At 42.8% G+C, this 144179-nt stretch overlaps 1 protein-coding gene across 1 annotated transcript; it reads left to right on the top strand.

Moving 5' to 3' along the window:
- Positions 1-32667: 32667 nt before the first annotated feature.
- On the top strand, positions 32668-129073 carry LOC126482250 (putative odorant receptor 71a). The gene is made up of 6 exons (XM_050106230.1): positions 32668-32747; positions 37537-37815; positions 54958-55057; positions 55153-55257; positions 70146-70301; positions 129004-129073. The coding sequence occupies exons 1-6, from the start codon at positions 32668-32670 to the stop codon at positions 129058-129060; spliced, it is 777 nt and encodes a 258-aa protein (XP_049962187.1). The 3' UTR covers positions 129061-129073.
- The last annotated feature ends 15106 nt before the right edge of the window (positions 129074-144179 follow it).

The raw sequence follows: 144179 nt of genomic DNA, 5'->3' as shown, positions 1-144179 counted from the left end.
ATTCAGAGGATGCTGACACTCATCACATTACGCACAAGCTCTGTCTAAATCGTCTGTGTCCTCCCCAGTGACGACACACTCCTGTAAACTAGAGCGACATCAGGGAACAGCCACACACCGCCGCTCAGTCTCTCTCCGTCAGATCGCGTGTATACGCTGTGGCCGTGACAGCTGAACTAAATGCATGTTACGGTGCAAGATGGTAAGAAATTTAAGATTCGAACCTGTCATGCTCGCCGTTGATATGGAACAGTGCTCCTCGCGTGATATGCGATGCGATTGCTTTGTAACTGCCATGTGACTACCCAGGCAGGAGGATAAAGTCTGTGTGTTGATGTTTCCGCTTTTGGTGAGGAACAGTGAAGAATACCGGAGACTTCAATTCGAGGAGCACTTACTGACAAATGTGTAGGTTCACAAACGGAAGCACAAGAACGAAAGTATACGACAAAGAAAGTTTTGTGGACTGGCAAGACAGCCAATCCACAAGGACGGGAGGCCGAAGGGCACGCGTTTAAGCTCACTCAGGATGGCGTGAGGTCTGGAACAGGACAAGGTCTTTATAGTAGCAAAAATAGTACGTAGCTTCTGAAATACTTAACTTTAATCCATAATTGGTGAACATCGGTCTGACATGATAATGGCGCCTTGCTAGGTCGTAGCAAATGACGTAGCTGAAGGCTATGCTAACTATCGTCTCGGCAAATGAGAGCGTAATTTGTCAGTGAACCATCGCTAGCAAAGTAGGCTGTACAACTGGGCGAGTGCTAGGAAGTCTCTCTAGACCTGCCGTGTGGCGGCGCTCGGTCTGCAATCACTGACAGTGGCGACACGCAGGTCCGACGTATACTAACGGACCGCGGCCGATTTAAAGGGTACCACCTAGCAAGTGTGGTGTCTGGCGGTGAGACCACAGAAAGTATACCGCAGTGATTGATGGATTTCGTGAACGATTCAGTAAGAGCGCCAGGGGTGGTCATCCGTGAGCCCGAAGGGAAACGTGTTGAACTTCGTGTGTGGTGCAGAACATAATGTGCAGAGCACAACGCAACTCCTCATAAAAATGGACTTGCTGCTAAATCGATCGAGTGGGGGAATATGGAGGCATGTGTAGCGATAATGGTGGTTCACAAACAGACTTCTTGGACAAATTATTGTGTTATTAAACTTGCAACGAAATAACTGCACGAGTAAAGGTAGTCAGTCTGTACATTATATCATGTTATTTCCGTGCAGTTGTCTTATGACACGCCGGGGGCTACTTACGAATAACTCCGTATGAAAAGCGGCAAGCCATTTGGCATCTCCCTTTTCATTTAATATGAGAATTACACTGTACTAACAAGGGAAGGGTGAATGAAGGGTCTCACCGATTTGGCTAAAACTGCCCTAACAGTTGGGCGTGAAAATGTGCGACCGGCGAAAATGTTTGAGACATCGGGGAGGCGGCTCGCCGAAAAGAAGGGTAGATCGAAAAGTGATGGTCTTTGAGGCTGAAGCATTTTTCTTGGCAGGATTTTTGCTGGAGAAGCAATCACGCCAGTGTTCTTGTACAGCGATCAGTGGTCATGCCTAGCTCGGAAGGGACGAGCGAGCTGTACGATTCGGCTAGAAAAACTAGAGTTCGTACGGGGACAGTGTTCGTCTGGTAATACAAATGAGGGTGGATCTAGGAGTTCGCCCGAGGTTCAGAATTCGTATTGGCAGGACCGTGTTCCTCGCCTCAAACTTCAGAGAGCTAGTCTTGACAGCAACGGTCTGGATGCCTCGCGCTAATAATTCGCGGTGAGCAATATCAGCAGTACCGGCACTGCAGGGCCCTCGATGAGAATTTAGTCGGATCACTGCAATTATGTATCGAGCCCAGCAGTGTTTCTCAGTCTACGTTTCGGGCTAACAGTCACCACTTACGAATAAAATTAATATTTTATTGATAATCGATTGTGATCACTGCCGTTCTCAATACGTTTACAAAGGTAGTCACTGTGTCACGTACAAACGTGTAGGTCATTTTTTGAACATCAGGTGCTCGTAAAGGGCACTTTCTCAAGACTTTCAAGTAACGACGAGAACCAGCAGGTCCACTTGGTGTAATCCGTGCTCTGGAGCTTTGAGATGTTAACTGAGATTGTTAAGTAGTCAGATACCGGATGATGAAAAAGTCAGTATAAATTTGAAAACTTAATAAACCACGGAATAATGTAGATAGAGATGTAAAAATTGACACACATTCTTGGAATAACATGGGGTTTTATTAGAACAAAAAAAAAAACAAAGTTCACAAAATGTCCGACAGATGGCGCTGGAGATCAAAACGTCAGTGACTGCGCATGACACTCGGGTATAAAAGAAGCTGTAATGAGAGAGAGAATCAGATGCGACAGCAGTCGCAGCATGTTGACATTACCTGGAAAGTCGCTTTTAGTGAAGCTGTATTATCAGAATGGGGAATGTGCTAGTTCAGCGTTGCGATCCTATCGCCATAGGAAGGGGATTCGAACGGGTAAAGGTCCGTTGACAAATGTAGCTGTGGCGAGAATGATTTCGAAGTTCAAAGCCTCGGGTTGTTTAGACGATAGACCCCGTAGTGGCCGACCGAGCACAAGGCGTAATGCTGCTGTGACAATTCAGGAAGAAATGGAGACTGTAGCGGGTTCGTCTATGCGCGGGGAAGTCAGCGCTCGTGCAGTCGCACGTCGCACCGGCATTCCATACACTACTGTTTGGGTGGCGCTTAGGCGTACCCTCCGATGCTATCCGTACAAAATCCATCGGCATCATGAACTATTATCTGGCGATTTAATGAAGCAGAGGGCATCTGCGGTGTGGACGTTCCAAAAGATGGCGGAAAATGACGATTGGTTGAGTAACGTGTTGTGGACCGACGAAGCTCATTTCACGCTCCGAGGGTATGTCAACGCCCACAACTGCAGAATTTGGGCTACCGAAAATCCTAGAACTGTCGTGGAAAATCCATTGCACGGCGAGAAAGTCACGGTATGGGTTGAATTTACCACATCTACCGTTATAGGGCCTTTTTTCTTGGAGGAAATGCGTGATTCTGGATTTGTAACTGCTACGTGACGGGTGATAGATACGCCAATATGTTACAGAATCGCATCATCCCCAGTATGGCTGATAAACACCTGCAGGAACTTACGATGTTTATGCAGGATGGTGCTCCACCCCATATTGCTAGACGCGTGAAAGATCTCTCGCGCGCGTCGTTTGGTGATGATCGTGTGCTCAGCCGCCACTTTCGTCATGCTTGGCCTCCCAGGTCCCAAGACCTCAGTCCGTACGATTATTGGCCTTGGGGTTACCTGAAGTCGCAAGTGCGTCGTGATCGACCGACATCTCTAGGGATGCTGAAAGACAACATCCGACGCCAATGCCTCACCGTAACTCCGGACATGCTTTACAGTGCTGTTCACAACATTATTCCTCGACTACAGGTGTTGTTGAGGAATGATGGTGGACATATTGAGCATTTCCTGTAAAGAATATCATCTTTGCTCTGTCTTACTTTGTTATGCTAATTATTGCTATTCCGACCAGATGAAGCGCCATCTGTAGGACATTTTTTGAACTTTTGTATTTTTTTGCTTCTAATAAAACACCAAGCATGTGTGTCAATTTGTACCTCTCTATCTACATTATTCCGTGATTTATTCAGTTTTAAAATTTATACTGACTTTTTGCTCACCCGGTACATTTAGTATTTGAGGTGTAATTGAATAAATTAATGTGCCATTAAAATTTTGTTTCTCTAACAACTTCAATTAATCTCATTTTTTATATTACGCAGTTCTCCACTTTAGGATCCACAACTAGGGTTGCAAATTCTTTGCGCTAGGTAATTCGTTTGTGCACAGTAATTCAGCTCAGGTCTCGAAGGCGAGTCCCACTCTTAATTAATTTGCTGGGTGAGGTTAACCGTTTGAAACTGACTCGGGGTCTTGCACGTGTAACATCTGTGTAGACGGATGAGCCACAGGAAGCTGCGCGCTGTTGCAGCCTCGGAGCTTGCCCGCGGCATGGAGCGGCACGTGGGGCCGGCGACGCGCGCGCTGGCCGCCGTGCTGCTGTGGAAGCCGGCGTCGGCGGGCCGCCTGTACCACGCGGCGACCGCCGCCTGCAGCGCCGCGGCGCTCTCCCTGCTGGCCAGCGTGGCCGCCGCGCTGCCCACGCTCTGGGCCAGCGGGGACATCACCACCTTCTCCATGAACGCCTACATCTGCTTCGCCGTCTTCGCCGCACAGGTCGGTTTCCAGGCTTCGCTCAGCCTGCTGTCAGTGGGCCGCTCCTGAGTACCGTAAAATGGGGTTCCTTTCTGACAGTTTTTAAGGTTTTGCTCGCATTGGCCGGACAGTGTAAATTATAAAGCTTAATAAGTAATACCAAGAAGTTGCTGAAAGCTTCCAGTATGTGGCGATATGTTATACAAATAACCATGTTCAACAGAAATTGTACAACTGCAAGTTCTCACAAAGTTACCCCAGTGGGTTGGGCTACTATGTGACAAGCGTCCGCCCCCGGTAGCTGAGGCCGGTACGGTAGCTCAGCGTGTTCGATCAGAGGGCTGCGTGCTCTCTGTAATAAAAAAGACTGAGTCAAGGAATCAACTATCAACTTGAACGGTTGACTCGTGACGTCCGCCCAAGCCAAACGCAACGAACTATATCGGAAAAAAAGAGAGTGAGAGAGTTGTCAGCGCGACAGAATGTCAATCCAAAGGGCCTGGGTTCGATTCCCTGCTGGGTCGGAGATTTTCTCCGTTCAGGGACTGGGTGTTGTGTTGTCCTAATGATCATAATGTCATCCCCATCGACGCGCAAGTCGCCGAAGTGGCATCAAATCGAAAGACTTGCACCAGGCGAACGGTCTACCCGACGGGAGGCCCTCGTCACACGCCATTATTATTATTATTTAAGTGACAAGCCTTGTTTTTTCATCGAAATGCATGGAAAATAAACATTGACATAAAGTTACCACAGCAAATGTTTATTTAAAGCAACATACAAAACATGGGTTTATTGTTTGACAACCTAAAGAATTTACAAAAGTACCTACTTAATCTAAAAATAAATCTTTAACATAAAAAAACCTCAATTTCCTACAGGTGGTGGAGGTGCTATTTTATACAGAACTTCCTCCGTTGAATAATAAATGCAGTCATCTCGTTCTGGCCAGTTCCAGTAAATTTTTGACCTCTCGATGATGATTACCATGTAGCCTCCTGGTTCGAGAAAAATGGTTCAAATGGCTCTGAGCACTATGTGACTTAACTTCTGAGGTCATCAGACGCCTAGAACTTAGAACTAATGAAACCTAACCAACCTAAGAACATCACACACATCCATCCCCAAGGCAGGATTCGAACCTGCGACCGTAGCGGTCACTCCGTTCCAGACTGTACCACCTAGAACTGCACGGCCACTCCGGCTGGCTCCTGGTTCGACATCAGTCACTCTTCCAGGGAACATTTCCCCTTCGAAGTTCACTACCACTAAGTCATCAAGTTTGAACGTGCATACAGGGGTCTTCTTAGTGGAGCTTTTCAAGTGGTGGACGTTTCTTGTTTCTCGATGTACCTTACCAGTAGTCGAAGGTGCGTCTCTGTCTGCTGGCTCATCTGACGAACTTTCACAGAGAGCTTCCCAGTCACTCGGATCTTCGTGGGTCCACTTGATGCTTTCGCTCTCATCTGAGGGCTCCACCTTATCGGTGACAGAAAGGTCAAATATTTACACTTTAAAACACCGTGGGGTTACTTCGTGACACCGCTAAACTGTCATTACGAAACCCCTTAACGTGCTGTTTTTATGGTTATATAATTATACTGCTTACATAAACATTACAATTAACGTCAAATCACGCCATAATGTAGCCAACATATTAACAACCAGGCGTACATACCTGCTATCTGCAGTTCTTGCACATGAACGGCTCCAGCACACAAAGTTTACAACAATGCAGACAATGGCTACAAAGCAGGTGTCAATACGAACGCACTTCCGACGAACAAAAGAATTGCGGGAGATTCAGCCGGCTGCCGCAAGATGGTGCAGCACTACAGGCAAGCTGCTGGAGCTAATCTTTGGTTTCTAGGCATCTTGGACGCAGCGGAAGATTCGAAATAAGCGAAAATGAACGTGTTACAAAGAAGCCCTTACAGTCACACAATAACCCCATTTTACGGTATTTTAGTTGTTTTGAGTCGTCGGTCTTCTGACAGGTTTGATGCACCCCGCCACGAACACCTCTCTTGTGCCAACCTCGTCACCTCGGACTAGCGCTTGCACCCTACCTTCTCAGCTATTTGCTCGACCTCGTTCTGCCTTCCCTACAGTCTTTACACTCTACAGCTCCCTCTAGTACCTCGGATGATTTACCCTCATTTCTTAACGCCCGCCTCATCGCCTTGTCTGTTCCTGTTTGCGGTGTTTTCCATGCGTTCCTCACTGCATCTCCGCGTTACTCATCTCATCGATGCACCTAAATTTGAACGTCTCTCTGTAGCACCACATCTCAACTGCTTCGATTCTCTTCTCTTTCTTTTTTCTCACAGTCCTCTATTGACTACCATACAATGCTGCACTCCTCAGAAATTTCTTCCCCAAAGTAAGGGCTGCATTTGATACTGGTAGACTACTTGAAACTTTTACACTTAAACTTGGCAACTTGTTTATCATGACCTTTCGCTTGCGATGTGAAAGAAAGTACTTTTAAATTCCGATAGCGGTGTCACCATCTTAACCTCATCTAGCTGCCCTAATTTTGAACACGAAAATTAGCTACGTAAGTTTCCTTTTACACGGCTGACCCCAATTAATCTCAGCACTAACTATCTGTAAATGAAATTAAATACAAAGAATGGTTATCGATAATGCACAGACTGGATTTATCATCAGACAGCCACACACAGTGGCTACCTGTTTCGTAGTGAAACTATGCCCTGTTAGAAAAACACGTGTACTGAATTTATATGAAAATTTTATAAATGAATCCAGTTCCTAATTTCACCGCAATAAGTTCGTTTAGGCCCTACAATTGTGTCATACCCGGGCAGCGGATAATTCAGCTCTGCTCTGTCCTGTCCAACCTCAAGAATATCAAGTGCTGAACTACGTGACCCTGAAATAAGTTACTGCGCCACTATTGCCTTATCTTACTTTATTCTAGGATGCTTTTGCAAATGAAGATCCTGCTGTCTTTCCAAACATACAGCTAGCAGTATTGACACTCGAGTAAAGCTGTAGTAAGGATAAACTGCAGTGAATTATTTGCAAATGAATAAACGAGTATTTTGAAATTATATTAAAGACGTTTTAATAACGCAGTAGTGACCCGTACTAACTTGAAATAATTTTTTTCATATACTTCAGTCGTCTTAATAACACAGAAGTGACTTGTACTGGTATGAACTACAATTTTCTGTAGCACTGTCACAGGCTATAAAAATTAACTCATACGAATAATGCAATTTTGTCATATGATGACATAATGGAGACCGTGGCTGTTGTTTGAAGACAAATGTTGATGGTGTTAGGACAGCAACCAGCCACAAATTTACTTTCAGTTCCTTTATTCAAAGGGTACCGTTACCGGTTTCGAATCGTTGTGATTCGTCCTCAGACTGTTTACACGCTTTCTTTATGACATGTGGTGTGTGTTTTTTTTTACAGATTAATTGTCCTAAAATATAACTAATACATAATTATAAACACGCCACACACAGATGGTTGCGTTACAGATTTTCGTTGCATGTGACTTACGTGAAACGTCGGTTTCGAGTGTTTGTTTTCATAAAATTCGTCCAACAGATGTAAATGCATTCCCACTCCATTCTTATTGTTGCACACGTAAATTGTTCTCACTGAACACTTAAGAGTTGTCACTTAGACGATTTCTACCACGCACCACATGTTTTGATACATACAAAGAGCTTACAAACATATGTGTATCACAGATGCTATGATATATCGTAACATTTGACGTTGATGTCCTATATTTGGAAAGGATCATATATTCGTTTACACGAATGTAATGCCTTTTACACTAGTAGAGAGACATTGCATTTTTGAGTTGATATTGCTAAATTAATTATAAAGTTTATATATGTATAGAACTGTATAGGTAAAATAGTATATTATATTACGTAAAATTTACTCTTTGCTTTTCTAATGAAATACTTTTAACTGTAGGTGGAGGACGAAGAATAATTATTAACATTCTGAACGTCAACACATTCCATCTCCGTGCAAGTGTCACTCCGTGCAAGTGTCACAAAACTCCCGAGTCCGACGTGTCCACTGAAGGCTGCCACCCACTGGCAGCTCGAGGTCTGTGACTAGTCAGAGCCTGCACTATCGCTAAACGGCAGCACTCACCGAGAAAACAGGAAAGTGTCGACGAAACATCCACGTACGCATGAAATCACTTTAGAATTATCTTGCTCCGTAACTCGAGATCACCATTTCCTGAGTTCGCAAAACACACTTCAAAACGCTACCTCAGCACCAGTGGTTACAGGACGCGACCTACCCAGCTCCACACTCTCCCCCTACATTATTTAACATTTAGGCCAAAACGTAGATATTGTGAAACAAAATGTAATCTTTAAACACGTACTCAGCAAGTTACCTTTACCAAAAGTGTCGTTCCCCTATTAAATCATATCAAAAATTCATCCTCTGTATTCAGTCACAACAGGGCTCATCTCAAATGGAATTCATTTTCTGTACGGCACGGCCGCAATCTAAGCGTCTCTCTCTCTCTACCTCTCTCTCTCTCTCTCTCTCTCTCTCTCTCTCTCCAGCCTGCTCCGTCACTCAGTTATGTCCTGCTAGTAATACAACCTACGGCAGTCATACAGTTTGTATCACTCATACGTTGAGGCATACAGAGACGCTTATAGTGGCAAACATTTCAAACAAACTTCCATTCGTTTTGTCAAGACTGCTCTCGTGAAGAGAGTAGTGTGTTTTTTATGCCGTCCTTGTCTGCTCCTTCATGTGATATTTTTCTTCCACAGCAGCAGAAATCCTTAACTCCATCCACTTCTTTGTCACCGATTTTGACATTAACTTTATCGTTACTCTCATTTCTGCTACTCATACTTACTTTCGTCTTCCTTCAGTTTGCTCTCTGTTGATGTTCTGTACTCATTACACAGTTAATTCCCTTAAACAGATACTATAATTCCTCTTCACTTTCACTGAGCTCCGGCGGAGCTTACCATTGATATCTTTTCACCATGATTTTTAACTCCACTCTCGAATATATTTTTTTATTTCCGTCATTGCTTCTTCGTTGTATAAACTGAACAGAGGGTCGAAAGACTGCATCCATGTCTTAGACGCTTTTTATTCCAAGTGACACGCCCTGCTAAACCCGCAGGCTAGGACAAGTAGTTTTAAGTTGTGGAAAGGTTCCAAAATAAGCAGCTGTCAGTTACACTCGAACATACAACCTTTTATTTGATCAAACATTTCAAGAGCCAAGAATTAAAAAAAAACAACACAGCTTCAGTTTTGGAACTTAATTAATGGCTGAATGCACCGTACAATCTCATGCCTTGAGGGCAAGACCACTTTAATTTAAAAACGGCTGAAAGCCAATAACTTAAAGCTCAACCAAAATCAGAAATTTAAAAGGCAAGCATTATATTAATACAGTTCCTTAATTAGGCTGAAGGCCAAAAGAAACTGACACTTTAAGAGCAAACGACTTAAATTCAAAATCGGCTAAAGGCCCAACACTTAAGGCTTAATAACATTAATTAAAAAAACCAAAGGTTTTACGTAAAACAGTTCTTCAATTAGGCTGAGGGCCCAAACCATCTAACACCTTAATAGCAGAACAACTTTAATTCAAAAACGGCTGAAGACCCCAAGAATCTGACACTTTAAGAGCAAAACAACTTAAATTCAAAATCGGCTGAAGGCCCAACGATTAAGGCTTAATAACATTAATTTAAAAAAAATGCCAAAGGCTTTACGTAAATCAGTTCTACAATTAGGCTGAAGGCCCAAACCATCTGACGCCTTAAGGGCAAAACAACCTTAATCTAAAAATTGGCTAGAAGCCATACAAGTACAAACAACAAGAACAAACAAGAAAAGGCAGTACACCCAAGGGCGCTCAGAAGTTCCGAGGGTCGGCCTGTAATTCAAACACTAACGCTCACTTATGTGAGACAGGCAGTCGGCCCATCCATTGTCGATCCGACGACAACCCAACCGACCGACAGTCAACGGACCCACCGACAAGATAAGCTCTGCTTCACTCGACCAGCACACAACAGTGAATTCAATGGAACAACATAGAAGGTATTGGCGCCCACAACCAATTATAAATTGAGTTTTCAAACTACACGCCGTGTTGGACAGCGACAACACGATGAGGAAAATACACTGCCTTAATTTGTTTCAATGGCCTGCGCAGGTAACCGGAACGTTAACAGTCACAAGGCAGAAGCACTTCAATTCAAACAACTAAATACGGTGAAACTCCACCGGAGGGTGGCTAGAATTTTACAACTTGAAAACCATATTGTTGCTCGCTGAAATATCCCAACAGCCGAAAACGGACTCCAAAGTGAACAGTCTTGACTTGCTGGTAGATTAAATCAAAACTCAACTTTCGTATCCAGGGTCGGTGAACCACGGACCTCTTAGCAATGGGAACAGCCGCACACACTCCGACACCGCGTAGAGACGGCCAGCGGACCCGGCCAAACTACGTACCGCGGAGATTTCCTCGCTGCTCCGCACCAACAGACCAACTGCCCGCACACAGCCCAGCCGGAAACTGTGAAAGGGCCAAATATACGTCGGCCGATAAGACGACCAATCGAACGACCAACCAACAGTCGTCCCGCTCCAGTCTCGTCCCGACTGGACCGCTGGTCCGTTTCCAACTCCTCGCCAGACACACGACGACTCGGAAATACTATCGGTCGCTCTAGAGATGGTACGACAGTGCATTTATCGATGCGCACTGCTGCTGCCGCTCACGGGCAAGTAATGTAGGAAGTTAGTGGCGCCAGTAAATAGAATAAGAAAACGAGGCGGCAGTACCGTAATACAAGATGACAGACAAATAAATGAAATAAACGAGAGCCGTGCACGGCTCACCGAGCATTTCGTTGTCGGTCTTTCTTTCTTATTCTTTGCCCCTGGTTCTTCCACGTATTGTATATTACACGTCCTCCTCAAAACGCTTATTTCTATTTTTCTCAAAATTTCGAACAGCTTGCACCATTTCACGTTGTCAACTGATTTTTAGGGGTTGACACATCCTGTTACTGCTTCCTCATTTTCCGAAAGTCTTGCTTCCATTATCAAGCACAGTGTGGGCTTTGCCTCTCTGGTGCTTTGCTTTTACTGAAGTCATTCTGTTCGTCACCTCAGAGGGTCTCGATTTCTTCCTCTAATCCTCCTAAGTGCATAGTGGTTGGCGCATAAGAGGCCGGCTCGAGGCCGAGTGACTTCCCCGGGACTGTCAGTGTTCCCAGCATCCACTGCAGTGGAACTTGTAAAAGTCTTTGGTGCAAGCAACACCTCACAGAAGCGGCAGGAAATCGTGAATTGAACTGCCAGCAAGCAGCTATTGTGTCAGACTGACCGCAAGGCGTGAATGTTAAATAATGTAGGGGAACAGTGTGGGGCTGGGTGGGTGATTTTCTGTACCCTCTGGGGCTAAGGTAGCGTTCTAAAGTGTGTTTTCTGAACTCAGGTGATAGCGATCTCGAGTTAACAGCCAGGTTATTCCTCCAGTACGGAAAACTGAGAGAATTCCAAGGTGTGTTACCGCGTATGTGGATTCTGGATCGAGACATTCCCGTTTTTTCGGCGAGCGTTGCAGTTTAGCTATCAATAGGCAGATACCTCGAATTGCCACTGGAGCCAGCTAGCCGGCTGGACTGCAGTGTTTCGTGAAAGATTCGGACTTTGGAATTTTGTGACATTTGTGTGGACAATTGCACGAAGATGAAATGTGTTCACATTTCTGTAGAACCTAGGACAGCCGGCTGTTGTGTTTGGCTTTCTGCCAGAGTTCAGTACTGCGGTAGATCTGCAAGCAGTGATCCGTGTTGTAAGTGTTGTGAAGATGGCGTCCACCGAGGCCACCAATGAGCAGTCATTATTGATTAACAATGGGCATCAGTATGTAGTAGAACATACCACCAAAGAAGATGTAACTTACTAGCATTGTGTAAACGTTGTAAAGAATAAATGCAAAGAAAGACTATACATCAAAATTAATACAGTTTTAGGTGAAGGTAGCCATATCTGTATTTCAGATGATTGAAGTCCGCAAACGTTTTGTAAGTCCAAAAAAACGTGCAAATGAAACAGGTACTACAATTTCTTCAATTTACGTTGAAGGAGTAGGGTTTCAACGGAGTCTACTGTGGTATCGATAGCTAGGATGCCACGGCGTAGCCGGCCGCGGTGGCCAAGCGGTTGAAGGCGCTACAGTCTGGAACCGCGCGGCCGCTACGGTCGCAGGTTCGAATCCTGCCTCGGGCATGGATGTGTGTGATGTCCTTAGGTTAGTTAGGTTTAAGTAGTTCTGAGTTCTAGGGGACTGATGACCTTAGAAGTTAAGTCCCATAGTGCTCAGAGCCATTTGAACCATTTGAACCAAGCCACGGCGTAGCTGCCAGTTATTAGGTTGGCACTACGACAGACACCGCTGACAGCGCCCTCTAGTCGGTGCTGTGCAGATCTACGAGCTCCGCTCCAGATGCAGCCCATCTGATCCAGAGCAGATGGCCGGGACACTTCGCACCTCATTGAAAGTTATGTATTCTTTTTGTTAGAGTAATGGCGATTTAAATTTGACAAGCAGTACCGACGTGTATTACCCTTTCCTGCTCCTACCCACGCGCCGCCTTCCAGCCGGGATGCAAAATCTACGACTTAGTAACATTGGTACCACCACTTAGAAGTTCAGCACAGTAACTGCACCGCGTAAGGGGAGTATACATGGGACCTACGGAACATTTGACTGATTCTGGAGGAAACTTCTTTCAAGCAAATAACTTTCTGTTGGATGAAGGCAGCAAATTTTTATTTGCAGGTGACAACAGGGGATCGATTGAGAGAATACTGATGTCTGCCAGCAGAAAGGGGAAAGTCCTGATTGTCAACCTGTAAATCATTCTTAGTGGGTGGAACGTTCACAAGTTCGAACAAATAGTTTGGACTGTTGTGTATACTTTACAACGCTCTTACAAGTTATTGGAAGGAAAGAAACGCTACTAGAACGTTTTGCTGCCGAATAAAAACCGAGAATAATAAGATCATTTTATTTAACTATTGAGAGCAACGTCTTCGAATAGAACCCAGCTTCTTTCATGATGCACTTGCAAGTTGCTATCGTCCCATCAGCTAAAAGTTTGTTTCCTAAAACTGAGATTATGGGTATGGAAAAAAAGTTCAGTTTTGCTGCCTTGTTCTTGACAATAACGAAAACGAAGAAACACACTGTCACCTAGGAATGTGTACAGCTCCAGCATATCTTCCCCTGGAAATATTGGATGATAGTTAGCTGTCTGTTCAGGAGAGCACTTTGTGTACCCACGACGAGTGAATACCAACAGTTTATTCATCCACTATTTGAGTATGAGAGCACTTTGTGACGTGCAACAAATTTTACGCATAACTTCAAACCTTTACAACATTTTTTCCCGGCGACATGCAGTATTGATATATATCACTGAATGTACCGTGAAAATGATATCAATGCACGATACATACTTCAGGGCACATGACATCGTAAACACTGAGACGCTTGAAAATCTGCCCCATCACTTCTTTGTTACTAAATCTTGTCCCTTATAACTCTCTCTTCTTACACGCTCGCAACTGTGGTACACTCACTTGCCACGGTAAAATTGGCTCAAATGGCTCTGAGCACTATGGGACTTAACATCTATGGTCATCAGTCCCCTAGAACTTAGAACTACTTAAACCTACCTAACCTAAGGACATCACACCACACCCAGTCATCACGAGGCAGAGAACGGTAAAATTAATGGACATGTTAGGAACTTACTGGATGCTAAAAAATGCAGTTGCCAGACACGTGCCACGCTTTATACTACAATCTACATCAACTCTCTTCCAAATATTGGAAAGCATTCCATCGACTTATCGGCACTAACTGCATCGCCCGCATCTCGTGGCCGTGCGGTAGCGTTCTCGCTTCCCACGCCCGGGTTCCCGGGTTCGATTCCCGGCGGGGTCAGCGATTTTCTCTGCCTCGTGATGGCTGGGTGTTGTGTGCTGTCCTTAGGTTAGTTAGGTTTAAGTAGTTCTAAGTTCTAGGGGACTGATGACCATAGATGTTAAGTCCCATAGTGCTCAGAGCCATTTGAACTAACTGCATCATTCACTACCCACACCTCCGCCACAGATATGGCCTGCCTGACAACTAGAGCAAAGCTGAACACTTTTCATGCTATCTTTCCAACTTCTTCACAGTTCCTGACAACCCTCGGTAGGATAATTCCCCCAAACAGCGAATGCACAGACGACACTGTCCCACCCCTGGCACCCAGATTCCACTAGTAGGGCAATATACAACAACCATATTTAAATACACCAATCACAGCACATGACAAAAAACAGCTACCTTGCAAATAACATAATACACTAGTCATGACCCTATAACCTGTCGACACCTAAATGGATGTACGTTCTTCTTTCTAGTAGCCCTTGCCATCCTTCATAATATGGACCTATCGACAGGCTACTATAATGAACTGTGGAAAACAACCAAAATCCTAGTTTCCTCCAACCCACACAAACCTCCTACTGACACCTCCTTTTACCAACCCATCGTTTTCACCTCACTGTTCTGCAAGATCTTTGAATTCATCATTTCCTGGCATATCCTTCAACACTTAAACAAACTCCACCTCCTTCCTGTTAACCACAGTGACTTCCGTCCCGACTTCCCCTCTTATGACCAACTCCTGTACATCTCTTATCTCCTACCCCATCAGCTCAACAAGAAAGAATCCGCTGTTTTTGTATCTTTCAACCAGAAGAAATCCTACTACTGGGGTGGCATTTAGGTCTTCTTTTCAAACTTTCAGTTAATCATGTTGTGCTTACTGCACCCTTCCTAACTAACTTTTCATCCTTTGTCACTATTAATAATAACAATTCTATGACGTCCACCCAACTGCAGGCGTGACATAATGGTCTGTCCTATCTCCTCTACACTAATAATATGCCTAAACCACCTCCATCAAACCACCTTCTTCAAAATGGTTCAAATGGCTCTGAGCACTATGGGACTTAACATCTGTGGTCATCAGTCCCCTAGAACTTAGAACTACTTAAACCTAACTAACCTAAGGACATCACACACATCCATGCCCGAGGCAAGATTCGAACCTGCGACTGTAGCGGTCACGCGGTTCCAGACTGAAGCGCCTAGAACCGCACGGCCACACCGGCCGGCCCACCTTCTTCAGTACGTTGATGACACCGCTTTCCTTGCCCTCTGTCCTGCACCCTAGAAATCCCAACGATCCCTCCAAACCCACCTCAGTCAGTTTACCTCATAGTGCACTCAACGGCTCCTCAAAAAGCCGGAAATAATTATAGGAATAACCACCCACAGGTTCCATTACCATGACTTCTAGTACACCATTTTCAACCATCCTAACCAATTAACAAATAAACTGAAATATATATAGTATTTATACCGGCAACTAAGATGGAAACCTCACCTACTAACCATCCAACAGAAAGCTGGTGTTGTTGTTGTGGGTCTCTGTTTGCAGACTGGTTCCACGCAGCGCTCCATGATAGTCTATCCTGAGGAAGCATCTTCATCTCCGAATAGCTACTGCATCCTACATTCATTTGAAGCACTCATCTGTATTCATCTCTTGATCTCCCTCTACAGTTTTTAGCTTTAACAGCTCCCTCCGATACTAAACTGATGTTTCTTCGATGTTTCATGATGTCTCCTAAAATCGTTAACTGATCGAACATGGGGATTTTACAGACGCACATTATTGCACGCCTTCAAACCCTGATCCGATCCCTCCTCTGCTATTCAGATGTTGCGCGCATATGCAATCAACTCATATTCTATCAATCTTTCCAAATCCTTGACGCCATGTCCTCTGCTTTGCTTTTTTGCATCACTTTCCCCACCTGTATCCTCTACTATCGCATCAAATTCCCGCCACTTCTTCTCCACATTGAACACATTCGTATAGCCAACGCTATCTGACAACTAGATTGCAGTAAATTTTGTATAGAGGGCATCCACAACTCTAGAATTATACCACGATAAATACGGCTTTTTACGCTATACCATACGAGCGGCTCGGAGTGAAATTGTTTGCTTATGGAATATCGTCTCAGCTATGTGACTGGATTCTAGACTTCCTGTCAGAGAGATCACAGTTTGTAGTAACTGACGGAAAGTTATCGGGTAAAATAGAAGTGATTTCTGACATTCCCCAAGGTAGTGTTATAGGCTTTCTGCTCTTACTTATCTGTATAAACGCTTTAGGAGACAATCTCAACAGTCGTCTTAGGCTGTTTGCAGCTGATGCTGTCGTTTATCGTCTAGTAAAGTCATCAGAAGATCAAAACAAAATGCAAAACGATTTAGGTAAGATATCTGTATGGCGCGGAAATTGGCTATTCACCTTAAGTAATGAAAAGTCTGAGGTGACCCACATCAGAGCTAATACGAATCCGTTAATATTCGATTACACGATAAATCAGTCAAATCTAAAGGCCGTAAATTCAACTAAATACCTAGATATTACAATTACGAACAGTTTAAATTGGAAAGAACACACAGAAAATGTTGTAAGGAAGGCAAAGCAAAGACTGCGTTTTATTGGCAGAATACTTAGAAACTGCAACACATCTACTAAAGAGACTGCCGACATTATGCTTCTCCGCCCTCTTTTGGAGTGCTACTGCACGGTCTGGGATCCTTAGCAGATAGGATTAACGGAGTGCATCGAGAAAGTTCAAAGAAGAGCAGCACGTTTTGTGTTATCGAGAAATAGGGGAGAGAGTGTCACGGACATGATACATTTGGGGTGGAAATCATGAAAAAAGACGTTTTTCGTTGCGGCAGAATCTTCTCAGGAAATTTCAGTCACCAACTATCTCCTCCGAATGCGAAGGTATTTTGTTGACGTCAGCCTACGTAGGGAGAAAAGATTATCATAATAAAATGAAAGATATCAGAGCGAGCACGGAAAGACATAGGTGTTATCTTCTTCCGTGCGCTGTTCGAGTGTAGAATAATAGAGAGTTATTGTGAAGGCATTTAAGTGCGATTTGCAGAGTAGCCATGTAGATGTAGATGTAGATGTAGGTGAAGACTGGGTCACCGTCATAATAAATCTTTATTTATGATCCAACTAGTTTCGCGGCGTTTAGGACCACAGCTTCAGGGACACATCAGTATTAAAGAAGAGTGAAACAAATAAACATCCTGTTTCGCTAAAAATGTAGTTGAACTACACGTGAAGCGACACAGCGAAATTATTTATTCTTACTTATTTCATAATGTACTTCAAAGGATAACCAGTAGATCACCAAACGTTCTTTGTCCGATTGTGATTAAAATTGTTCAAACGTTAAGCGGTCGTAGACCTATTTAAAACAGAGTAGAATGCAGAAAACATCATCTTTATACACGAGAACTAAAATAATAATAAAGCGGTAAACCAGTTGGATGTACTGTAAAGATAAAAGAAATAATGTGTAGATGGTGAAAGCCACATTCGCACTAGCAAATAAAATAAATCCCATACAGCGGCACCTGTATGATTGCAGAGTGGGTAGCGGGAGTCCAGTTTAGATAAAATACTGCTCGCACAATAGACCACCTAGCTAGGAGAAACACTGTGGAAAGATAGAATGCAAGGAGCACCATTCCGATATAGAAAATCAAGAATTAGGATAATGCGGTAAAACGGACTGCAAAAGCATAAAACGAATTATGTGTAGGTAGCGAAACGTACGTTAATCTGGTACGGTAAAAGAAATCTCGTAAAGCAGAGCCTGCATGACTGTACTAAAGGTAACAGAGGTCCAATACTGCTGATTATAAAATGGACCGTCATCTAGGTGACATAAGGACTGGAGAAAGGAAACCTTCAAATCGTACATAAACGTAGTCGTGGCAACATGAGTCCCGCACTGACCACCTACACAAACGGAGCTGAAATGGAGCCAGCACCGATAAAGGAAAACGGGCGCACGCTCTTAAGAGGGTATGTAACGCGAGCCGACACATGAATAAAGTCGTAAACAGTGGCAAAGAAAGTTGGGTAGGATCTGTACAAATAATTTTACATAGTGATAGGTAGAAACACCTAAAATATAATTCCTATTGCCGCGGGGGATTAGCCGAGCGGTCTCAGGCGCTGCAGTCATGGACTGTGCGGCTGGTCTCGGCGGTGGTTCGAGTCCTCCGTAGGGCATGGGTGTGTGTGTGTGTGTTTGTCCTTAGGATGATTTATGTTAAGTAGTCTGTAAGCGTAGGGACTGCTGACCTTAGCAGTTAAGTCCCATAAGATTTCACACACATTTGAACTTTTTTTTCAATTCCTATTTTATTTTTAAAAACAAGAGTGGAAGAAATGCATAGTGCAACAGACTTATAATAGAAGGAATTATATAAGCTTTATTAATAAACTGTTTTATGAATCGCAAATACATAAATAGTGATGTATGAATCTCATAATGATTAACAATTCTAGAGGTCAAGCACGACAGAGTGGAGAATTGTGATTTCAGGGACGCATGTAAAATTGAGTAAAAATGGTTTAAATTACGGAACTGACATGTGTACCACGATATTTTATTTAAGCAGTCGAATTTTGCTAAAACGTTTCGATGGCGCAACTGTAGTTGCCCATTGAGGGTATGCATTGGTAGACGATTTCTGCACTGTAATATCCGATTTCTTCCAGAATGTTGAGATCATGTCCCATTCCTCCCCGATGCCCAATTTTTTAATTGTTTACAAATCTGTTATGGCGTGACCCTGCTCATTCAACTGGTTACTTACAGCTGACTTGGAGTTAGCTAGATTAAGGTATTCTTTAAATCTCGAGCAGAAGCTTCTGCCTGTGTGTGCAATGTATCTCATAGGACAGTTGCCGCACGTAATGCAGTATATCCCACTAGTACCGTATTTTCTACTGGTAGAGTGTTCTTTGTGCCTATACCTCTTTCCGGCGTTACGCGGTATAAGAAAGGCCACTGGTATGTTGTTATCTCGTAGTTGTGACGCCGCGTTTTCCGTAACCTTACCGAAGTATGGGATGAGCGGTGGTTAGAAGCGTCGACCTGCATGCGAGATCCCGCGTTAACCCATGTGACTATAGCTGTTCCTCGTTTTATTCTTGTTTAAATCTGTACAACTTTCTCAAAACTCCCTTATTAAATTTGAGCACAACACTAATAACTGTTAGAGCTACTTATCAATTCAATAAGATGTGTTTAAAGAAAAAGTGCATCCCAAGCTACAATAATCACATATTAAATTCTCGTTTGGATAAATCTGCTTATTATTTATGACGCATGTTGTTTTTTGGTATTAGAATAATCTGTTATATTCTACGAAAGCCAATAGCAGAATAGAGAATTTGTAAAGCACGCTTAGTCCTCACAAAAGTTGTCCGTAACGCACAGTTCGATAGGGCGCACTAAGACATTTTTCAAATAACGCCGCTACTGAAAAAAAATCGGCAAATATACATAATACGAAAATCGATAAGCTATATATCAGAAAACAGCAGGTATCCGGACTTGTAGTGGAAATAACAGTTTTAAGTTTTTTTTCCAAAAGTTAGCAATTTAATGGAGATAACCTTTACTGAAAATGAAATGCAGCTCTTAGAAAAGGGGCTATCATACAATCTTCACAGTGCATCCTTAGAACAATAAATAAGCTCCTTAATATGGCATACTGTTACCGTCCTACACACAGGCATGCTAACCACACCGGATCATAGGTTGGTTGATTGACTGGCGGGGCGGGGGGAAGGAAGTCGACCGTGCTCTTTGAAAGGAACCATTCATGCATTTGCCTGTAGCGATATAGGGAGATCACGGAAAACCTAGGCCGGCCGGTGTGGCCGAGCGGTTCTAGGCGCTTCAGTCTGGAACCGCGCCACCGTTACGGTTGCACGTTCAAATCCTGCCTCGGGCATGGATGTGTGTGATGTCCTTAGGTTAGTTAGGTTTAAGTAGGTCTAAGTTCTAGGGGACTGATGACCTCAGATGTTAAGTCCCATAGTGCTCAGAGCCATTTGAACCATTTTGAACGGAAAACCTAAATCAAGATGGCCGGACGTGGGTTTGAACCGTTGTCTTCCCGAATGCGACATCGGAACGTGATCAAGTGGCCATCAATGCAAATAAGTTCATTGAGACTGCTCCAAGTAATACATGTGACCAGAACATGGCAAACAGACGTATCTACAGCTACATTTACATCTACATGGATATACTGCAAATCAGACTTAAGTTCCTAGCAGAGGGTTCATCGAACCACATCCACAATAAATCTCTATTATTCAAGTCTAGACGAGCGCGCGGGAAAAAACGTAGTCGTATATCTTTCCGTGCGATCTCTGATTTCCCTTGTTTTATTGCGATGATCGCTTCTCCCTATGTAGGTCGACTCCAATAAAATATTTTCACATTCAGAGAAGAAACTTGATATTTGAAATTTCGTAAGACGAAATCCGCCGCAATGAAAAACGCCTTTGTTTTAATGATTTCCATTCCAAATCCTGTATCATTTCAGTGGCACTCTCTTCCCTATTTCTCGATAATACAAAGCGTGCTGCTCGTTTCTGTATTTTGTACATCTACCTCTAATTCTATACTCTGTAAACAACCGTGAGGTGCATGGCAGAGGGATGCCTCATGGTACCAGTTACTAGGGTTTCTTCCTGTTCCATTATCGTACGGAGCACGGAAAGAATGACTGCTTGAATGTCTCTGTGCGTGCAGCAATTATTCTACTCTTATCTTCACGATCCCTATCTGAGCGTTACGTTGGCTGGTGTAGTGTATTCCTAGAGTAATCATTTAAAGTCGATTCTTGAAACTTTGTTAATGGACTTTCTCGGGAGAGTTTAAGTCGACCTTCAAGAGTCTTCCAGCTGACTTTCTTCAGTATCTCTGTGACGCTCTCCCACTAGTTGAACAAACATGTGACCATTCACGCCGCCCTTCTTGGTATATGTTCAATATCCTCTGTTAGTCCTATGTGGTACGGGTACTACACATTTGAGCTATATTCTAGAACGGGTTGCACGAGCGATTTGTAAGAAATTTCCTTTGTAGACGTATTGCACTTCCCCGATAAACCGCAGTCTACCACCTACTTTATCCAGCACTAAGCCTATGTGATCATTCCGTTTCATATTCCTACAAAGTGTGACGCCAGGTATTTGTATGAGTTGGACGATTCTAACAGTCACTCATTGATATTATAGTCATAGGATTTTACGATTTTTCTTTTTGTGAAGTGCAAAATTTTACATTTATGAGTATTTAAAGCAAGTTGCCAATATCTGCACCACTTTGAATTCTTATCAAGATCTTTCAGACAGTACTTCATTGTAGATACCAGCATCATCTGCATAAATCCTGATTTTACTATTAGTATTGTCCGCAAGGTCATTAATATACATTATGAACAGCAAGGACCCCAACACACTTCCCTGGAACACACCCGAAGTTACTTCTACATATGAAGATGACTCTCCATCCAAGACAACACGTTGCGTCCACCCTACCAAAAGTTTTCGATCCCGTCACAAATTTCCCTTCATATGTGCATATGATCGTACAGTTGACAATAAGCGTAGGTGTGTTATTGAATCAACTGCTTTTCGGAAAGCAAGAAACAGAGCATCTACTTGATTGCCTTGATCCAAAGCGAAAAGTGCAAGTTGGCTTTCACAAGATCGAAGTTTTCAAAATCCATGCTGGTTGGCGTTCGTGAGATCATTCTGTTCAAGATATCGCATTATTTTGGAGCTCTGACTATGTTATAAGATTTTACAACAAATCGATGTCAAGGATATTGAACGATTGTTTTGTGGATCACTTTTACTTCCCCTCTTGTAGACGACTGTGACCTGTGCTTTTTTCCAATAACTGGGAACGGTTTTTTGTTCGAGCGATCACAATAGATTATAATAATAAGAGGCTGCAAATTCAGCATCGAATCTGTCAAGGATTCCGTCGAGTCCTGGAGGTTTCTTCCTTTTTAACAATTTCAGCTGTTTCTCAACACTAATACTTATTCATTGTTCTTTTCAGTGCTAAGTGAATTAAATTGGGGTGATTCTCCTGGGTTCTTCTTTGTAAAGGAACATTTTAAAACGGAGTTAAGCATTTCAGCTTGCTACCCCTAATTTCAGTTCCTGTCTCATTCACTAGCGACAGGACACTAACTTCTGTGCCACTAACAGCCTTTATGTACGACCAGAATTTCTGTTGGCTCTGTGAATGATCACTCGATAATATACTGCTAATGTAATCGCTGAAGGCATCACGCATTGCCCTCTTGTCAGCCAAACACATTTAATTCAGCCTCTCTCTACCTACAGACCTATGCTTCGTTTTACACCTGTTTCTTTACAAGTTGCTTTGCAGTGACTGTATACCATGGAGGTTTCCTCCTATGATCGACTGTTCTACTGGATTAATATCTATCCAGTGAATGGTGAACTATTCTTTTAAACCTGAGCCAGAGTTTCTCTACATGCTCCTGCCCTATGATGAAAGTTTCAGGTTCCTTATTGAGATATGACACTACTGATTTTTTATCTAGTTTACTGAGTACATACATCTCTCTGCTTGTTTTAGTTCTCCGTTTGTACTTTGGTAATCATTGTTGCCACAACTGCATCATGGTCACTGATACCAGTTTCGAAGTGAACATCCTCAAAGAGGTCAGGTTATTTGTTACCATTGTAAGCTTATTTGTCCATTGCTGGCATAGAAGAAAGCGAACCTTCTTTCCTTCCCGTCTGGACAAGTTGTGTAGAGGGTACACATAATGCTTACTGGGAGAGGTTAAATGCTAGCTGCAATGAAGTCGATAATTCGATTGTAATACTGACATTTAAGTTTGCAATTACGCGCCCCAATTACCGGCAGCTACATTGATGAATACTCGGCACCTCGCAAGGATAACTACAAGACCAAGAATACTAGGTAAGTTGTTGGAAGTGGTTAAGCTCTGGTGAAAATCTCCCTTCTGAGCACACAAAGAGCTCTAAGCGCAGAACTCTGCATGAAAGTCTCCATCGATGATTACATTGTGATTGGGGGACATACGTGCAAGTGAACTGAGGTTTTCTGTCAAGATTTCGGTTACCTTAGGAGAAGAGAGTGATGGGTGGTAGAAGGATCCATCCATCATTTTGTCCCCACCTGATACTGAGTCTTGTCCCAACAATCTCACATGCAACTTCGATTTCCACCTCGGTGGATTTGAGTTTCTTGTCTGCTGCGACAAACATACCACCTCCAATTCCCATTTCCCTCACGGGCATATCACTCTTACGCAGCTTAATTGTACTCTGAGTTCGAGGGTTGTTGGAATCATTGAGGTCCTTTTCTTTTTCTGGAAATCGTTTAACATACATTTCGTATTATTAATAGCCTTTTTCAAGTGTACAGCATCTTTGTTAGTGATGTCGTACCTACATTCTTGAATATCACTGGGGTTAGCGAACACATGAACTTTACTGATGTATTTGCTTTCCTGTAGAAATACAACGTTTATATCCTTATCAGTCTGAACGACCAAGACATAATTTTGGTCTACTTTCTTATTAATAATATGTAGTAAGTATTGTCGCTATTCAGCATGTTGAAGAGGCTATTACAGCAGTCATTGAGGAAACAGGGTGCAGTCAGCGGCAGACTGTGGCTCACGTTGAAACAAATGAAGCCTGTCATCTGGGCTCTGAGGTCATTCTTGGATCATTCCAGCGACTGGCTGAGAAGGTTGAGAAGACCGGCCTTGCGCTTGGTGTTTCTACGAAGCTCAGAATTTGCAGCTTTCTCCGCAGAAGAGATCGTGGGTCTTTGTTTCTGAGTCGAGCGGAAGGACTGAACCAGAGACTTCGAAAGTTCTGTGAAACGCTAGGTTGCGAATTCCTGGACTTGCGCCACAGGGTTCAAATGGCTCTGAGCACTATGGGACTTAACTTCTGAGGTCATCAGTCGCCTAGAACTTAGAACTAATTAAACCTAACTAACCTAAGGACAACACACACATCCATGCCCGAGGCAGGATTCGAACCTGCGACCGTAGCGCCACAGGGCTTAGAACTGTAGGGTTCCCCTAAATGAGTCAGGTGCGCACTACACATCACTCAGGTAGCTGACTGTGTGTCGGGTGCACACAAAGGTTTTTTAGATTACGCGACTCTTCATCCAATCCAGATAACAACAGCTGTAGGAAACCGAGAAGTATCAGTGTAAGATCGAAAAAAATGCCTCCCACAGGCGAGAGTGTTGAAATACTGAAGCGCTCATGAAAAACAGAGAAGCTCACTTAATACTAGGTACAGAAATCTGATTGAAACCTGAAATCGATAGCAGTGAGATTTTTGGGGAAAATTTAAGTGTATATCAAAAGGATAGTGAGAGAGTAGTTTATCACACTGAAAAATTCCTTGCAGATTATTTAAACAAATGTTATTAACATCTCACTGATTTCAATACATGGAACACAAAACATCTGATTATTAAACCTTCAAATTTAACAATGCTTCTCGTCTTTAGACGTTACAAGCATGTACTCCAACATTCCCAAAGGCCAAGTCCTTTACATTGCTGCACAAAATTTGAGAACATACAGTGGTAGACCGACAAGCGAAATAAATGAAGTTATCTTATTATTTGGCACAATTTTAAAATATAATTATATTACTTTTGGACCACGCACTTTTATTCAAAAACTTGGGCTGGCAATGGGCTCGCCGCTCTGATATTGTCTGTCATAAATTTTAATATCGTTTCTAGAATATGATGAAATGACGCAATTTCGAACTGAAGCCAACTGAGTCGTTAAATGGTGCACATATGTAGACGACGTGTTGTTGTAGTACAGGGGCACTAAATAAGACAGTTGCAATTTTGTAGAAAAAAAACCGTTTAAATAACAACATCCAGTTTACCATTCAACAAAGCGTCGCTGGAGTTTTATCCTTTCTGGATCTCATGATTACCCTAGAACAAACCACCATTCATTACCACATTTATAGGAACCCCACCACCACAGACTTGGTAATTCACAGTACATCTAATCATCCCTTGCCGTACAAAACGGCCGCATTTCGGGCATTAATATATAAAACGTACAATGTGCCCGTTTTCAATGAATCCAGGGATAAAGAATATCAGCTGATTCGGTACACTGCATGGTTACGAGGTCAACTTCGCAGGCGATGTCAATAAGGGAGTTTTGAGAAAGTTGTACAGATTTAAACAAGAATAAAACGAGGAACAGCTATAGTCACATGGGTTAACGCGGGATCTCGCATGCAGGTCGACGCTTCTAACCACCGCTCATCCCATACTTCGGTAAGGTTACGGAAAACGCGGCGTCACAACTACGAGATAACAACATACCAGTGGCCTTTCTTATACCGCGTAACGCCGGAAAGAGGTATAGGCACAAAGAACACTCTACCAGTAGAAAATACGGTACTAGTGGGATATACTGCATTACGGGCGACAACTCCCCTATGAGATACATTGGACACACAGGCAGAAGCTTCTGCTCGAGATTTAAAGAACACCTTAATCTAGCTAACTCCAAGTCAGCTGTAAGTAACCAGCTGAATGAGCAGGTACACGCCATTACAGATTTGCAAAACAATTAAAAAATTAGGCATCGGAAAGGAAAGGCACATAATCTCAACATTCTCGAAGAAATCGGATATTACGATGCAGAAATCGCCTCCCAATGCATACCCTCATTGGGCAACTACAGTTGCGCCATCGCAACGTTTTAGCAAAATTCGACTGCTTAAATTAAATATCCTAGTACACATGTCAATTCCGTAATTTAAACCATTTTTACTCACAGTTGTTTTACATTCGTCCCTGAAATCACAATTCGCCACTCTGTCGTTCCGTGTTTGACCTCTATAACTGTTAATCATTCTGAGATTCAGACTTCAATGTTTATGTGTTTGCGATTCATAAAGCAGTTTATTAATAAAGTCCTATATATTTCGTTTTATTATAATTGTATTCCACTATGCATAGTTATCCCCCATCCTTGTTTTTAAGAATAAAATAGGAATTGTATTTTAGGTGTTTCCACACTTCGCATGTAAAACTACAACCCAACTTTCTCTGCCACTATTTACGACTCTATTCCTGTGTCGCTTCACGTTGCGTATGTTCTTAAGCGCATACGCCCGTTTTCCTTTATCAGTGCCTGGTCCGTCTCAGCTCCGTTTGTCGAGGTGGTCACTGTGGATGTTGCCACAACGTTGTCTATGTACGATTTCAAGTTTTCCTTTCTCCAGACCTAGATGGAGGTCCATTTTATAAGAGCAATTGTATCTACAGTGGACTTCCGTTACCTGTCGTACAGTGCTGTAGACTCCGCTTTATTGGATTTCTTTCACCGTGTGACATGAACGCACGTTTCATCATCTACGCCCGATTCGTTTTATGCTTTTGCAGTACGTCTTACCGCATTATCCTTATTCTTCATTTCTCTATCGGGATAATGCTTCTTGCATTCTACTTTTCCCCAGTGTTTCTTCTAGCTAGGTCGCTTATTTTGCAAGCAGCATTTTATCTAAACTGCACCTGCGTTACCTAGCCTTCGATCATACAAGTTTTGCTTTTTGAGTTTGTTTTATTTTGCCAGTGTGAATGTCGCTTTCACACGTATACATCATTTGTTACACCTTTTACATCCATCTGGTTTACCACTCTATTCTTATTTTAGTTCTCCTGTATGATGATGATGTTCCCTGCATTCTGCTCTATTTTAAATTTGACTACCGATCTCTTGACGGTTAGACATTTTCATCACAATTAGAGAAAGATCGTTTGGTCACCTACTGGTTATCCTTTGAACTAAATTATGAAATAAATAACAATGCGTAATTTTTCCTATGTTACTTCACGTATAGTTCAACTAAATTTTAACTGAAACCGGATTCGTTTACTCTTGTTTAGATACAGATGTAACCCTTGAAACTAGCTGGATAATAAGTAATGATTTGTGATACAGCTGAAGCAGTCTTGTTCTTAATGGAAAACTAGATTCCAATTACGCCATTGTTTCCCCTCTGACCACCAGTCCTGTCATTCTGCTGTACCTACTGTCCCATTACCTACACGCACTGGATTTCCTATTCCAACACAACTACAACAGACTCCCTGCCCCAGATAATGAAATCCGCCCCGACGTTTATCTTTACTATCGACTGCAACTTTCCGACTAATACCACTTAACATCAGGGCTGTCCTTCACCTCTTCCCTCTCCATCTGTCCCCGTCAGTTATCGTCTCGACACCACGACCCTGCCCGCCACAAGAGTCGTCTTCACCTTCTGTCTTCCACTATCCACCCCAGAACCTACCTTTATTTCCATAGTTACCACCGAATGGACGCTTATATTTTTTCCGTACCTTTCAACGTTTGTTTCGTCTTTGTTTTTATATTTAAAGCTTTTGACGGAAGAGCTTAATGTTATATCGCTGACAGCCCACCTATTCTCTACATTGGGCGAAGGATATGAAATAACAGTAAACACAAAAAACGACTAAAACACTCATTACTCCCTGTTAGTGCGAAATGAACTCTTGGTAGCAGTCAGTAACTGGTGTGTACGAGTTCACGCACAATGGTATGGGAAGGTGGGCTGCAGAGTGGTATGGCAAATGTTGTCATAGGAAAACTGGACAGTAGCAGAAATTATTAGTGAACAAGTTAACACAACAAACAAAAGATTTCTATAGCTTGTATTTCTGCAGTCGAATGAAGTCTCATTACAAGTAATACGACAAGAAATAGAGTCCAGCTATGACAACGTCAACAATAATGAAGCTTACTGCACTGAGTGAGCAGTTCACGTAAACTCTTAGGAGGTGTAAATTGTTGGAATGCTTGCAAATGTTTCGTCGACGAACTAGCACCACTGTCGTCAATGATATGTGCTAAGTATTCAATCGTTGTGATGAGGAAACAACATTTCTGTAACTTATGTTTGAGGCCCGCTTCAAAAGAACAGTCCAAACTTTTAAGGTGTTGTTACGGTGCTTGTCATTAAGATAATTAAAACTAGAAGGCACGTTGGACGTTACTTTCTCAAGAAATTTTTGAAACAATTTTTCAGAAGAACTGTCCGCCTGCTAGGCGATCCAAGATTTCCTTTATACGGGAGAACCGGTTGGAATCAACCTCTGTCTACGAATTTCCCGTGCTCTTGAAATCAGCGCAAAGATGAATCTTCCCATGTGCCTACGACTGAGGACTATGAGAGATGCCCACTGACTTGCTGAAACACTCCCCCCCCCCCCCCCCCCCCCCCCATTGGAGGTTCGAGTCTTCCCTCGGGCATGGGTGTGTGAGTTGTCCATAGCGTAAGTTTAGTTAGATTTGTATAAGCTTGGGGACCGATGACCTAAGCAGTCTCCAACGGATTCCAGTCTCTGAATTTCTGTAGCGACGTTGTCGCATAATGCACGTGGCACAGGGCGTGCGTGGCAAAATTTGGGTTGCGCATTTGCTTTCAGCGTAACGTGAGCGTCAAAAGTTTTTCCACATCTTATAGCACCATCGAAGAAATGCTGATAATTCTCACAGAGTTGTTGAATTGCAACATGGGGAACTTCTGTGGTAGTGCTAAGCACGTTGCACTGTATGTCTAACCCGAAGGAATCAAACGCATCCACGCCGAAAGTATTTCGGCTCGTGCGTCGGCGAACTACAGTGAAAGGGACTTCTTCAATCGTGTTTTTGTGTTCTGCAGGTAGGCGGCATATTCTAAGCACTGAAATGCTGTTGCCGTTATAGGCGGTGAGATGTAGTCTTTATGTTTGCAAATGTCGTTGAGCAATCTTTCCATATGTATATAGTTAAGCAACGTGAGAGAAGCTCCGGTATCTAGTTGAAAAGGCACTGACTGGTTATAACTTTGCAATGTCATGTACAGTTTGCGGTGTGTTCTCCGAATACAGTTGTCTATTGCGCGTTGTGAGAAACTGTTCTCTGTGTCCACCAGAACAGTAGAGCGCTTTCGTGAATCTGAAGAGTGGGAGAGACATTTTGAGCTGGCCGCTTTGGCCGAGCGGCTTAGGCGCTTCAGTGCGGAACCACGCGACCGCTACTGTCGCAGATTCGAATCCTGCCTCGGTCATGGATGTGTGTGATGTCCTTAGGTTAGTTAGGTTTAAGTAGTTGTAAGTTGTAGGGGACTGATGACCTCAGATGTTAACTCCCATAGTGCTCAGAGCCATTTTTTTAGACTTTTTGAAGAGAGTGGTATTCATATTAAACGTGTGTGTTAGTTTTCTACGTCTTCGCCTATCTGATTTTTGGGCAGGATGAGGCGCAGAATCTGAACAGGAAATCCGTTTCTGCTTCCCGTGTCAAAGAGGGGAGGGCTTTCTATTATTTCGCAAGCAGACCGGTTTTTTACGTCCCGAGCGAAGACAAAGTTTGCATTCAGTTTGTCTGAAGAAGCAATTCTCCGATCGTGGGAGATGTGGCATTCATTTCACGGATTACTTCGCTTCGCGCGGAGCTGGGGCCGTGTAATTAGCGTTGCTCCGGCCTGGCAGACGCTGTATGTGGTCGGGTGTGCGGTCGTGTTTAGGCGGTGCTGACCTGCGAGTGCTGGGACGGGGGCTGTGGCTGGGGCACGGGTTGTTCGTCTCAACTGAAGCGATGACTGGTGGACGGAAACCTTGCTCCGCTATATCTTGAACTTCAGGTGCATCTATAACTTCAAGCACTTCACTGCGGCCACGGTTGCTATGATTTAGAATTTGGGGCACTAATCTCTAATCTGATAGATTGTGAATAACGGCATCGCGAACTATTTCATTCTGATAAGTTGCGCCACAGACACAATTGAATTTACAGACTCTAGTCATGCCCTAAAATTCCGCAATCAATTTTTTATGGGATTGATAACTACGACATTGCATGAGGAAAAATTTATAGCGTGCAGTAGCGACGTACGGTCGCAGGTTCGAATCCTGCCTCGGGCATGGATGTGTGTGATGTCCTTAGGTTAGTTAGGTTTAAGCACTTCTAAGTTCTAGGGGACTGACGACCTCAGAAGTTAAGTCCCATAGTGCTGAGAGCCATTTGAATTAACCATTTTTTGAAGCGGAATTTCTTCTTTAGTTTCTGGCGCATTTGCTGCTGGTTGCTTGCACTTGTACGAGGCGAGAAATTGCTGACAGCAGTTCTGTTATTTTTTGACTCTGAAACTGATCAACAGATCTTAGACGCCGCTCAGCCTGGTTTACCATCATTGCTCAACTTAAATATTCCAACTAATGTAACATACACGTATATACACACAAACAAAAGAAAACAGAAACAAAGAAATTTCTGCTTATGTGGTGTCCGAAGCTCCTTGTTGCACTTCCTTTTCCTTATCGCCTGTGTGTTATGACTTCTCTGCATTGTGTGGGGTTCTTTAGTGGATACAGGAGCGAGTAACAGACGCCGTTCATGAACAGAGAACTCAGATACTAAACTATTCCACACCTGATGTAAAGACGATAGCGGCCAGTGCTGCTACCGACACCCGCGACGGCGTCTCGTGCAGAACAACTGCGCTCGGCATAACTGGCGACAACGGCGTCACACGGCTGCTCTTAGTCCAGTCACTCAAGCCATTGCCATCACTAGTCGCAGGTCCAGCATTGACTCAGTAGTTGCACATGTTTCTCAATAACTATCAGGCCAATAGTCACTGTCTTCGTTCGTACAAAAGTTAGTGATTAATGTTCAGACGGTCAGCTGCGTCTAAGGGACATGTTCGTTCAAGTACGTTGAGAACCAAGAAGTTGACTTCACAGAACTCACGTAGGGGACAATTGTAAAATCGATTGATATTCTTTCATAGTCATATTAGTTTAATACATAATTAACCTGAATACATTAATGTGTCGATTCCAAGCTACTTTTGCGTCAAATCTATTCCTCTGTACACTACTGACCATTAAAATTGCTACACCAAGAAGAAATGCAGATGATAAACGGGTATTCATTAGACAAATATATTATACTGGAACTGACATGTTATTACATTTTCACGCAATTTGGGTGCATAGATCCTGAGAAATCAGTACCCAGAACAACCACCTCTGGCCGTAATAACGGCCTTGATACACCTGGGCATTGAGTCAAACAGAGCTTGGATGGCGTGTACAGGTACAGCTGCCCATGCAGCTTCAACACGATACCACAGTTCATCAAGAGTAGTGACTGGCGTATTGTGACGAGCCAGTTGCTCGGCCATCATTGACCAGACGTTTTCAATTGGTGAGAGATGTGGAGAATGTGCTGGCCAGAGGAGCAGTCGAACATTTTATGTATCCAGAAAGGCCCGTACAGGACCTGCAACATGCGGTCGTGCATTATCCTGCTGAAATGTAGGGTTTCGCAGGGATCGAATGAAGGGTAGAGCCACGGGACGTAACACATCTGAAATGTAACGTCCACTGTTCAAAGTACGGCCAATGCGAACAAGAGGTGACCGAGACGTGTAACCAATGGCACCCCATACTACCACGCCGGGTGATACGCCAGTATGGCGATGACGAATACACGCTTCGAATGTGCGTTCACCGCGATGTCGCCAAACACGGAAACGACCATCGTGATGCTGTAAACAGAAAAAAATGACGTTTTGCCATTCGTGCACCCAGGTTCGTCGTTGAGTACACCATCGCAGGCGCTCCTGTCTGTGATGCAGCGTCAAGGGTAACCGCAGCCACGGTCTCCGAGCTGATAGTCCATGCTGCTGCAAACGTCGTCGAACTGTTCGTGCAGATGGTTGTTGTCTTGGAAATGTCCCCATATGTTGACTCAGAGATGGAGACGTGGCTGCACGATCCGTTACAGCCATGAGGATAAGATGCCTGTCATGTCGACTGCTAGTGATGGGATGCCGTTGGGATCCAGCACGGCTTTCCCTATTTTAATGGTCAGTAGTGTAATCGTCCCTATTTTAATGGTCAGTAGTGTAATCGTCCACTTTAGGGTACATAGCTTGGAGCTTCATTATGCACAGCGATTGCAGCTCGTGTCTTAAAGGCGCGTTCGGCTCTCGATCAACTTTCCGGGTTAGGGTAAACATTGTTAGACGCAGGGAGTTCTGCAGTTGCCCTGTGCTCCGCGCTGTACTGCCGCCTCGGCGCCTGCCGGCAGGTGAAGGTGTCGACGTTCGGCTACTGGGGCGGCCCGCAGCGGCTGGTGGCGCAGCTGGCGGCGGAGCGGCGCGCCGCGGGGGCGGCGGAGGCGGCGCTGCCGCCGGGCCGGCCGGAGCGCATGCTGGCCGAGTCGGGCGCGCTGCTGCGGCGCGCCGCGGCCGCCTTCTACCTGTGCGGCCACCTCATGATGCTGGCCTGGTACGCCTCGCCGCTCGTCGCCAACGCCGCGCGCGCGCCGGACCCCGACACCAACGCCACGCTGCCCAGGTGCGTACTGGTAGCCAGCTGTAGTTCCAGCTAAACGTTCACGTAAAGGCGACGCAAACTTAAGATTACAACTTGAAAGTTATCCAGTTCTCGAGAAATTCCGACGCTGGACAAAAATATGAAAACACTAAAAACACAACACATTACCGTGCCAGATACTGTACAGGAAACAAGGTGGCAATCAAAACAACTTTCAGTCGGCTCGAAAGGGTCCTGTACGTTTTTCGAGGCAACTCGTGGCATAACGATGATGCAGGTGGGTAGTAATCGGACACCCCTACGTCCAAAGTACACCAAAAAGGCTCAGCGATGTCACCAACAAGTTTAAACTTCCTATCAATTCCAGGTTGATTAGCAAATGTACATATTGAATCGTCCTTTCACAATTTACCCACGAACAACAGGAACAGTGAATCACAATTGTCGAGGATGGATCTAGACACCTGTCAAATCAAAGTCGAAACGTAAACGGCGAAACACAGTCTGGCCATGGATCACATCAATAAGCTCAGCAGAATCAACATTCGTATCATAATCCGTCTCCACATCCAGTAGATATTAGGGCGCCATCTATAGGCACAATGTGTACGTCTGAAAGGCTTGCTGACGACTGACTGCCATATTACCAGATTCATCACTTATAAAGCAATATACGACAGGATGACATCAGTGGAGAAACAATATCTGTCTTTGGTGTGCCGGCCGCGGTGGCTGAGCAGTTCTAGGCCCTTCAATCCGGAACCGCGTGACAGCTACGGTCGCTGATTAGAATCCTGCTCCGGGCATGGATGTGTGTGTTGTCCTTAGGTTAGTTAGCTTTAAGTAGTTCTAAGTCTCAGGTGACTGATGACCTCAGATGTTAAGTCCCTTAGTGCTCAGAGCCATTTGAACCATTTTTGTCTTCGGTGGCCATGCGAGATGCAGTTATTCATCCTCATGGTGACAGAACCAGTCCAGGACGAAATGTGTGTGAGTTCGTAAGGCACCAAAGTCCTGAGCTCATCGGTCCCTGCACTTACACACTATTTAAACTAACTTGTGCTAAGAACAACACACACACACACACACACACACACACACACCCATGCCCGAGAGAGGAAAATGGCTCTGAACACTATGGGGCTTAACTTCTGAGGACATCAGTCCCCTAGAACTTAGAACTACTTAAACCTAACTAACCTAAGGACATCACACACATCCATGCCCGAGGCAGGATTCGAACCTGCGACCGTAGCGGTCGCGCGGTTCCAGACTGTAGCACCTAGAACCGCTCGGCCACCAACGGCCAGCTACGTCGGAAAGGCTTGCTGACGGCTGACTGCCATCTTACCAGATTCATCACTTATATAACAATATGCGAACAGGATGACATCAGTGGAGGGACAAAATCTGTCTTGGTAGCCAGGCGATATGCAGTATTCATCCTTGTGGTCACAGAAACAGTCCTGGACGGAATGTGTGTGAAATTCCTAAGGGAACAAACTGCTGAGGTCATCGGTCCTTACACTTACACAGTATTTAAACTAACTTATGCCAAGAAGAGCGGGCACACACCCATGCCCGAGAGAGGACTGGAACCTCCGGTGGAAGGGGTCGTCTAATCCGTGACATGACGCCTCGAACCACGCGGCCCAGTCCTCGACGATGTGACAGTGTGAAAAAGGGCCCTGTCGTCTTGGGGCACGGAATCACCATTGTGCAACAAACGTGAGATCCAGCCGATAAGTCAAAATATCATACATTCCCCGACGGCAGTGATGGAGCCTTGCAGAATAACAGTGACGTCCGTGGAATAGCACGATGTACCTGCCCAGATCATCGCCGAATCTCGGCCACGTTTCGCTCTTGTGTCGATGTAAACTCAGTCAGAAGTTGCAAAGAGCATCATACAAAACTCATCAGACAAAATGACTTTCTTGCTTTGTTCCATAGTCCATGTTTTATGGCTCTGGTACAACGTTTTGGTGTTTCGGACTTTTCCATCACTGACTACCAGTGTGTAATTCCAACTGGCCCTGCAGTTCTCTGCCCATGGAGATCCCTTCGTGTTGTTTTGGTGGTGATGGGGTTTCCGAGTGCGATAATCAGATCTGCAGTGATATTTGCAGCTGCCATCCACTTACTTCTTGTCACAGTCCTCTTCAGTGACCGTGCGGCTCGATGACTCGACACACAGGTTTTCCCCGACATTGTGTCTTGGCGGATGACGTCTCCCCGCTTTCCCTGTACTCCGCATAAATCTTCGATATGCTGCCTCTTGCAACATGAAACACTTTGACTGCCCCCACTACAGAAGCACCCAGCACCCACCGTACGAGCGCCGACCATGTGCCCACGGTCGTATGCGCTGGGCTCCGACACACTTCACTCACACGTACACACGACACTCCTCTGACCACGGCAGACACTTGGACCGTATTGAGGATACTGCAAGGGTGCCGTTCGTGGTCAGATACAACAGTGCCACCTGCAGGATTGGCTAGCATCTTCATTTATGTTCGAGCACACATTTCTCTCGGTGTTTCGATATTTTTGACCAACTCCTCAAGAGTTTATGATAGTGAAGAAAAATGTCACTTAAATGGCAATTGACCATCTACAAACTCGGGAATCAGTGACTTAATCGTAAGAGAAAGATTGTTAAACTACAAAATGTTTTAAGACAGTCTCGTTTCAAGCGACCAGTGCGCGGCAGTCCGGATTAGTACTCTGAGCGTCCTCGTACTTTGCCCTTCTATCCACTGCTGTGAAGCATTTCGCTTCAATACGATGCCTCTTGTAGAATTTCGGCGTAAATAATCTGAAACGAAGTTTCTCGTCATAACTGATAAGTGCTTAACTTGTTTTCAGAACAGCATGTGTGTTTCTGTGTCATCGACATACACTATGTGGTTATTGTATGCAATGCAACTTTGGTATGTTATTTTGAAAAATATAATTTTGTGCTGATAAATATTCCATATAATAACAAGATACATAATTTCATCGAATTATGTTTTATGATGGACGTTCAGCTGTGAGTTATCACTCTTCGTTACCTAAGTAGCTGACAGTATAAAAACAACAGAAATATAAAGTTACGGGGGGCGTTCAGTGGGTACTGCAACACAAGTTTTTTTCAGACAGTATCGGTTGAAAAAATGCGCAATTTGTTGTGGGACAACGTGGAATATTTCCGCTTCAGCCCCTACAGTTTGATGAAGTTCTCGTAGGTGGCGGCGCTATACGTAGCTTCACACTGGCGTCTGTAACAGAGGTTCGTTCCAAGCAGGTGGCTGTCATTGAGTACCTTTTGGAGGAAAACCAGAGCGTCGCAGATACTCACAGGCGCTTGCAGAGTGTCTACGGAGACCTGGCAGTGAACAAAAGCACGGTGCGTCGTCGGGCGAGGCACCTGTCATCATCACTAGAAGGTCGCGCAAACCTGTCCCATCTCCCGCGTGCCGGCCGGCCGCACACAGCTGCGACTACGGCAATAGTGGAACGTGTGGACACTCTCATTCTAGCTCATCGACGGATCACAGTCAAACACCTTGCTGCTCAGCTGGACACTCCTGTTGGTAATGCTGACACACTCGTCCAGCACTTGGGGTACTCAAGTGTGTGTGTGCCTCCTCGGTTTCTAGCTGCCTAACAGACTTCCACCTCATTGGCTCAATGTAGTCCGTGGAAAGCAGTACGTGGGTGATGGGGAGGTTACCGACGGCGCAAGACGTTGGTTGCGACGTCGGCCAGTGGACTGGTACTGTGCGGGCGTAAATCCGTCGCACTGAACGGATATTATCTTGAACAACAGGATTTTATAGTCAAAAGAATCGGGAAGAATCAGCCAATCTACTTTCAGAAAAAAAGTGTGCTTTACTTACTGAACAACCCCTGTACTTTCTATAACAATCATGACGACAAAATGAACATTCAGCAATGAAGTTAACTTCTGTCAAATGCGCAACCAAAGGTACAACATGTTGCCCAAACTACTTATTTTAAATTTTCCTTCAAATTAGTGCGTCCCTGTAATATTTGCACGCTTTCATTACATCTATAATGGTTTTCTTCAGTTTTGAACATAACTCTTTTAGGAGATTAAAACTGTGTGCCGGACCGAGACACGAAGTCGGGCATTTACCTTTCGCGGGCAAGTGCTCTACCATCTGAGCTACCCAAGCACGACTCACAACACGTCCTCACAGCTTCAATTCTACCAGAGCCTCAGGTTCGCAGAAGAATTTCCGTGAAGTTTGCAACGTAGGAGACGAGGTACTGGTAGAATTGAAGCTGTGAGGACGGGTCGTGAGACGTACTTGGGTAGCTCAGAAAGGCAAAGGTCCCGAGTACGAGTCTCCGTCCGGCACACAGTTTTAATCTGCCAGGAAGTTTCATATCAGCGTACACTCCGCTGCAGAGTGAAAATCTCATTCTGATAACTCTTTTAATGAATTCTTTCCAATCACAGTAGTCTACACGAAAATTGACACTCGAGACACATAACATACAGACACTTTTTAATGAAAAGGTGGCCTTTCGAAACGAACTAAAAAAGAAAAACCATTCTGATGTAGACTGAAACCATAGGCCCCAGGCAACAATGCAGCATTCGTATTTTAACATGCAGTGAGATCAGAGGAATTGTATATAGCAGTTGTTATCTGTGGACAATATCCTGAACTTACTGCTAATTTCGGTGTAATTGCAGGGAGCTTAAAGTTTCAGTGGGGTAAATGCAAGCATAAAAGTATATACGCAATAACGTTCCTGCGGGAGTACGCAGCGGTGTGGGTGGCGCCCGCAGGCACCTGCTCTTCGACGCGTGGTTCCCCTTCGACCCGGTGCCGTCGCCCAACTACGAGCTGGCGCTGCTGTACCAGTCGGTGACGCTGTACATCGCCTTCATCACGACGGCCGTCATCGACGTCTTCTACGTCAGCGTCATGGTCTACCTGGGCGTCGAACTGGAGATCCTCAACGAGGCGGTCGCCAGGAGTTGCCGGCCGTCCGAGGAGAAAGGCGACGACGAAGACGACTGCTCCCTGCTGATTGGCTGCGTCAGGCACCACCAGGCTCTCAACAGGTAGGGCCAGCTCACCTCCATCATCCCTCACCTGCCACTGTACCTAAATTTTAACTAAAGTAATTTCGAGGATTCCCTGCCCCATCGTGTTCCTAATCTATCGAAATGAAAATTCCTTGTCAGAGATCAATGTATAAGGGGTTATCAAAGAGTTTCGTTTGAGGGCGTTTTTGCATCGCATATGCAACGCAGCGTGACTCTGATAAGGGTATGTAAACATCAACATGTAGGCAACATAATCATCTTTGCGTTGAAGCTCTTGTTTTCCGTATTTACTTTAACAGTACGTATGTTTTTGGACAGGGTCTGCCTTTAGCAAAACACAATTTTGTTCTTTAACCCAAACATGTTTCACTGCAGTTGCAGCATCTTCAGTGGGCTTTTATTTTTCATCTGTTAAAGATAAAGAGTGTTCTTTACTGCTTGTATACATATAACTATTAGTTTTTAAGTCGTAATTACAGATATTTGGAAAAACACATAAATTATGAATTCATACCTTTTTACCACAGAGTGTTGTTTTTCTGATGTGTTGTGTTTCTACAGTGACTGTATTCTTCCACAGTTTGTCATTTGCTATCACTTACACCTTAAAGAAGATAAATTAATTGAGCCAGAATTACGATTTGAAAATTGTTATTTATATGCCTGAAATTAAGTAATTCTGTGTGTGTGTGTGTGTCTGTGTGTCTGTTTACGTAATGTTTCACTTACATTTTCTTTTTCCTCATCTTCATCACTGTCAAACATTATACACTCCTAGAAATGGAAAAAAGAACACATTGACACCGGTGTGTCAGACCTACCATACTTGCTCCGGACACTGCGAGAGGGCTGTACAAGCAATGATCACACGCACGGCACAGCGGACACACCAGGAACCGCGGTGTTGGCCGTCGAATGGCGCTAGCTGCGCAGCATTTGTGCACCGCCGCCGTCAGTGTCAGCCAGTTTGCCGTGGCATACGGAGCTCCATCGCAGTCTTTAACACTGGTAGCATGCCGCGACAGCGTGGACGTGAACCGTATGTGCAGTTGACGGACTTTGAGCGAGGGCGTATAGTGGGCATGCGGGAGGCCGGGTGGACGTACCGCCGAATTGCTCAACACGTGGGGCGTGAGGTCTCCACAGTACATCGATGTTGTCGCCAGTGGTCGGCGGAAGGTGCACGTGCCCGTCGACCTGGGACCGGACCGCAGCGACGCACGGATGCACGCCAAGACCGTAGGATCCTACGCAGTGCTGTAGGGGACCGCACCGCCACTTCCCAGCAAATTAGGGACACTGTTGCTCCTGGGGTATCGGCGAGGACCATTCGCAACCGTCTCCATGAACCTGGGCTACGGTCCCGCACACCGTTAGGCCGTCTTCCGCTCACGCCCCAACATCGTGCAGCCCGCCTCCAGTGGTGTCGCGACAGGCGTGAATGGAGGGACGAATGGAGACGTGTCGTCTTCAGCGATGAGAGTCGCTTCTGCCTTGGTGCCAATGATGGTCGTATGCGTGTTTGGCGCCGTGCAGGTGAGCGCCACAATCAGGACTGCATACGACCGAGGCACACAGGGCCAACACCCGGCATCATGGTGTGGGGAGCGATCTCCTACACTGGCCGTACACCACTGGTGATCGTCGAGGGGACACTGAATAGTGCACGGTACATCCAAACCGTCATCGAACCCATCGTTCTACCATTCCTAGACCGGCAAGGGAACTTGCTGTTCCAACAGGACAATGCACGTCCGCATGTATCCCGTGCCACCCAACGTGCTCTAGAAGGTGTAAGTCAACTACCCTGGCCAGCAAGATCTCCGGATCTGTCGCCCATTGAGCATGTTTGGGACTGGATGAAGCGTCGTCTCACGCGGTCTGCACGTCCAGCACGAACGCTGGTCCAACTGAGGCGCCAGGTGGAAATGGCATGGCAAGCCATTCCACAGGACTACATCCAGCATCTCTACGATCGTCTCCATGGGAGAATAGCAGCCTGCATTGCTGCGAAAGGTGGATATACAATGTACTAGTGCCGGCATTTTGCATGCTCTGTTGCCTGTGTCTATGTGCCTGTGGTTCTGTCAGTGTGATCATGTGATGTATCTGACCCCAGGAATGTGTCAATAAAGTTTCCCCTTCCTGGGACAATGAATTCACGGTGTTCTTATTTCAATTTCCAGGAGTGTATATTGAGTTGCCAGTGTCACTGTCATTGTTTCACTGGTTACCAGCTGTAAAAACAAAACATGGTGGACAGTGGAACAGTTGAAGGTGTAAAAGCAAGATGGCTGACAGTGGAACAGTTGAAGGTGTTTCTTGCTCGTGTGTGCTCATGTGTGGGTTTTGTGTGTTTGTAAGTTGATGAGGAGGCTTTTGTTTTTGTGTGTTGGGTGTCCTTTTTAATTTTGTTTTCATTTTGTGGTTCAGTTTATCTATAGTGTTTGTGTAATATCCATTCTCTTCTGCTATTTGTCTGATTGTCTGCAATTAATTCTTGTAGTTGTTTTCTGTGAGTGGGGTTTTGTTCAGTCTGTGTAGCATGTATTAGAAGCCGCCTAGTTTGTGTGTAATCAGATGATTAGAATCTTTGTGAATGGCTGTGTTGGTGGTGGTCACTTTCCTGAATGTAGAGAATTGGTGTTGGTTGTTGTGTCTGTATATTGTGAGGTCAAGGAAGTTTAACCTCTTGTCATGTTCTGTTTCTATGGCGAATTTTATTTTTGGGTGTACTTTGTTTATATCACAGTGGAGTTGTTGGATGCAACTTGGTGTTTCATCTACAAGGCATATGATGTCATGTACAACTTTATGCAGGTCTGACAAGGAGAATTAGTCGCAGAAGAAATAAGATGCACAATAAAGGAAAGCAAAACAACATATTGGCAGGAACAAAAACTGAAGAAGAAAAAACCTGCAGAAAAATAAAGGACGAACTTAAAAACAATGAGGCACTCATTACGAAATCAGACAAGGGCAGCACCATGATAATAATAAAACAGGATCGATGCAAGGAAAAAACCTTAAAATGCCTGGAAGACAACATAACAAAGCTAACCAGTGACCCAACACAAAGATACCAGAAAAACACACTAACATTCCTAAAAAATATTTCACACGTATTCACAAATCAGAAAGCAAAATGGTTGAAACAACAGAACCCCCAAGCACCCACACTGAACAGCCTACTAAAGCTCCACCTGGAAGGCATTCCGATAAGCCATGTAGACAATTTCAGAAGTGCACCCACTTACCACTTAGCCAGAGAAATGCACACATACTTACAAAAACATTACATATACACAAATAACAGAAGCATACACAACACTGAAGAGCTGATACAACAAATCAAAGACATCAACATACCCACAACAGCCACACTCAAATCATTTGACATCACATCCATGTACATCAATATCCCCACCACAGAAACCATCAACATGATCAAACAACAATTAGAAGAACAAGCCAAAATTCCCAAACCCCGCATAAGAGAAATAGCTAGCATTCTAAAACTAACGACAGGGCAAAGCTATTTCTCATTTGACAATCAGTTCTACTCACAAGAAGACGGGTTCCCAATGGGATCACCTGTCAGTGGACTCCTAGCCAACATTTTTCTCAATCACATTGAAAATAAAATATTTGAAACAATAGTAACACCCAAACAATACCGGATAATATGTTGGTACTGTTATGTAGATGACATCATATGCCTTGTAGATGAAACACCAAGTCGCATCCAACAACTCCACAGTGATATAAACAAGTACACCCAAAAATAAAATTCACCATAGGAACAAAACATGACAAGAGGTTAAGCTTCCTTGACCTCACAATATACAGACACAACAACCAACACCAATTCTCTACATTCAGGAAAGTGACCACCACCAACACAGCCATTCACAAAGATTCTAATCATCCGATTACACACAAACTAGGCGGCTTCCAATATATGCTACACAGACTGAACAAAACCCCACTCACTGAAAACAACTGCAAGAACAACCTTTCCTGGGCTCGAGACCATGTCAGTTGGACCCTAGACGACTGTAAAACCGTAGCTTGGCCACATGAGTCCAGATTTCAGTTGGTAAGATCTGATGGTAGCGTTCGAGTCTGGTGCAGACGCCACAAAGCCATGGATACAAGGTGCCAGCAAGGCACTGTTGATGGTGGATCCATAATGATGTGGGTAGTGTTACATGGAATGGACTTGGTCCTCTGTTTCAACTGAACCGATCATTGACTGGAAATTAATTACATGGAGACCTTCTGCAGCCATTCATGGACTTCATGTTCTCAAACAACGATGATATTTCTATGAATGACTATGCGCCATGTCACTGGGGCACAATTATTCGCGACTGATCAGAAGACAATTCGAGCGAATGATTTGGCCACCCTGTTCACCCATCATGAATCCCATTGAACATTTACGGGACATAATCGAGAGGTCAGTTCGTGCACAAAATCCTGCACCAGCAACACTTTCGCAATTATGGTCGGCTATGGAGGCAGTACCGCTGATTATTTCTGCAGGGAACTTCCAACGACTTGCTGAGTCTATACCACGTCCAGCTGGTGCGCTACGCCGGGCAGGAGGAGTTCCGACGATACTGGGAGGCACGTCACTACTTGTGTCACCTCGGTGTACTGCAACCACTGCCCAGACACGCACCAGGAACTGGGCTACCAAATTATTGGACGTCTCTGAGAGCAAGGTACTCCACAGAGTATTAGGCCCGTGTTGCTCCGAAGGAAACTGGAGCACAAGGCATAACAATGTACTTTATGCCATCTGTAAAGAACCACACATCACAAAGACAACGCAGTCAAGGAGACTGAGATGGGCATGTGGTACATACTGTATGTGTGACACAGGGGTATCAAAGAAAGGGGCAAAGATCGTGCTGATAGGTGTTACTGTAGAATATCCACGTAGAAGGCGATACAGGAACAGAAAATCACTGCCACAACATTACAATATCTGGCGCAAATGGTGGAAGAGGCGAAAGCTCATCACCGACTGAAGAGCCACCGAAGACAAAGAAAAAGAAGAAGAAAAAGAAGTGCTTCTATGCCTACTATGTATCTTATATTAAGAATTTTCCCTGTTTCCATCATACAGTATCTGGAGAAAGAATCAAAATTACGCTTATAATTTCGTACTTTCTGTATAATCTTTTTTAAGATTATGTGTAGATTTGTTCTGTGAGTTGTACGCATCTGAAATTTATTTGCAAAATATTACTACAAACTATATTTGTAATACATTAGTGACTACCATGTTTAACCCCCACTACCCGACACACTGCGCTCAGATCAGTTCTGCTATGCTGTACACAGCAGTTACACAGGGTGACTATTATTGAACTATACGAAAAAAACGTGAATTAGTTACAAGCTACAGCGTGCACACACTTTATTCAACACGTAAACGTAACTGCCGATATTCGGATTTAGGTTGCGACATGTGCGATATGCCTGCCATCATTGGTGATGATGTGGCGCAGAGGAAGAGCTGAATTCTGCATGGCCTGCTGACGTCTCGGAAAATCGATGTTGTCGGTGACCTCTTGAATGACTGTTTTAAGTTCAGCATCATTGGTTTTGAGGTTATTAGTGTACACCTCCACCCCCCCCCCCCTCCCACCCCATGAACCATGGACCTTGCCATTGGTGGGGAGGCCTTGCGTGCCTCAGTGATGCAGATAACCGTACCATAGGTGCAACCACAACGGAGGGGTATCTGTCGAGAGACCAGACAAACGTGTGGTTCCTGAAGAGGGGCAGCAGCCTTTTCAGTAGTTGCAAGGGCAACAGTCTGGATGATTGACTGATCTGACCTTGTAACAATAACCAAAACGGCCTGGCTGTGCTGGTACTGCGAACGGCTGAAAGCAAGGGGAAACTACAGCCGTAATTTTTCCCGTGGACATGCAGCTTTACTGTATGATTAAATGATGATGGCGTCCTCTTGGGTAAAATATTCCGGAGGTAAAATAGTCCCCCATTCGGATCTCCGGGCGGGGAATACTCAAGAGGATGTCGTTATCAGGAGAAAGAAAACTGGAGTTCTACGGATCGGAGCGTGGAATGTCACATCCCTTAATTGGGCAGGCAGGTTAGAAAATTTTAAAAGGGAAATGGATAGGTTAAAGTTAGATATAGTGGGAATTAGTGAAGTTCGTTGGCAGGAGGAACAAGACTTTTGGTCAGGTGAATACAGAGGTATAAATACAAAATCAAATAGGGGTAATGCAGGAGTAGGTTTAATAATGAATAAAAAAAATAGGCGTGCGGGTAAGCTACTACAAACAGCATAGTGAACGTATTATTGTGGCCAAGATAGACACGAAGCTCACGCCCACTACAGTAGTACAAGTTTATATGCCAACTAGCTCTGCAGATGATGAACAAATTGATGAAATGTATGATGAGATAAAAGAAACTACTCAGCTATTGAAGGGAGACGAAAATTTAATAGTCATGGGTGACTGGAATTCGAGAGTAGGAAAAGGGAAAGAAGGGAACATAGTGGGTGAATATGGATTGGGGGAGAGAAATGAAAGAGGAAGCCGTCTGGTAGAATTTTGCACAGAGCATAACTTAATCGTAGCTAACACTTGGTTCAAGAATCATCAAAGAAGGTTCTATACATGGAAGAATCCTGGAGATACTAGAAGGTATCAGATAGATTATATAATGGTAAGACAGAGATTTAGGCACCAGGCTTTAAATTGCAAGATATTTCCAGGGGCAGATGTGGACTCTGACCTCAATCTATTGGTTATGAACTGTAGATTAAAACTGAAGAAACTGCAAAAAGTTGGGAATTTAAGGAGATGGGACCTGGATAAACCGACTAAACCAGAGGTTGTACAGAGTTTCAGGGAGAGCATAAGGGAAAAATTGACAGGAATGGGGTAACGAAATACAATAGAAGAAGAATGGGTAGCTCTGAGGGATGAAGTAGTGAAGGCAGCAGAGGATCAAGTAATTAAATGGCGGGGGCTAGTAGAAATCCTTGGGTAACAGAAGAAATATTGAATATAATTGATGAAAGGAGAAAATATAAAAAAACAGTAAATGAAGCAGGCAAAAAGGAATACAAACGTCTCAAAAATGAGATCGACAGGAAGTGCAAAATGGCTAAGCAGGGGTGGCTAGAGGAGAAATGTAAGGATGTAGAGGCTTATCTAACTAAGGGTAAGGTAGATACTGCCTACAGGAAAATTAAAGAGACCTTTGGAGATAAGAGAACCACTTGTATGAACATCAAGAGCTCAGATGGGAACCCAGTTCTAAGCAAAGAAGTGAAAGCAGAAAGGTGGACTGAGTATATAGAGCGTCTACACAAGGGCGATGTACTTGAGGACAATATTATGGAAATGGAAGAGGATGTAGATGAAGATGAAATGGGAGATACGAGTTTGACAGAGCACTGAAAACCTGAGTCGAAACAAGACCCCCGGAGTAGACAACATTCCATTGGAACTACTGACGACCTGGGGAGAGCCAGTCCTGACAAAACTTTACCATCTGGTGAGCAAGATGTATGAAACAGGCGAAATACCCTCAGACTTCAAGAAGAATATAATAATTACAATCCCAAAGAAAGCAGGTGTTGGGAGTGAAAATTACTGAACTATCAGTTTAATAAGTCACAGCTGCAAAATACTAACGCGAATTCTTTACAGACTAATGGAAAAACTAGTAGCAGCCGACCTTGGGGAGATCAGTTTGGATTCCGTAGAAATGTTGGAACACGTGAGGCAATACTGACCCTACGACTTATCTTAGAAGCTAGATTAAGGAAGGGCAAACCTACGTTTCTAGCATTTGTAGACTTAGAGAAAGCTTTTGACAATGTTGACTGGAATACTCTCTTTCAAATTCTGAAGGTGGCAGGGGTAAAATACAGGGAGCGAAAGGCTATTTACAATTTGTACAGAAAGCAGATGGCAGTTATAAGAGTCGAGGGTCATGAAAGGGAAGCAGTGGTTGGGAAGGGAGTGAGGCAGGGTTGTAGTCTCTCCCTCATGTTATTCAATCTGTATATTGAGCAAGCAGTAAAGGAAACAAAAGAAAAATTCGGAGTAGGTATTAAAATCCATGGAGAAGAAATAAAAACTTTGAGGTTCGCCGATGACATTGTAATTCTGTCAGAGACAGCAGAGAACTTGGAAGAGCAGTTGAACGGAATGGACAGTGTCTTGAAAGGAGGGTATAAGATGATCATCAACAAAAGCAAAACGAGGATAATGGAATGTATTCGAATTAAGTCGGGTGATGCTGAGGAAATTAGATTAGGAAATGAGACACTTAAAGTAGTAAAGGAATTTTGCTATTTGGGGAGCAAAATAACTGATGATGGTCAAAGTAGAGAGGATATAAAATGTAGACTGGCAATGGCAAGGAAAGCGTTTCTGATGAAGAGAAATTTGTTATCATCGAGTATAGATTTAAGTGTCAGGAAGTCATTTCTGAAAGTATTTGTATGGAGTGTAGCCATGTATGGAAGTCAAACATGGACGATAAATAGTTAGGACAAGAAGAGAATAGAAGCTTTCGAAATGTGGTGCTACAGGAGAATGGTGTAGATTAGATGGGTAGATCACATAACTAATGAGAAAGTATTGAATAGGATTGGGGAGAAGAGAAGTTTGTGGCACAACGTGACCAGAAGAAGGGATCGGTTGGTAGGACATGTTCTGAGGCATCAAGGGATCACCAATTTAGTATTGGAGGGCAGCGTGGAGGGTAAAAATCGTAGAGGGAGACCAAGAGATGAATACACTAAGCAGATTCAGAAAGATGTAGGTTGCAGTAGGTACTGGGAGATGAAGAAGCTTGCACTGGATGGAGTAGCATGGAGAGCTGCATGAAACCAGTCTCAGGACTGAAGACCACAACAACAAACAACAGTGTACACCTTGTCATTAATATAGCCCCACAAAAAGGATTCGCATGTGTTCAAACCCGGAGAATATGGTGGCCAATCGAGGCCCATGGCAGTGCTCAGAGTGCTGCCCCCAAAGCGCTCCTCCAGGACATGACACTCAGATGCTTAGGACGGGCGCTAGGGACAGATCATCGAGTGACATTATACTGAGTGCACTATCCAAAAATTACCTCGAGCAATTAAACAGAGAACCGTCTCGTCGAGATAGCATCTTGGACCTACTGATAACAAACAAACCCGAACTTTTCGACTCTTTAAGCGCAGAACAGGGAACCAGTGATCATAAGGCCGTTGCAGCATCCCTGAATGTGGAAGTAAATAGAAATATAAAAAAGAGAGGAAGGTTTATGGGTTTAGCAAGAGTAATAGGAGGCAGATTTCAGACTACCTAACAGATCAAAACAAAATTTTTGATCCGACGCTGACAATGTTGAGTGTTTATGCAAAAAGTTCAAGGCAATCGTAAAACGCATTTTAGCAGGTACGTGCCGAGTAAAACAATGAGGGACGGGAAAAACCCACCGTGGTTCAACAACAAAGTCATGAAACTACTGCGAATAGCAAAGACAGCTTCACTGAAAGTTTAAACGCAGCCAAAACCTCTCAAACAGACAGAAGCTAAACGATGTCAAAGTTAGCGTAAGGAGGGCTATGCGTGAAGCGTTCAGTGAATTCTAAAGTAAAATTCTATGTACCGACTTGACAGAAAATCCTAGTAAGTTCTGGTCTTACGTTAAATCAGTAAGTGGATCGAAACAGTATATCCAGACACTCTGGGATGATGATGATGGCATTGAAACAGAGGATCACACGCGTGAAGCTGAAATACTAAACACATTTTCCCAGAGCTGTTTCACAGAGGAAGACCGCACTGCAGTTCCTTCTCTAAATCCTCGCACGAACGAAAAATGGCTGACATCGAAATAAGTGTCCAAGAAATAGAAAAGCAACTGAAATCACTCAACAGAGAAAAGTCCACTGGACCTGACGGGATACCAATTCGATTCTACACAGAGTACGCGAAAGAACTTGCCCCCCTTCTAACAGCCGTGTACCGCAAGTCTCTAGTGGAACGGAAGGTTCCAAATGATTGGAAAAGAGCACAGGTAGTTCCAGTTTTCAAGAAGGATCGTCGAGTGGTTGCGCAAAACTATAGACCTATATCTCTGACATCGATCTGTTGTAGAATTTTAGAACATGTTTTTTGCTCGCGTATCATGTCATTTCTGGAAACCCAGAATCTACTCTGTAGGAATCATCATGGATTCCGGAAACAGCAATCGTTTGAGACCCAATTAGCTTTATTTGTTCATGAGACCCAGAAAATATTAGATACAGGCTCCCAGGTAGATGCCATTTTCCTTGACTTCCGGAAGGCATTCGATACAATTTTGAACTGTCGCCTGATAAACAGAGTAAGAGCCTACGGAATATCGGATCAGATGTGTCGGAAGTTCCATGCGGCTTTTCGCGGATAATGCTGTAGTATACAGAGAAGTTGCAGCATTAGAAGATTGCAGCGAAATGCAGGAAGATATGCAGCGGATAGGCACTTGGTGCAGGGACAGACAAATGTAATGTATTCCGAATGCATACAAAGAAGAATCCTTTACTATATGATTATATGATAGCGGAACAAACACTGGTAGCAGTTACTTCTGTAAAATATCTGGGAGTATGCGTACGTAACGATTTGAAGTGGAATGATCATATAAATTTAATTGTTGGTAAGGCGGGTGCCAGGTTGAGATTCATTGGGAGAGTCCTTAGAAATTGTAGTCCATCAACAAAGGAGGTGGCTTACAAAACACTCGTTCGACCTATACTTGAGTATTGCTCATCAGTGTGGGATCTGTACCAGGTCGGGTTTGACAGAGGAGATGGAGAAGATCCAAAGAAGAGCAGCGCGTTTCGTCACGGGGTTATTTTGTAAACGTGGTAGCGTTACGGAGATGTTTAGTAAATTCAAGTGGCAGACTGTGCAAGATAGGCGCTCTGCATCGCGATGTAGCTTGCTGTCCAGGTTTCGAGAGGGTGCGTTTCTGGATGAGGTCTCCAATATATTGCTTCCCCTACTTATAACTCCCGAGGATATCACGAATGTAAAATCAGAGAGATTTGAGCGCGCACGGAGGGTTTCCGGCAGTCTTTCTTCCCGCGAACCATACGCGACTGGAACAGGAAAGGGAGGTAACGACAGGAAAGGGAGGTAAAGGGAGGTAAAGACAGTGGCACGTGAAGTGTCCTCCGCCACACACCGTTGGGTGGCTTGCGGAGTATAAATGTAGGTGTAGATGTAGATGGAACGCTCTGCTGCTTCGATGGCGTCGAGCTCTGTCTTGCATGAACCACATCTTGTCGAAATATGGGTCACTTTGTATAATGGAGATCTAATCATGTTCCAATACCTTCACTACATATCGGTAGTCACTGTGCCATCAAGGAATTTCGCACCGATTATTTCGTGCCTGGAAATTTCATACCACACAGTCATCCATTGAGGGTGAAGAGACTTATCGATGTGGATTCTCAGTTCCCCAAATGCGCCAATTTTGCTTATTGACGAACCCATCCAAATGAAAGTGGGCATCGTCGCTATTCACATCAATAACTCCCATCATGTCCCGCGGTCAACCGTGCAGTTTGAACGTCCTAAAGCAAACTATTCAGAAGTTATGATGATTTTGTTTCATGTAGTTCAATAATTGTCACCCTGTATATTACTCTGGCCAAAACAAGTACTGTGCTCCAAATTGAAGCAGCCTTCACCTAATGCCCGCAATTATTTTCCTTCCTTAAGGTAACTTGCCAGTGAACGGCTGGAAAAACAGTAATAATTTTCATAAAGTTTATGATGGTCTAACTACATAATGTGAACTCCGAATACAAAGAAAGGCCGCGCGGAATTAGCCGAGCGGTCTTGGGCGCTGCAGTCATGCACTGTGTGGCTGGTCCTGGCGTAGGTTCGAGTCCTCACTCGGGCATGGGTGTGTGCGTTTGTCCTTAGGATAATTTAGGTTAAGTAGTGTGTAAGCTTAGGGACTGATGACCTTAGCAGTTCAGTCCCATAAGATTTCACACACATTTGAACATACAAAGAAATTTTAGGACAATTAAAGTGTTCTGAGGATGAAGGTATTGGTATAACAATAATCAGAATAGCTTCGATATAAAATTTATTATTTAAACATTTATGTCGGCCAGTAATTTAAAATTTTTCCTGCCAGTCTACGTTTGAGGTCTATAGACTTATTAACTACTTTTCCTAGTTGCTTAAAACTTTGTGCACACATTTATGACATAATTATCTAAAAATTAGACTACAATCAAATGATTTTTATACTATAAATACTTAAATTAGACAATCAAAATTAAGGTAATTTTTTATAATTAATAAGGGTATATTTTTCCTCCTGTGATAATAAGCTGGTGTCTATTCTACTTTTCTCCAAATGGTAGCCTGAAATATCACAAAAAATTTCAGACCTCTGGCTCAAATAGTTTTTTTGCATAAAATAAACATGTCAGAAAATTTGATTATTGGGAAATTCAGTTTGAAGGTACATTTCATCTGTTACTCACCTCTGTTGTTCTTAAAGCCCTCCAGTTGCATAATATTCTTGGTTTGTGTGTTCCTCGTCTTCTCTCTTACTTTTCTTGCTCCTCTGTGCTATTCTGTCGTCTTTGGTTGACTCATAAATTAGACACATCGCGAACGCATAAATTACCCTAACTCCTCGCTGCCTTCACTTACAAGCTTCAAACTTTGACACGGCCAAGCGCCCACCGACCTCAGTACGCGATATCAATTTCAACTTGATACACGCTTACTTTCCCAGGGAAAGACGCCCTCAAAGACAAAAACCCAAACCGAAAAACGGATTAAAGGAACACAGTGAAAAGCTGTTTTTTCGTCTTATGGCATTACAAATGAAACACTTTCCGTTACTTTCCTTCAATTGTACTGTGAAACCTTGTTTCTTTCCACGTCTCACGCTTCTAGGTCAACGCAAATAAATAATAATGACGCCATCTGACATCCGACCGCTGCATACCGACATGTATTTAAAGTTGTATTTAATGATGTTCCCGATGTCCGAATCGATTCATTTAACTACCATTTTGTTTACAAAACTCTAAATATTGATTTAAGATGGATAGAAATTCGAATTTTTGAAGCAGTATCACTAGCAAGTGGCCTTAAGCACATACACAATATAACTAAAAATTTTTGGAGCAACAATTTATATTACATATTCCCACAAACTTTTCTTAAATTATTCTACTATTTCAGATGTCTGAATGAAGCCCATAGGAGTACAAATGCAAACACTATACATATATATATATACTGTTGATATATCTGTGATATATCTACCTGGAGTTTCCATTGTTTGAAACCGAACATCAACCTATCCATAACGTAACTAAGAAACTGTTATTATTTGCATAAGAAATAGCAATAATATACACACACATCAAAGAAAGTTTTACATCGCCCCGGTTCCCAGAGCTCCTGAAGATAGACGTTGACTGTGGGTATTGTATCACAGACACAATTCCTTTGACTGTTCAGAGAAGTCACTAACCCCCTCCCCCCCCCCCCCCCTCCCCAAACACACACAGATGTAAATAACCATGCATGAGGAGCGCCTATTAGACGGAGGGGGTCCGACAGCCGATCAGTTCCTGTCATTCCACCAGGAAGGACGTACACGGGTCGTGTTGTCTGTAGTTCAACCAAGCCTAGACGGTCAATACCGCGGTTCGATCGCGTCCGCATTGTTACTTTGCGCCAGGAAGGGCTCTCAACAGGGGAACTGTCCAGGTGTCTCGGAGTGAACCAAAGCGGTGTTGTTTGGACATGGAGGAGATACAGAGAGACAGGAGCTGCCGATGAGATGCCTCGCTCAGGCCGCCCAAGGGCTACTACTGCAGTGGATGACCGCTACCTACGGATTATGGCTCGGAGGAACCCTGACAGCAATGCCACCATGTTGAATAATGCTTTTTGCGCAGCCACAGGCCGTCGTGTTACGATTCAAAATGTGCGCAATAGGCTACATGATGCGCAATTTCACTCCAGACGTCCATGACGAGGTGCATCTTTGAAACCACGACAACAGACTATGCGGTACAGATGGGCCCAACAACATGCCGAATGGACCGCTCAGGATTCACATCACGTTTTCTTCACCGATGAGTATCGCATATGCCTTCAAGCAGAGAATCGTCGGTGTTTGGAGGCAACCCGGTCAGGCTGAACGCCTTAGACACACTGTTCAACGAGTGCAGCAAGGTGAAGGTTCCCTGATGTTTTGGGGTGGCATTATGTGGGGCCCATGTACGCCGCTGGTGGTCATGGAAGGCGCTGTACGATACGTGAATGCCGTCCTCCGACCGAGAGTGAAACCATATCGGCAGCACATTGGCGAAGCATTCGTCTTCATGAACGACAATTCGCTCCCCCATCGTGCACATCTTGTGAATTACTTCCTTCAGGATAACGATATCACTCCACTAGAGTGGCCAGCATGTTCTCCAGACATGAACCCTATCTTGCAGGCCTGGGATAGATTGAAAAGGGCTGTTTATGGACGACATGACCCACCAACCACTGAGGGATCTACGCCGAATCGCCGTTGAGGAGTGGGACAATCTGGAGCAACTGTGCCTTGATGAACTTGTGGACAGTATGCCACGACGAATACAGGCATGCATCAATGCAGGGGGACGTGTTACTGGGTATTAGAGATACCGGTCTGTACAGCAATCTGGACCACCACCTTTGAAGGTGTCGCTGTTTGGTGGTACAACATGCAATGTGTGGTTTTCATGATCAACAAAAAGTTGATGCTATTGTTGATCTTTGATCTCTATTCCAATTTTCTGTACGGGTTCCGGAACTCTTGGAACCGAGGTGATGCAAAGCTTTTTTTGATGTGTGCGGTTATCAAAACTCAGAGTTAATACTGATATACTTTAAGTTTCTTAAAATACAAATGTACCGAACAATAAAATCTCTAATTGTAAATTTAGATTTGCCGTCCATAATTATGTAATGTCATTTAACTTAATTTTACTTATCATCGCCGCCAGACTACTGAACTCCAGGAATATGTCAAGTCAAATTTTTTTCAGCACGTTGTATTTAAACAAAGAATGAAACTGCTGTTTGCCAATTGTAGACGTTTTGGTAAAGGATTGTTGAGCACTCGCACATGGAACAGAGGAACAGTAGTTACAGTTACGCCTTACTACAACTCGAACTTCGTCACACAGCATCCACCAGCACGGCTTCGCGATTACTGAAGAGTATTTTCAATAGAAAATAAAGCGTGAAACAATTTCGGGTGACTGATATCGTTGGATAACAACAGTCAGCTAAATGCACATTTGCTGTCGTGATTGTTGTCAACGAAAACTGACAAGAGTTTCAGTTTCCAGTTCATTCGAATGCTTTACTCAAACATCAATGTTTCGATTATTTCAGTGAACAAACTCAGTCGTTGCCAGTAATTAAGATGATATATAGTACTTGTCTTTTTCATAGTTGAGACAGATGTAGCTACATCAGGCTCCAACACACTCAACGACCATCTACCTTCCAAATTACACACACTTTTTCATAAAAGTCAGCTTTAATACCATGTTAGCTTTCCACGGAAACATAATTGTTGAAATCACTCCTTTTTGATTTATTTCTTAGAGAGCCAGCACCACAGAAATCAGTGACCTATATGTATAGAGACGTCTCCTGTTCCTTAGAGTTCTCCAGCTATTATACTACTGTAGGTTAGGTGCACGCAGGTCACAGAAATGGTGACTTGCGCCAGGCCACTGAGTAACATGAAATTATTATTGATTATCGACCAGATCTCTAAAACCTTACAGTATCGCTCCACTTATATGAACGATTAAAAACAGATGCTGGTAAGTTACAAGTTCCTAAGAATACAAGCTGACTTTCAAGTATGGAGAAAATAATGTTCATATAAGTACGTTACGATAGCGTATTGCAGTAATTGTGTCCAGATGACATTTAAATGGTTCAGATCACATTATGTTGAATATAGATCACATAACTAATGAGGGGGTGTTGAATAGGATTGGGGAGAAGAGAAGTTTGTGGCACAACTTGGCTAGAAGAAGGGATCGGTCGGTAGGACATGTTCTGAGGCATCAAGGGATCACCAATTTAGTACTGGAGGGCAGCGTGGAGGATAAAAATCGTAGAGGGAGACCAAGAGATGAATACACCAAACAGATTCAGAAGGATGTAGGTTGCAGTAGGTACTGGGAGATGAAGTAGCTTGCACAGGATAGAGTAGCGTGGAGAGCTGCATCAAACCAGTCTCAGGACTGAAGACCACAACAACAACAGACTCTGTCTGTCTGTCCAACTGTTAAGACCCCTTCTTTCACAGGAACGGATATCAAGTTGAAATTTATGACCAATAGTAAGGTCTCCGGTCTCTTGGCGGATAAAGAATTTAAGCTTCGAAGTCAATGGAATCGAGAGATTCGGCCATATATGTCACATATTTTCATACTCGGAAGTCACCCAGCAAAACGTATGGATGAACTACCGACATACATGTCAGGCCTGGTTGTCTGACAGTGAAGTGCGTGCCTGGACATCGAGAGGTCGCGGTATCGAATCTCGGTCGTAACACGGAATTCCCAGACTTAGGGTCAGCCTGGCCATCACCTCTCAACAGTGTGAGGAGTCGGTGGAGTCTCCAGAGAAAACACGTTAAACTGTTTGTCCCGTGTCCCAGGTTGCTAGCTGGGTTAGGTTAGGTGCACGCAGGTCACAGAAATGGTGACTTGCGCCAGGCCACTGAGTAACTTGAAATAATTATTATTTATTACAAACATAACTGAGTTTGTACGGTACCCTCATTTCGCGACTCAAAATCGCATTTGTCCGCTTTTCAATCCTCAGCCAGCTTTAACGTCTGTGAATGAAAAACAGAAAACAATATTGAAACTCAAATTACTATTTACACAGAATACACATCCAGATAAACAGTTTCATAGGCTGAGTCGCAGGTAAAAAAAAAAAAAAGACTGATAAAATACTATATTTATATGTTAGGTTAGTTTAATAACTGTTTTGAATTTTTCTGCTTAATGTCGAGGACAGTTCATGAGCAGGCATTTCCCATTCAACTTTGCAGATGCGTTAACACACTCCAGGAAGTAATGGGAATCTCCATCTTCGTGCAGTTTGTTTTCAACATGCTTCTTATCTGCGTGTATGCATTCGTGCTTACAACGGTAAGTAATATCTCGACTGGACCTGCATTATACCTATGATATTGTAGTAAGTAGTCCCGCAACGTTGAAACGCAGCGGCGGCCCGGCTGTTTCAGAGGAAGAGCGACTTGAGCACGCTGGCGAAGTTCGGCATGACCCTGGAGAGCTACCTGTTCGAGAACCTGCTGTACTGCTGGTACGGCAACAACCTGATAGAGCAGGTGCGTCAGCTGCGCGCTACCACCGCTGAGATTTATAAAGGGAAGGGAGGAGTGGCCGTAGAAGCTGTTATAAAGCAGCCTGGTACGTTTGTGGAGACCAAACCATAATTGCTCGTGATGGTTAGTGCTGCTCCAGGAATTTGGTCGCCAGCGTTTACTCGATCTCAGTTTACAGAAGTTTTGCACCGCGTACTTCAGCAGAAGTGCTGTATCACGTCAAGTGAGGATTCAACGTTATTTCTGAGCTGCAGCCACCGTGATGCTGAAACACTCTTAGGATGCACAGCGTCGTCCGTAACAGCTTTGGCGGGCAGATGGTCCATGCGAGCACAAGCTTCGAACTCGGCACAGATGAAGTAGGACTCCACCACCTCTGATTACGGCTGCGAAATGCAGACTGCCTATTTCGTGTTTCACGTCATATTGTTTCTAAAAATGATTATCTGTGATATGACTTTTCAGGTGTATGAATATTCGCTTCTTGTAGACCCATGTTGAAAACCATTTGCGCAGAGATGGATTTCTTTATATAATCCTCCAGTATGTGACCCAATTATGTTCTGGACTATCATAATGGTTCTATGGGTTGCTGGGTAAACACTACATAGGTAATATATGTTCATCGGTACACATGCGACAGCATGCTACCTAATATGGCCTACAATGTCGCGTGTAAGAACGGGATTTTTTCGGGGCTCATATCTGGGGCTCTACTTATGATACAAAGATAAGGTCCAATCTTTTGGATAGCCATTGGCTAGGGACTATCTGTATACCCAGTAGAAGGATCGTCTTACTGTAACTGTTTTACAGTAGGGGCTCAAATTCTGAATAAAACTTTTATCCATTAATGGACGAAGATCACTGTGGCTGTGATGAACAAAGGTTTTTCGAAATAACTGCTCCAAAAGGCGACTGGGTGCAGTAATACCAAGAAACCTTCAAATTTTGAATGTTACACACTTCCTCCAGCTTAGGCGAATGGAACAAGTGGGTTGATTCCTTTTGCATTACATGTGGTTCACGATGCGACGAAGGGGGTAATGGAGGCAGCATTTAGTTTATGGGCAGATTCTGAGAAAACCCGAAAAACATGGTTTTTGAGTGCCGAAACCGAGCCGCGGCCTGCAAGGCGGCTGTGCACAGTAAGTGATTTTAATTTTTACAGTATATTCCCACGAAACTGACCTCGAACAATCTTGAAAATTTTCTTGGCATCTTTGTCCGATTCCGAGCTATAGACGTTCAAACTTACCTTATTTATGGATGTAAAATACGCACGTAAAAGCAAGTGCAAGGCGGAGAGCTAGTTTATGAAGTGACATGGCACGGAGAAATATGCTGTAAAGTGTCTCCGCTATCATCAGAAGCGTTCTGGGAACCCCATGTTGTCGTAGTACTGAAGCACATGCAAAAATTATGTGTACATAAAATCCGATCAGACGCGTAAAACCCGACTGATTTGCATTACATCAATTTCACATAAATAAAATTAAAAATTTTACTGATCCATACATTTCTTTTTATATGAATGACATGCTCCAACAGGGAAAGTAAGGGCACCAGCAGAAAAATTCTCCTACCAGAGCACAAAAAGGCGTATGCATTTGTTTATTAAAAGACTAAGCGAAAAATGGGGTACTAGCTGCCTCATTATACCTTCAACACCTTTAAAGATATGAAGATAGTAACTGCTCTCGAAAGAACAGTTACCATTGATGACCGAGCAGCTTCTCTAGAATAAATGATAATTAATTGAAAACCCTCAGCTGCCGACAGGTGTTGTTGAGATGCTTTGATGGGGATAGCTGAAAATGTGTGGCCCGACCGGGACTCAAACCCGAGATCTCCTGCTTACATGCCCGACGCTCTATCCATCTGAGCCACCGAGGACACAGATGAATAGCGTGACTGCAGGGACTTATCCCGTGCACGATTCCCGTGAGACCCACATTCCCAACTGTCCACAATCTACATACGTAATGTTCCTAAAAGATACATTCTTTGCCCATCCACTCGTTACTCGCGCCCACTGAAGTTGACGATTCCCGTTCGGGCAACTTGTGCGCACTGTCCAGTTGGACAGTTGGGAATGTGGGTCTCACGGGAAGCGTGCAAGGGATAAGTCACTGCAGTCACGCTATTCATCTGTGTCCTCGGTGGCTCAGATGGATCAGTGTCGCCTTGCGTGTCGAGCGAGCAGGTTGTCGTTAACTTCCGACTGTGCCGCAGCGCCACTTGTGTCGAAGCTACTCACAAGGGGAGGCCGCCAATTGTGAAATTCAGATTCGATTCATACTGCGCATAATAAAAGCTCATGGCCAGAGGTGTAATGTGGCGAAGCACCAAGATGCACTTCTCAGCCATTGTCGAGAAAATCGACGGTTAAAAGAAACCGTTACGGTGAAATACTCTCTACGATTAATAATTTTCTATAGCGTCGTGGCGCAGCGGTAAGCGCTCGGGTTCGTAATCCGAAGGTCGCCGGATCGAATCTTGCGCCATGCAACTTTTTTTATTATTAGTTTTTTGTAATTCAAATGTATACACACACACACACACACACACACACACACACACACACACATATATATATATATATATATATATATATATATATATATATATATATATATATAAAACTATTAATGAATTGCTTATGCATGTTGGTGAAGGCGGATCGCTCTCCAGTTGTACCGCCTCCATTTTTCCGTTTGCTTAACAGGGTGTACCAAAGCTCTCACGTCCGCACTGACTTTCGACGATGTTATAAGTTGCGCTAGGGACCGCATCTACCTTCTTTCGAAGTTAGCGGGCAACTACACTGTTATGCGGCGGCTCGTTTCGGCCCATTCAACATCTGTCCTTCAAGTGTAACGAGCGAGTAACGGAGTTCATATTTCATACCTGCCACAGCAAATTTGTGTTCTTGGGTATCTATTCTAATTCGAACGTTTGACTTACGCTATACGTATTCGTTTCGGAATATCGTTTCTACGTCTTCCGTTAACTATACGTGGTAAACATTACGAAGACAATTAATAACATTTGTGAAATACAACTTTGTCTGCGGAAAACATAATGATGTTCGAAGTCACCAGTTTTTCCACGACAAACGACTTTCAACAACTTATTATATGCATAATTCTTGCAACTGATTGCCGGGAATTTTATATATATATATATATATATATATATATATATATATATATATATATATATATATATATATGTGTGTGTGTGTGTGTGTGTGTGTGTGTGTGTTTGTGTGTATATACACATTTGAATTACAAAAAACAAATACTAAAAAAAAAAAAAAGGTTGCATGGGGCGAGATTCGATCCGGCGACCATCGGATAGCGAACCCGAGCGCTTACCGCTGCGCCACGACGCTGTAGAAAATGATTAATCATAGAGAGTATTTCACTGCAACGGTTTCTTTTAACTGTAGATTTTCTCGATAACGGCTGAGAAGTGCATCTTGGTGCTTTGCCACATTACACCTCTGGCCATGAGCTTTTATTATGCGCAGTATGAATCGAATCTGAATTTCACAATTGGCGGCTTCCCCTTGTCAATCATGTTGGTGTATCGGCCAGAGTCACATCGTAGTTGCGTAGCGAAGTTCGTTGTCGTTTTCCTCTTGGTGGCGGTGTTTTCTGCCCGCGCCATGGTGTCTGTCGAGTCTCCTAAATCTGTTCCTCGTCGAGCTACTGTTCGTTTCAATTTTGACGAGAGTACACGTCGTGTTCAACCTGGCTCCTTAGAAATTCACGATTGGTTGGCTGATGTTATCCATGTTACACCTGACCAGGTAGATACTGCTTACTTTGATTCTGATTTGTATGCGTTCTTTGTGAAGTTTTATGATCCCGTTCAAGTAGAAAGACTTCTCTCCCGGATTGGTTCTAAAGTGTTGTTTACACATCGCGATGGTTCTGTTAGTCAAGTCCTCCTTGAAAATGTGGCACTCGAGTTTACTCCGGTTAGGATTTATAACCTTCCTCCTGAAGTGGACGATTCATTTCTTAAAACAGCGTTGCTTTCGTTTGGAGTAATACGGCATATCCGATGGGAACGCTGGTCAGCACAACATCGCTTCCAGTATTGTAATGGTATCCTGACTGTGGACATGTGCGTTAAAAAGAATATTCCTTCCCACTTAATTGTCTGTGGTTACCGAATCCATGTTACGTATGCAGGGCAAGAAGGAACTTGTTTTCTCTGTAACGAAAGCGGCCATCTCAGATCTGATTGTCCGCGCCGTGCTACTGTTCTGACGTCGTCTTATCAAAAACGTTTTCCTTTAACGTTAGCAGACATAGTAACTTCGCAGTCGGCTGTAAGTCAGTCTCCAGCTTTAAGCGCCTACTCCTAGCGGATTTCCAGCGTTACCGACGCGTACCAGTGCGGCCTCTGTCCACGAGGGGACGACGGCTCCTGCAGCGCACGTCAACCGCCGGCGGACTGAGGACGGTACAGAGTTCGAGGACGCCCCACTCCAGTCTCGTTCTTCTGACACGGCGTTGACAGAGGGTGCACCTTCTGGCGATAATGCGTTGTCTGCTGATGTTAATTGTGATTCCAGTATTAACAGAGAGGATGTAGCTGCTTCTGTTGATGTTGAAATGTGCGTTCAATCTGCGTCCTCCACTTCACCCGTCGACGTGGCGGTTCCTGTGGGTTCCGTTGTTCCCGCAGAGACGCCACCTGCTGGCCAGCCTTTACAGTGTTCCAGTGCAGCACCACCCCTCCTCCACGCTGAGACGGTCGAGCAACAGGACTCTACGGGTTCTCTTCCTGATGTTCAGGAGATGACACCCGACACCGGCACTGCATTACCTGTCTCTTCTGTACCTGATGTTGCTGTTGGTCGTTCTGAGTTGTGTTTCCCGACTTCCGATAAGTGCGGTGACGATGGCTCCTCTGTCAAACCGGAGCTTGACGTGCCCCCAACCTCTCCACATAAAGAGTGTATATTTTCACGGAGTGGTGTGAAACAGCGTGTTCAACCTGCCCGTGCCGCGGCGCGTCGTAAAAAGAAAAGCGAGGATTCCTCGGCTTCAGGTGGGGAGGACTAGCATTATACCTTCTTTTCCCCGCCTCCGGACGTTGGGGAGAGACGGACGTGATGAGAGCTTTTTCCTTAATGTTGTTTTATTGACCTTACATGTGTTAACGGATGCAGGCGTATACATTTCTAACCCTAATGTTAATAGGATACGTTCCCAATTACGGCTTGCTGCGTTACGCCAGTTTATTTACGATTCCCAAGCTGATATCGTGTGTTTACAAGAGGTATTATTTGATGTGTTTTGTCTTCCTGGATATTCTATGTTTTTCAATGTCGCGCCTGAAAATTCTACCGGTATGGATTTGCTTTATCGAGATGGAATCCCGCTGACGGACTTCGAAACGCTAGATGATGGCCGTGGTATAGGCTGTAGTTTTTATGACCTCACCTTAATTTTCTTTACGCTCCGTCTGGATACGGTCGTTCATCCGATCGCGCTCGGTTTTATAGCGAAGAAGTTGTTTGTTTACTCCGACGGAACCTGCTCAAGATTTTGTTTGGGGACGATTTTAACTGCGTCTTACGCCGTGTTGATCAGACCCCCAATTATACATTTTGTAGTGAACTTAATGATATGGTGAAGTCCTTGCATCTCCAGGGTGCTTGGGTTTGCCGATATTCTACATTGGTGCGGTTAGCATTTTTTACAGTTACTTCAAGTAGCCGATTGGACCGCTTTTATTTATCCGCCCCCATGTGTAGACAGCTTATATCGATTGATGTAATTTCTGTCAGTTTTACTGACCACTGTGCTGTTTCCATGACTTTTAACCACGTCGCGCTGCGGGTCCATCTTTCGTGCCATTTATGGAAGCTAAACACTCTACATCTCACGGACCCCTCTCTGGAAGACATCATCGCAGACGTATGGCGGCGGACAACCCAGTCCCAGACGCGTTATTCCTCACTTCTCGATTGGTGGGTTATGTTTGCTAAACCTCGGATTCGAAATACACTCGAGCATTTTAGCGCTGAAAAGGCGGCTGAAATAAGGCGCACTAGGGAGTTAATAATGCAGTCCTTCGCGATCTTTACGATAATGCTCGTGATTCCCCCTTGAGGGTCGTCGACGTCCACCGTGTGAAGGCAAAACTTCTCCAACTCAAACGTAGGCATATAGATGGGATCCGACTGCGTTCCCAGCCTTGTTCAATCGTACAGGGTGAGTTGACCCCTCTCTATCATCTTCTCCGGCTTCACAAGCGATCTCAAAGGATGTGTCCTTCTACCATTCGTTTTCTAGATGGGCGTGAGTGGTCCTCCCAATCTGATATCATGCGTGAACTTTACCAGTACTATTCCGAGCTTTATGGTAAAGTATATTCAGACGGTCCACCGTCTGTTGATTTCACCTCCCTCCTTGATCGTATTGTTACACCAGCTCTCCAGGAAGAGTTTTTCTCTTTATTCCATCGCGATGATATACTTCATATTGTGGCTCGTTCTCCCTTCCATAAATCACCTGGCCCCGATGACCTTCCCAAATAATTTTATATCCGATTTTGGGCCCTAATAGAAGATACAATAACTTCCATGGTGAATGAAGTGTTCCACGGAGGCCTTCTCCCGCCCAGCTTTAAGGTTGCTAAAATAGTCCGGATTCCCAAAAAGCCGGGACGTTTGCGTGTGGATCAGGTCCGCCCGATAACCCTCTTCAACTATGATTATAAAACCGTGGCGTGAGCGGTCAATAGCCGACTATCGGTGTTGTTGACTACCATCATCGCGAGCCATCAAAATTGTCTTCCTGGTCATACTCTCCTGACTCCCGTTGCTGAATGTCGAGATTTAATTTCGATTGCTTCCACCATTCCCGCGCCAAGCACTTTGCTTTTCACTGATTTTCACCAAGCGTTCGACCGCGTCAATCATGGATTCCTTATGCGAGTATTGACGACTGTTGGTTTTAATAATGGTGCACGACGGCTGTTCAGCTCTCTCATCACTGGTATTCGGGCGTCCATTGACATAAATGGCCGTCTTACTTTCCCCATCGCGGTGTGTCAGGGCGTCCTTCAAGGGAGTCCATGATCAATCTCGCTCTACGTGCTGTTTCTGGGACCATTATTGCGAACCATAGCTGCTCGTTTGAGTGGCTGGTCGCTGCTGGGAGAAAGGTTTACCGTTCGCGCATATGCTGATGACGTTATGGTTCTTCTCCGTACCCATGATGATATACCACTGCCGAAGGAAGATTTGGATGCCTTTTGTCGTCTTACGGGAGCGCGGGTTAATGACCAGAAATGTCATTTACTCAGTTTGCGAGGATTTGACGCTGTTGAAATTCCATGGGCTTCGAAGGTCACCCGATATCGATTGTTGGGTGTTATAATTGACAGCCGTCCGCTAAAGATGGCTACGATGAACTGGAAGTCTGTCACGGATAAGATTCAGGGTGCAATCATTGAACATGAGCGTCGCTCCCTCTCACTTCTTCATAAGGTTCGGGCCATGGAAACGTAAGTGTTAAGTAAGGGTTATTTTATTGCACAAATCTTTCCACTTCCTGCGATGTTGTCCCGCAAGTTACAAAGTTTAACTGGCAGGTTTATCTGGCGCCACTCTGTATTTCGTGTACGTTATGGGGTCATGGCGCGGCCCCGTTTGCAGGGAGGTTTGGGCCTCCCTGACATTCGGGTTAAGGCTTCTGCCTTATTCATCCGTCGTGCCGTGTTAACGAGTCAACCCGCCCCCGAGTCACTTACAGCTCGCCTTTATGTCGGTATCCGACCGGCGAGGTTAACACCTCCAGTAGATATTAGTAGGATTAGTTATAAATTACGGCACGTCAAGGAATTTTTTCTTGAGATCAGTTATTTAGGAGTAAATATCCTTTTCCAAGTGAATCTCTCCCTAAAAATGCTGTTAAGCCACTGGCAAGTTCCTCAAAGTATTCCCTCTGTGGAAGCCCTGTCGCCAGAAACGAATTGGAAGATTGTTTGGTCTAACATTTTGGCCGGCTACTGGTGGCCGAGCGGTTCTAGGCGCTTCAGTCTGGAACCTCGCGACTCTACGGTCGCAGGTTCGAAACCTGCCTCGGACGTGGATGTGTGTGATGTCCTTAGGTTAGTTAGGTTTAAGTAGTTCTAAGTTCTAGGGGACTGATGACCTGAGATGTTAAGTCCTATAGTGCTCAGAGCCAGTTGAACCTCTCGATTTTCCCGATGGAAGTGGCGACCTCGTGGTACCAAGTTGTTCATAATATTATACCTACCAGCGTGCGACTTCTTCCTATTGGCCTGAGTGTAACGGATCGCTGCAATCGTTGCCATGAAATCTCATAGGCTGATTTCCTGCGGTCATGACCATTGGAGATGGCTTTTCTCCTCAGGACGTCGGAAGCGACTATCTCGGGGGAGATTCTCGTGCGTTCCGATTCAACCTTCTTATCTCGATCGAAGAACAATAGCATCATGTGGCTTGTTGGTCATTATGTCCACTACGTGATGGTGAGTGGATATGACGCAGATTCGTGTGCCTTTTCCCTTTTCCCAATATATGGCCACTGCACATTGGACGTGGCTCAGGATGCCCCGTTATCGTGAAATTTTTCCTAATATGTTGTATCTTGTTTTTCATCGACAAGGCGTTGGGTGAGTTGTCATGCATCCCTCCCCCTTTTTTTAATTTCCTTTTTTATTTTTGTGGACACTTCTATGGATTTAGATGTTACACCGTGTAGAAGTGAAGGAAGAAAGAATGTGTGGGCACATTCAAATTGACACCCCATTCCTTCCTATACGTTTTTCTGATTTCACCCCTTTGTTTTTGTCGAAGTGACTTCTTTTGTTTTATTTTAATTGATTGCCTTCAATGATTACTTTGGAAAAAAAGAGTGAATATTTTCGTTTTTTGAAGGAATACACTGTCATTTGAGTGTATAATTTCGGTGTGTTTCCTGTGTCGGGAAAAAAAAGAAAAAAAATTATAACTGGTCGCGGTATTGTACTGTGGGTGAGGGAGCAGTGTAAAAAAATATAAAACAAAATTGAAAAAAAAAAAAGTAGAAAAAAAATAGAAAAAGTGGTCAGCGTTGAAGCCCCGTAAAAAAAAAAAAAAAAAGGCTCAGTCGGATAGAGCGTCTGCCATACAACCAGGAGATCCTGCGTTCGAGTCCCGGTTGGAGCGCACATTTTTCAGTTGTCTCATAAAAAAAGATGGATAGAGCGTCTGCCAAGTAATCAGGAGATCTTGGGTTCGAGTCCCGGTCAGGGCACACATTTTCAGCTGCCCCCATCAAGGTATGTCAACAACACCTGTCGGCAGCTGAGGGTTTAAGTTAATTATCATTTACCTTTAAAGATATTCCCAAGAAATCTGGCATACGAACATTGTCGCGTTTTTGATGATGTGGGAGAAGGAGACAGTGACAGTAATAAATACTGGAAGATAATAGATGGTAGTTGTAGTATGGAAGGAGCTAAGGAGACAGCGACAGAAAGAGAAAGATACAGTGGTTGTGGAAGATATTTGACAGTGACAGAACAGTGCTACAAAAAGAGTGAAGAAGACCCCAGCAGTGGAAGAGGAGCAAAGAGAAGGAGAGTGTAGAAGTGGGAGATAGCCAGTGATAATGAGAGACAGAGTCGGTGGCAAGGACAGCGAGCAAGACAGAAAGAGTGACACCGAGAAGAGGCAACAGCAGTGGGAAGGAGTGAGCGAGGTAGTAGGTGTGAGAGGGAGCAAGAGGGAGACAACGGCAGTGAGGGGAGCCAGTTGTAGCTGTACATAACGAAGGGGGCTGTGGTTGTGACAGTTAGGGAGACAGAAAGAGATAATAACAATGAGTTGTGCTGAATGAACATGGATAGTGGAAGCAGATGGGTACGAGCGACTTACGGTGGTGGACTGGTGGGTGTGAGTGAGTTACAGTTAGGGGAGATTATGGGAGTGAGAGAATAGTTGCTTGTTAATAAAGAGCAAGAAAATGTTCATATGCCAAAATTTTTGGGAAAATTTGTAAAGTTGGTGAAGGAGACAAAATGAGGCAGCTGGTATCTCGCTTTTCAGTCCGAATCTTTTATTAAACAGTAGTATATTCGCATTTATTGTATTCCAATAGGAGCATCTCTCTCTCTCTCTCTCTCTCTCTCTCTCTCTCTCTCTCTCTCTCTCTCTCTCTCTCTCTCTGTGTGTGTGTGTGTGTGTGTGTGTGTGTGTGTGTGTGTGTGTGTAGTAAAGGGTGGGTTGCAACTGAGAAAAAATATTTTGTACATAATGTCACATCTCGAGCAACAAAGACAAATTAGTTTCAACTTGTTCGTATGTCACTAAACGAAGATGCAGCGAATTTCATGAAAGTGATAATTTTGAAGCGAACTTTTGAGTGTTCCAGTGTACATGCATAATACTGCAAGGCTGCGCAACTTTTTGCACATATTGGAGAGAGCGTTCTCCATACTCGACGTGGCACGAGGCTGTACACTCCGTCAGCAATGCGTCGCTCTCGAGGTCTCATTGGACTGCTCGCACTCTGCATCGCGACACGGTTTCTCCGGTATCTTCCCAGTACCGGTTGGCACAAATCAGGACTTCGTTGTGTCACATGGTACATTTGACGTAGAGTAACACGTCACAATGTAGACGTTGTTCAGTCTGTCGTCAAATGGTCAACTAGCTTCTTTGTATTGTCAATCCAGGATGGAAAACAGTAACGGCAGTTGCATCTTTTTCACTTGTGAGGCGTATTTTTAAGGAAGTACTTAATTTGTAGCAAACAAACACAGAGTACTTTTAAACCAATTGTAGTATTACCTGAAAGTTTACATGTCAGTTTATTTTACACCATTTATATTAAAGTTTGGGCACTTGTCATAGCAACCAATCAACTTCTGAATTTCATTCTTATAAAAATATGTTGGCTGATTTGTAAACCACAGCCAGAAGGCCATTTTTACTTCATAGTCTCCGGAGGTTCAAGCGTTCTGTGACAGATTCTTAGTGAACAAATCTTAAAATGTTAGTAAACCTTAATAAACTCATACAATAAGAAAAAAATCGTAAAGCATCTGTTTCCGGGGCCGGCCGCGGTGGTCTCGCGGTTCATGGCGCTCAGTCCGGAACCGCGCGCCGCGCGACTGCTACGGTCGCAGGTTCGAATCCTGCCTCGGGCATGGACGTGTGTGATGTCCTTAGGTTAGTTAGGTTTAAGTAGTTCTAAGTTCTAGGAGACTGATGAACATAGATGTTAAGTCCCATAGTGCCCAGAGCCATCTGTTTCCTTGAGGTTATGAATCATCTTGCTTTTTCGAATATAAAATGGTGACAGGTAGACAGTCAGTTTCTATTTCATCACGAGCGGTTGTACAGCCACCTCTGAACACTTTAATGCATTTTGACAGCTTTGCTGCGCGTACGTCACGTACGACAGGACTTTTAACAAACTAAGGACAGGTCCGGCTCGTAGCTGAGCGCACCAAAAGCTATATTTTTCAGTAATTGGCAGAAGGTAAAGTCGGCGGTGCTCAAGCCGCAGTGTGCTGCTGGCCTGACTGCCAGTACTGTGCCGGTGAGATGGCTGTTGCAAGATGCTTTCTGCTGAGAGAGAGAGAGACCGAGACGGGAAACACTTTGCGGCGTTGCCAGTGTGACCTCGGGGTCCGCCGCACGCCTGATGCCCCAGCCGCTACCTAACCTCATAACTGGCAACGCTGGCGTAAACGTCACACTGCTTGCAAAACTACCTCTGTCACTTCTTAATGTAATAACAGTTATGTTTGCTTCATATCACCCATATAGAGAACTATAGTGGATCAGCAATACCACAGCACCTAAACTAAAATGAAAACCAACGCTAAATGTTCTACGTGCTCCCTGAAGCATGAGTTTCAGACTGACATGGCAGAATAATGCTATTGGCTTGAGGACAAAGTGATACACCGCTCCTTGCTGTTGCACATCGCCCCGCCACCTGCATTCTTACGTACTCCATCATGCCAGGGGGAGTTTGGAGAGTCGATCATCCCAGCCGCATTTTACACACCGGGCAAGACGCTCGTACTGAATTTCATAGCAGGCTGACTACACCTGGGCCCATCCTGGAAGGGCTAAAATGAGGAACAATCCTCATTCCTACCTGGAACTGAACCTGGAACTTTGAGGGGTGAAGCCTAGTACTCTACTAAAGAGACCACCATGGCCACTCAATAATACATGGCAGAGTTTAAATTATTATGGAGTATTTCGAAAATGGTGCACTTTCGTGGGACAGTTATTCGGAAACAGTCTCACCACACATCAGAATCGGTAATGTAACTCCCATTTAATCGAAATAATTAATTTACGTCTGTAAAACTGATAAATCACAGTACTAGTGGTTGTAAGTAGATAACTGATGCTGTCTTGCTGTTCTCTTACTTTTAATTCATACTTGCGTGCAATGTAGCAATGGGAAATATTGGAAGCACCATGAAGCGATGATCAGGGGCACACACCAGACAAAGCCATAAGAGAGTCTCCCCCAATGGAAGAGTGCTTGGAAAGGTCACCAGGGGTTCCAAGGGGTCACGGGGTCACTGGTCAGCAGACAGATTCTGTTGCTGTGCAGAGACGCCACTGGAAGATGGGCCATTTACAGAAATGCAGCTAGCATCTCCTATAAATATTTTACGATCAGTAAATGGAGTGAGGACTCCGCCCTCTTTAGCTGGAATGTACCTTTGTACACGACATGGCGATAGCTGCCCATTTCCCCAGAAAAGCAGAGAAAACTAAAGGTAAACATCTCAGTGACGGGACATTTGTTCTGGACCTTCGAAATTGTGGGAGACCGCCGAATGTTCTGATTTTGCAAAATAAAATAAAAAAAACCAGTGTTTATTTAATGTGAAACCTGACACTATTGGCTAACGTAAACTCCAAGTTAGGAAGAGACGCAGGATGATGAAGAGGCAGAGCACTCATTGTTTGAAGAAAGGGAGAGTGATGTACTCCTTTTCATCGGAAGACGGTTGATTACAAGCCAATGGACAATCAGTAAGGGGAAGGAAACGAATTTCTGCAATGAGCAGTTCGATCGATAGTCACTTGGAAGATTCACATCTGAGCCAATCATATACTGTGAGAGATGTAAAATGTGGCAAAGCGAGGTTTCCTTTTATTTTAGATTTGGTTGGAAATGAGATGGGAATGGCCGACTTTTACGCTGAGAGTTTCCATTGAGCCTTCTGAGCACAATAAAATACGGGAAGGTAAGTAACATCAACCTGTGAGAGCTACGCGAACGATTAGGTGAAATCAGCGTGTGAAACGTGCGTCATTATTTTTAGTGGCTAGCACGTCCTTTTTTGATTAAATAATTAAGGGTATTGGGCTACATCATTGTAAACGAAAATGGTTCAAATGGCTCTGAGCACTATGGGTCTTAACATCTGAGGTCATCAGTCCCCTAGAACTTAGAACTACTTAAACCTAACTAACCTAAGGACATCACACACATCCATGCCCGAGGCAGGATTCGAATCTGCAACCGTAGCAGTTCGCGCGGTTCCGGACTGAAGCGCCTAGAACCGCTAGGCCACCGCGGCCAGCTCATTGTAAACTATTAAAACAATTAAATTGCGGAAGTTTCGACCAACTTGCTCCGTTCCTTAGTTGTTTCAGTAGTTTATAAAGATGTGGCTCAAAAATTATACGATCCAAAATGACACCGGCTTTGGAGGCTAACGAACTTATAACACATTCCTTGCTTGCTAACGCCCTTTCCTTGATCAAGTTTGTTATTTGCAAGTTTATTTCTGTATGGTGAGGTGCATTTTTACGGTTTTTACAATGTGTGTACTGGACAGAATTGCCAAAAACACTTGTACTGATACATAATTGAAAAGAACAAAAAAAAAGGAAATGAAAACCGTTAAGGGGGGTAGGACGTCAAAGGGGCCGACTTAGAGCAGGAGAGGTACCACAGGACATTTTAATTTCCACTGTCTCTACTTTCACAAATAAATTTATAAAACTTTGTCAACACGACCAAGAAGGATTCAGGATTCAAACTCATAGCAATGTAAATTCAGAAGTATAACAAAATAAATTTTTTTTGCGTGTGAAATTTCATCATTTTTTCACTTACTATTGGCTGCATTTGTTGCTATAGGTACACTTTTCTTCACAAGTAAGAGAGATTCTTCGATGAATTTTGCACAGCATACAAACCATACTTACAGGTGTATGAAACTCTAGAATTTATTTAATTAATGAAAAAAATTAATGAGCTGTTACATTTTAAACGTGATGTTCAGAAAAAGTTCAAATTTTATGGTTAATTACCTCAATTTTGAGCAGAGTTTTTAATAGATTTGGAAAATTCTAGAGTTTTCATATACCTGTAAGTATGGTTCGTATGCTGTGCAAAATTCATCGAAGAATCTTCCTTACTTACGATGAAAAGTGTACCTATAGCAACGAATGCAGCCAATAGTAAGTGAAAAAATGATGACATTTCACAAGTAAAAAAAAAAAAAAATATATATATATATTTGTATTTTTGAACTTCCACTGCTATGAGCGTGAATCCTGAACCCTTCCTGGTCATGCTCACAAAGTTTTATGAATTTATTTGTAAAAGTATAGACAATGGAAATTAAAATGTCCTATCGTGCCTCTCCTGCCCGAAGTTGGCGAGTTTGACGTCCTACCCGGTTAAGAGTCTCTGCCAATCCGGATTTTGGCCACGCTGGTAGGCTGCCCCCGGTATGGAAACCACGAGCCAGCACTGAGTGAATGAGGACACAGTAACGGACAACTGCTGCCGTTATGGCTTGTAGTGCAGACACGCTGCGCGCTTGCCGCACGGTGGTCGTGACGTGTCGTGTTGCAGAGCGAGCGGCTGCCCTTCTCGGCGTACAGCAGCCGCTGGCCGGCCGGGGGCCGCCGCTTCCGGCAGACGCTGCGCATCCTGGCGCTGCGCGCCGGCCGGCCGCTGCACATCACCGTGGGCAGCCTCTACACGCTCTCCAGGCAGACCTTCCTGCACGTGAGTCGCCTCCACACTGCAGCAAACTCGAGAGCTCTCTCTCTGTCGTAAATGCTAGCACGTGTGAGAAAATTACATTCGCTCTTGTCCGGTTCACATTCGGTTGTGTTCACTCGTGTTCTAGTGGCTGTCCATCTTTTAGTGGGCTATCGAAGAAAGTTGCCGTCCTCTCCGCTTCGGTGCTACCTCTACAGAAAACTTTCTTCTGCTACCTTCTCTGCTTTTGTTATTATTGACAGGTGTTGCACGAGCAATGCAGTGGTCTCAAGTGAATCTAATGTTGCCGATGGAAGGATATAGAAGTCATATGTGTTTCTGGCATGCCGGCCGGTGTGGCCGTGCCGTTCTAGGCGCTTCAGTTTGGAACCGCGTGACGGCTATGGTCGCAGGTTCGAATCCTGCCTCGGGCATGGATGTGTGTGATGTCCTTAGGTTAGTTAGGTTTAAGTAGTTCTAAGTTCTAGGGGACTGCTGACCTCAGATGTTGAGTCCCATAGTGCTCAGAGCCATTTGAACCATTTGTTTCTGGCATCCCGAGGATCCCCTGCTTTGCAGGGCAGCCTACATGTCAGGGGCACAAAATAGTTTTTCCCGACCCCGACACGTAGTCTGCCCTGCGTGACTGCTGTTTTGTGAATGGGGTGGACAGAGCAAGACGGAGGAGAAAATGGCCAGAGCGAGGGGAGGAGAGGGAGATGTGTGAGGCAGGTGGAAGGTATAGAAGGGTAGTGGGTTGGTGAAAAAGGAAGAGGAGGAGGCAGAGATGGATAGAGAGAGGAGGAGGATATATTATGCAGGTGAAGCTGTGCGGGAAAGGCAGATTATGTACTTATGTATGCATGTATGTCTGGGATCTCCTCTCAATCCTCTGATCGATCTGAGTCAAATTAGGCACACAAACTGAAACCTTGAAGAGTATCAGCATTGCGAGGATTATAAACCCGTAGCTCTAAAAGACTAGAGAAAGGGCAAAAACGTGTTTCTTCAGCCCCTGTTGAATAGGATAGCCTTGCATGACTGGTGTCTTGTGTGGGAATTGCATCAGCCTGCCTTATCAACCTGCTATGAAGGGCAGCCTACACATTACGGGCAAGAGACGGTTTCCCAGTCCCATATGACTAGGCTACCCTGAATCACAGGGATGTTGTGTTGGACTAACACTGGCCTGCATTATCGAGTTGTTGTGTAGGTGCTGCATATGTGGATGTCCATGGATGGGAAGAAGGTCGAGATGGATAGAAGAATGAACGGAAAGAGAGAGAGAGGGCAGGATGGGATGTATAGGGAGAGAGAGGGGTGGGGGTAGATGTGGATGGACAAAGGAATCAGGAATAGATGGACAGATTGAGGGGTTTCGCATATGTTACTTCGTACATTAAATATTTTGCAATGTTAACTACATTTCGTGTGCAGCGCGATATACAGCCTGAAGTAGCATGTTCGCTCACGAAAGTTGACGGTTTCGTGAACTTCCCAAAGAAAAAAAAAAAAAAGAAACAGACGAGGGTCCGATCTTTTTGACATCTTAAAAGCAGAAGATGGAGTGCGATTCAGAAATTCTTTACAGATGTCTGCAGAAGGTGTAACACCCCGGGCGTTGCTTGTCCGATTTTTGCATTTGTTCGCCCCTGACAAACAACGTACACAGAAACTGGGAGTGAAACTGCACGCAAAAATGGATAACGCTAGATTTAAATGTGGCCCTGTCACCCCTAATTAATCTGCGGTTGTAGTGTTGACGATAAATCACAACTATTCTTACTTCCAAACATGAACGATCACGAACACTTACGATGTTCAATGACATCAAACACATTCACAAAAATAAAATGAAGCAAAAGGGTGAATTCAGGGTCAACTACTGAAAGTAAAGGCTCTACTGAATCACAATAATTTTATTATAACCTTCAGATCAATGCTCAATGAAACACAATGAACAGTTTACAAATTATCCTCCTAACTGGCATTGGCAGTAACTGTGTTAAAATCGGTCCAAAACGCGACCTCTTATAACATATGTACGAAGAACCACTACACTCCAAACTACCGTGAAACCTCTGTGGAAACAGCAGTTGCAATTGATCCAACTATTTAACGTTACTCCTAACACAGGCCGAAGCGGGAGCGATCTCACCGTAATGTTCCTGTTGTAGCGGCGGTCTCCGACGGCGACGGCGCGGCCGTGCGGTCGGCGTGTGGCGTCTCGGAAAGTACAACCCTACAGTATTCGAACACCAGACTGCTATCCGTAAACTTCTCTAATTGCGACAATGTTTCCATCAGCAATGAGCTGGCGCGGCTAACGTCGACTCAGAACAAAAGACCAAGACGGGAGACGACTTGGCTAACGTCTTCTCAGTACGAGAGCCCAGAACGGAAGACCTCTATCGAGAGTCCAGCAAGATCGCTCTTCACCTTTGTTTTCTCACCTCAACTTTTACCGAGCGAGTCACATCACTAGAAGCTCTCAAAATACCCAGTTTGCCAGTGCCGACCAATGTACGGCTCGGGAATAGAACTCTTTTCAACAATACTTTTATTTCTACAAAATTTCACAAGTAAACTCCGCCCTCGACGGCTGGGAAGAGCCACAGCTGAGGGAAATAGCACGTTTACTGGAAGTTTTCTCCCAAGAGACCACTCGAGATTTTCCCGGCAGGTTGGTTGGTTGTTTTTGGGGAAGGAGACCAGACAGCGAGGTCATCGGTCTCATCGGAATAGGGAAGGACGGGGAAGGAAGTCGGCCGTGCCCTTTGAAAAGAACCATCCCGGCATTTGCCTGGAGCGATTTAGGGAAATCACGGAAAACCTAAATCAGGATGGCCGGACGCGGGATTGAACCGTCGTCCTCCCGAATGCGAGTCCAGTGTCTAACCACTGCGCCACCTCGCTCGGTTCCCGGCAGGATTCCCCGTCGTAGCGAACACAGATTCTTGCAATGAAAGTTTGTTATTTGGAACTCATGGCCGGCCCCACTCGAGTTACTCGAAGGCGTAAAATTTGTGGGACATAGGCGAGAGCACGCACAGGAAAGCCCGTTCAGCTATCCACTGCTCTGTTTTGGTAAATCTTGAACACCTGCAGCCGCGCATCCTTCAGAGGTTGGTGGCCGCTGTGGCCTCTCTAAACGGATTACAGAAATCCCCCAGTTCACCATTCATACCGTCAGGCTGTGGCCTTCGGCGGCTAGGTGGGGACGTAGCTGAGCTCTGTCTCGTGTACTGCCTTTCCGCAAAATCTTATAATTACAAAATCGCGGAATTCCCGCGTGCTGATGCGTTGCCACACAGATTTCCTACACCGTAACCAACAAAACCTAAAGTGTCACGTTAAATGGACTCATGTAAGGTGCAAGGCCGTTGCCACCTCACAAAGGTTTCGAAAGACTTCTAGAGACGGCTGGGGCACGCTTTTTGAGAAAAGACAATTTGAGACTGCCAGTTTCTGTTTTCCACAGATCAGCGATCGCAGTACGCACTCACTGGGTAAATTCTTCGAACATTGAGCAGTGAGTTATTTAACTTCAAAGCAGGCATTTCCTCATTAAGTAACGAAGTGAGACTATAACATGTGAAAGAGTCATATATTTTTAACAAGCTGTTCCGCTGCAATCGTTAGATAACAACTTACACTAACAGCGAAAAAGACAAGCAAATCCAAAATTTGTTGATTTAAATTTTGTATGCAAAGAATATAATGTTTTCGGAAAACTATTTTAACAAGGAATGTGAGTTTGCTTCATTTAGATAGAAAACTTTTTTCAGGAGTACAAAAGGTGACACAGTTTTCAGCTGTCTATTTTCCTTGAATCGAACTTAAATGCGGACACGGTTCTTTGCATGTCACGTCAAAAAACTACACCTCAAATTTCCGTGTCAAATAATTCTAGCAGTCAGTCTGAAGAATGTGTCAGCCTATACTAAGCTTTACAAGATGAGTGCTATCATGGGCTCATGCCTACGAGCAGATCAGATGTGTTTTCTTTTCTAATTTGTGGCCTTGATACGCATACACGCATGACTCACATGGAATATTTTCGTTGCTTGTGAACATATTAATCAAAGCGACCGTTCGTTTACTAAGCCAGTCAGCCAGGCTGCAGCTCTCGGCTGATCGGCAGAACGGCAATTTAACTGTTTACCTTTTACTGTTTTTTTCCTCGTAGTGTATTCATTAAATTTCGTGTGATTTGTTCTGTTTAAGAGACTTAATCTCACCTTTTTGTAATGGTAAATTCATTCAGGCTCTAGCGCAGTAGTTGCTCACTGAACAGACAGCTACATAGCTCATTAACGTATCAGCATCCATTGGTGACGCATCAGGAAGGTAGCAAGTTGCATATTTGAGATTCTGTCTACTTTTATCGTTTAATTCCTCAGCTGGTCTTGCTAGAATGGTTAGAATGTGTGCATGCTGTGTGTGGATGCATGAGCAGCTTGCCGCAGTTCGCGAAGAGCTGAATGCGTTCGGTTATGGTCTTCAGGAAGCTGCCTCGGGGAGCAGCGGTGGCAGAGAGTCTTGCACATCACATGGGACACCTCAGCTGTTTTGCCCACGGGCTCTGATGTCGAGGCACCTCGTGCTGTACCTGACACGGTGGATCCGCCCTCGTCGCAGGCGGGTGGTAAGGAGTCGCTCGAGGCGGAGGGCCGGTTTGGAGACTGGCCGCTTGGCCTCGCCCATTCAGCCTGTGAGTGGACAGGTGGCCGCTGCTTCAGCAGGGTCCGAGCAGGGGTTTACTAGTTATTGGGAGCTCCGGTGTTAGGCGCATTATGTAGCCTCATAGGCAGGTAGCGTTCAGGGCTTGAAAGAAAGCCAATGTGTCGCCTCGCTACGTCTGTGATGTGGAGGCGGCCTTGCCGATGACCATCGAGCCTGCAAGAAGCAGCTACTCGGGTAGCAGAGTACATGTGGAGTGCACATGAGGTTTTTTTTTTAGGCTAGGCAGAAGTTTGAGGTACTCTGGTGAATACTCACCAGTCGATGCGCAACAAAGGAAGTCAGTCGACGCTCAGGGTAAATCACTTCGAGTGTCGAAATTTTGTCAGTAACTGTTGAAGTATTCGCAAAAAAGTTCCAAAATTTGCTGCCTTCCTGGAACATTCTCGCGCTGAAGTTATTCTTGGGACCGAGAGGTGACTGAAACCCAGAGTGGAAAGCTCTGACGTATTTAGCGAGTCGTGGAACGAGTATGGCAAGGACCGGTTAGAGGTAATAGGAAGGGGAGTCTTTACTGCAGTAGACAAAATTTTTGTCTCTGGTGAGGTCGAAGTTGAGTGTGACAGTGAAGTCAGCTGGTCGTGTATAACAGGTGTAGGTGAAGGTCAAACCAAGTTAAATGTTGGATGTTTTTATCGGCCAACCGGTTTCGTTGTGACAGTTTTAGAGTCATTCAAAGAATGTATTCGATCAATAGCGCGTAAATGACAAGATCGTGCAATACTATTGGAGGCGACTTTAACCTAGCGAGTTTAGAACGGGATGTCAATGGATTTATTGAAGGGGGGGGGGGGTACTGCCAGTCATGCAAAATACTTTTGAGCACGTTTTCTGAAAACTGACTTGAACAGCTAGTTCGGTAGCCCATACGCAATGGAAATATCTTAGACCTTGTAGCTACAAATAGGCTGGACCTTATCGACAGTGTCAGTCTAGAAACAGGTACTAGCGATCATGATGTCATTATAGCGCCAACGGCCTTGCCGCAGTGCTAACACCGGTTCCCTCCAGATCACCGAAGTTAAGTACCGGTCTAGCACTTCGATGTGTGACCATCCGGTCTGCCGACCGCTGTTGGCAAGCGGGGTGCTCTCAGCCCCTGTGAGGCAAACTGAGCAGCTACTTGATCGAGAAGTAGCGGCTCCGATCTCGGAAACTGACATTCGGCCGGGGGAGCGGTGTGCTGACTACATGCCGCTCCATATCCGCATCCAGTGACGCCTATGAGCTGAGGATGACATGGCGGCCGGTCAGTACAGTTGGGCCTTCATGGCCTGTTCGGCAAGAGTTTCGTTTTTTAGTTTTATGTCATTATAGCAATTATGATTACGAAAGTTAATAAATCAGTCAAGAAGACAGAACAGATAAGCAGTTGTTAGCATCTCTCTCAGACAGTGAATTGACATCACTTATTTCCAGTATGATAGACGTATAGGAATTATGGGAAAAGTTTAAGCAGAATGTAAATCGTAGTCTGGAGAGTTATATGCCTAGTAAGTGGATAAAGGATGGAAAACATCCACTATGGTTTAATAACGAAATTCGGAAGATGCTGAGGAAGCAGACGCTGTTGCACTCTCGGTTCAAAAGAGAACGCACAAATGACGACAAGAAAAGATTAGTAGAGATTTGTGCACTTGTGAATAAATGCGCGAAGCATACAACTACCAGCCGGCCACGGTGGTCTAGCGGTTCTGGCGCTGCAGTCCGGAACCGCGGGACTGCTACGGTCGCAGGTTCGAATCCTGCCTCGGGCATGGGTGTGTGTGACGTCCTTAGGTTAGTTAGGTTTAAGTAGTTCTAAGTTCTAGGGGACTTATGACCTCAGATGTTGAGTCCCATAGTGCTCAGAGCCATTTGAACCATACAACTACCACCGTCCTATCTTAGCAAAAGATCTGGCACCAGGTCCAGATGGCATCCTAATACGGTTTTACAAAGAGCACTGTACGGCATTGCCCCATCTCTAGCTGGGATTTATTGCGAGTATCTCGCCCAGCAACTGGAAAAAAGCACAGGTGATTTCTGTGTATAAGAGGGGCCAAGAACGGAACCGCAGAATTACAGACCAATATCCCTAACTTCGATTTGTTGCAGAGTCCTCGAATATATTCTCAGTTCGAATACAATAAATGTTCTTGAGAATGAGGAGCTTATGTTCAAGAACCAGTATGGTTCTAGAAAGTATCGCTTGTGTGAAATTCAGCTTGTCCTTTTCTCACATGATATAGTGCGAACTATGGTGAAGGGCAACAGGTAGAGTCAATATTTCTAGATTCCCGGAAAGCGTTTGACACGGTGTCCCATTGCAAGCCGTTAACGAAAATACGTGCATATAGAATAAATTCACAGATATATGAGTAGCTCGAAGACTTCTTAAGTAATAGAACTCAGTATGTTGTCCTCCTCCCCCCACGAACCATGGACCTTGACGTTGATGTGGAGGCTTACGTGCCTCAAGGACACAGATAACCGTACCGTAGGTGCAACCATAACGGAGGGGTATCTGTTGAGAGGCCGGACAAACGTGTGGTTCCTGAAGAGGGGCAGCAGCCTTTTCAATAGTTGCAGGGGCAACAGTCTGGATGATTGACTGATCTGGCCTTGTAACACTAACCAAAACGGCCTTGCTGTGCTGGTACTGTGAACGGCTGAAAGCAAGGGGAAACTACAGCCGTAATTTTTCCCGAGGGCATGCAGCTTTACTGTATGGTTAAATGATGATGGCGTCCTCTTGGGTAAAATATTCCGGAGGTAAAATAGTCCCCCATTCGGATCTCCGGGCGGGGCTACTCAAGAGGACATCGTTATCAGGAGAAAGAAAACTGGCGTTCTACGGATCGGAGCGTGGAATGTCAGATCCCTTAATCGGGCAGGCAGGTTAGAAAATTTAAAAAGGGAAATGGATAGGTTAAAGTTAGATATAGTGGGAATTCGTGAAGGTCGTTGGCAGGAGGAGCAAGACTTTTGGTCAGGTGAATACAGGGTTATAAATACAAAATCAAATAGGGGTAATGCAGGAGTAGGTTTTATAATGAATAAAAAAATAGGCGTGCGGGTAAGCTACTACAAACAGCATAGTGAACGTATTATTGTGGCCAAGATAGACACGAAGCTCACGCCCACTGCAGTAGTACAAGTTTATATGCCAACTAGCTCTGCAGATGATGAACAAATTGATGAAATGTATGATGAGATAAAAGAAACTACTCAGCTATTGAAGGGAGACGAAAATTTAATAGTCATGGGTGACTGGAATTCGAGAGTAGGAAAAGGGAAAGAAGGGAACATAGTGGGTGAATATGGATTGGGGGAGAGAAATGAAAGAGGAAGCCGTCTGGTAGAATTTTGCACAGAGCATAACTTAATCGTATCTAACACTTGGTTCAAGAATCATAAAAGAAGGTTGAATACATTGAAGAATCCTGGAGATACTAGAAGGTATCAGATAGATTATATAATGGTAAGACAGAGATTTAGGCACCAGGTTTTAAATTGCAAGACATTTCCAGGGGCAGATTTGGTCTCTGACCACACTCTATTGGTTATGAACTGTAGATTAAAACTGAAGAAACTGCAAAAAGGTGGGAATTTAAGGAGATGGGACCTGGATAAACCGACTAAACCAGAGGTTGTACAGAGTTTCAGGGAGAGCATAAGGGAAAAATTGACAGGAATGGAGTAACGAAATACAGTAGAAGAAGACTGGGTAGCTCTGAGGGATGAAGTAGTGAAGGCAGCAGAGGATCAAGTAAGTAAAGAGACGAGGGCTAGTAGAAATCCTTGGGTAACAGAAGAAATATTGAATATAATTGATGAAAGGAGAAAATATAAAAACGCAGTAAATGAAGCAGGCAAAAAGGAATACAAACGTATCAGAAAACGGAATATCAGACCAGCTGTGTGGCTGGATTGAAGAGTTTTTAGCAAACAGAACACAGCATGTTGTTATCAATGGAGAGACGTCTACAGACGTTAAAGTAACCTCTGGCGTGCCACAGGGGAGTGTTATGGGACCATTGCTTTTCACAATATATATAAATGACCTAGTAGATAGTGTCGGAAGTTCCATGCGGCTTTTCGCGGATGATGCTGTAGTATACAGAGAAGTTGCAGCATTAGAAAATTGTAGCGAAATGCAGGAAGATCTGCAGCGGATAGGCACTTGGTGCTGGGAGTGGCAACTGACCCTTAACATAGACAAATGTAATGTATTGCGAATACATAGAAAGAAGGATCCTTTATTGTATGATTATATGATAGCGGAACAAGCACTGGTAGCAGTTACTTCTGTAAAATATCTGGGAGTATGCGTGCGGAACGATTTGAAGTGGAATGATCATATAAAATTAATTGTTGGTAAGGCGGGTACCAGGTTGAGATTCATTGGGAGAGTGCTTAGAAAATGTAGTCCATCAACAAAGGAGGTGGCTTACAAAACACTCGTTCGACCTATACTTGAGTATTGCTCATCAGTGTGGGATCCGTACCAGATCGGTCTGACGGAGGAGATAGAGAAGATCCAAAGAAGAGCGGCGCGTTTCGTCACAGGGTTATTTGGTAACCGTGATAGCGTTACGGAGATGTTTAATAAACTCAAGTGGCAGACTCTGCAAGAGAGGCGCTCTGCATCGCGGTGTAGCTTGCTCGCCAGGTTTCGAGAGGGTGCGTTTCTGGATGAGGTATCGAATATATTGCTTCCCCCTACTTATACCTCCCGAGGAGATCACGAATGTAAAATTAGAGAGATTAGAGCGCGCACGGAGGCTTTCAGACAGTCGTTCTTCCCGCGAACCATACGCGACTGGAACAGGAAAGGGAGGTAATTACAGTGGCACGTAAAGTGCCCTCCGCCACACACCGTTGGGTGGCTTGCGGAGTATCGATGTAGATGTAGATGTAGATGTAGATCGACAGGAAGTGCAAAATGGCTAAGCAGGGGTGGCTAGAGGACAAATGTAAGGATGTAGAGGCTTATCTAACTAGGGGTAAGATAGATACTGCCTACAGGAAAATTAAAGAGACCTTTGGAGATAAGAGAACCACTTGTATGAATATCAAGAGCTCAGATGGAAACCCAGTTCTAAGCAAAGAAGGGAAAGCAGAAAGGTGGACTGAGTATATAGAGGGTCTATACAAGGGCGATGTACTTGAGGACAATATTATGGAAATGGAAGAGGATGTAGATGAAGATGAAATGGGAGATACGAGTTTGACAGAGCACTGAAAGACCTGAGTCGAAACAAGGTCCCCGGAGTAGACAACATTCCATTGGAACTACTGACGGCCTTGGGAGAGCCAGTCCTGACAAAACTCTACCATCAGGTGAGCAAGATGCATAAAACAGGCGAAATACCCTCAGACTTCAAGAAGAATGTAATAATTCCAATCCCAAAGAAATCAGGTGTTGGCAGATGTGAAAACTGCCGAACTATCAGTTTAATCCTATCACGAATTCTTTGCCGACGAATGGAAAAACTGGTAGAAGCCGACCTCGGGGAAGATCAGTTTGGATTCCGTAGAAATATTGGAACACGTGAGGCAATACTGACCCTACGACTTATCTTAGAAGAAAGATTAAGGAAAGACAAACCTACGTTTCTAGCATTTGTAGACTTAGAGAAAGCTTTTGGCAATGTTGACTGGAATACTCTCTTTCAAATTCTGAAGGTGGCAGGGGTAAAATACAGGGAGCGAAAGGATATTTACAATTTGTACAGAAACCAGGTGGCAGATATAAAAGTCGAGGGGCATGAAATGGAAGCAGTGGTTGGGAAGGGAGTCAGACAGGGCTGTAACCTATCCCCGATGTTATTCAATGTGTATCTTTGAGGTTCGCCGATGACATTGTAATTCTGTCAGAGACAGCAAAAGACTTGGAAGAGCAGTTGAACGGAATGGACAGTGTCTTGAATGGAGGATATAAGATGAAGATCAACAAAAGCAAAACGAGGATAATGGAATGTAGTCAAATTAAATCGGGTGATGCTGAGGGAATTAGATTAGGAAATGAGACACTTAAAGTAGTAAAGGAGTTTTGCTATTTGGGGAGCAAAATAACTGATGATGGTCGAAGTAGAGAGGATATAAAATGTAGACTGGCAATGGCAAGGAAAGCGTTTCTGAAGAAGAGAAATTTGTTAACATCGAGTATAGATTTAAGTGTCAGGAAGTCATTTCTGAAAGTATTTGTATGGAGTGTAGCAATGTATGGAAGTGAAACCTGGACGGTAAATAGTTTGGACAAGAAGAGAATAGAAGCTTTCGAAATGTGGTGCTACAGAAGAATGCTGAAGGTTAGATGGGTAGATCACATAACTAATGTGGAGGTACTGAATAGAATTGGGGAGAAGAGGAGTTTGTGGCACAACTTGACTAGAAGAAGGGATCGGTTGGTAGGACATGTTCTGAGACATCGAGGGGTCACTGGAGGGCAGCGTGGAGGGTAAAAATCGTAGAGGGAGACCAAGAGATGAATACACTAAGCAGATTAAGAAGGATGTAGGGTGCAGTAAATACTGGGAGATGAAGAAGCTTGCAGAGGATAGAGTAGCATGGAGAGCTGCATCAAACCAGTCTTAGGACTGAAGACCACAACAACAACAACATGTTGTCCTCGACGGCGAATGTTCATTAGACACAAGGATATCGTCAGGAGCGCCCCAAGGAAGTGTGATGGGACCGCTGTTGTTCTCTATATAGATAAAATATTTGGCGAACGAGGTAGGCAGCAGTTTGAGGTTGTTTCCTGCTGATGTAGTGGTGTACGGTAAGCTGTCGAAATTGAGTGACTGTAGGAAGATACAAGATGACTTAGATAAAATTTCTAGTTGGCCTGATTAATGGCAGTTAGCTCTAAATGTGGAAAATGTAAGTTAATGCGGATGAGTAGGAAAAACAAACCCATACCGTTCATATCCAGCGTTAGTAGTGTACTGCTTGACACAGTCAAGTCGTTTAAATATCTGGGCCTGAAGTTGCAAAGCGATATGAAAGGAACGACCATCTGAGGACTGTGGCATTGAAGGCGGATGGTCGACTTTGGATTATTGGGAGACTTTTAGGAAAGAGTGTTTCACCTGTAGGAAGGGAAAAGACTAGTTGGGGTGCCTTCCTCCACACACCATATGGTGTAGATGATGTGCGCCTATCATTGCCACGAGGTGTCTCTCCTAATGCCATTCAAATATGCAGCAGATGACACTCGTGCACTTGAGAACTTTTCTGGCGTGCACTGCTTGAATCGTTTGTTATGTGAAAGCCCCACCTGGGGCGGGCTGGCAATAGCATATGCGCTGCTCTTCAGCCGAAAGACAGTAATTGTACAAAGAAGACGTTTAATATAACAGCATGGCGAAATATGGCGTTCGTAGATATATAAAAAAATGGGGAACAGTATGGAAGAGAACAGACAAAAAGGGGGAACTGTAAAATGGAGATAAGAACGGTAAAAAATTAGCTCACACAAAACTAAACCACACACTGGATGGTAAAAGTATCGAAGGACGGCGTAGCACTGACAACAACACCATGTACAAGTCCAGCACACAATTAAAATCGCAGCACTTGATGCACAGGAGAACAGCACCAAACACAACACTGACGTAGCACACTGATAACAATGAGCAAATGGAGAGGATCTGCCAGGGGCATACAGATGAGGGTGGAGGGAAGAAGGGAGGGGGGAAGAGGGAGGAGGGAAGAAGGGAGGGAAGGGAGGAGGGGAGAAGGGAAGATGGGAGTGAGGGGAGGAGACAGGCGGGGAGACAGGTGGAGGTGCACAGAAGAGGGCTGGGGAAGGAAGGGCGTGAGAGGGAAGCAGTCAAGGAGGGGGTGCAGGGTTTCAGGGAGGGAAGGAGAAAAATCCACTGTGGGAGAAGGAGGGGAGAGGAAAAAAGGGGGCCGTGGGGAGTGGGGGGGGGGGTACAAGGCCAGGTTACAGTTGGAAGGAAGAGTAGATGTCACGGCAAAGTTCAACATCCAGGAGGGAGAGGCGCTGGAAATTTCCCCAATGAAGGAGATGGAGGGTGTGGAAGTGGAGAGAGGGAGGGGTGCAGCGATAGAAGCATGGCACCGGGTAGCAGGTGGAGAGGAAGGAGGAAACCATGAGGTGCAGGGGGGGGGGGTGGAATCAAGCCTGCAGACAGTGTAAAGGATGCAGAGAAGTTGGAGGAAAAGGAGGAGGGGGGAGGGGATGAGGTCATACATGAGCTGTATGGGGGAAGGAAGGCGGAGACGGAAGGCAAGGCGGAGTGCATGGTGTTCGAGGATTTAGAGGGAGAGGATAGAACAGGTGAGGGATTTATATGTGTGGAGGATGGTGGAAAGATGCAATCTCCATAGCCTGACAGACAGGAGTTTCAGGAGGCGAAAGTGGGAATGGGCTTTCGGATGGATGGTCAGGAGGTGAGGGGTCAAGGTGTGGTGATGAAAAGGGTGAGGCCAAGGTATCTCAGGGTGGGGGTGAGCTGGATAGGACGACCATAAATGGTGAAGTGGAAATCATGGAGACGGAAGGAGCAGGTGGTGTGGCCAATGATTAATGCCTGGGTTTTGGAGGGGTTGAGATGAAGGAACCACTGGTTACACTAAGTGGTGAACTGGTCAAGGTGGGTTTAGAGGGTGTGTTGGGACGATTGAAGGGTAGGTTAGAGAGCCAGGGATGCGGTGTCATCAGCATATTGGAGAAGGTGGACAGGTGGGTGCGGCTTGGACATATTGGCGGTGTAAAGGAAATAGAGTGGAGGGGAGAGGACAGAGCCCTGGGGGACGGCAGCAGTGGAATTAAAGATACGGGAGTTGGTGTTGTGGAAGGTGACGTAGGAAGGGCAGAGTGAGGGGCAGGAAGCGACAAGATGGACAAAATTGTTAGGCATGGCGTAGGTTTGGAGTTTAAAGAGGAGACCGGAATGCCATAAACGGTCACAGGTGATTTGGAGGTCGAGGGAAACAAAAATGGCGGAGACACGAGTTAAGCTGGAGGGAGAGAAGGTGGACGACGTTAAGGAGTTGGTCTTCAGCGGAGAAGGAGTGTTGGAAGACACACTGGGTGAGGGGGGATAGGGTGGTGTTGATTAAGGTGCTGATGGATACGACAGGAGAGAATGGATTTGAAGACCTTACTAAAGACGGAGGTGAGGTAGATGGGACGATACAAAGAGGCGACGGAAGGGGGTTTGTTGGGTTTGAGGAATAAGAGGACGCGGGAAGTCTTCCACAGGGTGGGGTAGAAGCCGGTAGAGAGGATGACATTATAGAGATGGGCAAGGACAGTCAGGAAGGAGAAGGGGCTTTCTCTAAGGTGGCAGCAGGTGACACAGTCGTGACCAGGGGCTGTGTTGCGGTTCGACTGGAGGATAAGTTTAATGTGTTGTGCTGTGATTGAGGTGTTGATGTCGGAGGGGGGCAACGGCCCCAAGTACTGGAGACTAGGAGCAAGTGGAGCGGACCAAGGCGTAGGAGTCGCTACTACATACATAAACTCCCCTGCCACAGTTTCTGTCTGTAGGTTCAAGATGATCTCAGGAACTATTGCAGGAACTTTGATACTGTTTTGACTTTGAGGTCGACTTAACAAGAAGAAAGATTTATGGATGTAGTTTATATATATTTTGTGTTTAATGGCTGAATTACGATGAATTAAATTCCACACCACTTTGAAAATAATGCCACTGTCATCTACTGGAGAATGAGAGAACTTCTTGGAATCATACATGTTATTGTAAACTACATGAGAAACCCGGTGTTGCTGAGGTATTTGTTTATCGCAGCATTCTATTACTGGGTACCCTCCTCGCACCTCTCTGTTTTCGCTCCTCCTACCCCTCTACCGTTAATCTTTATCTGCCTCCTCTCTCTTTGTACAACAACATTAAATAGCGCAATTATTGTGTAGAATTTAAGAAGTTTTCTTGTTTGGTGTTTCTACTAAGGGGTAGAAGTTTCCTTTGAAGAGCTGTGTTGAGACGCGACAATTCTTACTACAACAGGAGTGTTCAAAAAGTAACAAGGAATATGTAATTGCACGTGTTGTATTAGTTCACTTCGCAAAATTTTTTGTCATTGTGTTTATAAACATGACTGAAAAGTATCTGCACAATGTTGAGCAGTTTCGCGTATTGCATATTTAGTCTGTTGCCAGCTGTGAGGAAGAACGCTGCCGGTGTTTTGGAAGGTATTTTTTTTCAGTAATCGGTCTCCTGACTGGTTTGTTGACGGCAATGTGCTTATTTTGGTAATATCACAGGTTATTTATTTTGCATACAAACGGTTTTAGAGAATTCGTATTAAATTTTGTTGCAACCGATGAAACGGTGGAAAAAGTGAAAGAAATGAGTACAAGTGATCACCGTATCGTAATCAGAGAAGTCGGTGATAGCGTTGCGATGTCACCTGGCTCGGGGCATGAAATTGTTTCAAATGTTTCGAGTAAATATGTTTCAAAATTGTTCAATTTTTAACGAAAAGAATAGCGCGGGGTAGCCGCGCGGTCTTGGGCGCCTTGTCACGGTACGTGCGGCTGTCCCCATCGGAGATTCGAGTCCTCCATCTGGCATGGGTGTGTGAGTTGTCCATAGCATAAGTTAGATTAAGCACTGTGTAGGCTTAGGGACCGATGACCTAAGTCTATTGAAATGTGTCATAGCAGATGGTGAAATATGATTTGACGTTGAAACTAAGGTCAAATTTCCCGAGCGCAAGAGGCAATCTGCATCGCCAAAACCGAAAATCGCTCGACGTTCTTAGATTTTAGCATTGCAGTATACCGCACGGTCTTGCCACAAGCTGAAACGAACAACAAGGAGCACTGCTTACAAGTACAGCGTCATTTGCGTGTAGCAGTCCACAAAAAAGTCTGGATTTGTGGCGAAGGAGTTCGTGGCGTTTGCATCACGGCGATTCACCTCCTTACATTTCGTTGCGTTTTCGCGAATTTTTGCCCGAGAACAATACAATAGCCCCAATATTAGCTCCATGTGATTTTCTCTTCTTCCCAAAAAAAATAAAGGGAAGTATTTTACAAGCATAGATGAGATTAAAACTAGTCGCTGATTGGGCTACAAGCTATCCCAAAGTTAGAGTTCCAGAAATGTTTCGAGTTTTCGAAAAAGCGCTGGCGTAAGTGTATATATAATACGTAACGGGGAATATTTTGAAGAGAATAACATTGATGTAGACTAATGAATAAAGCCAGAATTAGACCCAGTATTCACTACAATAATCCTGTTGTTTCTACTAACATTGTACATGAACCCCTCAACTAAATGGTTCAAATGGCTCTGAGCACTATGGGACTTATCATCTATGGTCGTCAGTCCCCTAGAACTTAGAACTACTTAAACCTAACTAACCTAAGGACATCACACACATCCATGCCCGAGGCAGGATTCGAACCTGCGACCGTAGCAGTCGCGCGGTGTCGGACTGAGCGCCTAGAACCGCTAGACCACCGCGGCCGGCCCCTCAACTAAAAGTAATGTTGTTGTTCACCCAGGTTTCGACGAAATACACTAAAGTGCCAAAGGAACTGGATTAGGCATGCATATTCAAATACAGAGAAATGTAAATAGGCAGAATACGGCGCTAAGACAACAAGTGTGTGGCGCAGTTGTTAGATCGGTTACTACTGCTACAAGGGAAAGTTGTCGAGATTTAAGTGAATTTGAACGTGGTGTTATAGTTGGCGCACGAGCGATGGGACATAGCATCTCCGAGGTAGCGATGAAGTGGGGGTTTTGTCATACGTCCATTTCACGAGTGTACCGTGAATGTCAGGAACCCGGTATAACATCAAATCTCCGACATCGCTGTGGCCGGAAAAAGATCGTACAAGAACAGGACCAACGACGACTGAAGAATCTTTCAACGTGAGAGAAGTGTAACCATTCCGAAGATTGCTACAGATTTCAACGTTGTGCCATCAACAAGTGTCAGCGTGCGAACCAGTCAACGAAACATAACCGATATGGGCTTTCGGAGCCGAAGGCCACTTGTGTACCCTTGATGACTGCACGACACAAAGCTTTACGCCTCGCCTGGGCCCGTCAACACCGACACCGGATTCTCAATGCATGGAAACCTGGTCGGACGAGTCTCGTTTCATACTGTATCGAGCGGATGGATTTCAAATTGTATCGAGCGGATGGACGTGTACGGGTATGGAGAAGTCTCATGAATCCATGAACACTGCTCGTCAGCAGGGGACTGTTCAAGCTGGTGGAGGCTCTGTAATGGTGTGGAGTGTGTGCGGTTGGAGTGATATGGGACCCCTGATACGTCTAGATACGCCTCTAACAGATGACACGTACGTAAGCATCCTGTCTGATCACCTGCATCCACTCATGTCCACTGTGCATTCCGACGGACTTGGGCAATTCTAGCACGACGATGCGACACCTCACACGTCGAGAACAGCTACAGAGTGGCTCCAGCAACACTCTCCTGAGTTGAAAAACTTCTGCTGGCCGCCAAATTCCCCAGACATCAATATTATTGAGCATATCTGCGATGTCTTACAACGTGCTATTCAGAAGAGATCTCCACCCTCTCGTACTCTTCTTTGGCTCTTCAGTGTAAACTAACTTTCCGCCATACTACCCCAGTTTCCGTACTTGTGTCATGTATTTAGACAGATAGTCAATTGCACGACGAGAATCTTTCTTTCACTTGCATATCTCTTCCAGAGAAGTCCCATTTCTCTTACAAAGCAACTGTCTGCTAAGGAAAATGGATTTTTATTTTATTGGAGTAATTAAGTTAGTTAAGTATGGAGACAGTATATCAGCAAACCCTGATAAGAACATAACTGTTACATAATCTGGACCGGAAGACGTACATTTATTGAGTGACTTAAGCTGCTTCGCTACAATGAGGTAGCTACTTCTAAGTTTTGTTGTTGATTCGAATTCAGGAATATTTACTTCTTCTGCTTTGGTGTAGGAATTTCGGAAATATGTGTTTCGTAACTCTGCCATAGTAGCACTGTTACCACTGCCATCGCTCACGTGCCTGTCGGCCGACTGTACACATGCAGATGCGGCTGACTGCACCAGAAGGCTGGCGCAGTCGGCCGACTGTACACATGCAGATGCGGCTGACTGCACCAGAAGGCTGGCGCAGTCGGCCGACTGTACACATGCAGATGCGGCTGACTGCACCAGAAGGCTGGCGCAGTCGGCCGACTGTACACATGCAGATGCGGCTGACTGCACCAGAAGGCTGGCGCAGTCGGCCGACTGTACACATGCAGATGCGGCTGACTGCACCAGAAGGCTGGCGCAGTCGGCCGACTGTACACATGCAGATGCGGCTGACTGCACCAGAAGGCTGGCGCAGTCGGCCGACTGTACACATGCAGATGCGGCTGACTGCACCAGAAGGCTGGCGTGAGCCGCCGCTACTGGGAGCCGGCGCGAATTGCTGCCGGCTCTGGACGTGTGACGCGGGCACTCAGCTGATAGGAACGGGTCTTGTGGTATGGAGTTAATGTCTGAGGGGTGTCACGGCAAATGGGAGAAAGGCTACCCAGGAAACGCAGCTCGTGCTGGAATGGCGCTGTAGTCGCGCGGACGGGAGAGTGCGATGGGACACAGCTACCATCAGCGCCGCGAGATATCCGTTCCAAACGCCGATTAAATAAGGAACAGGTAACATCTGTGACTGGCATGCATTCACTAAATCATATAAGTTATTTGTAAGTGACGATATTTTATTACTTGACGTTGCGTCCTGAATTTTAATCATAACTCTTCCCAGTGGCACATAAATAAACATCTCTACGCCAAACAAGTCGCCCAGTTGTAGACCATAGGCAGCAGCACGACAGAAGCGAGTGATGGGAAGGACTGTTTCCTCGTTTCCCCCCCCCCCTCCTCCCCCCACCCTTCGTCCCCGAAGACATTCTCCTCGGCTGCCTACCAATCACTGTGTATGAATAGTACTGCCGCACAGAGAGTAAGAAAGGAGGAGTTGCGTGGCATTGTTGGTGGGGAGACAACGATGGGTGGGTTCATCGAGGGGTAGGTTCGTCTACATAATCGGACAGATTTTTCGTCATCCGTGCACAGTGGCCGTATTGCTGTGTGCTGTGTCTTAAGTGTATCTACTAAGTGCAGAAGACTGTGATAGATCCTTGTATTGTATGCTGTAATGTTTGTTATATGGACCGGACAGAAAGGATGGCGTTTTTCCTGGTCCCAGAGCATGGCCTTCTCGAATAGCACCAACGGGGCTGGCGGTTTAACAACCCGTATAAAGCAAGGATCGCCATCATCAGTACCACATGCCCTTACTTCATGACACATTGCAGAGAGGTGTGGAATTTAATCCTGGATACTGGCGCGAAGACTGGTGATCGGGAACTCTACATCAGCACCTCTGCTCCCATTTACTGTCAAATACTGATAGCGAATATTTGCTCCAACACCGTAATTCAGAGACGAGCGCCAACTCACAGGCACACGTAAGTGAAATCAGCTGCGGACCGCTCCGTAAAGGTGCTCTGCAGTACATACAAACACTTGGAAAAATTCCCACTCTCACAGGAACGGTCTTGATGGACCCAGTCTCAGAGGCAGAACACGTCAGCGAACCAGCAACAGGTGACTGGGATTGCAGCGACATGCGGAGCTCATAAACCAATTGTGCGCTGCCTAGAGTGCAAAGTTTTCTTCCATTAGTTTGGCGACTAAAGTGCCAATACCCCTGCAAGATGTAGCAAGATGTAATGTGAACACGTAAGCAGCTGGTAGCAGGGTAGAATTACTGGGCTCCTGAGAATAAAATTTCCGTGCTGTTGTGTCATTTGTAAGACTAGTGGGTAGTAGTGGGTGGTACGCAAGGACGAGCGGGTACTGGCATAACGATAAATGGTTGTTTGCTGTTCGTCAGATTATAAATGCCACAGCGCGCTAACAAAACTTACTGGTGTCGCAGTTACAGCAGTCTTCCTTCCGCTGTTCATGTTGTACAGTGCAATTTTTTGTGTCGGTGAAGTTTTGGAGAGACATATTTAGACAATTTCCGTCGTATACTGGATATTCTGACTTTACCAATCGCTAATTAGGCTACCACAGAGACGCTGCATTCGCGAAAATTGTGATGCCGTAAAATAAACAAACAGAAATGAACTACGTGACTTTCGTAATAGGTTTTGAAAAGCCTAGGGCCAAACACCAATGGCCCTCATAAACTTACGATAGATAATCACCATCAAACTGGCAACACAACTAATCCAATTAATCACATGCTGAAAATCAATTAGAATTATACATTCAGTTTCTCTCCTGCATATCTGCATATACGTACACACAAGCATTCTCATAGTACAGAGGCTGTTAACACAGTTATCATAATCACATCAATATTTGTTATTTCCTTAACTTGACCGAGCTACTTTCCCGCAGTGGGACAGACAGTATGTCATCAACGATGACTGTGACAGATATTCTGTCAAATAATGAAGCTGTGTCGATGGGAACATTACACACTACAGAAATATAGGCAGCATTACTTATTAGTTGGGCCACACAAATCGCAGTAGATCTTTGATCTCGCCTGTCAGCCTCTCCCGTCTTATTCGGTCCATGTACTCTTCCCCAGCTGGTCCCATGCTACTCATATCCTCTCTGGCCCCATAAATCCGTCTCAGCCATGGCCTTCTCGTTGGTCTCTTATCTCGGATGTCTTCTTGCACCGCCTTCCCGGTGATCTGGCCTGCTCGACACCTTGCGCGCCCAGTCTCCTCTCTCTGACCGCTACCAGAATGTGCAGCGGTTTGTGCAAGTCCTGCAGTTCGCGATTTTTCCTTTTATCCAGTCGTCTCAGTCCTTCATTGGTCCAGAAACCTGTCGCAGAACAGCATTTTCAAATGTCCGGAGATTTCCTTTTATGTTTTGGACCAGAGTACAGATCTCTCCTCCGTATACGAAATGCATTCCAGTGCTGTAGACATCAGACCTTGTGGATCGCGATAGAAGCTGGGATTTGAGCACTTTAGCAGCTTTCCCAGTGAAAACCTTGACCTCTTTCCTACTTGAACTCTTGTCATTATTTCCTAGGCCATCACACTGCATTCACTGCATACTACCCTAACATATTTGAACTCTTTTATCCTGTCAAAAATTTTACGATCTACATCTAAGGGTATATCATCGTTATCTGCCAGCTACGACGTTTATGGTCTTATCCACATTCGTTTTCAAGCCAGCTCTAATTGCCTATTTCATTAACACTCTTGCCATCTGGACCAGATCTTGCTCATTATGTGCTACTGGGTGGTTATAATTAAAATGCAGCTACTCACAGAGGTCAAGTGTGGCCTATAATTATCGGATGGTAGCGAAACTTGGTAGATATTGTAATGCGTTAATGCGAAACAGATTTACACCAGGAGAAAAGATAGTTCCAGTTTTGGCCACCTGGTGCAATTCTTGCTCCGAGAATGAAGGAAAGACATATAGAAATGTTTCCATATGTATTAGGAATGGGATGTAGGCAGAAAATATCAAGCAAGTGAGAAAGACGTTATGTTGATTTTATCATTAACTGCCGTTTACACAATTTCTTATATGAGCACTGGAGACGTACACGAAATGCTGCATCCGTAAAATGGCGCGGTAACCAGTTGGTCACTGCCGTTCTGGTGGAATCCGAGCAACGTGTTCATGTGTAATGCCCTGAGACCGAACGTGTCCCTAGCGAACGAGTTCTCTTACGTATCCCCAGAGCCAAAAGACACATCGATTCAGATCAGGTGGTCTTGCAGGTCATGTATCTGAGAAACGTCTGGAGAAAACATATCCGTGGAAGGTTGCACTAAACAGGTATTTCGCAGGGCGAGCGACATGAGGCGTTGCGCCATCTTGAATGAAAACAGTGATTTCCACACAGTGGCGCTCTTCCAAAGTGGCGATCACATACGCTACAAGGAGAAGTGACGGCACACCTGAAAGGCGATCTCAGTATATTCTCTTAAAAGACGAATGGACCGAGAATAATGTTACGTCTGGATGCACACTATACAGTGACACACGACGAGTGCAACGGCTTTTCGTGCACACACGCGGTTTAACAGTATTCCAAATGCGGCAGTTCTGTGTATTCACAGCACCAAGTAGTGTAAAGTGTACCTCGTGACACCATAGAATGTTGCCTGGCCGCATGTCATCAACTTCGATCCGTGACAGAAACCCAAGAGCAAGTTCAGAAGTTGCTGCGGACCATGAGGTTTCAGCTGCTGCATCATCTAAATCTTGTATGGGTATCAGTGTAAAATAAACCACAAAAGAATTCTGTGTTGGTGATCATGGGACGGACAATTCTCGTGACACAAGCACGAAAATGAGCTCTTTCTTCTAAGTGCTTCTCGAAGCTCACCCGTGTTTTCGAATTCCGTTGCCATCTTCTTTAAACCGTTTAATGACATTGGGCTTCTCCTCAGACCGTCCAGTCGGCGATACTCTCTCACAGGAGCGCTGAACTTGCTGCCGCTCACATGAAACACTTTCACTAACTTCACTAACAGGGTACGGTCTCTCTTCTCTGTTCACTCACGCTGTGGCTTGTGAAATGACAGCATGGATGTCATGCCGTCATACAAACAGTATACAGCACCATATTTGCCACAAATGGATCTAATGTTCTGTCCAATGTAAGTCAGTTCCGCATTAACACTTTAGCATGTCTATCAAATTTCACTGCCATATAATAATTACAGCCCACACTGGACTTCCGTCAGGGGCTGCAGTTTGATTATAACCACCCCGTGTTACAGCTACATTATCCGCATAGGTCAGGATGTTGATCCTTCTAACCAGTGACTTCCTGTATCCACCTACTCACAGTTACTTTTCACAATGCTCTTTCTAGAAATATTACAGTGAACTAAAGGGAAACGTAGTTACGATAAACATAGATTTCACACACATTTACCGCAGAGACGAAAAAGACGATGATACATATGTGTTGTACACAAGCCACTCGTGTTCAGAATCAGTGAAATGCATCGCCTCACTCTCTGTTTCACTCTCGATGTGGGTGCAGCTCAGCCTCTAGTGATCTGGGTCACTGTACCGCAGACAGCAGCACTGCACCGATCGCTGTCAGATGTTGCCGGTGTGTGTCACGCCGCAGGTTCTGCCCGTCCATCATCCAGACTTCACCCAGCATCGCGTCTCATAAGCTTTCTGCATTATGCCAGCTCACTGGGAAATTTCCTGGCGGTACCAAATCGGTCCTCACCACTTGCTTCACGGCAGACTTCTTTCGATCAGATTCATTGTCCAATACTACTCACCTGCATCTCACAAACGTTTTTTCGTACGGTCTGTCAGTTCCAGACAATGGCCATATTTTTAATAATAACCCCCACACAAAATGCCCTATTTCGTATATTTCAAACAATTTCAGATCATGTGTAGACGTCGTACTAGAGAGGGCACGGATATTTTTTCTTGTCACATTCACCTATTATAAAATAATTGTTTATTTCACACAAAAGGTGACGTAAGAAAATAAGTTTAATACTTTTTTTTATAAAAGGTATACGTAAGAAAAATATTTAATTCATTTTCAGAAAGAATAATTCATACTAAAATTTTACTGGCTCTTTAGTTATTATTTAACTGGGCAGTTGGAATTAATTTAAATAAAAACTTCATCCTCAAAAAGTCCAAAAAGCTTCGGTGCCTTATGAAGGGAATCCGATGGACTTTTTTTCTTGACCTTTGCTCTTTTATTTCATTCCACCCTTCGCGTTTCTTCGAAGTCCGTCTCGAAACCGAGGTAGCTATCCTTTGCATCGGGTCTCTTGTCTTTAATTGCGCCGCCACGGTAGCTCAGCGTGTTCGGTCAGTGGGTTTAGCTCCCGTCTGTAATAAAAAAAAACTGAGTAAACGGATCAACGAACAACCTGCACGGATGTCATCGGACGTCCGCCACGAACAAATTCAACGAACAATATAGAACAAAACGAGATTTAAAAAATGGAGGGTCAGAGCTCGAACAGAAGCGACTTGATGGTCCCCATTGATTGTATGGCCAGCCCACTCCCCTATATATAGTTAGAATCTGAATGATGAAGTACATTCTAAAAATGCTTTTTTCATCGGTTTATTTTCGGCGTAAATAAATTATTTTCTTCACATTTTCGTATTTTATTTGAAGTGATGAAATGTAATTAACATGTTACGTTCCTTTACAACAGTCAGAATAGGAATTACGCCTTTGCTGTTGACGGATTTATTCGTCATCCTGCCTGCCGCTCACTGTGTCGTCGCGGCCGCAGGTTTTGCTCTGAACTCTGGTGACGAGTTCAGTCGCACCCGTTTGCCGGCCCCTGAGCGCTGATGACGACTATCGGCGCGCCGCTACCTGAGTGCTGATGACGAGATGGGTCGCACAGTGGACTTCCAGCCCCATGCCTCAGTAACCTTTCGCAGTTCTGGCAGCTAGCTTGTCGTCCGAATCATTGTCTGCCGTGAACCTCGGGTTCGCACTACAGTTCACTGTCCACCCGAATTTACATCAGTGCACTTCGCGTCCTGTATTTTGCAAAGAAAATGACAAGACGTCGTCGGTGCACGGGGGAAGGAATCATGGAAATTCTTACGAGGAACAACTTGGTTTTGACGAAAGTGACAGCTCTTCCACAAAATCAGAAAGCTGTAGTCATAAACCGTCCAGGTCAGCAGTGGTATCAATGCAGTCTCGTGTTTCAACAAGAGATGTAAGTTGTTCTGAATCCGCAGAAACAGAAAGTGACAGTGAAACACCTACGAAGCAATAAATTTGATGGAAAGAAAATGATTTTAGGCCAGTTAATCACGCATTTGATGATACGCTATCGGGACTTGTATTTCAAATAAGGAAAGAGCCAGGTATTGTCAGTTTCCATGTTATTCTTTACAGAAGATGGTTCAAATGGCTCTAAACACTATGGGACTTAACTTCTGAGGTCATCAGTCCCCTAGACTTAGAACTACTTAAACCTAACTAACCTAAGGACACCACACATCCATGCCGGAGGCAGGATTCGAACCTCCGACCGTAGCAGCAGCGCGGTTCCGTACTGAAGCGCCTAGAACCGCTCGGTCACAGAGGCTAGCTTTACAGAAGAACAATGAAATATATAGCTGACGAAACAAGTCGGTTTTACTTATTCACCAAGGAGAATACTCAAGTACATTCTCGAATAACAAAGTGGAAAGATACTCGGTATGAAGAAATGTATTATTTCATAGCTATTTGTCTTCTGATGCGTCTAGTGATAAACCTGAAAATTAGCAATTACTGGACCAGAGATGTTCTTCTAAATACACCAATTTTTAGTGAACTTATGTCAAGAGACCGCAGTTGGTTACTTATGAGAATGTTACATTTCAGTGACAACTCTGCCAATACTGGAAGAGACAGATTATTCGCAATTAGGAACAGATCAGAAATTCTGCATTGATGAAAGTTTGTTAATATTCAAACGACGCTTATCTTTCAGACAATTCATTTCATCGAAACGGAGTAGATTCGAAATAAAAACATTTATGTTACGTGATTGTAAGACTGGCTGTGTCTCATATTTCATTGTTTATACAGGTATATCAGCAGAAACTGGGTTCCACAATTTGGGGAAAAGCAGTGACCTAGTGGCTACATTTATAATGATGCGCTACACAGGTCACTAACACGTCATAAAATATCGATATCAGAGTTTCATATGTCGCTGTTAAAGGAACTTACGGAAACATATGCATCAGAGCGCAGAAAATCTGGTAGGAGAAGGTGTTCTGATGATAATACTCTAAGGTTTGTGTAAAGGCGTTTTCCAAACATTATAACAAGTGAGCATTCTAAAAAAAGTACGCTAATGCATAGATGCATTGCATTCTGGGACCAGAAAGTGTGAAGAGAAAGCAGGTACGAATGTAAAACTTGCAGGATACCAATGTGTGTCGTACCCTGTTTTGAAAATTACCACACAAAACGAATTACTAATCGCAGCACAGAACAAATACAACAATGCTATCAGAAAAAACTTCGAAACCGGAAAAAATAAAAAAAGTAAAAAAATAGAAATAAGAATATATTTTTAAGTTTGTCAGTGCCGGTCCAAAGCATGTATCAGAAAGAAAGATGGAAAATATATTCATAAAATCTAAAAGGAACTCCTAGGTTTACAGTTCATGAGATTGAATCTTCTCTATAAGTGAATTTACTGTGATGAAAAAAAGGCAGAGACTTCACAGCTTTCAAATGATGGAAAAACTGTTGGGTATTTATGTGCAAGGATTAAAAGTATAGCACAAGAAAAGAGATCTTTGGCGGCCAATCAATCACTTCCGGCGATTCGAAATACACTCCTGGAAATTGAAATAAGAACACCGTGAATTGATTGTCCCAGGAAGGGGAAACTTTATTGACACATTCCTGGGGTCAGATACATCACATGATCACACTGACAGAACCACAGGCACATAGACACAGGCAACAGAGCATGCACAATGTCGGCACTAGTACAGTGTATATCCACCTTTCGCAGCAATGCAGGCTGCTATTCTCCCATGGAGACGATCGTAGAGATGCTGGATGTAGTCCTGTGGAACGGCTTGCCATGCCATTTCCACCTGGCGCCTCAGTTGGACCAGCGTTCGTGCTGGACGTGCAGACCGCGTGAGACGACGCTTCATCCAGTCCCAAACATGCTCAATGGGGGACAGATCCGGAGATCTTGCTGGCCAGGGTAGTTGACATACACCTTCTAGAGCACGTTGGGTGGCACGGGATACATGTGGACGTGCATTGTCCTGTTTGAACAGCAAGTTCCCTTGCCGGTCTAGGAATGGTAGAACGATGGGTTCGATGACGGTTTGGATGTACCGTGCTCTATTCAGTGTCCCCTCGACGATCACCAGTGGCGTACGGCCAGTGTAGGAGATCGCTCCCCACACCATGATGCCGGGTGTTGGCCCTGTGTGCCTCGGTCGTATGCAGTCCTGATTGTGGCACTCACCTGCACGGCGCCAAACACGCATACGACCATCACTGGCACCAAGGCAGAAGCGACTCTCATCGCTGAAGACGACACGTCTCCATTCGTCCCTCCATTCACGCCTGTCGCGACACCACTGGAGGCGGGCTGCACGATGTTGGGGCGTGAGCGAAAGACGGCCTAATGGTGTGCGGGACCTTAGCCCAGCGTCATGGAGACGGTTGCGAATGGTCCTCGCCGATACCCCAGGAGCAACAGTGTCCCTAATTTGCTGGGAAGTGGCGGTGCGGTCCCCTACGGCACTGCGTAGGATCCTACGGTCTTGGCGTGCATCCGTGCGTCGCTGCGGTCCGGTCCCAGGTCGACGGGCACGTGCACCTTCCGCCGACCACTGGCGACAACATCGATGTACTGTGGAGACCTGACGCCCCACGTGTTGAGCAATTCGGCGGTACGTCCACCCGGCCTCCCGCATGCCCACTATACGCCCTCGCTCAAAGTCCGTCAACTGCACATACGGTTCACGTCCACGCTGTCGCGGCATGCTACCAGTGTTAAAGACTGCGATGGAGCTCCGTATGCCACGGCAAACTGGCTGACACTGACGGCGGCGGTGCACAAATGCTGCGCAGCTAGCGCCATTCGACGGCCAACACCGCGGTTCCTGGTGTGTCCGCTGTGCCGTGCGTGTGATCATTGCTTGTACAGCCCTCTCGCAGTGTCCGGAGCAAGTATGGTGGGTCTGACACACCGGTGTCAATGTGTTCTTTTTTCCATTTCCAGGAGTGTATAACAGCACTAATTACCATATACAAAGGATGGCTGCATCTGTGCCTGGATGTAACACGTTACACAGTGTACCTGCTACAGGTAAGCACTCAGCTTTTGTATTGTGAGAAACACGTAGTAGGCCATGTCAAATTATCAGGTACGTCACAATACAAAATCAACGAAGTGAAGTAAAATTGTTCTTACCATTACTCACAGTAAATTCCGATGTTGTAGTGCGATATGAAAAGTGATCTGTATGTCGTTTTCTCCTACAAAAGACGTTTTGAACAACAAAAACAACCTACAGTAATCTGTAATCTACTTTGTAATGTACTTTCGGTACCACTATATGATCCCTCCAACCCTGTTCCACTCGCGAACAGTGCGTGGGAAGAATGATTGTTAATAAGCCTCTGTATTAATTTCTCGGATTTTCTCCTCGTGGTCACTACGTGAGACGTATGTGTGGGGAAGTAATATGTCGTCCGACTTCTCCTGAAAAGTGCTGTCCCAAAATGTCAATACTAAATCTCTCCGTGATGCACAACGCCTCTCTTGTAACGTCTGCCAATGGAGATTGTTTAGCATCTCAGTAACGCTCTCTCGCCACCTAAACGATCCCGTGACGAAATGCGCCGCTCTTCTTTGGATCTTGTCTACCTCATCAGTCCTACCTGATAGGGATCCCAGATAGACGAACAATACCCAAGAAACGGGCAAACAAGCGCATTATAAGCCACTTCTTTCGTGGATGAGTTACATTTCCTTATGACTCCTCCGATGAATCTGAGTCTGGTGTCTGCTTTTCCCACTACTCCATTTAAGGTCGCTCTGGACAGTTACGGCTAGATATTTTACGGCAAACGCTGTCTCCAGCTGTTTTTCATCAATAGTGTAGCTGTACAGCAGTGGATTTCTTTTCCTATGTATGTGCAATATGTTACATTTATTTACGTTCAGGGTCAACTGCCAGAGCCTGTACCACTCATCAACTCTGCAGGTCGTTCTCGGATTTTCTCCTCATGGTCACTATGTGAGACGTATGTGGGGGGAAGTAATATGTCGTCCGACTTCTCCTGAAAAGTGCTGTCCCAGAATGTCAATAGTAAATCTCTCCGTGATGCACAACGCCTCTCTTGTAACGTCTGTCAGTGGAGATTGTTTGGCTTCTCCCTAGCGCTCTCTCACTATCTTCTGACGTTGCTACTTTATATATCAGCAACGCTCCCGTTACACTTCCCTATGGTACTCCGGATATTACTTTTACGTCTGCCGATTTAGTTCCGTTAACAGCGACGTGTTGAGTCCTGCCTGCACGGAAGTCTTGAATCCAATAGCAGGTCTGCTCCGATAGTAAGCTCGTATTTTTTTTCATTAAATGGCAATGCGGGACGGTGTCAAACGCCGCACTGAATTCAAGGAACACGGCATCAGCCTGAGCGCCGCTGTCCACTGCGCTGTGGATCTCATGGAAGAACAGAGCGAACTGAGTTTCGCAGGATCTCCGTTTGCGGAATCCGCGTTGATTTTTGTAGAGGAAATGTTCATTTTCCAAAAACGTCATAATTCTTGAACATAAAACATGTTCCATAATTCTATAACAGATTGACGTCAACGATATAGGTCTGTAATTGTGTGGATCTGTCTTACGGCCTTTCTTAAAAACGAGAACGACCTGTGCCTTTTCCATTCGTTAGGTACCTTTCGTTGCTCAAGCGATCTACGATAAATTACTGCTAGAAGGGGAGCAAGTTCTTTCGCCTAATCTTTATAGAATCTTATAGGCATCTCATGTGTTCCTAAGCGATTGTAGCTGCTTTTCAATTCCGCAATCGGTTGTCTCAATATCTGTCATTTCGACGTTCGCACGACGATTCAAAGGAGGGACAGTGTTGATCTTTCGCGGTGAAACAACTTCGGAAGACCGAATTCAGTATTTCGACCTTCTCTCTGTTGCGTTTCCGTGTCGGTGTGGCTGCTGAGAGAATGAATAGATGATTTTGACCTACTTACTGATTTTACGTATGACCAAAATCTCTTAGGGCTTTTACTTAGATCAGTCGACAACGTCTTACTTTCAAAATCATTGAACGCTTCTCTCATTGCTCTCCTTGCCTTCATTTTTGCTTCGTTCAGTTTTTGTTTGCCAGCTAGGCTTTTACTTCTCTTGAGTCTGAGATGAAATGCTCTTTGATCATCATTTATCTTTTTTTTTTTTTTTTTTTTTTTTTTTTTTTTTTGAAGTGCTCTTTGTTTACGTAGCGCTTTTGTGACACGCCTATTAACCATGGTGGCTCTTTCCCATCCCTTAACACCTTACTCGGAACATACTCATCTAGGGCCTATTGAACGATGCCTTTGAATTTTTTCCATTTGTTCTCCACATCTTCGTCCCCATTATCCAATAATTGATGCTGACTGCTGACATATTCTAAAATTTGTATCCTGTCACCTGCGCTGAGCAGGGGCTTATTCCCATAATGTTGTAAATGGCAATTGCTTCAGCGCCATCTCTGAACGAAGCTATGAACTGCTTAGTGAACAGCTCTGGTAGAATGTATAAGCGAGACGGAGCAAACAGGAGAATCCAGCACACAGATTTATCTCATTTCCTCTGAGCACTGTCGCACTAGTTGAGTATTATCTTATCTAAAGGCCACACACTGCTGATTACAAACAATCTCTAAATACCCAGAGCTGTCAACGGCCTCAGACGGTTACACAGGCAAGACCTATGTTGTTTGTATGGATGAGTGGGGAACAATTATCTGTGTCATGCAAATACTAATCGATAATGAAAATTCAAAATGCTAACATAATCTACATAACAAGAGCTATCTGAAATAACATACTCTAATTGATATACAATTTTTTTTCAGTTTTTATTCCCTCTATCTGTCTGAAAATAATTCAAAAGGAAATGCAAACATGAAGTTAACACTTCTATAACGTTTCTATTTTTTTTTACACTTATATAGTTAAAAATTTTAGTAAGTATTCTGTGATGTGCATCATACATTAAGTTTTTGTTAACATACATTGTTATATACACTTAAGTATCTGAAGGCACTTTTCATTTAAAGTTGCACAAAGTTTCAAAGACGTTTTCTATGAAGTTACAATACTCTTTTTATGAGTCACATTAATCACTTAGATCAGATAAGTTGAAATTAAATTATATGGAGTTAAGTCAGTGTCTGATTTTAGTAGTGTAACTCGTTTAAAATCGAAAAATGCATTGTGTACTTTGAGAAAGTTATTTGGAAGTTTAATATTCCAGAAATCCTGTGGGAAATTTCGTTTTTCCATTTTTTATCTACACTATACATTAATGTTGTCAATTAATGAAGAGTTAAGTAATAGATTATTTCTACAATTTGTCTGAAATGTAACAAATATGAAATATGGCATGTCAAATTCTGCAGAGTTATAATAATTTGTGATATCAAGTACAAAATTTTTCTTACCACTCAATACTGCAACTTCTACATTTGTAGTTCATAAAAATATATCTGAATTTTTGGATTTTTTTCTAATATTTTCTCAATGTTCTAACTCGTAATCTGATTAATATTTAACAATTGGTTAATATATTTCCATCAATTCTATTACAATGTTTTCTTCCTTAGGGAGTGTGTCTTTAATTTCAACTTCAGTATCATTGCAATCGGGTCATCTACGAACTGCATCTCCAGAACTAAAAGATCTTGTGAAAATTACTGATAAATCTCTTTCCCACATAATTTCTTTATAATCTTTAAAAAATCCACTAAGTACCGCAAGTGGATAAAGTACCTTGTTTGTCTTACTCCTTATTTTTCATTATTAAGAATATGTCCTTCCAAGCTTATTTTATCAGTAACAGATGAAGTCAAATAAAACATAGCTGTTGATGAAATAGAAGAATGTTTGATTCTAGATAAAATATTATTTCTTTTCTTTATAGTCACAAAACCAAACAGTTCTGCCACAGAAGTATCGATCAATTTTTATTAGATTTTCCATCATTTGTTGATTAATCTGATTTTGATCCATCATGATTATCTATCAAATTTTTAAGTTCATGCATTGGATGAAGCCATTTATCATCAGCATTTATTACAATCTCTGTAGCCTTATTGGGTGCTTGTAAATAATTTTTTGTTTTCTCACTCACAAGGAATTAGTAAAGCTGATAGCTCTCGATTTTGCTAAAAAATTAAAAATTAAACACTTTCGTGGAGTATATGATTGCTGAATTACCTAATGAGTCAAAAGAATCTGAATCTGAAATAGTAAATTTAGATACAACTAATCATTCTGGTTCTCACTGGATTTGTTATTATAAGAATGAAAATAAAAAAATTGTTTTTAATTCATTTGGCAGTAATATACCTAATATTGAGAGAATAAAATTTAGAAAACCTAAATAAAATATAGAAGACCTGAAAAGTGAACCATAAAAAAGTTGATCCAAATACAGAAAGTTTAATTAAACAATTTCATAAGAAATCATGTAACATTTGTAAAGTAACTAAAGGATATATTGATTTTGAAGATAGAAGAATAGTAGGTGTAAAAGATCATGCAAATGGCTATGATGCAGTTAAAAAACAGTACTTAGAAAGCGAGTTAAACAATCTTGATACGAAACCTAAATATACGAATTTTCTAACATAGGTCAGAAATTATGTCACTACTGAAAAATTAAACAACTTAATAAAAATGATGTAACTAATTACCTTACAAAAAAGTAAATAGAAAACTTTCCAGAAATATATCAGAAAAACAGATTTAGCATTATATTTAAATGAGTTAAGTAATCTTAAACATAAAGTATGTGATAAGCAAGTAACTGAATTTAATTTTATGACTGGAAGCGAACAAAAAAATGTGCACTTTCAGTTATAGGTTTATTTTTTAAAAAAATGTTTTTATTTGTAGAAATATAAATAAAGAATTATTGTTTAATGATTTTGATATCACAGTAGGTGTTTATGATAATCTTTATCAAATAAATCCTATTGATCAGTCAATAATAGTAAATAAATCAATTTTTCTTACTATAATTTTAAAATATTCTGTTACAACTGTTCCACTTGATGTAAAGTTAACTATATCTGATGAAGTAATTAAAATCTTATTAAAGTTTTCATCTATATATATATAAAGAGAATCACATTTACTGTTTGAAGAGTAAAAAATTTACTAAAACACAATATCCTCAGAGAGTAACAACTAAAAATGGATGACAAAGAATTGAAGGTCATTGTACAGTATGTAAAACTAAAAAGAGTAAATTCATTAAAAAATTTTGTTGGTGAAGGTGGCAATATTCGTGAAGAAATTTTCTGTTTATGAATTTCTAGTTAAAAAACATTAAAATAATCAAAAGGCTAGTTTATGTGTTCAATCGTTAATTTGACACAATCAAGTAATGGTGTGTAATGTAAAAAAAATTCCTTGTTCTTCTTATCTCTAAAATCATCAAGTAATTAATGAATTAGTTTTTCTGCTTTATTTACATCATATACTTTATCATTATAACATGTATAAAATGTATCTTGATCATTGTGTCCATTTCTAATGGACATATTGTCTGCTTTTCCTGCTTTAAAATTATTGAATGCAGATATAACCATTTTTAGTTTTTGTTGAACTTTATCAATAAAATTTTCACATTCATATTGAATGGTGCTAGCTTATTATTTTTACTTTTTCAATTCTACTTTTTCTTCTTCTTTGATTTTTAATAGATTTTGAAAACCTACAACAATTCTTTTTGCTTGTTCTGATCTATAGTTAATGTAAATGAATAATGTATTTTTCTAATGTAATATAATATTTTCTTATTTGTTTACTGCTTTTATTTTTCATTATCATAATCGATTCTTTGAAATCGTTAACTGTTAATAAAATCCATTTCTTTTGAACAAGATTATGACATCGTAATGTTTTCATTTCATTGCGAATATATTCTTACCATAAAGCTAGTTGATTGTTATATATTTCTCTGAAAGAAATATTATTTAGCTTAAGAAATTCGAGATAATAACATTTACTTTTCCTTAAAATTGTTGGATCCAAATTATTTGGAGTCGAGATGTCATACATAGAATATCATTTGTAATGAATACATTTTTATTCTCAAATGAAGGAAACCAAATGTCCTTAAATGGATAACCTAAAATAGTTGACAATTGTTTTGGTTAATACGTTCAGATCTATTCATTGTAGATGTTTCTGAATTAGATGTGGTTGGAATTTCTGCCATTTATTAAAAATAATTTTTATTGAATTTTTTATTTTTGTATGTTTCTCTGTGACTGCTTCTGGCATTCTGGTAGAGTCTCACCAAGGATGTCATTATGGGACTCCAGCGGTCTTTCTGTGAGGCAAAACTGATGGCTTGCTGAACCTCTCTCCCCATCACCTTGCTTCTTGGAAACAGTAATTACTGCATCATTGTGATAGATTAGTCATTCTGCAGACACCTCAATGTGACACTCCCACTAACATTAAGTTATTGCCTTAGCATGACAAGGCTGCTGTCCTACTGCAAGTGTCTTGTTGAGAATGTTGCTGCTGGAAAGTAGCACTGGTCTCAACAAAGAGCCACATTTGGGGTTCCAATAATCTGTCTCTGAGCCACAGTTGCTTACTTCCTGTAACTCTCATGCCATCCTATTGTTACTGGGACACTAGAGTTGCTGTGCCTTTGCTTTGTTGTTGGCATTCTGCAGACTCCTCCGAAGTGTCCAGCAGTCTCTCTGCGAGATAAAACCGAGAGGTTACCGTCATTCTTTCACCACCACCTTGGTTCTGAGGCACAGTAATTGCTTCGCCACTGCAATATAACACTCATTCTACAGACGATTCAATATGCCACTCCCTCTAACGTTATGCTGTTGCCTCTCCAAGACATGGCTGTTGGCCTACTACAGGAGTAAGTACGAGACTGTTTGAATGTTTCTGAAAGTGTTTTTCTATGCTAATGCTGCTGGCAATATGGAAGGATGTCACCATGGAACCCCTTCTGGGTCTACAATAATTTGTCTCTGAGGCAAAGCGTCTATCTTACTGTAACACTCTCTTCAACACATCACTGCAGGGACATAGAAACTGCCTTGTCATTGCACCACTATAGCCATTCTGCACGCACCTCACCATGACACAAATGCTGCCCATTAGGAATGCCTCTCCATCCGACAGGTGCTGCCCTAATGCATATGTCTCTTTATGGAGTCGATCTTCTAGTGTATATCCATGACACTGCCGTTGCCATGCACCTATGGTCACACCATGGAACCTCTTCTGGGTGTCCAGTAGCCTGTAACTGAAGTACAGCTGCTGGTTTAGTGTCACCCTCGCACCTACAGATTGACGCTTGGACACAGAAACTTTTTCGCCATTGCATAATACTGTCTTTCTGCAGACGCCTCACCACGACTCTAATTCAGCCCTCAGGTGCGTCTACATCACAAGGCTGCTGGGCTGTTGAAAGGGCCTCTATCACACTGCTGGAGTCATTCTGCATGTGTATTTCTATTGTACAGCTGTTTTCATTAGGCTAGCATCACACCATGGAACATCTACTATGTGTCCAGTACTCTTTCTGCGACGCTACGCATACTCGTGGTGTTATGGTAGCGTTCTCGCTTCCCGCACACGGGGTTCCGGGTTCGATTCCCGGGGGGGGTCAGCGATTTAGCCCTGCCTCGAGATGACTGGGTGTTGTGTCGTCTTTACCATCATCATTCATCCCCATTACGGTCGGAGGAAGGCAATGGAAAACCACCTCCGCTAATACATTGCCTAGTCGGCGGTGCGGGTCTCCCGCATTGCTCCCCTACGCTCCTCGGAGTGTGGGACCTCATCATCTTCATCATCACTCTTTCTGCGACACAAAGCTGACGGCTTTCTGTAATTCTCTCCCTATCGCAATGCTCCTGGTACACAAAATCGCTTCACTGTTGCAGTACAATAGGCGTTCTGCAGACACCTTAATATTCAAATATTTTTGTTTGCTGATGACACTAGCGTGGTAGTAAAGGAAGTTGTGTGCAGCATTGGCTCTGTTTCAAATAGTGCAGTTCATGACATGAGTTCATGGCTTGTAGAAAATGAACTAAAGCTAAATCACAGAAAGACTCAGTTTTTACAGTTTCTAACACACAATTAAACAAAACCTGACGTTTTAATTTAATAGAATGGGCATATTATTAATGAAACTGAACAGTTCAAATTTCTAGGTGTCCATATAGTAAACTATCATGGAAACCCACGTTCAGGATCTTGTTCAAAGTCTTAATGCTGCCTTTTTTACTGTTTGTGACCGGTATTTGAAGTAAGTGACATGAATATTAGTCTACTTTGCTTATTTTCATCGGCTTACATTCTATAGTGTCATATTTTGGGGTTACTCTTTGCATTCTCAAAGGATATTTTTGGCTCAGAAACGGGCAGTTCAGGCAGTAAGTAGTGTACTTTCGAACCACTTGTTGACTCCTTTTCACTAGTCTCTTTGTCCTGACATTGGAATTTCAATATATACATTCTTTACTGTTGTTTCTTGTTAACAATATCAGCTTATTCCCAAGGCTTACCAGCTTTCACCCACAAAAATTGAAAAATCTTACCAGTAATCCATGTGCTTTCAAATCGAAACTGATGAGTTTCCTCATACGTTTCTGCTTCTATTCTGTTGAGGAGTTCCTTTAAAAATTAAGCTGATTCCTATGTTATATTGTTGATTGCGGTTACTTAAACTTATAGCTTGGCATTTTTGGATTCATAAACATTTTATTTTATCTGTTATTACTTTTATGCTGTAATTTCATAATCTAACATGTTTCATGACTTTGGAAATCATCATCATCATCAGTTATCTGCTATATTAGCAGGTCCTTTGCCTCTCCATTTCCTGCGATCCATTGCTTCCTTCTTAAGGCTGCTGTATGTTGTACCATCCATCATGTCATCCAGTATCTGGAATCTCTTCCTTCCTTGCTTCCTTTTCCTTTCTACATAACCTTCTAAAACTGTTTTTATCAGTCAGTCATTCTTTCTTAATATATGCCCAACCCAATTTCTTTTTCTTCTCTTCAATCCAACTTATTTTTTCCATCTTCCGCCATGTCCAGATCTCAAAAGCCTCCAGCCTTTCTCTGTCTTTCTTCCTCAAAGTCCATGTTTCAGCGCCATATAGAGGGACACTCCATACAAGACATTTTATGAGTCTCTTTCTGAGTTCTCTGTCCAGACCGCCGCAGAAGATTCTCCTTTTCTTATAAAACGCCTCTTTTGCCATTGCTATCCTTGTTTTAATTTCTGTGGTGCACTTCCAGTCGGTGTCTATGCTGCTTCCAAGATACTTCATATTTTCCAAGTACAGGTTGAAAAGAGTAGGTGATAAACAGCATCCTTGTCTTATTCCTTTCCCTAGTCTGGTCCAGTTTGTACTTTCTCCTCTCACTTTAACTGAAACTTTTTGATTAAGGTATAATGAGTTTATAAGTCTTCTGGTTTTCCAGTCCACTCTCTTTTCCCTCATAATAGTCGCCAGCTTGTCCCAAACCACATTGTCAAATGCCTTTTCTAAATCGATGAAGCACATATATAGGTCTCTTCCTTTTTCAATAAACCTTTCTCCCAAGATTCATAGGAGCCCTATTGCATCTCTGGTGCCCGTATTCCGTCTAAAGCCAAACTGCTCCTCGCCGAGATTACCCTCTATTACTTTTTCAAGTCTTTTATTAATTATTCTTAACATCACTTTGGCTGCATGTGAAATGAGGCTGATTGTCCTGTGCTCGCTGCATTTCTTGGTTCCTTGTTTTTTCGGTAATGGAATCATTACTGTTGTCAAAAAGTCCTCAGACCATTCACCACTGTCATATATTTTATTACATAACCTCAATATTTCTCTTATTACATTGTGGTTCAAGCATTTTAGTATTTCTCCCGGTATTGTATCTGTACCTACTGCTTTGCCATTTTTAATGCAGCAATGGCAGACTTTACTTCTTCCAATATGATGGTCGGTCCTTTCTCTTCATCACTTACACTGTTGTGTGATTCAAGTTCCAGAGTTTCTGGTTTGCTATTTGTGTCATATAGCTCTTTTATATATTCTTCCCATCTCTGGAGGACATCGTCACGATCTTTGTACACTACCTCTTCGTCTTTACTCAAAATTTCCATAGTAGCACTTCCTGCTCTCTTTTGTTCCCATGTCATAGTCTTTACTCTGTTTTATAGTAAGTCGTATCTTCCCTTCCTGTCCAGTTCTTCAATTTCATCACATTCCTCTTTTAGCCATTTTTTCCTAGCCTGCTCTGTTTCTTTTTGCAGTTCGTCATTTAACCTTCGGTATATCTTTCTTGCATCTTCAGTGTTCTTGTTTTTCAATTTTCTTCTCTCCTCCATCTTGGAAATCATTTCTTGTGTGACCCATGGTTTTTTTGACCTTTTCCCTTTTACATATCCTACCTTTTGCTGTCCTGCTTTAATGATTCCTTCTTTCAGCATATTCCAGTACTCGTTGGCATTATCAGGTGCTTCTTTGTCTCGTAATGTGTTTGGAAAGTCCCGAGACAGCATTTCTGTAATTTGTTCTTTGTTGGACCTTATCTTCTCTAAATCCCACTTCTTCACCATTGTCGCCTTTTTCAGTTTTTTCATTCTTATTTCTATTTCTGCCATAAGTAAGTTGTGGTCACTATTAATATCTGCACCTGGTAATGTGTGCATCTTCTTGATTCCATTCCTGTATTTTTCTTCTACCAGTATAAAATCGATTTGGTTTCTGTATTTATCCCCTGGTGATTTCCAAGTGTAGAGCCACCTCTTATGGTTCTTGAACCATGTGTTTGCCGCTATCAGCTGCCTTTCCATGCAGAAGTCAATTAGTCATTCACCTCTGTCATTTCTCTTTCCAAGACCATGACTGCCTGTTTCCCTCTTTCCCTTCTCCCACAATGGCGTTCCAGTCTGTAGCGTTGCTCTTGGGGGACAAAAATAAAAAGAATTGTTACTTTTTTTTTTTAATGTCGAAAAAGTGAATATTTTGGTGGGCCACTTGGCAACAGAATCAGGGATTTATTACGCTATTATAATAACATACGTTGACCATTAAATACCTGAATAAGAGCAGCATATTGATATATATATATATTTGAGATCGCTCGGAAGAAACATTATCATTTCTGTGCATTTTTATAGTCGCGATGTAGTCATACCCGGATCAACACTAAGGGACCAGAAGATTTATAGACTTTAAAAGAAATGCAACACTACACAATTAAAAAAGAGTTGGTTCAGAAATAATAGGAAAACGATAATGTTCCTTCTGCCTCATGCTGCGTTCGGCCCATCAGCGTGATCGTAATTTCTGATGAAGTAACACAAAAATAATTATCATTCAGTTAAATCAGGAGATGGAATCATCAAGGTTAATTTACGAAAATAAGCACACTTATCTTTAACACACGTTTTTTTAATGCTACGTACCTTTTCATATTAAATTACAATAGATGACCATTGTGGTTAAATACTTTATACATAACAGTCAAAATGTCCTCTTGATTCTGTCTGTTCGATATCAGTTACAAGAAACTACATCTTTTGTGATTGGAAAAAATAACAATTAGCATATTCACTCAATATTTTCACATCAAATATAATATACAGTTGTGGAACGCAGCAAGTCCGCGTCCGCCTCTCATGGAATACAAACAGTAAAAGGTGAGGCGCGAAAAGCCTCATTTGTCTTGAAACAACAGAATTCTTTTTTTATACCATTAATCGATACATGTACATAGAGATTTACTGGCACCGCGCAAGAAGGGCAAAGATAAAGAATAATAGATTCTGTCGCTGCTATGCGATGATTCATTTCTTTTACTTTACAATTTTTCGATAACTTTAGGCCATCAGGCGTTTACTATTGAGCGTATATTAATGTTTGTGAGGCGAAAATTACTAATATTACAAGTCTCCCATTACTATTTTGCAGCATTTTTTATTTTCGTCCATTATTCTCTCTATTACATTGTACGTTTCCTCTACAATTTGGTCATCATGTTCTGAAGTTGGCATATACACCTGGACAATCAGTAAATCTTTTTGTTCTCCTCTCAGCCTTACACCAATAACCCGGTCATTTGCATAGTGTACATATTCCACACATTTAGCCAATTCCTTTGTCATAATCATTCCTACTCCATTAATTCCTTTTACTTCTCCTCCTGAGTAGTAGAATACATATTCATCTGACTGCAACTCTCCATGTCCATTCCATCTTACCTCAGCAACTCCTACTAGGTTCATATGATTCTTTTCCATCTCTCTTTTAAGGTTTTCTAGTTTTGCTGCTTGCAGCAGAGTTCTGACATTCCAGGTACCAATTCTCATTTTGATTTTTTTGCCTCCTTTCAAGTTGTCCCCCCCCCCCCCCCCGGAGATCCGAATGGGGGACTATTTTACCTCTGGACACTGATTTAACATGAGAGGAAGCCATTTTTTGTGCATAAAATGGAGACTGCATTATGCAGGGAAGATAACCTGTGGTGGTATTCCGTTGTCTTCCGCAGTTCTGGATACAGACAACTTTTGCAGCCGCCCGCTCTGGGTCAGACGCTGCATGAGAAGTATCGATTGGAAAATGAAAGACCCCTAGCCCTCGAAACCTAATAGCGCCAGGGTCGGAAAAGAACAAGAGCTGGCCGAGGGTGGCCAGATAGGAAAGATAAAAGTGAGGAGCCTGGTATAAATAAGTGGAAGCAATGCCAGGACTCAGCTCGGGGCCCTGTGGTCGCCAGCCTCGTATCACTAGGTGACTTCCTGAATTTGGTCCTACAGAACTACATGTGTAAATAAATAAAAATAAATGACACTCAGTTATGTCTCTCCATAATATGGCTGCTGACCTTCTGCATGTTTATCATCAACATTCGATTCTATATAATTGCTTTTGTAAATTTTTTCCTTCTGCTCTAATTAAATAATAAGTGTCTTCACAATTATTGTCAAATTACTTTAAAAGAATAAAAGTTGGTCTTAAATTTTAATAAATGTCTGAGGAACAATTTGTGGTAATAATGTATTTATTTCTTCGTTACTTTCATGTAACCTTTGTATCAACTAGCCCATTTATGTTTTGTATATGATCTTATCAATTTTTTTTTTAATTTTCGAAGTCAGTTGTTTGGTATTTATTTCTTACTTAATTTTATATTCTCCTTGTTTTATAATTACTGGTAAACATTCTTCATAAATCCAGTCTTCAAAAGGCATTTTTGATCTCATAACTAAAGAGCATAGACCTGGGTCATTGATAAATTTTGTTGAATTTCGTATATTTTTAGGTAGTCCTGAAGCAGGACTATCAAAATCTCCACATGATTTACAGTAGACCAGCAACTTGATTTGCATAAAACAAGGGATTATTCCTTACATCAATAATCATAAATACTTATATGTAAGCTTACTGTTGATTAGATCTATAATCGACTCCATTTAACAGAAATTTTTTTTAATTTTATTTCTCTAATAAACTTTTTCCTATATAAATGGAGCCAGTTGAACAAGAAGCAGACCAACCTTGTGTAAAATATTAATTTTGTAAATATTGTAGCACTTAGAAGTCAACTGATAACTTTACTTCATGGAAATATACAAAAGCTGGATATAGAACAATGTTTAGACAGTGTGGATTTTACATGAATATTACACAAAAAATTACAACAGTACAGGAATTCCCTGCATATGTGGAAAATATTTCTAAATATTATTATAAAAATAATTTACAACGAATTCTGAGTGAAAAACATTTGGCAATATTATTATCTATGAATACTAATGAAAAACAAGAAACCAAATAATTTAAGAAAATGTAAAACTTGTCAAGAGATTAAAAATTTAGATTTCATCCATCACATCAAGATAATCATGATAGTAAATGTAAAAATTGCACTTTAGACTACATGAAAAATAAGAAAAAAGAATCAGCCCATACTTAATATTTAGATATCTACTAAGGGGACCACACTGTGGCTCAGGTCGAAAAAAATCGATTTTCGGTTTTCACCATATTGTGATAGATTAAGGTTTATATTTAAGTACTCTGAAAAGGATTTTGCTGAAAAAAAATTTTTCGATCATGAAAGAGAATTTTCCTACCATGTGCGTTTATGTGCCATCGCCACCTTTCTGTCACCCATTTGCCTACATATATTTTGGATCTTTATATTCCCTACATTGCACATTAGGGATTTTTTTTACATCCTAATTTTGTGGCTATCCTTGGAATGCTACAGTTGGTATTCTTATGTTTTTGCTGTTTGTAAACAACATGCTTTGAAACACACGGTTAGTTTTGTTCAAATGTGATTGCGAGTAGTTGTTATACTTACATTTGCAATGATTGTTTTGTTGTGTTTATTGAAGATGACGAAACGTAAAGGCATTTTCAAGAAACAACAATTTAGAGGAAACAAGTTTAGAAAGCTTTCTGTACAAGAGGTTAAGTCACCTGGCAACGATGTTTCTAATTGTAATTCTTCAAAAAGTGCATCATCAAAGAAGCTCTCACCATTTCAAGAGAGTTACAACGAATTTACTATAAGTGACTAGGGGTGCTGCAACATTATTATAAATTTGAGAATATAATCAGATGTAATTTCTAAATTTGTACAATGTAGACAGGGTGGTGAATCACAGAGTGTGAAAATTTGTGAGAGTGCCAGTGGGAGGGAAGGCCTAGCAAATGCTTTGAATTTAATTTGCACTAAATGCTCAGCTGTGATTTCATTTATGAGTTCTTCAAAACCAGATGCAAGTAGCCCTTATGAAATCAATACCAGATTAGTTTATGCTTTACAATCCATTAGCAAGGGTATTGCTGCAGGGAGAACATTTTGTTCAGTGATGTACTTACATTAACCACCAAATAAATTTGAAAAACTGACTGCAATATAAGAGAAAGCTATATGCGAGATCAGTGAGGAAAGTATGAAACTGGCTGCTAGGGTAGCAGTGGAAGAAAATGATGGATGTTTAGATATTGCAGTTGCACTTGATGGAAGTTGACGGAAAAGAGGACATACTTCTCTGAAAGGAACAGTGACTGCCACGAGTGTAGACACCAGTAGTGTTAGATGTGGAGATAATGTCTAAGTATTGCAAATATTGTAGAGTTGATGAACATAAATAACGCAACTGTGTGCCTAATTTTTGAGGAACAAGTAGTTGTATGGGAGTTCATGGAGTACAACAAATATTTCATTGCTCCATTGAAACACGAGGCATACAGTACACCAAATATTTGGGTGATGGTGACAGTAAGACATACAACAATGTGATGAACTCTAAGCCATATGGAGATACCATTATTAGCAAAATGGAATGTGTAGGCCATGTTCAAAAACAATTGGGAACAATGCTGAGAAAACTAACTGTTGATATGAGAGGAAAAAAAAAATTGGAAGATGGAAAATTGTTGACCAGACAGGGTCAGTTAACTAAAACTGAAATAGAAAACTTGCAGGTATACTATGGGCAGGCAATTAGGAGAAATAAAGAAAATCTGGAGGCAATGAAGAGAGATGTTTGGGCCATATTCTTCCATAAGTCCTCTACTGATGATAAGCCATGTCATGGATTATTTCCATCAGGAGAATATTCTTGGTGCAAATACAATAGGGCTCAGGCAACTGGAGAATCTTATTCTCGCCAGCATTCTCTTCCTGCTGCTGTTATTACAGCAGTTAAACCTATATTCAGAGACTTGGCTCGTCCTGACCTTCTAAGGAAATGTCTGCATGAGCAGACACTGAACCCAAATGAATGTTTCAGAAGCATAATTTGGAACTGTCTTCCTAAAACTGTATTTGTAGGCATGAAGACAAGGAAACTAGGATTTCATGATGCTATTATCACATTCAATTGTGGTAATATTGGAAAGTGTTGAGTACTGAAAAAGCTGGGAATTAATCCTGGTGAAAATATGTTCACTGGGCCGCAACATTGCGATAAAATGAGGATAGCTGATGCAGACAGGTATGTATCTACGAGTAATACGGCCAAGAAAGCAAGACAAACATCCAGGAAGGTGAAAAAGATGCTAGAAGACCAGCTAGAGGCCAAAGAAGGGCCATCGTATGTAGCAGGGCAGTTTTAATTAACTGTAAGTAACAAATTTGAAAAGTTTTTTCTTTAAAGTCAATTTTCCACAAATTAAAAGTTTTCAGTACATATGCCCCATTACATCAGAAACTATCATAAATGAATGAAATTTTCAGAGACTCTGCATAAAATAAAAAAACCACCTCTGGTACTACATTCATTAATATTCCCCCATTAGGAAGTTCACAAAAAATATTACATGTAGAAAAAATTTAATATTATTTGTTAATAAGTTAAAAAGTATTTCTTAAAAACTATAAAATCGATAAAGTAGATTTAGTACAGTTGACTCTATTAGTATCATGTAACATACAGTAAAAATATTAAGGCCCTGCATTAAAAAGTTTTTTTTAGAAATGGTCAAATACTTGCTTAAATTAACATGGGTTAGATAGGCAGGGTGTGGTCCCCTTAAATAAGGAATCTTAGCAGTAGAAATTTTGAAAGGTATTTTTGTACAAATCTAATAAATTTTATTTCCTATGAATAGGAAAGTCAACTGCAGAAATTCACATTTGTTCACCTTCATGATTATTGTAAAATGAATAACTTATGAGGTTACATGGGATTAAACAAAGTTGATCTAATTAGAGTTATTAGTAGGCATAATGTAGGTGGAAGGGTTTGGAAACAATTACCTTATTATAAAATTGGAAGCAATGATGAAATTTTTTAAAACAGTGAAACTAAGCCATTGAAAGTAATATTTCCATTTTTACTGGTGTGTTTGTGAAACAAAAAGCTAGAACTAATGATGAAAAATTATTTAATTTTTGTTCTGATTTATTTGAGAGCCAAAACAGAAGAACATTTCATGATTATATAGTTGATAATGCATTTGCAAATATTTTACTAACTATATGTTTTGAAAATAGTAGAAATTGAATTGAACCTAATCATTTCTTGAGTGCAGTAAAACTGAAAATTATTAAAACTCTGGAAGATAATCTAGGAATACATTGTTGATTGATAGTAACTTTTAAAGTTTATTGTAAGTACCAAATGCAGACAAATAAAAATTTTCTGGATATTGATTTCCAAACAGAGAACTATAGCATTACAAATGAAAGAGAATTAATTAAAAACTTAAGATTGGTAAATGGGATATTTTATGAAGAATGTATAATTTTCAAGCATGGGAATCAAGATGGTCATTAAATAGAATTATAGAACTACAGGTAGGAATTAATAGATATGTTACATTGAGACAATAATCTTACATTGAATTACTGGATAAAATAAAAATAAAAAAGCCTACATTAATGTAAAAAATAAATATAGAAAATGTTGTCTGTGGGCCATAAAATCTGCATTATAAGCTGTAGACAAAAAATCAGGAACAGTTACAAATATTAAAATGTTGGTCTTGATCTTGACTGTAAATTTGAAAAATTTGAATTTGCTGTTGTAGTTGGCCATATTCCAAAAATTGAGACTAGAATTAATGTATCTATTAATGTTAATTCATTTGATGAAGAATAGTGTATCCATTAAAAACTCCAAAATGTAAGAGAGAGTAACATGTATATCTCCTTTATTCCAAGGATGGAAGTAATTCACATAATAGTTATATTTAAAATTTATCTAAGTTTGTTTTGAGTCAAATTATGAATGACCCAATTGAAAATTTATTTATGTTTTATGTTCATTTCACTAGTAAAGAAAAAGTAGATAATCCCACATCAAGCTGTTTAATTAATAAAACCATTAAAAGTAAAAACGCCAAAAGTAGAAATGCCAAAATTATCAACCTACACAAAAAGTTCCATTTGTCATTTATGCTGATTTGGAAGTTTACTATTGAAGGTGGACAACTGCCAACCGAATCCAGAAAATTCATATACAATGAAATATCAAAACATGAACCAAGTGGATTCTATTGGTATATTAAATATATAAATGGACACTATAAAGGTCTTGTTGTTTATAGAAGACCAAATTGTCCAAAGAAATTTATTGCATGTATTAAAAAAGAAAAGGACTAGTTGAGTTCTGTATTATATTTCAACAACTAATAGCGAACACTCTGTTCAAGAATCATAAGAGGGGCAAGTATACTTGGAAAAGGTTGGGTGATAGGAGAAGATTTCAGTGAGATTACATCATGGTCAGACAGAGATTCTGAAATCAGATCTGGATTGTAAGACATATCCAGGAGCAGATATAGACTCAGATCACAATGTAGTAGAGATGAAGAATAGTTTAAGAGATTAGTCAGGAAGAATACATACACAAAAAAGTAGGGCACAAAATACTAAGGAATGATGAGATACGCTTGAAGTTCTCTAAGGCTGTAGATACAGTAATAAAGAATAGTCCAGTGGGCAGTACAATTGAAGAGGAATGGGCATCTGTAAAAAGGGCAATCACAGAAGCTGAAAAGACAAACATGGGTATAAAGAAGATAAATGTAAAGTAACCATGGATAACAGAGGAAATACTTCAGTTGATCGATGAAAGAATGAAGTACAAAAATGTTTAGGGAAATTCAGGAATACAAAAATGCAAGTCGCTGAGGGATGAAATAAATATGAAATGCTGGAAATTTAAGACGAAATGGCTGCATGAAAAATGTGAAAAAATTGAGAAAGAAATGATAGAAGGACTTACTCAGCACGTAGGAAAGTAAAACAATCTTCGGTGAAATTAAAAGCAAGGGTAGTAATATTAAGAGTACAACTGGAATTCCATTGTTAAATGCAGAGGAGAGAGTGCATAGTGGGAAAGACTACATTGAAGGCCTCTATGAGGGGGAAGATTTGCCTGATGTGATAGAAGAAGAAACAGGAGTAAGTTTAGAAGAGATAGGTGATCCAGCATTAGAATCAGAATTTAAAGGAGCTTTGGAGGATTTAAGATCAAATAAGGCAGAAGGGATCGATAACATTCTGACTTCTATGGTACTAGAGGGAGCTGTAGAGGGCAAAAACTGTAGAGGAAGACAGAGGTTGGAATACATCCAGCAGGGAATTGAGGACATAGGTTGCAAGTCCTACTCTGAGATGAAGAGGCTAGCACAGGAAAGAAATTCGTGTTGGGCCACATCAAACCTGTTAGAAGACTGATGACTGTAAAAAAAATTAAAAAAGAAGTTGAAGATATTTGATATAATTTATTCTAAAGTTGAAGAAACGAAACCATTAACTCCTGAAGTACAATGAAGACAATAAATCTAAGGTTCGTACACTGTGTATATGTCATTACTCACTGAAAAGTAAAAAGGTTCTACACCATGATCATTCAACTGGAAAATATATTAATCCATTATATAGCAAATGTAATTTATAGTTAAAACATACAAGATCTTGTACTGATTTATTTATTAGTTTTTGTAAGTGATCAGAAAGTTTGAAAATGAGATTTATTGGCACATTTAAATTTATGGCTTCTTTACTTGATCAACTTTCATCAAATTTGAAGAGATAAAAAAAATTAGAATATTTTTCCCAAAAGAGTCATTTAATCTAGTGATTAGAAAAGGGGTATATCCATAAGACTACATGTATTCTTGGAAGAATTTTGAATTACCAGCAAAAGATTTTTTAATGATACGAATGGCTGTGAAATTAGTGATGAAGATTATAAACATGCAAAAATAGTTTGAAAAAAAAATCAGTATTAAAATCTAGGTTAATATCATAATATATATCTTAAAACTGAAAATTTTAGAATAATTTTTTAGAAAAACGTATATAAAAACCTATTATCCTGACCCATTTTGGTATTTTATTGCACCACTATTATCTTGGTACACAATGATGGAAATGATTGAACAACCACTTGATTTATTATGTGTTTATTAAATGGCATTAATGGTTGAAAAGGGAATAAGAGGAGGAATAACAGTGTTGTAAAAGATATGTTAAAGCAAACAATAAATATATGAAGGATTTTGATAGTAAATTACCAAATTATTTAGCATAATTAGATATGAATAATTTATGTGGTTATACTATGAGTCATCATTTACCATATGATGGATATGAATGGGAGTGTACAAATGTAAGTCAAATATCGGATATTGTTCAAATTGCATATAATTTTTTGTATTACATTTAGAATATCCAAAAGAATTACATGATTTACACAAAGATGTACCATTAGCTCCTGGAAATAAAATGTGATGGGAACTAAAGAAAGCAGATTGTTGCCTACTCTGAATGATAAACATAATTATGTAGTTCACTATAGAAATCTTAAACAGTATCTGTTTCTTTGAATGAAAATAACAAAAATACATAGAGTTTTAAAATTTAAACAATATGATTGATTGAAGAAGTATTGAGATTTAAATACAGAAATGAGAGGTGGAGCCAAAAATGATTTTCAAAAAATTTATGAATTATTCAGTATTTGGAAAGACAATAGAAAGTATGAGAAATAGAGTTGATATAAAATGCGTATCAGTCAGAGAAAAGTTTGATAAACTTATAGCAAAACCAAACTTTAAAGGGAGAACTATATTTAATGAAAATCTTGTTGGTATTCGTATGAATAAAACAAAAATTACATTTAATAAACAAGTCATTATTGGAATGAATATACTTCAGTTATCTAAACGACTGACGTATGATTTTCGCTAGAGAATAATGAAACCAAAATATGGAGACAATATGGAGTTGTGTTATCAAGATACAGTCAGTTATATCTACAATATAAAAACTGAAGATTTCTATGAAGTCACGAAAATAATGATTGATACATTTGATACAAGTAGTTATCCTGAAAATAATATTTATGGTATACCAGAAGTAAACAAGAGAGTTTTAAGAAAAATGAAAGATGAGTCCAATGGAAAAATAATGCAAGAATTTTGTAGTTAAAGAGCAAAAAAAACATGTTTATAAATAGAGAAAAAATCTAAAGGAGGTATAAAATTTATTGTTAAAAGTAGATTAAGGTTAGAAGATTATAAAAATTGTTTGTTTACCAATAGAGAAGAAAAGAAAAAAATTAATATGATTCGAAGTGAAAAACATAAAATGTACACAGCTGAAATAAACAAGAAAGCATTAAGTCCCTGCAATGATGAAAGATACGTTTTGGAAATAAAATAGATACATTGCCATACAGGCATTAAAAATTATAAAAAGTGTAATAAAATTTTTCTGTATAATGGAGACTATAATCAAGAATCTCAACAACAAAAGAGATTAAGGAACATGGTGAATCAGAGACAAATGTTTATTATAATATTGCTGGATGTGAATATTTAAATACTATATATGGAGAAAAAATTTGTATGGATCTTAATAATGAGTTTAACATTATGTTACCAGGTAAGTATTCTAAATTAATTACTGAGTGGGAATTTCAATTAATTGTAAAAGAACAGATGAAAGTGAAAAACACACATTGAGAAGAGTTTTGCATTACCTCGGTTCCTAGTGTTCTGAAACCTGTACAGAAAATTTGGAATAGAGATCAACATAAGCATCACTTCCGCCCTTTTTATTGCTCATGAAAACCACACAGTGCATGTTCTACCACCACACAGCGAGACCTTCAGAGGTGGTAGTCCACATTGCTACACACTTCAGTAACTCTAATACCCAGTAGCACATCCTTTTACATTGATGCATGCCTGTATTCGTCATGGCATAATATCCACAAGTTCATCAAGGCACTGTTGGTCCAGATTGTCCCACTCCTCAACGGCGATTCGGCGTAGATCCCTCACAGTGGTTGGTGGGTCACGTCGTCCATAAACAGCCCTTTTCAATTTATCCAAGGCATTGTCGATAGGGTTCATGTCTGCAGAACATCTTGGTCACTGTAGTCAAGTCAGGAAGTCATTCACAAGATGTGGACGATGAGACGAATGCCTCGCCAATATGCACTATCTGTTGGAGGATGGCATTCACGTATCATACAGCCATTATGGCGCCTTCCATGGCCACCAATGGCGTACGTCAGCCCCACATAAAGCCACCCAAGAACAGCAGTGAATCTCCACCCTGCTGCGCTCGCTGGACAGTGTGTCTAAGGCATTCAGCCTGACTGGGTTGCCTCCAAACACATCTCCAACGATAGTCTGGTTGATGGCATATTTGACACTCATCGGTGAAGAGAACATGATGCCAATCCTGAGCCGTCCATTCGGCTGTATCACACTGCATGGTGCCCCGGCTGCAAAGATGGACCTTGCCATGGACGGCGGGAGTGAAGTTACACATCATGCAGCTTATTGTGCACAGTTTGAGTAGTAACACGACGTCCTGTGACTGCACAAAAAGCATTATTCAACATGGTGGCGTTGCTGTCAGGATTCCTCCAAGCCATAATCAGAAGGTAGCGGTCGTCCACTGTAGTAGTAGCCCTTGGGCGGCCTGAGCGAGGCATGTCATCGGCAGTTCCTGTGTCTCTGAATCTCCTCCATGTCCGAACAACATCGCTTTAGTTCACTCTGAGACGCCTGGACTCTTCCCTCACCCATCCTGCCATAACGTAGCAATGCGGACACGATATAACCGCAGTATTGACGTCTAGGCTTAGTTGAACTAAAGACTACACGAGGCATGTACCTCCTTCCTGATGGAATGACTGGAACTGATTGGCTGTCGGACTCCCTATGTCTAATAGATGCTGCTCATGCATGGTTGTTTACATCTTTGGGCAGGTTTAGTGACATCTCTGAACGGCCAAAGGGACTTTGTCTGTGACACAATATCCACAGTCAACGTCTATCTTCAAGAGTTCTGGGAACTGGGATGAGGCAAAACTTTTTTGATGTGTGTATAAAGGAATGAAGAAACTTAAAAATAGAAATAATAAATTTCATGATATACAGTTCATGATGTGAATTTTATAAAAATTGTATTTTTTCCTACTTAATTTTATATCTTTTAAATGGACAACAGCAAACAGCTGAAACAGTCTACTAACTATATGGATAAAAAATATTGATGAATTTCATAAAGATAAGTATCGAAAAGGTGATATTGTAATATATGTAAGAAATGTAGCAAAGAATATCAGAAAATTAAAGGTAGACATGAATGTGGTAGAAGTGCATCAAGAGTCGTCTCAAAAAACATTTATAAACATGGGTTCATAAAAATGTTATGGCTGCTCAAGAAGAAAGAATTAGAAAAATTTTGGATAAGGAATGCACGATTAAAAAAAAATTACATTTTTTTCTTACATTGACATTTTTGTTGAAAAAAATAATTATTTTATAATAAGCGCCTGTGTTTAGAGAAAATATCGATTTTTATTGATTTTTCTAAGTAATTTATACTAAAATTAAAATATCTGAAAGTGTTGTATAGTAGTGTATTTTTACCTGTCCTGGGTAACTTGGTTCGGTCCTGGGTGAGCCAGGACTTAGCAAGGTCAGATAGGACCGGTTGAAATGCACTGCTAAAGGCCGTTACGCTAGATCAAGTCAAAAGCCATTTCATCAAGGAGGTGAGAATCTCTTTCTTCAGTTATTGGTGTAAGTGAGATATAGATAGAGACAGTGCATTACATACTCGAGACGCTTAGGATTTTGATCCTGCAGCCAGTATGAAGCAAGGCATGAAGGAATTGAAGACATTAGCTGGCTCTGAAGATCGATTTATATCAATAGGGAAAGTTGAAAGTTTGTGCCGGACCACGATTCGAACCTAGGCCTGCTGCTCACTGGGCAGATGCATTGACCTCTACGCCATCCAGACACAGTGGTCAACACACCTATATGGACTGTACCTGCACGCTTCCCGTCAGACCCAAATTCTCAGCTTATCCACACACTGCCGATTTGGTAACCCTTGCCCATTATCGTCACTGCTCACGTCATTTCGCAGATTCCCATAAAGGTCCGAGCTTGGTGTGCATCTGCACTGAAGGTATTACTAGCCTTACTTGCCTCAATTGAAAATGTGTGGTGTCTGTTTCTTCGTGCAGTTATACTGACCACCGTGTCCAGATGGCGGAGTGGTCAGCGCATCTCCCAAGTAAGCGAGAGAACAGGTTTCGACTCCTGGCCTGGGACGAATTTCCGACTTTCTGCATTGATATAAATCAAAGCCCACTGGCAGTTAGTGTCTTTAATTACTTTGTGTCTTAACTTCAGTTAAATCACGCAAAACAGAAGTATGTCAGTTAACCTTCAACGACTGACATTCAGTGTATGTGTGAAAGACAGATATAAATTTCGGACTAAGACGCTGTGAACAACTGAAGTACTGAAAAATGGAAACACATACACCACTTTTGCAAACCACCTCATATAACAGAATTACCACCCTAGTGGCATAAGAACGTCATTAAGGATTATCATCAAAACGTAAGACACCTAATGCCCACCTACCACAACACAAAACTGATCCACTACGGATTCTTTAAGCATCAGAATGGACATTCATCATCTTTCTACCTTGAACACATAATTTTGTGAGACCGAAAATTTCCAATACTGATTTTGCCTGTGTTGTAGAGAACATGCTGTATTAGGATTATACATGATGCTGAAATGGGTAGCCAGTCACAGAACAAGCATAAGGTAATCTTCAACAAATTTTTAAGTTGTTCGAAGCTTCTTATTTACAATAAAGTCACGATTTCAGACCATTGATTCCAAGACATACCCCTGTCATTATGTTTCTCATACTCGGGATGCCACAAACGTTTTGTTACTTGTACTAAAATTAAAAATTTCTCACAGTCCTTGTCTGGAGAAAACAAACTTATTTGATGAGAGGAAACATTATGATTACACAGACCTTTTCAAATCTCAAACGTCTATTAGGCTTGTATGTAGACTGAAGCGACCAATTTAGGGAAAATACCAAGTAAGCTGAGGCGTGAGTGGGAATGTGGATTGAGCAGCGACGCATACTGACCTGGTCTGTGCAGCTGTGCAAAGCCACTGTGTCGGGGTGGCCTAGCGGTTAGCACGTGTTCCTAGTGAACATTGGTGCAAATTTTCATGCCTCCTTTCAGTCTGTATACATAGAAACTGATCTGAAATCCATCGATCATCGTCCGAAGTCGGTACGTTCGGGTGTTGAGATCGACTGCAGTTGGATCGCACACGCCCTGCCGCACTGATCTGTAAGTATCGGCCAGTGTTGGTCGTCATCAGAATCCTCCGATGTCGGTGTCACTGTGACGACAGCCTCAGCAGTAGTAAATCAGAGTCACTTCTCGTAGCGAAATGACAGCAAGAGAGAGGGAGAGATAGACAGATAGGTGGAAAGAGAGAGAGAGATGAAGCAATATAGTCGCACAGACTGGACTAGGCATTGTGACCACAGAGCTAGTTAACCGCCGTGACCCCAACAGGTTCTGTGGATACATCGAAGTGTTGGCACAACACTGGGCCACTGTAACGAGTGAGGACGTGCCGTGTTCCAGAAAATACATCCATCTCTGCAAAGAGTTCGTGAACAACGTCGCTTTCGCACTGTGTGATGGAATGTAGTACTCCTTAACACAGCCGAACTCCCATCACCACTACGACATCCCCGGACGTCTCCCCCGGCTCCACCTTCAAACCCTCACTTTTACAACTGATAGAAGACCGTGTGTATTACACTTTACCGCATGTTCTCTGTAGACAAACATGTTCTGCTATACGGAATAGTCCATAAGTAGGCTGGAAGACCACCGAAAATGCCAGTATTTTTCAGCAGTACAGATTTTGTAGAAAACATTTTTACCTTTTTTTAACTAACCGGCTTACAAGACGTTTGAAATGGTTTGGTTTCGTAATTTCTATTGTAATGATTTTGTTGACACTCTTCAGCTTAGCAGTCATTTTCTTTACGATGACCTTGACAAAGTAATAAGCACTATTATTTAAAGTTCTGGTCTGAGTACTTTTAGTATTTCTTACACTACCGAGTATAGCTAACGAGCTTTATAATGAACTCTGTATACCAGCATAACATCAGGCAGAGTAACATCAGTAACAACACTTTTTTTTTTTTTTTGGTCATCAGTCTACTGACTGGTTTGATGCGGCCCGCCACGAATTCCTATCCTGTGCTAACCTCTTCATCTCAGAGTAGCTCTTGCAACCTACGTCCTCAATTATTTGCTTGACGTATTCCAATCTCTGTCTTCCTCTACACTTTTTGCCCTCTACAGCTCCCTCTAGTACCATGGAAATCATTCCCTCATGTCTTAGCAGATGTCCTATCATCCTGTCCCTTCTCCTTATCGGTGTTTTCCACATATTCCTTTCCTCTCCGATTCTGCGCAGAACCTCCTCATTCCTTACCGTATCAGTCCACCTAATTTTCAACATTCATCTATAGCACCACATCTCAAATGCTTCGATTCTCTTCTGTTCCGGTTTTCCCACAGTCCATGTTTCACTACCATTCAATGCTGTACTCCAGACGTACATCCTCAGAAATTTCTTCCTCAAATTAAGGCCAGTATTTGATATTATTAGACTTCTCTTGGCCAGAAATGCCTTTTTTGCCATAGCGAGTGTGCTTTTGATATCCTCCTTGCTCCGTCCGTCATTGGTTATTTTACTGCCTAGGTAGCAAAATTCCCTAACTTCATTGACTTCGTCACCATCAATCCTGATGTTAAGTTTCTCGCTGTTCTCATTTTTACTACTTCTCATTACCTTCGTCTTTCTCCGATTTACTCTCAAACCATACTGTGTACTCATTAGACTGTTCATTCCGTTCACCATATCATTTAATTCTTCTTCACTTTCACTCAGGATAGCAATGTCATCAGCGAATCGTATCATTGATATCCTTTCACCTTGTATTTTAATTCCACTCCTGAACCTTTCTTTTATTTCCATCATTGCTTCCTCGATGTACAGATTGAAGAGTAGGGGCGAAAGGCTACAGCCTTGTCTTACACCCTTCTTAATACGGGCACTTCGTTCTTGATCGTCCACTCTTATTATTCCCTCTTGGTTGTTGTACATATTGTATATGACCCGTCTCTCCCTATAGCTTACCCCTACTTTTTTCAGAATCTCGAACAGCTTGCACCATTTTATATTGTCGAACGCATTTTCAAGGTCAACAAATCCTATGAAAGTGTCTTCATTTTTCTTTAGCCTTGCTTCCATTATTAGCCGTAACGTCAGAATTGCCTCTCTCGTCCCTTTACTTTTCCTAAAGCCAAACTGATCGTCACCTAGCGCATTCTCAATTTTCTTTTCCATTCTTCTGTATATTATTCTTGTAAGCAACTTCGATGCATGAGCTGTTAAGCTGATTGTGCGATAATTCTCGCACTTGTCAGCTCTTGCCGTCTTCGGAATTGTGTGGATGATGCTTTTCCGAAAGTCAGATGGTATGTCGCCAGACCCATATATTCTACACACCAACGTGAATAGTCGTTTTGTTGCCACTCCCCCCAATGATTTTAGAAATTCTGATGGAATGTTATCTACCCCTTCTGCCTTATTTGACCGTAAGTCCTCCAAAGCTCTTTTAAATTCCGATTCTAATACTGGATCCCCTAAGTCTTCTAAATCGACTCCTGTTTCTTCTTCTATCACATCAGACAAATCTTCACCCTCATAGAGGCTTTCAATGTATTCTTTCCACCTATCTGCTCTCTCCTCTGCATTTAACAGTGGAATTCCCGTTGCACTCTTAATGTTACCACCATTGCTTTTAATGTCACCAAAGGTTGTTTTGACTTTCCTGTATGCTGAGTCTGTCTTCCGACAATCATATCTTTTTCGATGTCTTCACATTTTACCTGCAGCCATCTCGTCTTAGCTTCCCTGCACTTCCTATTTATTTCATTCCTCAGCGACTTGTATTTCTGTATTCCTGATTTTCCCGGAACATGTTTGTACTTCCTCTTTTCATCAATCAGCTGAAGTATTTCTTCTGTTACCCATTGTTTCTTCGCAGCTACCTTCTTTGTACCTATGTTTTCCTTCCCAACTTCTGTGATGGCCCTTTTTAGAGATGTCCATTCCTCTTCAACTGTACTGCCTTCTGCCTACTGCCTACTGCTGTATCTATAGCGTTAGAGAACTTCAAACGAATCTCGTCATTCCTTAGTACTTCCGTATCCCACTTCTTTGCGTATTGATTCTTCCTGACTAATGTCTTGAACTTCAGCCTACTCTTCATCACTACTATATTGTGATCTGAGTCTATATCTGCTCCTGGGTACGCCTTACAATCCAGTATCTGATATCGGAATCTCTGTCTAACCATGATGTAATCTAATTGAAATCTTCCCGTATCTCCCGGCCTTTTCCAAGTATACCTCCTCCTCTTGTGATTCTTGAGCAGGGTATTCGCTATTACTAGCTGAAACTTGTTACAGAACTCAATTACTCTTTCTCCTCTTTCATTCCTTGTCCCAAGCCCATATTCTCCTGTATCCTTTTCTTCTACTCCTTCCCCTACAACTGCATTCCAGTCGCCCATGACTATTAGATTTTCGTCCCCCTTTACATACTGCATTACCCTTTCAATATCCTCATACACTTTCTCTATCTGTTCACCTTCAGCTTGCGATGTCGGCATGTATACCTGAACTATCGTTGTCGGTGTTGGTCTGCTGTCGATTCTGATTAGAACAACCCGGTCACTGAACTGTTCACAGTAACACACCCTCTGCCCTACCTTCCTATTCATAACGAATCCTACACCTGTTATACCATTTTCTGCTGCTGTTGATATTACCCGATACTCATCTGACCAGAAATCCTTGTCTTCCTTCCACTTCACTTCACTGACCCCTACTATATCTAGATTGAGCCTTTTGCATTTCCCTTTTCAGATTTTCTAGTTTCCCTACCACGTTCAAGGTTCTGACATTCCACGCCCCGACTCGTAGAACGTTATCCTTTCGTTGATTATTCAATCTTTTTCTCATGGTAACCTCCCCCTTGGCAGTCCCCTCCCGGAGATCCGAATGGGGGACTATTCCGGAATCTTTTGCCAATGGAGAGATCATCATGACACTTCTTCAATTACAGGCCACATGTCCTGTGGATACACGTTACGTGTCTTTAATGCAGTGGTTTCCATTGCCTTCTGCATCCTCATGTCGTTGATCATTGCTGATTCTTCCGCCTTTAGGGGCAATTTCCCACCCCTAGGACAAGAGAGTGCCCTGAACCTCTATCCGCTCGTCCGCTCTCTTTGACAAGGCCGTTGACAGAATGAGGCTGACTTCTTATGCCGGAAGTCTTCGGCCGCCAATGCTGATTATTTATCAAAATTCAGGCAGTGGCGGGGATCGAACCCGGGACCGAAGACGTTTTGATTAGGAATCAAAGACGCTACCCCTAGGCCACGGGTACCTACAGGATGCTAATTACTGAAGTATATGAAAAGAAACGTAGATTAGTTACAAACTACGCTCTGCACACATTTTATTTAACATGTAAACGTCACTACAGATATTCGAATTTAGGTTATGGCATGTTCGATATGCCTGTCATCATTGGCGGTGATGTGATGCAGACGAAAAGCGAAATTCTGCATGACCCGCTGAAGCGTCAGAACATCGACGCTGTCGATGATCTCCTTAATGGTTCTTTTCAGCTCAAAAATGATTTTGGGGTTATGCTGGATCCGGAGAAGATGGCGGCCAGTAGAGACCCATGCCAGTGGCCTCTGGGTACTCCAGAGACAGAATTCGGTCCTCAAAGTGCTCCTCCGGACATCAAACAAACACTCTCGATGGGGTCAAGCTCCGTCTTGCGTGAACCACATATTGTCGAAAGCGGGGTCACTCAGGATAATGGAGATGAAAACATATTCCAAAACCTTCCACAGTAGTCACTGTGCCATCAAGGAATATCGCTCCGATTATTCCGTAACTGGTTATTGCACCCCACATAGTCAGCCATTGAGGGTGAAGAGACTTCTCGATCGCAAATTGTGGATTTTCAGTCCCCCAAATGCGCCAATTTTGCTTATTGACAAACCCATCCAAATGCAAGTGGGCTTCGTCGCTAAATCAAACAATGCATGCGCATACTAATTCCCATCATGCCCCGCGGCCAACCGTGCAGTTTGAACGTCCTAATGCAAGCCGTTCAGAAGTTATGACGCTTTTACTTCATGTAGTTCAACAATTGTCCCGTGCACCTGATGTGTTGAATGTCTTAGTACAATCCTTCAACACTAACACAGTAACATGTAGTTCGCAATGCACAGAGTTACTATACTAGAATGGTAAAACAAAATTGTGTTGATTTGTTGTATATGGATGGGGAGAGACAATAATGTATTTCTACCAATACGTGTTCTTGTAATTTATTACAATCCATGTACAGTGTTTCCATAACACTGCGTTGAACATGACACAGAAGATACAGCGACAGAACTCGGATAGCTCTGCTTAGGATAAGCCATTTTCTTCAGCAGGTCTTCGTCGGATAGCTCAGATGGCAGAGTGTAGATTACGAAAGGAAGGTTTTGGGTTTTGATCGCATATTTCGATGCATGCGGAGACTACCTAAAGAAACTTCCATATAATGTTAGAATAGCCGCACTGTTATTGGCGGTTGGCATTGACTTCTATCCTGAATGGTGTGGGGAGCTTGAGGTGCGGACTAGATGACTGTACTCAGACTGTCAGTTATCAGATATAAAGTGAAATGTTAAGTGCTGGAGAATTCTCATTTTCAGTTTTCGTTCGTTATTCCGTCTGTTTGGAGACTATCCAATTTAAGCACTCTTAGACCGACTTGCGCAAATTTTTCTTTTACTTCGTAGAGGTTACCAGCCTCTACACAGAGGACGGTGTTGCCACCTGTATGTGTCGAAGGCCTGCTGTATTTCCTGTCATTCTTGCCCCCCTCCCCCCGACCCCTTGGCCAGAATAATGCAGCAATACTGAGGCTGCAGGGTCGCCCCTTTCACATTCTCCAGTCTGCTACACTACATACGCAGTGCTTTGTCAATAGAGTTATAATAATAATAATTATTATTATTATACTTGGTACGTGTTGTTCAATTTGTTCTTCTAGCATCAGCATTATTAATGCTAGACGTGATACCAACGGCAGACACAAACATATGGGAACGTAGCATTGCATTGTTAGCCGTACTACTGCAGTATACAAACAGGCTTTCATTCTGTTGAATTTTACATTAGAATTTTCTTTTCTGTTTCTAGTTGCTGAACGGATCCTACAGCCTGTTTGCAGTTCTCCACCATTTGAACAGCAAGTGAAACACAGCGCAATCCGTTTGATGCTTAGAAAAACAGATGTGTGCTGCAGCACTGATATATGATGGCTTCGCACAAACTGATCTTCACCTGATTTCATTTAATTATTTCAATGTTGTACAAAATGTCTTTGACATGATTCACATGTACTTCATACAGTTCTCTTCACTCTTTTTTTACCTTATTTGTTCCAGATTGTGTGATAAGGAGAATTATGTATGTTGAAATTCTAAACGTTGCTTTGCGATGTAGGTACACAAAGAATGGGCATTATAAAGAATTTGTTGTAAATTATAAAAAATAAAGAAGCACTGAGAAGCACAATGTTGTTAAAATGTCTCCTACATCTTAACAGACTTGGATCTCCAACTTCACTTTGTCATGCAGCGACCAGGGTGTGTCATCAAATTCAGCTACATGTTCATATATCAAGTTCTAACGAGGAGTTACAGTTGTCAGTGAGTCCATATAGTACGCTACAGTATATGAAACGCTACGCTACTCAGACTGCGACACAGAGGCAAGCTGCACTGGCAGAGGGCGTAGCATAGAAGCGAGGCTGAAGCGAGTCCGGTGGTTCACACTGAGACGGCAGCGCCGCGGCGGAACACCGTCTGTCGCATCGCCCGGCACAACACGCGGTGCCGTTTCCTCCACTCAGTTGTGTCATACCGTACACGCGCACGAATATTTCAAGTCATCTGAGCCTAAAAAAATTACTGATTTATTTGAGTGATGGGGCTGCTAAGTGCTACACCCCTTGCACTCCAAAACACTTCACGGCATTCGCTTCAGAACTGCTACAAATTCGTCGGGCAATGGACCGCGCCGCTCGAACTGGCACTACTAACAGTATCCTGCAACGTCCACATCGCTGGCAACGCTGGCAACAATGCTGGTGACTACTCTAGAGGTCAGTAAAACTTTGAAAGACATATCTATTTTGTACGAGCTGTAAATAAATAGTTGCCACTATTAAAGTTCCAACCCTCGTATATATTGATTATAGAATATGAGTCATGTGGTAAGAATGTATTAATGTCGCAAGTAAATGTGATGAACGGTGAGAGCAGGCGAGATGCCCGACAGACCTCTCACAGAAAACAGCAAATAAACTGGTGTGAACTACGTTGCAACAAAGGAATGCAAGAGACAAAACTTCCAACACGGGACCCGAGTGTCATAATATGTGGTACTCGTGTACAGCAATTAGAAGGGACGTACAGGCGGGAGGTCCTTTGCTATGTACGCGGCGGCAAATTACGACCGGTATACCACAAGACAGGTCCACACATTGCCAACTGACATTACATCACGACAGTGACCCAGATTTGAATACAGCGCTCAAACACGCCCATGAGCGGACGGACAGTTCAGAATTTTGTGACTATATAGGGACACGAAGGAAAACTGAACACGAATCTCCCTCTTCGCAGTCCAACACCGTGACCACATAGCCACAATTCCACGGCTATTCACCTTCGCTCGATGCTACACATCTTGAACTTGTCACGGTTTCTATTTATTTCTTTTCCACAGTTCTGTACACCTTCTTCCTGTTTTCACGCTTAATCTGTGTTCAGGTTTTGACCGACTATCTATCCACTGGGCCATCTCACCAAACAATTTGATGGGGGTGCGATGGGGAGTTTCCCTTGTAAGAATCATTTGCAGCAACCTGTGTCATTCTACCATCGCGGTGGGACCATTACATATGCGGTTTGGCTATGTACGCGGCGGCAAATTACGACCGGTATACCACAAGACAGGTCCACACATTGCTTCATATGAAGAAGAAAAAACTATGATAAAAAAAAAGATTTATGATCAACATATGTGTTTAATTATGTTTCTGGCCACGTTTCACAGCAATGACTATTTTGTTGATTGCGGATATGCTGTAAGATACCGCTCGTACTAAGTAGAATACTAAGTAGAAGCTTTCTCCAAGAACGAATAACTTAAAGCACTACATTTTACTTCTAAGTCAAATCAACAAACTCTTTTCGTGAAAAGAGTATTTAGAATCGACATTCCCAGATAAAGTAACATAAAAAATACTCGTATTAGGACTTGTCCAGATGGACACTTCCTCTCCCTGTCTAGCATCTTTCTTGTGAGTGGCACATGACACGATACGGAATATGTGTGTGTTAGGAGTACGGTACTGGGACACTGAGCCCAGTATTGATACCAAATTGCTATGAAAATTAATTAAATTGACCAATTAATTATCGCTACTCCTACTGTCGGATGTCATCATTGTGTTTTCCACAGCTGGCACGTGGATCCTGGCACCCCTGCCCACACCTTCCCCTCCCCCCTCCCATCCAAACAACTGACGGGAGTTTCGAATTTTTACGGGAATTTCGTATTTTTTTGGGAGTTTCGTATTTTGGCAGGAGTTTTTTTGACTCAGTGCTGTGCTGACACCCCACGCAAACCCAAGCCCGGGACTTGGGAGAATTAAAAAAGGCAGTGCCCTTTCCAGGACTCGAACCCTGGCCCTTCTCATGGAATATCAAACTGCATCCCCCAACAAAATAAAACTGTCGAGGATAGGAAGCTTACGCTAGTGTACTTTCTTTATTTTGGTGAGGAAACTGAAGTTAATATCGGTCCTAATTACGTAATTAATCGTAAAGTTCGTTTCTAGTAACACAACGATATGGAAAGCGCTACACGAGGAGTGCCTGAAATGACAATTGACGATGCCGTACAACTGGTGTTACCCTGCCGAGAAAAAATTTCATAATACCATCCGAAACTAGTGACAGACGTACTCAATATCTACCCTTCGCCTACTGGCTGGCTGGTGTGTGTGTGTGTGTGTGTGTGTGTGTGTGTGTTGGCTTGATGGGGATGGTTGACACACGTCGGCGTCCGTCGATCGCGACAACTCAGATCTGTAACTGTTAAAACAAACTTCTCACTTTGTTTGTTTAGTTTCAGATACTATCTCCCTTTAACAGATATCCGCGTGTCGATAGAGCTGCACACCGAAATGTATAAGCGGCCCTCACTTGCAATTGAAGCAATGGTTTTCGAAGGACGTCTGTCTTCTTTACTGCTATACACAGCGACTGCACCACTCGGTACCGCAACAACTCCCTTTATATGAAACACTAAACCAAATATCCTTCGCGTTTTCGCGACGGGCTTATAAGTTTACGCGAAACTTGATAACAGTAGTTTTTAAGCCCGGTTTTCAAATGAATGTTCAAACGTAGATAATATATCTCGAATTATAAGTTCCTCCATTCAAGCCGAGCCCACATTATAGTCTTGCGAGGATGTTGCTTGTGAAGTATTATAGCGCCGTCGTTAACGCGTCGCTACGGTGCTAATTCAACAATTCCTACGTCGTAAATCCAGAGATAATGTATTCTCCAAATAACTTACAGAAAGCGTCGTGACAAAGATGTTCAATTACTGTTCACTATTAATAATGTCACTCAAGCACCTTTAGTTTCGACCTTCTATCAGGAAAATAATTATTTCACAGTTACACAATAAAGTTCAATTAAATGCTGTAGACAACAAGAACTATTAAAGTTATAACTGAGTTTATTGAACTTCTGAATTATCTAACCATTGCACTACAAAGCACACCGATCTGTCATTCAAGGAACTGAAACTACGATTTACATCTGCAATTCTGACATTGACTACAGCTTTCGACAACACGGCGTACCTGTGAATTCTTCATGATTGCGTGTATATGTTTCCTACTCAAGTCTTTTTGTAGAGTTTATATCGGCATTTGCTACATTGCTGTGCCCTTCAATGTTCGTGACGATCACAGATAACGACGGCTAAGTCCCAGAATTGATTAAGTATCAGATGAGTTACTTTTCCCTCGCATATAATATCTGTTCCGTTGTCTGGCTGAACGGTATATGTTCTATCACTTTGTTTTTCAGAACTTTGACTAATACGTCAAGACGATACTTAAAAACTTTAAAATTCCAGAACGGTCTAAAACAATCTATTATCGGTCAATAAGCGTGCATCTATCACGACGTCTACAAGAGAGCGAATTAATACCTCCATTGAAGTTTTTCATTGTAGTCGCAGCGGACTTACAGCTCGATGCGGCTACAACTATTTTCTTGGATAAATGTTATCTCTTATAACTTTATCTCGTCTGGGTTTTAATCTTCGTAAAGCAAATATTTGGAATTCTTTACTTAGAGTTTCATGCTTCGTAGATTAAGTGATCATCTGATAGTCTTTCATTTAGTTCTTTCTGTCGAATAGAAGTTGTTAGATGCCTAGTATTTCTGTTGGTGAAACTTTCAATGGTGTTAATATTTTGTTGCCAGTAGCTACCGTCAAGGTCAGGATAACTAATCTTTATATCTTTTGCTGTCAAAAGGGATGTCATTAGGGGCTCTATATTTGAGAAGAGAAGAGAAATTTGTTAACATCGTGTATAGATTTAAGTGTCAGCAAGTCGTTTCTGAAAGTATTTGTATGGAGTGTAGCCACGTATGGAAGTGAAACATGGACGATAAATAGTTTGGACAAGAAGAGAATAGAAGCTTTCGAAATGTGGTGCTACAGAAGAATGCTGAACTAATGAGGAGGTATTGAATAGGATTGGGAAGAAGAGAAGTTTGTGGCACAACTTACTAGAAGAAGGGGTCGGTTGGTAGGACATGTTCTGAGGCATCAAGGGATCACCAATTTAGTATTGGAGGGCAGCGTGGAGGGTACAAATCGTAGAGGTAGACCAAGAGATGTATACACTAAGCAGATTCAGAAGGATGTAGGCTGCAGTAGGTACTGGAAGATGAAGAAGCTTACACAGGATAGAGTAGCATGGAGAGCTGCATCAAACCAGTCTCAGGACTGAAGACCATAACAACAACAACACTGGAAAAAGACTGGAGTGGTGGGTACCATTTTTATTTTTGGGCGGGAATTGCGTCCAATTGATGAGATGCTGGAGTTGGACAGAGAGGAGTTTAATAAGTGCATTAACTGTAAGCTTACAGCTGAGGACTGTATCTAGGCATGAGAGTTCACTACAGAAGCCTCTCCCTGCATTGCTGGACAATCACCCTGCAGCCTGGGTAATAGAAGCCAATACATGCTACAAGATCTGACAGAAAATGCTTCACTGTTCTAATTACACATCGAAATTGTCGTGGAAAAAATAGAAGAAGAAACAGCACTGATAATCAATGGGACGTAATGCAACACATGTATTGGGGAAAATCGTCGTCCCAAAAGATTGCACCAGGAGAGAGGAGCGACAGTTGAACGTGTGTTCTGATCGGCCGGCCGGAGTGGCCGTGCGGTTCTAGGCGCTACAGTCTGGAACCGAACGACCGCTACTGTCGCAGGTTCGAATCCTGCCTCGGGCATGGATGTGTGTGATGTCCTTCGGTTGGTTAGGTTTAAGTGGTTCTAAGTTCTAGGCGACTGATGACCTCATAAGTCAAGTCGCATAGTGCTCAGAACCATTTGAACCATTTTTTGTTCTGCTCGATGCGCGGTCAGCAACTAGCGAAATTATAGATACTCCCGCCTCCCGTCATCAGTCCTCCTCCCGGCTTCCCTCCACCTACGGTCAGGGTGCAGCCTTCTTCAAACGGCCAGCTGCCACTGCCTCTGCTGGCGAAAGGCACTGCTGTACCTGGGAGCAGAGTATTCGCCCAGCTGCGGTTGGGGCAGCCTCCAGGATGGGGCACGTGGCTGGGTGGCCGAGGCGGTGGCTCTTTACTGACATAAAAGGCCGTAACAAAGCCAGATAAGTGACGGACACAACTTGCTTGTTTAAAATGTAACTGCACTCTGACCAAAGCACAGCTGCCTCTAGTGACCACACACACACACACACACACACACACACACACACACTTGACTGTCCCCCCAAATCGCCCCTGCATGCGCCGGCCGTTTTGTGATGGAGAACACTTGTCAACGCACCTCCTACATACGAGCAACTGTTAAAAGAGAAAACACAATAGCGACGATAATAAATGTCCTCTTTCAACGAAAATAGGCGCAGTCCATTTTCTTTTAGTTTTATGAGCACAATCGGTATAGTTTTTACGTTCGATTGCAGGATACCATACGCATCTGTCTCTCTCCAGCCTGCACCCGTTGTTTGTGACATCTCACGAAGTTGAAAAAACGGAAAAAATCTACAGCACCACAGCCAAACTGCAGTGGTCAAGCTATACATATCCTATACATCTCCAACCTGTATAAAATCGAAAAAAAAATCCCATTAATATTATGTGAAAACTACCGATCACTGCAGAATGTCCTTGTTATTTCGAAACTATCACTGATGTAAAGAAAAAGCAAGAATTTAAAAGCCGAAGAAAAAAAATATATTTTAGCCAGTTTGTTGCAGCTTGATGGACAAATTACGCAGCCTGAGAGTGTCCCACTTGTTCAAATCAGTGTCTGTAAGTAAACTGTCACGCACGTGTGTATTACATACATTTCAGACACACGAAATGACATTAAAAATGTAGCCTTTCGCGCCATTTGCTTACATGTCGCACGACATTCGACAGCAACAAGCCATAATTTAAGAGGACATTGCCGTTTCCTACACAATGGCAAGTCCTGTTTTACTACCGCAATGCTTTATTGTACTGGTGTTTACAAAACAAATCGTGTGGGAATGCCACCTAGTAGGGAATTCTAAGATTCCCCCGACAATCAAATACCGTATGCGAGATGACATGTAACATTTTTTTTTTTGTTCTGCCTCTAGCGACCTGTGTGTAAAGTTTCTGTTATCCAGCAGACAATCATTCGCATTAGCAGCAGATTCTTGTGTTCTAATTTCGTAAGCAATTTCATTATAACAGAATAGCATGTTTCACACAATCTACTCACATGTCAGGAAAAAAACTATCATTTCTAGGTTCCAGCATGAGCTATAATTCAAGTGGTTTCTACTTTATAATTAGATGTCGAGAAGTATGAAGTAACACTGGACTTGTGGTAACACCTATTTTTAATTTTATTATAATAAGAAAAATAGTCATCACCTCATGAGAATAGATATAGTCGCTTTCTGTTAGTTCATTAGCAAAATCCGTGTAGTTTGAACGCATTCCGCATCTCCGAATTACAAATTGTCGTGCAAAGAGCATTACATTCATTTGAGACACATAAAAAGGACGATACAGATCAACATCTATACAGTTATTTAGTACGTTCGAGGGCACTCCGTATCGTTATTTTGTAGCATGTGTATTTATGCTGAATGATCATTTCTGTCAGGTCAGTGCCTTCATGGTACTAACTTCAGGCAGTGGAATAATACTCCGGAGTTGATAGCACAGCTGACTTACGTGAAATGTTTCAAACTCTGTCCATGTGGAGCTCCAACATGCATAAACGACACGTTCCTTCTTAACCATCACCTCAACGCTCTTATGTGTACTATACATCTATGCACGCGTCTGGAGAGATCCCGTGCACTTGGGTGGGTGCTGTGGCGAAGACAGGTGTGGAACAGACTTCCGTGGACAGCAGTTACGGACACAGACGTGGATGTAGTGGGTACAGGGCTCTGGTCAGTTTTAGTTTAAACAGGCAACTATGTTGCAGAGAAGACTGGTCAATGACAGTGTGGTGGGATCTGTCAATCTCTGACTTTATCCAACGAATGCGAGAATACTCTGTGACGCCCATGGACACAGGGAAAGATGGCCAGTAGTAGTCGTTAATTCTGCACTATGATCGAGGTGCTGGAAATATGTAGATAACCTAATTGCATCGGTATAGGAAGCTGTCTGGTACACTTTGGTGTATTTGGTCGAATGGACGCACTGCACACTCATCTAGCTGCATTCGCAATCTAGTATACCGTAGCTGCAAAGCAGCGGAGGGGATATAGAAACTGGAAAGCATTCTGCTGTGTCTTTGGCCGACGTTGACATTACGGAACAACTGCTATAATTTGCTGGATGAACTGCACAGTCATATATCAGCATTTGCAGTGTAGTATATGGTACTTGCAAAGAAGTGGAAGGGTGATATAGCGATGATGCACAAATTGGGAAACATTCTGATTTGTCGTTGGCTGGTGTTGAAATTACGGAAGAACTGGAAAAATTGCTAAAATTGATCGTGTTCTCAACTCAATCAAATGTGTGTTAAATCTTATGAGACTTAATTGCTCAGGTCATCAGTCCCTAAGCTTACACACTACTTAAGCTAAATTATCCTAAGGACAAACACACACGTCCATGCCCGAGGGAGGACTCGAACCTCCGCCGGGACCAGCCGCACTGTCCATGACTGCAGCGCCTGAGACCGCGCGGCCAATCCAGCGCGGCTGCTCTCAACTGCTGTGCGTACTACAGTACATCGTCCCATTTCGATGGTGTTTTTCTCGTCCCACCCGTCCGCTGGTACGCTGCTGATTACCACGTAATGACTGAGTGACACCTCTCGGCTGAAACGGAGGGAGGCTTGGCGGAACACTGGATATCTGCTCCCTGTCACTGTGTGGCACGGTATTAGGTGCAGGCTCGTCCTATTTCCATATGCTGCAATGATCTCCACAATTATTTTCCTCCATTAACACGATAGTACATCTCTTTATTTCTACTACCTTGCCCGTGCTCTGAACACATCTTTTGGCGATGGTAAACAATGGATCAGTAATCATGTGCATGACTGCAAAGTGAGGAAACAATGCAGTTCAAAACGAAACACCGAGACACCTGCTACCCCGCTGTATAGATCATCACCTTCAGATAGCTGTCTGGAAACGCTCTACAATGGCACAAACACATCCAGTTTCCATATATTATGATGTCTTCCACATTTTTGTCAATGAGATACATCGCCTCTGTGTTTTATTTCTGCCATCCTGTGTATTTTGGGAGCTACATAGTTTGTACCGTGCAATGTTCAGATTTCTGTGGGACCCAATGGACTGAAACATGTTAATTTCGGCTTAGCATCTGACACAGACCTCGAGGTCATGGTAGAGTAACGAAGTGTATCGCAATGTAAAAAGCTGTAGTCATACTCTGCTTGGATGTATTACAGCTGAAAAGCAATGTGTTAAGTTGCTTATGAAAGATAAACACATGACCCCTCACGTGTGATTGCTTGTTGGATATGGTTTTCCTCCAGTACAGGTCTATGGAAGTGACTTCAACCACTAGCTACCTACTCCAGAGGAGCAATACGTATATATGTAATATTCTCGATGTCAACACACAGTGGTGTTTGTTTTTCAGTATATCAGAAGAGAGAGACACGGTAAAAACTTGTAGGACGTTCTATTACAAAAAGTGGTATGGCTGATTGTTGGATGCAGATAGTTCGTAGTTTTTTATTGACTCTGGATGATACAAAATAACTACACCAATTTTGCTCATAAAACTAATAGATACCGGCTGCATCTATTCTCGTGGAATCATGACTGTTTGTATTATTACTGTCACGATTGCATTTTTAAAAATATGTGTTACGACAAGCTCAGTGTTATTTCATACTCCATAATATCCAATTTTAAAGTAGACACCACTTGAATTATAGCTCATTGTGGAACCTAGAAATGATAGTGTTTTTCCTGACGTGTAAGTAGATTACGTGGGACATGTTGTTCTGTGATGATCAAATTGTTTACGAAATTAGGATTCAAGAAACTGCTCCTATTGCGAATGATTGTTGGATGACAGAAAATTTATAGACAGGTCGCTAGAGGAGGAGCTAAAAAAAAAAAGGAAAGGAAGTTAGGTGTCGTCATACACATACAGTATTTGTTTTCGACGTACTGGAGGAATCTTACGGGGTTCTTTACTAGGTGACGTTAGGAGATGTTGTGTTGGCATGAGAGCCAACACCGTGTTACTAGTGGGGGGCCGAAATGCACGCGTTTTAGCTCACGCAGGCTGGCGTGAGGAGGGAAGGACTATACTGACGTGAGTTCTGGAACATGACAAGAAATTAGAATTCAGAAAGCGGACGCAATTACTTTGATACTTAACTTTAATCCATTAATGATGAACGTCGCTCTTGACAGTACATGATTCACAATATCATCTGTTCAGAATACATTCGTAGTAACTGAATATGGCGCCTTGCTAGGTCGTAGCAAATGACGTAGCTGAAGGCTATGCTAAACTGTCGTCTCTGCAAATGAGAGCGTATGTAGTCAGTGAACCTTCGCTAGCAAAATCGGCTGTACAACTGGGGCGAGTGCTAGGGAGTCTTTCTAGACTAGACCTGCCGTGTGGCGGCGCTCGGTCTGCAATCACTGATATTGGCGACATGCGGGTCCGACGTATACTAACGGACCGCGGCCGATTTAAAGGCTACCACCCAGCAAGTGTGCTATCTGGCGGTGACACCACAGGAGATATTCTCTCACGATTTGTTTCGTAAACGCCAGTGTAATATAGAATCACATTGGTAAAACAGGACCTGCCATAGTGTAGAAAACAGCAACATCCTCTTAAATTATAGCTTGTTATTGTTGAATGTAAAATGATTGTGTTTCTCCCGAAATGTGAGCAGATGGCGTGAAAGGCTGTGTATTCTGTAGTGTTATATCACGTGCCTTAAACGTTTGTAATACGCAAGTGCATGACAGTTTATTTACAGACACCGATTTGAACATGAGCGACAGTTTCAGGTCATGTAATTTGTCTATCAATCTGAAAGAAATTGGTTTACACAGATATTTTTTGTTTGGAGTTCAAATCTCGCTTTTCTCGTTACCCTGATGACAGTTTCAAAATAACGACGACATTCTACAGTGACCGGCAGTTTTTGTGATTTTACGCAGGATGGTGATGTATAGGGCAGTTGTAGTTTGGTAATCTGTAACTGGCTGTGGTGGTGTAGTTTCTTTCCCTTTGCTGTATGTCTCAAAATAATGGCAGGCAAGGTAAAGAGAGATGTGAATTGTATCCTGCAGTCAAACATAAAAGCTATAGCGATTTTTCTCATAAAAGTAAAGAAAATGGACTTTGCCTATTTTTGTGGAAAGAGGGTTCTACAATCGTGCGATTTCAACAGATGCTCGCTTGTAGAAGATGTGTTGACAAGTGTTCTCTGTTTCAGAACAGCGGGTGCTTGTGGGGGCGGTGTGGGGGATGATCCAGTGTGTGCGTGTGGGCGCCGGAGGCAGCAGCGTTTCGGTCGGGTGTGGTTATAATTTAGACGAACAAGCAAGATGTGTCTGTGATTTATCTCACTTTGTTCTTCGGTGTTACGGCCTTTTGTGTTAGGAAACATCCGCAACCTCTACCACCTAGCCACATGCTCCTCTCGGAGGCTGCTCCAGCCGCAGCTGGCCAAAGACTCTACTCCCAGATATGGCAGAGGCGGTGGCAGCTTGCCGTTTCAAGAAGCCTGTATCCTCACTGTTAGCGGAAGGGGGGAGGGTTGGTTCAAATGGCTCTGAGCACTATGGGACTTAACTTCTGAGGTCATCAGTCCCCTAGAACTTAGAACTACCTAAACCTAACTAACCTGAGGACATCACACACATCCAAGCCCGAGGCAGGGTTCGAACCTGCGACCGTAGCGGTCGCGAGGTTCCAGACAGAAGCGCCTAGAACAGCTCGGCCACTCCGGCCGGCTGTTTACAAGTAATACACTTATTAAACTCTTCTCTGTCCAACACCAGCATCTCGCCAGTTGAACTCAATTCCGGCTAGTAAATATAGCACCTTCCTTTCCAGCCTTTTCCCCGCCAGCTAGTTGGTGAAAGGTAGAGTTTACGTACGTCAGCCACTAGTGTCGAATTGTATTACGAAACATTTACCTAGGAGGATAATCAGAGTTGTGTGGCATCATCAAATTTGGAACTTTATCGTGATTTTAGGCACTCCTTGTGTAGCGCTACGCATATAGTTGCGTAATTAGAACCAAATTTTGTGATTAGTTACTTAATTAGGACCGATCTTTACTTCAGTTTCCAAACCAAAATAAATAAATTACACTAACCTAAGCTTCCTCTCCTGCCTCTGGACAATTCCATGTGTTCGGGGTGCACTTGGGCCTTCTGTCCAGAAGAACTACGCTTCGAGTCCTGGAAAGGGTACCGCTAATTTCAATTTCCCGCCAATTTCCGGGAGGGGGTGGGGTTGGATGTTAGCAGAGCCCTAGGAGAAAGAAATTCCCGCCAAAATCCGAAATTTCCACTGATAAAGTAGGTGGGAGGCGGGGGTAGGGGGAGCGGGCGGGGACCTAGGTCGCGCCTGGGTAAAACACAAGATGTCATCTGGGGGTGGTGGTGAGGGGTAATTAATTTGTTAATTTAATTAGTTTGCATATGAATTTGCTATGAAAATTGGGCTCGAAGCCCCAGTACCCCACTACTTGTGTGCGTGCGTGTGTGTGTGTGTGTGTGTCCTAAAAATTTGGAACAGACGTCATAACCTCATGAGCCTCTTGCAGGTGACCTATATTTCGGACAAACATATAGAAACGGTCTACCTCACACTTCTGGGAAAGATATACTTATGCAAGCCATGCACAATAAAACATGTTTCACCTGTCTTGGTTCTGTAGGAAAGTATGGGGCAGACGAAATGATTCCAGTCATTTTAAAGAGTAACGTCGGATTCCAGCATTAGATTTTTCTGCAAAACAGCTGCCAGGATCGCCGTTCTGCGTAAGCGATTTCTACGTTAAAACTATAGCGCATCGATTTTATAAACCATTTTAGAACGATGTAACAAAGGCATGGGATAACAATATTCATGTAGACAGACGGCGGCAGATATCGGTTACACGAGGCCTAATATGGCGAATCGTTGACGGAGTTGTCGTTTGTGCTCTGGTTTCCGACGTGATTGTCGCCGCACGATGGGAATTAAGACTTTGAACGCGGCATAGTAGTTGGAGCTAGATGCATGGGATCAACAGTATCGAGAGGGTGTCGAGAACACCAAATTTCAGCCATTACTTCTCACCACGGACAACGCAGTGGCCGGCGGCCTTCACTTAACGACCAAGAGTTGCAATGTTTGGCCAGAGGAAAGAATAGGGCAACACTGTGTGAAGTACCCGTAGAAGTCAATGTGTGACGTTCGACGAACGTATCCGTTAGGTCAGTGAGACAAAAGCTGGCGTTAATGGGCCATGGTAGCAGACAATCGAGGCGAGTGCCTTTGATAACAGCAAGACATCCCCTGCAGCGCCTCTCGGTTGCTCGTGACCATATCGGCTGGACCCTAAACGACTGGAAAACCGTGGTCTGGTCAGATGAGTCCCGATTTCATTTGGTAAGAGCTGATCGTAAGGTTCGAGTATGGAGCAGAAGCCCCGAAGCAATGGACCCAAGTTGGCAAGAAAGCACTGTGGAAGCTGGTGGTGGTTCCATAGTGGTGTGGGCTGCGTTTTCATGGGACAGACTGGTTCTTCTGGTCATTCACAGGAAATGGTTATATTCAGCTACTTGCAGTTCATTTGTACCCATGTCACGTGACCACAATTGTTCGCGATTGCTTTGGAGAACATTCTGGACACTTCAAGCGAATGATTTGGCCTCCAAGATCACTCGACATGAATCCCATGGAACATTTATGGGACATAATCGAGGGACAAGTTCGTGCACGAAATGCTGCACAGGCAGCGCGTTCGCATTTATGGACAGCTGTAGAAGCAGCATGGCTCAGTATTCCCGCAGGGGTCTTCAGCGACCTCTTGAGTTCGCGCCACGCCACGCCGAGTTGCAGCATAGAAGCTATACCGAGCAGAAGGAGGTCCGACACCATATTAGGAGGTATCCCACGACTTTTGTCACCTCAGTGCAGGTCGTCATTTTCTTTCTCTTTTGGTTTTAAAGTAGAGTATCGAGATATGATATTGTGTCCTTCCATTACTGCATAATCTATTAAAACTATAGTCTTCCGCAACATGAAGACATCCAGCAAAATTTTGAAACTCATGTATTCTAATTTTAGAACTGACAACGAAAAACGACTTCATGATCACACGATCAGAAACATATTATCTGGTATGGCGTTCCAGTAGACGAAATTGCATAACGGTCTTAGAATCACATATATGAAAATTTTAATAGCTAATTGTCCAAGTTTGAACGAGACATGTTGCCTCCTGTACGTACCAGGAAGGCATAATTCGTTGCACAAGGGCTGATCGACAAAGACTAAGATTGATTTTTTTTTCACATGTGTTTATTACTCCATTTGTGTGTTTACATGATTTTTTGACGTGCTTCCCTCTTTGTGAATGTACGCTTTACAGCGTCTCTCCCAGTTCTCAAACGTATGATGCAGGACATTTTTTGTCATCTTGAGAATCGCCTCAGTTTTTTTGAGTACTACTTCAGAGTTCTCGAATCGAATTCCCCGAATCACAGCGTGCATTGGAACCATAAGACAGATGGGGTACACGGGTAACGTTGAACAGAGCCAGCATCTGCACGACTTGAATAGCAACATGAGGTCGTACATTGTCGTGATGAAGTCGCCACCCAGTCCAAGAATTTCTGGTCGTTTCCTGGCAATGTGGTTCCTCAGTTTAGCCAATACTGACGTGTAGCATGCTGCTGTAACTGCAGTGTGAGGGGAATTGCATCCGGTAAATCATTCTATGGCAGTCTAAAAGTGTGATCCCCATCACTTTCCTTGCAGGTGGAACAACTTTCGTCTTCTTTGGTGTTGCAGAAACTGGCGATTCCCACACTGTGCAGGCTCATTTTCCTTCAGGATCATTGTGAAGCGGCCGAGACTTGTCAGCGGTGATAATCGATTCCAGAAACGCATCCCCTGCATCAGCAAGAGATGCAACACCTCACAACTTGTCTACATCCGCAGAGCCTTTTGTTCAGGAGTCAACAGGTGTGGCACCCAACGCGCGGAAACACAAGTCACATGCAGATGATCATGCATAAGCGTCAAGACACTGTCATATGAAATTCTCAACGTTTCGATGAGGTTATTTAGTGGCATCCGCTGATCGTTACGGTCAACCACAACTGAGTTGATATTGACTAAAGACACATCAGAAGCCGGAACACCAAGCCTACATTGCTTAATTCCGACAAGTAGGCCTTCTTTGAACTTCTGAAGTCCTTTAACCACCTTTACACTGGCGCACGACGTAGTGCATCTTCGCCATACACTTGCGGCAGTTTTTTGTAATTTACA

This window comes from Schistocerca serialis, chromosome 5, assembly GCF_023864345.2.
Source record: "Schistocerca serialis cubense isolate TAMUIC-IGC-003099 chromosome 5, iqSchSeri2.2, whole genome shotgun sequence".
NCBI lineage: Eukaryota > Metazoa > Arthropoda > Insecta > Orthoptera > Acrididae > Schistocerca > Schistocerca serialis.
This window is presented reverse-complemented; position numbering and strand designations above follow the sequence as displayed.

Bases quoted from the DNA above. Each gene is read 5' to 3' on its own strand.
- LOC126482250 (XM_050106230.1), top strand. From the start codon at position 32,668: ATGCTGGCCTGGTACGCCTCGCCGCTCGTCGCCAACGCCGCGCGCGCG. The intron at 37,816-54,957 runs GTAGGGCCAGCT...TCAACTTTGCAG, and splicing joins CACCACCAGGCTCTCAACAG to ATGCGTTAACACACTCCAGG. The intron at 55,258-70,145 runs GTGCGTCAGCTG...GTCGTGTTGCAG, and splicing joins GCAACAACCTGATAGAGCAG to AGCGAGCGGCTGCCCTTCTC.